This window comes from Lates calcarifer, linkage group LG19 (genome assembly GCF_001640805.2).
Source record: "Lates calcarifer isolate ASB-BC8 linkage group LG19, TLL_Latcal_v3, whole genome shotgun sequence".
Taxonomy (NCBI): Eukaryota; Metazoa; Chordata; class Actinopteri; family Centropomidae; genus Lates; species Lates calcarifer.
This window is the reverse complement of record NC_066851.1, coordinates 21123540-21248090: the sequence shown is the minus strand read 5'-3', so window position 1 is coordinate 21248090 and position 124551 is coordinate 21123540. Positions and strand designations below refer to the sequence as shown.

At 40.3% G+C, this 124551-nt stretch overlaps 1 protein-coding gene across 1 annotated transcript; it reads right to left on the bottom strand.

The window, feature by feature from the left end:
* Nucleotides 1–3797: 3797 nt before the first annotated feature.
* gfra4a (GDNF family receptor alpha 4a) lies at nucleotides 3798–120244 on the bottom strand. Its single transcript, XM_018666276.2, has 8 exons — nucleotides 119357–120244; nucleotides 33596–33877; nucleotides 32321–32401; nucleotides 26120–26459; nucleotides 22962–23071; nucleotides 21100–21234; nucleotides 10237–10406; nucleotides 3798–7584 (listed from the first exon to the last, which is right to left on the bottom strand). The coding sequence occupies exons 1-8, from the start codon at nucleotides 119412–119414 to the stop codon at nucleotides 7432–7434; spliced, it is 1329 nt and encodes a 442-aa protein (XP_018521792.1). The 5' UTR covers nucleotides 119415–120244; the 3' UTR covers nucleotides 3798–7431.
* Nucleotides 120245–124551: the final 4307 nt, after the last annotated feature.

The window sequence follows — 124551 nt, the reverse complement described above, 5'->3', positions numbered from 1 at the left end:
ATGTCAAAAAATGTCATAGTATATATAAGCATCAAAAAATGTCATAGTATAGTCAGGTGTCAAAAACTGTCGAAAAATGTCATAGTATAGTCAGGCGTCAAAAATCATCAAAAAATGTCATAGCATAGATAAGTGTCAAAAAAAGTCATAGTATAATAAGGTGTCAAAAACATTTGAAAAATGTCATAGTATAGTCAGGTGTCAAAAATCATCAAAAAAAGGGTCACAGTATAGATAGGTGTCAAAAAACAAGTCATAGTGTAGTAAGGTGTCAAAAATGTCAAAAAAATGTCATAGTATAGTAAGGTGTCAAAAATCATCAAAAAAGTCATAGTATAGTAAGGTGTCAAAAATCATCAAAAAATGTCATAGTATAGTAAGGTGTCATAGTAAAGGTGTCAAAAACATTTGAAAAAATGTCATAGTATAGTAAGGTGTCAAAAACATTTGAAAAATGTCATAGTATAGTAAGGTGTCAAAAATCATCAAAAAATGTCATAGTATAGTAAGGTGTCAAAAAGCAAAAAAAAATTTCATGCTATAGTATGGTGTCAGAAAATGTCAAAAAATTTCATAGTATATATAAGCATCAAAAAATGTCATAGTATAGTCAGGTGTCAAAAACTGTCGAAAAATGTCATAGTATAGTCAGGCATCAAAAATCATCAAAAAATGTCATAGTATAGTGAGGCGTCAAAAACTCAACAAATGTCATAGTGTAGTAAGGTGTCAGAAAATGTCAAAAAATAGTATTTTAAGCGTCAAAAAAGCATAAAAAAAATGCCACAGTACAGTAAGGTATGAAAAAGTCAGAAAAGTGCTCCAAAAATGTCATAGTATAGTAAGGTGTCAAAAAGCAAAAAATATTTCATGGTATAGTATGGTGTCAGAAAATGTCAAAAAATGTCATAGTATATATAAGCATCAAAAAATGTCATAGTATAGTCAGGTGTCAAAAACTGTCGAAAAATGTCATAGTATAGTCAAGCGTCAAAAATCATCAAAAAATGTCATAGCATAGATAAGTGTCAAAAAAAGTCATAGTATAATAAGGTGTCAAAAACATTTGAAAAATGTCATAGTATAGTCAGGTGTCAAAAATCATCAAAAAATGTCATAGTATAGTCAGGTGTCAAAAAGTGTCCAAAAATTTCATAGTATAGTCAAGCATCAAAAACTGTCAAAAAATGTCATAGTATAGTAAGGTGTCAAAAAGGATCAAAAAATGTCATAGTATAGATAAGCATCAAAAGAAGCATAAAAAATGTCATAGTACAGTAAGGTGTCAAGAAGTCAAAAAGTGTCCAAAAATGTCATAGTATAGTCAAGCGTCAAAAAGCATAAAAAATGCCATGGTATAGTATGCTGTCAGAAAATGTCAAAAAATGTCATAGTATAGTAAGGTGTCAAAAACAGTTTAAAAATGTCATAGTATAGTCAGGCGTCAAAAACTGTTGAAAAATGTCATAGTATAGTAAGGTGTCAAAAATAATTTTAAAAAAAAGTCAGTCAAAAAATTGTCATAGTATAGATAAGCAGTCAAAAAAATGTCATAGTATACAGTAAGGTGTCAGAAAGGATAAAAAAAATGTCATAGTATAGATAAGCATCAAAAAAATGTCATAGTATAATAAGGTGTCAGAAAATGTCGAAAAATGTCATAGTATAGTAAGGAATTGAAAAATGTCATAGTATAGTATAATGTCAGAAAATGTCCAAAAAGGAGTACTTACTGTGTCAACCTAATTCCAGAGTTTACATATTTGTTGTCAGAATCACGTCTACCATATCCAACTATAATCTAAGATACTGGTTAGTGGCTACACTTATTCATTCAAATGTATTTACCTTGTCAATCATGTAACATGTTAGTGACGTCTTCTGGGTTCTCAGCTGACTCATGGAGATCCAGCGAGGCCTCTGCACCATCTGTGTGTCTTTGTTGATCATCTCTGGTTGTCATCCTCTGCTCTCATAGATTCAATACCTCAGACATGGATTTACCTTTCTGACAACCAAGGTTAACTGCAGGAGCTCAGTGTACAAACACAATGTTGTTTAAATCCTAAAGAGAAAGACAAACCATAATTAATCACTTGTAGCAATAAGGTTGTGTTGCAGACATGTATCAGACAGGACTCAGGATGAACAGCTTAAAAAAAAAGGAATTAGAGACATTAGCAAGTATCTTAAGGAAGCAGTTTGCGATATTAACATAGCCACATGAGTTACGATATCTTGGAGAAGTGGTCACACATGAGCATTAGGCCTATCGGACTCTGCTCCTCCCAAACACAGGTGAAGCCTCCAGCCATTTGGCAGCGATTTTCGATCAACATCTTGCATTTTTCCTCTTTTAAACAACAACTTTTGGTCAGACTCGAAACAGCTTCCTGTTGTTTCTCAATCTGATCGATTGGAGCACCCGTAATCAATGTAAACCATATATATTCACAGAGCCTGGAAAATCACTTTCTACCCCACCCCCTTCCCCATGCTGCTGACGCCAGATGCCAACAAGCAATTGACATGGGCTCTGACCACAACAAGAAACAAACAGGAACAGTTGTTCCACCTTTTCTGGAATGTTGTAGTGTTTTTTGCATGGAAATATTGTCCAATAATCATTTTTTCATCTACTGCTGTTGGTGTAAATGCCAGCAAAAGAACCACCAAACTCAAATCAGACTGACACCATCTAGAGACAGTTCATACCACAACTTTATGATGGAATAATGATTTTCCCCCACTTCTTACTATATTTTCCATATACTTACTACACTGTTTTTTGCCTTCACTCTATGTCGTTTAAGAGGAAAAACAAAGGCCAACAACAGAAAAGAAAAAAGAAAAGAAAGAAAAAAGATAGTGTAACACAAAACTGAGCAGTGATAATATAACTCAAATCATATATTTTTTTGACCATGTCTGTTAGTAACTATATTCACCAATGCTGTATGTACAGATAGAAAAATAAACATGTTTCCCTATTGACCAAAACTGCAAATATAAAAATGATGTAAACAAACCTTTAACTGCATATAAACATGGATAACTGAAGTTATAAATTCATAACATTCAATTTAGTTGTTGTCTAGCCTTGATGGATCTTTAATCGATGGAGAGAAGAAGTTGGGGACCTAAAAATGTCACAGGTCAAGAAAGGTTAAGGAACCCTGTTATAGATGTTTAAAACCCCATACCGCTAGTTAATTTCAGACCTCATACTGTACTCACCTTCCTGTTGGTGGTCAGATTTTTAGCCTTTTATCAGCCTGCAGCAGCCATGGACCCAACAGCTACAGTATGTGGGACAGCAGGAGGTCTGTCCCACATAGCTGATGACCCAAAACATGGAGACTGGCACCAATTACAGCCGCCATATGCAAAGCACAGGTGGCACACAGGCAGCTGGAGGCTCACTTTGTAAAAGAATGACTGCCTGAGCCTTTGCTTTTGTGAAAACAAGCAATGTTGATGAGCCAATGACGCAGTGATCTTTTAAATTTACATCAGGTACTTTGCAGTTTACAAATGTTATTGTCTTCCACTTAAGCCATATTTTCCAGCTGATGTGTGCCTCACCTCAGCTGCCTCACAAATGCATCCCTGCACCATGGCCTTAAGGTATACAGCAAGCTGGAGGAAACACAAATTTGCTCTAGGTTTGTTTACACCAGGGGTCTCATTTATTAAAGTTTCTGATGCACAGGTTTGTGCTCAAAGTTGTGCTTTGTAAAGTTTTGATGTCAGAATCAGCCTCTCAGTGATTTTCTCTGACATATCAAAAGCAAAACTTTGGATAAAATCCTTTTTATTATTACCCAAGGTATGAATGTTATAGACATCATATATATGGTATACACTGTGTAGTATATACACTATACTATAACATCTTTACAAATCACTCCCTGTGTGTGATGAAAAATGGACTTTAACTGAATGCCAGGGGCACTGCTTGAGGGAGGAAAAGGTTGAGTACTTCCTCTGAAATGCAGAGAGGTGATGCTGAAATTAGATGAGTCTGGATCGGGGTCAAGAGTCACATCTTGTCATGGGACCAAAAATTTCTAGACAGGTGAAAAAAGTCCCTCCACTCTGCACAAGAAAAGTGGTCAGAATTCACCTCCATTTACAGTGTCATCTTTATTTGCAGGAAGTGACACATGTCACATCTGGGATTCTGCCTGTGCAGATGAACAGGGAACAGGGTTGGTCAGTCACCTCACGACGCCAGAGGACGAGATGGCACGTCCACTGACTGATAAAGCACAGGACAAATCAAAATGGGGCAACAGAGTTCGGCTGGTGACACATCATGATAAGAGACAGAGGCTTTGTGAAGACCAGAGGTATCACTCAGACTCTTATCACCAGGAAACCACATGACTGCAGTTTTTGTGATTTTCTTAGTTGAAAGTTTAAAGGGTTAGTTCACACAATTCACAAAAAAACATTTTCTCACTTATATCTTGTGGCACTGAATCTAGCCATGCAGAACGATTTAATTTTATGTTCCCAAGCTCACAGATATCTGCCTTTTAAAATTCTGCTGCCACCCCCCCCAAAAAAACTCAATAAGTCTTTTCATTAGCAAAGTCCCAGTTAGTCTGGTGAATCCACAGACCTTAGTGTGGACAGTTTTGCAGGGACTCTTTCTTCTTCTCTCTTTTAAGACAAGTTTGTGGCCAATTGCTTGAGACTGCATTTAATAGTGTTCACTGCTGAAACATAAGGGTATCAACAGTACAGAGCAGCCAAATCTTAACATATGATCACATGTTGCTGCCACAGCATAAGTATTACTGTTAGAGTCACATAATGTTCTACTACTGTGACCACTGACAACGCTTACGAAGTTATTATCTCCAGGCTAGCTTTGCTGTAGTGATACATTTGTTTTACACAATATACCATTAAGTAGCATATTAAAGCTGCACTAATCAACATATTGTTGCTGTTGGGAGGAAACCTCATTGGTCAATTAAAACACCGGGCTCATATACGATGTTTAGAAATTGATTTCACAGCCACTACAACTGATGAAAAACTGTCACAAGCTAATTCCAATTCAGCTTCTATTGTTTTCAGTGAGCACAGCATTTTCCCCTTTTCAAGCAACATAATTAGGCAACTGTGACAAGTGATCCGTTAAACCACATCATAAATAACAGAGGTCCACCAGGTTCCATGTTAAGTTGGCACTGAGTTAAGTTGGCTGAGGAGCTAAACTTATGTTGTATTTGTTGGCAAAATGGTAACATTGGTAATGTTAAATGAGTAGTTTTTAGTTTCCTGAAAAGTAACGGTGATGGACACGCAACGTTTCCACCAGACAGTGACTATATTCATATTAACATTGAGTCAAAAGTCTAAAGGACACTTATAGTGAGAGGTGGCCAAAAAAAGAGTTGACACTGCTTCAAACAAGTTAGAAAATGGGCTAATAATATGCCTAATTACATACACTGTATGTTGGAAACAAGAAACAGTATTTGGGAGTAGGAATTGTATGGGCAGTAAAATGCTTTTGTGACTGCATTGGACCTATCTATAACCTGAAACTCAAAACAAAATGATCTTGTGATTCAACATTAGATTAGGCCTTGTTTGTAACCGAGCACACAATTCTGTGAAAGCTGGACAAACACAACTAAACTATAGATACCATTAGAGGTAAGTGAGAAAATATTGTGTAGTGACCAGGCCCTTTAAACCCTAATTTCAGATCTACACAGGCATGACTGAGGAACCATAAACAATTTTTTCCCTCTTGTAGAACTTGGCAGGCAAAATCCAACAACTCTTGTGCTGTTATGACAATATTATGAGCTTATAGTGTGTTAGCTTTGTTAGGTCCAACTGTGAAACAGAATGTGTCATTTTCATCAGGTCTGCTTGTAGCAACGCCTTTTCTTTCTTTGTGTTAAAACCAGCATATGTTGTGTCATTTAACAATGCTGTGAAACAAATGGGTGTTTCTTCAGATAACTGAATGGCAAGACTCAATGGCAGTACTGAAGATGACACATTCCCTGTTAAGAGATTTTTGCTCTTAAACCACCTTGGTCTCTCACCATACGTTTCACACTTTATAGACATATCCGCTCCACAAAGCAGAGCTGTGCTTTACAGTACATTTTGTAAATCGTCCCAAGTTGAGGGAAAGAGTCCCAGCAGGTAGTGAGCCAACACAAGTTACCGGCGGCAAAGCATGATTGGTCACAAACTTGTTGATAGATATCCGTTTTCTCTGCGGCAAAGTCCACATATACATTTAAAAAATAGAAACTCGTCTCCATCTCTTGTTACTTCACCAAAACCATATAATGTTTTTTTTACATTTCTGAAGAGAAACAGACCCACACATTTTTCAGGCCTTCACACTTAAAGCTTAATGAATGAATATGAAGAGTCCCCTTCCAAAGTGAGGTATCCACCATTTGCAAAAAAAATGACATCTGCTCATGTGAAATGATTTATAGCATTAAAATTAAAACAATTTACAATACATTGAAGGCTAATAAGTAATGTAGGTCCTTGTTCAACAAAATAACACATTCACAGACTTTGGGAGATCTTCTTAATATTGTTAAATTTCAATTATAATTTTTTCTATATTTTTTTTTATTTGGAAATGAACTCTTCATACCTGCAACTTAAAACACAACAGCAAACAGTCAAAGAATTTCATTGTGATTTGACTCGATAGTAATGTGTGTCCATCTAACATTTCAGGTAATAAAATTTTGTGAAATTAAAATGAAAACTGTGGCGTTGAAATAAAAAGCAAAGCTGAATGAGCAGAGTGCTGCATGTGGTAGGACATACACACATCCACCTTAAATTTCATGGAACACTTCATCACAGCTCATCTGAGAGAAAAGTCTTAACATTTAATATTTTTCTTTTACACCAAGGAATGTTCAAGGACAAAAAAAGATAATTTTTTTTGTTTTTATATAGATTTTTTAATAGTTTTCCTCCACTGCATCTTCAGTGTCTCTTCACTGTACACCTTCTGAACCCACTGGCCCTTTTCACTGTAACTTGGACATTATATTCAGATGAGCAAAGTCTGCGTGTGTGTCGCTTGTAACAGTTTGTGTTTGTGCAGGCGTGAAGCAAGAAATGAGGTGTGTACTTCCTGGTCCCCCCCCCCAGTGGTGCAGTAGCGGCACCCTTTTTGGTGGTCATCACAAGGGGCGTGGGCTGCACAGCACAACACATCTGCTCTGAGTCATGATTCACAAAAAGAGATTAAGTGTGATTTTTGTGACAGAGAGGGAGAGGGGAGCGGGGCAGGACAAAGTCGACCCTTTCCCCCACTGTCATTTGACACATAGAAATGGCTCTTTCTCTCTTTCAACCCCACCCTCCCCCCCAGGTCTGGAGTTTTGTCCATGGAGGCCAAGTGAGCGAGGCCTCTTATTAGTCAGAGAGCAGCAGCAGGAGGGTGGACAGCAGCCAGCCGAGGCCTAAGAGCAGGGACAGGCAGACGGGCTCGACTCCGCGATCCGACAGGCCTGGAGACGGAAGAGTAGAGTCTTCCTCATCGCCCCACAATCTGTCGTTCTCGTTCACCTGAGAGGAAACGGATGTGATGCGGTTAGTTATGTCTCCAGATTCAACATCTTTTCAGGGCAAGCAGTGAGAAAAAAACTGATCAGGAAGTAGAAATTTTATGAGCAACTATGTGCATATAATGGCCAAATTTTCCACTTACACAGTTGAAAAAGACGGGAGAAGGCGAAGAGGACATTGCCACTTATCAGTCAGACGCAATTTCACAGTGAGAGATGTTTTTTTTTTCTGCAAACATTTTCAGAGTAAACTCTTAAATCAGTTGGGCTCCATCTTTAGATTATTCTCCTCTTCTCTCTCCATCCTACACACTGCAACTTCTTTTACCCAACAGATATCTATGGCTCTTCTCTCTTTTTGTTTTCTGTGCCTGTCCAATCTCCTGGTTTCTGTCTCTTGCTTTTACAGCTGTTGGTGGCATAAGTCTATGAAAGAACCAATTTTTAAATAATGTTTTGTGACACAACATTAAAACCAATGACAGATAAAGTGCATAACATTGATCATCTCATTAAAATGCAGTGTTCTACTGGGAATCTTAGGTGGATGTTACTTTGACATGTACCACATACCTAAATATTGCTACAGACCAACCACTCCCCAATGGCAGGGACCTCCCCCAGCAGGACAATGCTCCCACCACATCACAAAAACTGCACAGAAATGTCTCGAGGAACACAACTAAGAGCCCGGTAAATTAGTTAAAACTGATTTGCTTCTCCCAAAAGATCTCAGTGTTTTGTTTTTTTTTATTTAAGAAAACAAGTAAAAACTATAAACCTTAACACTGCTATGTGAGTCTTCCTTATTCACAAACTTTGCTACTGTTGACAAACCAGAGCTGATTGAAATGCACAGCAACATCTCCGGTGTCAATTTAATTTTTGTTGATTTATCAGTAACAGTTATTTAAATGTGACATGATGTTGGTTGAAGACTCATTACATCTGATGGTATGACTCTGAGGCAGCTGTCCAGAGCTAATTTACCGGTTTAATTAACTCTTGACTGGTGTCGCCTCCGTGGCACTTTATTTGATCCTGGGTTGATACTGGGCTATCAGGTGACAAAATGTCCATGTTTAACAAAGTGTCACTTTTCTGTTTACCTTATCTCTGTAGAATAACATTTACTGAGATACAGAGGATGATAAAGAGTGTTGGAACAATCATGTGTGGGACGAGGCGTTCAGAGGACCTGAGGCGGGAACATGTAATTTGGGCTTTTGGCCCTTTTCTTCAGTTTTCCCTCTGGAAATAAGTAAGTGGCCTAGTTATACATTTAGCTTGTGAAGTTTATTTATATCTGTTGGCGAATTGTCAATTATGTTATCTACAGCATTTTTGGGTTCCCATTAGGAACCAAATGCATGGAACAAATTTCCTCAGCCTGAAGTGAAGTATATTATTTATAAATTTCTCCTCATTATTAAAATCTGTGTGTAATGCAAAACAGACTGTCCACATTAAAATTTATGTTCAACTGTTGTTTACTTTACTTCTTCATTGTATTGGTTACATTAATGATGTTTACAGAACCAGTTTATACTGTTGATGAAGCGGTTATGAATATGGGACAGTTATTTTATATGTTCACACTGAAAGATGTGTGACAAACACTAAACCAGAAACACAACTCTCAATACTTCTGTTTCTACAGTGGCAGCTGACAAACTTTTAATGCTTCCAACATCCAAACTGATACTTTTATACACTTTCCTTTTTGATGACATGTTTATATATGTAACTCTATACAGTATGTTTCATATTTTAAGTTAAGAAGTTTGTGTTTACATTTATAATCACTGGGCAATTAACATTTATATGGAACTATGTCATCCATAATAAAATGTTTGTTTACATTCTGATTCTCTTTGTTTCAGTTGTTTAAACTTTTTTTCTTGTTGTGTGTGTGGAATCCTTTTACTGCTGCTTAATGACCCCACTGGGATCAATAAAGTTACATCCAATTTTAAAGCTTCAAAGCCTCATTCATTCTTTCAAACATCCCTACGATAAACACCATGATAGGTTAGTCTTTAGTGAGCAGTAGTGCATGGTCAGTATTGACTTAATCAGCTAATACCAGGTTGTCACAGTTTGTACACAGTGTGTTTTTTGAGTGTTGGTATATTAAAGAGTTGTTGGCTTATAAAGTACTGTTGCTAGATTTTTATTTAACTCATGAATATTAAAATGGGCCCTAAAAATCCTACATTGGTTGAACTTAAGCAGAAGAAACTGACGTTTAAGAAACTTACTGATGATTATATTTTATTGTATAAAGTCACCTCACTGAAACTGAGCATTGTGGCACTGATTCATGAGGACTTCTCCTTGAACTACTGTAGCTTAGATTATTGCTTTGGACAAAGGCCTCTGCCAAATACATATACATGTAAAAATTCACATTGTGCACAAAGTAGCAAACAGATACAGTTTCTGTGTCTTCATCTCATTTTTAGTGTGACTGACTTTGTACCTGACACAGTCTGGTATTGTAAATCCCACCTGTCTGTAGCTGCCAGGAGGTTAAAACAAACATGCCAAGGCATCTGCAGCCATATGACCCAATTGTGAGTGAGGCTCCATTAGTGCCTCTCTGTTTGGAAAAGGTTGTACATCACATTTTCAGTCTTCCATCTTGTCTCACCTGAGTAGGTATCTGTGCTCGCAGAATGTTCTGCTCTGTTTCCATGGAGACGCCCGGGGCGGTGGTTGCCAAGAATGGGATCTGGTTGTCCGTCGCTGGACTGGGCATCCCGGGCTGGCTGGCACCCGTTTTCACATCAGAACCATTCCCGAAGGCCAGGATGGCATTTTCTAGAACACAAGAGCAGCAGCGACATTGTTTATAAAGAGACATGACTGGCACCTTAATAGATCAAATCTGCACATCCACACTGCAAAGACTTGTCTCATTTTCACATCAGCCATCACCTCTGGTGTCCTCTTGCTTTTTCCCTGCATGACTCTTTTTAATGTGATTGGTCACTTTATAATTATGTACTGGGGGACTGTAATTATGATGCAGTCATGGAATGTGAGGGAAAATCAACCTTTCAGAGTCATGAGGCGGCTGCAGGACCATATTCCCTTTAGTCAGAAACATTTACACATATATACACCTGTCTCCTCAGCCACAGTCACTAAGTGGTACTGAAATAAACAGGATTTGATCATTTAAAAAAAAATGAAAAGTCGTTGTACAGTTCTCTGCACAAAAGAAGTGATGCATGAGTAGTTAAAGAGAAAAATACTCCCTCCACAGAGAACAGATTTCTGGATAATGGAAGTTCACTTAACGGCAAATTTGAATAGCAAAAGGAGATCGCTGGTCATGATATAAAGCAACGAATAATAATGAATAATGAATGAATTAAGTTATTTTTTTTTTGGTCAGCAAGCTTGCTGACTGGCTTACATAAAAAGCTGTGGGGTAGCATTAAAAGACAGAGGTGAAAATTTCCCAGACACTGAGTCAATTTGACATACTCACTTCTGACCTTCCTGCTGGCTTTCAACACAAAGGCTGCATTCAAAATCAGCCTCCATTTACTAGTCTGTACATATAGGACATGCTGTAGGGAATTCTATATAAACATAACAGTGTAGTGTTGTCAGTTGTTGAAAAGTGCGTAACAATGTAGGAGAGTTTCTTAGAGCTATAATTTACACTCACACACCATCATAATCTCATGTACAGCACTGTTACCTCAGTGCAGTGAGACAGAAGAGTGGTGTGAATGCTGTTTGTTAGAGAGTTGTGGTGTGTGTGTGACTGAGACTGACAGTATGTCCAAGAAACAAATTATAGTGTGTGTGTGTGAAAGAAGAGTAGTAAAGCTGAGAAAAATAATAGCGGCTGTAAGAGAAAATAATAATATGTCAGTATAGCAGTATGTGAAAAACACAGTGAGTAGGTGTTTGGCTTCAGATAAAGCATAAATCTCATCTTTGTGCTGCTTGTCTAAGTCTTCTTGGTCTGGTGCACCAAGCCATATTGGCCTTGGTACAGCCCCCTGTGGCCGGAGGGTGGAAAACACCCACTGTAACTATGGAGACTCCTGCAGGTGTAAAGGATGAGCACTAACTGATGAAGTTTGATAAATACATGTCTAATTAACTTTCCCACCTCCAATAAATAACATTTCTACTGGAAGAATCCTGAACTGTCTCCCACGCAGTAGCTGGGACAGTCCCAGATGGAGACTACAGAGAGTAATGGAGTATGATTACGAATGTAAGGAGGTATTAGTGGTGTGGGTGTGTGGGGAAAGTATGTTATTGTACACAGGACATTATAATGGTGTCTGAAAGCAAGTGGTATTTAGACCTTTAATAACCTCTCATACTGGCGAGCCTGTGGCAGTTAAGTTGTTGTTTTGTATTTTGTTAAATGATGTAATCAACACTGTGTGTATGTGTGTGTGTGTGATATTATGGAGAGAAAATGTTAATTAACCACAAGTTGTAATATTGTTTTATTGTTATCTGGCTTAAATTTATGTTGTGTTTAAATCTCCTGAACTATTTGAAGATTAATCAAGGACTATTTGAAGGCCTTGATTAGGATTCTTCATCGAGGCTCTTGGCTTTCTTTCTTAACACAAACACATACTAACATATTGCTCTTAGGGAATCAGGCATTCAACAATAACATTCAATTGACTTAATTAACCAGTTGAGTAGCCTTAGCTAACAGGACAGAGGGTTAAAAAGAATCTTTCCAAAATGCTTCTGGGCTTAATTTCACCTGTAGTTGATGATGGATGTGCTGTAGTCCTAGAACTGAAGGTCTTACTTTTTAAAATTTTAAGCCTTATGCAATTTATAATCTAGATGAAAGTTATGTGTACAATGTTTGATGATTGATTTCAAAGTAAGGTCAAAATTCTATGAATTATGCTGTAGTATTGTCATATTTTTTTCCAGTGCTTTCATTCACTCAGTAAAAGCCAAGGACATAGACTCTCAGACCCTCTCAACCTGGCAGGATTCTCTCTTTAGTAAAATATGAGCTCTACACAGGGTCATGGGCAGTGAAGCGCCAACACACACAAACCACCAATATGTGCTGAAAATCCTCTACTGCAGCACTAGAAGAGAAAAGTGGAAATTAATCATATCATTATGCAATGCTGATAATTCATCAAAATACATGTTTGAAATAAATGAGTGCACTTGAGGGTAGAAATTTATAAAACAAACTTAATGTAAAACTTTTTCCATTTAGGACACCGCTACTATGTCTTACACAATAAAGCTATGAAAGAGTGGGAAGGTATTTGCTGATTGGATAGAACAAGTGAGCTCACTGATTGGCTGTTGCTGCTCCTATTGTCACCCTCAACACTTAAGAGAAAAAAGGAGAGAAATGAGAGTCGACACTGCACAATTTCTCTATTGTTGACAGCCTGATATAACACATGTATACATCAGTTGCACTTGAAAATAAAGACACAATGCCCACAGACTATGGGTGACATCACTACTCACAGGTGGCAAATATCAAGTCTTTAAATAATGGCTGAACACATAAACACTCTTCTAGCCACAGCGGTACGACAGCTGAGTCATAACATCCCCTCACTAAACAATGGTAATGTTAAATAGATTTTGATTTGCCAGCTGGCAACAGCAGTGAACAATTATGTTCAACAAAAGTACCAAAATTAAAAGCCATGTCATCTCCCGCTGCCACTACCCACAGCATTTTGAGAAATCACGACCTGTCTTTCTGCTTGTCAGTTCAAAACACTTTCCTGAGTGGATTTTATCTCATTGTACCTTTATGTTATAGTTTAAAACTTTTAGAGCATGTTTGATGGATGGTGATGTGAAGTGGGTGGTAAGGCTCAAAGGCAATGTAAATGCTACAGTACAGCAGGTGGGATCCACCATCTATCTTGTTTATACAGTATGTGACAAAAGATAAGTGTCGCAGATAAAAGGAGTTTTTGATAAGTTTAAAGTGTCTTTTCTTCTTTTTGCTTCTCATGCTAGAGGGAAACTATAAACTCATACACAGTGATCAAATGTAAAAGTACATTTAGTCAAATACTGTACATTAGTACAATTTTGAAGTACTTGTACTTTACTAGACTGTTTCCAGTTTATGTAGCTTTTCAGATCAAGATTTTACACACTAAACATATCATTTTATAAAGTACTTTAAGTTTGTTCCACTGAAATCTGGATTTCAAAAATCTAACATTGTGCTGGCTGAGGACTTTTACTTAAAGCTGCACGAATCAATATTTTCATACAAACAAAGCATGAAATGACTGTGTTATGTTAAAATGTGTCATTTAGTTGCACAGAGAATTTACCTAAACTTACCTATATGTGTAATAACTGATTTTTGGCCACTTGGAGATGACAAATTTATCACCTTTTGATATGACAGTTGATATGGCAAACTTGTTAGCATACAGTCACCCACAGTCCAATATTCACTCTTCCTTTAGCTCTTCGCTTTGGATCTCCACCAATTCCTGAGAAAAATATCAGGCTCTTTAGCTGCTAAATGCCCCACTACAGTAAACAATTAACCCCTTTGTCTGTCTGCAGTCTAATGCTGAACAGGTAGAGTACAATGGGGATTTTTTTTAGAGATTTTTCTTTGAAAACAGCCACCTGCATCTGAAAATAGCACTATAAGAGTGGTGAAAGTGAAAATTGAGGGCGAAAAGCTGAACAATGACCTTAAAGACACTGTAATGCTCTGCAGAACTGAGGAAACCTATAAGCTCCGGTTCTAATTTTCTGTGGGGTCATCATAATGAGCGACCCCTTTCACATTACACAGTCATTTGATCCTTTATAAACATAAACATAGTGATTCTAGCTGCTTTAAGCACATCGTTTTGTTTTTAAGTCTGCAAACTCTATTAGCCTTATTTCTAGCACCGGCAGGTATAGTCATTTTCAGCAAACAAGCTCTGATAAACCCACTATACACTACCTGCCCAGCAGCAAATAGCACAGACAAGTTAATGACTAGTTACTGCACATTGTGGAATATTTAGCAGCTAAAGAGAGAGCCGCTGGATGCTAATGTGTTGTTGCTCTCCCAAGTTGCCAAAAACTTTATTAATCCAAGTAAAGGTTTCAGTCCAAGCCTTTTTTTACTCATATATTTACATTATACTGCTGCTTAAACATACCAACAGTGAACATGCTCTACAGAAAGAATTCACCAAGACCAAGGTTTGATCCCTTACTGCCAAATCTTCACAGTACATGTACTTGTTCTAATATGTTTACAAACACAAACTACTAGGTGTCAGTCATTGTTGTTAATTTGCTGAAACATGTTGCATATTGATAATGATGACTGGAGGAATGTGAATCTTTAGAGATCTTTTCCCCTCTTTCACAGTTGTAAAAGGAACAGATGTTCAAGTTTGGATGTGGTTCAGTTAAATAAACAGATGTTTTTGATGCATGGGGTTTGAATCCTCACCTGACTGAAACAGAATTGTTTATGCCTTCACTGTCAGCACTGTAAGAGATGATAAGAGGGAGATTCTCTGTATGGCCAAATACTTTCTCAGTGTTTAGAAGAAAAGTAGGATGGTGCTGACAAGTCATACAACTATAAACAAAATTTAAAATAAAAGAAAAGTAGGATTGAACTTTGACTTAGTTCTCTACAAATGGGTTTAAAACGCCTGTCAGCCTTTCAATTTTTCATCTGTCAGTTGTCTGTAAGGATATAACAGTCACACTGAATATTTAAATAGGCCACTTACAGTGAGTAGGCTATGACTGGGAGGAATGTCACTGTATGTACATTCTGTACTATGTATAATTTACTGTGTGGAGGATTTATACGATTTTATTCACCCCAAAGCGAACCCATTACATCAAGTTCCTGGATTTTCCCCAACCAGAATGACTTACGATCATATGACGAATTAATATTCTACAAGCATTCATTTTCATTTGGCTAATGGGCTACTCGGCACCAATTACGTTTGCATGAAAGTCATTTCAATTAAAATATGCTCAAATGAAGACATGAATGAGAGATTCATCAATTAATATCCCCAGCTTATACTGTAAGATGGATGTGGGTGCTTAGACATGAGAATCACACCATTATTCCATCTGTTCCCAGCAAAAATCCTCAGATTTCAGAAGCGACTCGCTGGTTATTAGTGATGGGATTTCAAAGTGGAGTATTGGGGTGTGACACACAAATACTGATTTCTCACAGGATCATAATAAATTGATCCATCCACCTGAGGTAGTTTGCCTTTGCAAACAAAATTCTGCATCAATCAATGCAGAGCCTGGACTCGACTCCCTCCACTGGTGCAACACTGAGCATCAACTACTAGATAAAAGATGGAGTTGGTGGATGGGAGGCCCGCGCAATTTTATTGCCAGCTCTGCAGCTAATTAGAGAATCTGAAAGTTGCAACACAACAGAAACTAGTCAATAGCGAGGAAAACAGATTGAGCATGACTGAGGGTGTGTATACATCAGCACCTTGCAGTAGAGCCTGTGGACCAGCGTGCTAATGGTGCGGTGGGTCATTAGCATTGGTAGGACAGGTGGGAAAGTGTGCCGCCGTGTTCAAAGTGCGCAGTTAGCGCTCGGCAGAGTGCAGCAATCCCCTGGCAGGCTGACGGATGAGAGAAGTGAGGGGTGCAACTCCAGCTGCTCGCCACCGTGCTTTGCCACCCGCCGTCACGCAGAGATGAAATGCCAATTGATATCTTCAGTGGTAAGCTGTTGTGACAGTTCCTTTGTAAATGTTTGGACACGGCTGTTTAAGCACCGCCATCTTGCATCTCTTTGACTTTTAACTTTCTCCCTGGAGGCTTTTTTTTGTTTTGTTACTGACTTCGTAGGTTCACCTGAAGTCACACTGCAGAGCACATCCTGTGCACACCCCTTTCCTGTCCCCAACATTCCTGACATATTACTGGATACCCTCTCTTTCTCCTGTTACACCAACAATTTAACTTCCAGAAAAATTAAAATAATTGCAGAAATAAATGAGCTTCACCTCCATCTGTCCTCTCATTTTTCCCTGACACACTCAGCTTTCCGAGAACGAAGAAGTCCAGAGCTGCTGCTCTGCATAGTGATGTGGTTATTATGGCTGTGATGAGGAGGTAAGGCAGGGTGACAGCTGTTTTTAAAACCTGAGTGCGCTCACTCGAGAGAGGGTATTTTTTAAGCAGTTTTTCCCCTCCCCTATCTGCAAACGACTGTATTCTTCCCTGCCACTATTCTTTCTGTCCACCTCATTAGTTCGGAAGCAGGAAACCAAATTACGCTCAATTACAAAGTCATCAAAGGCCATCTGAAGTCCTGTCTCAGCAAGGAGGCCCCACAGCAAAAGCACTGGGGGGCCCGGCATGCAAAATAATGCTGAATACAGTTACAAAAAGATGTAAGCACCAAAAGAGACCAGGAGGATTTATTTAATTGACAACGGTGCTGTCCACTTGTTAAACAGAACCATCACTAAAGGACAGGAGAGTCTTTTGGCTTTAGTCAAAACGAATAACACTTCATTCTCTGTACACTGTGATTACATGAGGAACATGGGGAAAAGAAAGACATTCAGGAGCTCTCCCAGGGCGGATTCATTTTCCCAATTACTGGCTCGAATCCAAACTCTCCTTGCCAAATCATTATGTACACTTTCTCCCCAAAATAGAAGTGTGGCCTGCCTGCGCCTGGCAAACAAGACTAAACTCCAATTGAGATGAGAGTGCGACATGCATCGCTGGTCCATGAATTGCCTTGCCCATTAGAAACTTGTTCATCCTTATTATCACGTATGCGCTGTTTGGCTTCAGCCATTTGCTCAGACAGGAGAAGAGGAGCTTTTTTTTTTTTTTTCTTTTTTTTGCTCAGGCAGAGGGAAATGAGGCCAGTCAGTCTGAGGTTTGTTTTTCTGGGTCTCTAAGGAGCTTACAGTAAACAGCACACAGGAGCTGCCTTAGCAAGTCTGAGTCCTGACTGCAGGATGCACACGACGAGCTTCACTCAAAAACAAGACATCCATCAACCAGTTGAAAAACATATGTGACTACTCTGGGAGGTTTAACTCACTACAGGGTAATGTGCATTTCATTTGCTATCTGAAATTGGTTACTTAGACAACAGAAGCATCTTAACAAATGTCATCTCACAGGTAGGGCTGGGTGGGTGGATGAAGGTTGAATATCCATCTGTATATCAGTGTATTTACTGTATGTCCTGCATGTTTTCTATTGTATTTCAATGGCTACTACAAGGCTGATTTCCTAAAGGGTTTGCTATGCTTGAAACGAACTAGACTGCATGATGTTTCGTCTACTACTACTACAGGCCAAAGGGTTCTTGATCTCTCTTCAAGAGCTCAGTGAATTTTACAAATGGGGTTAACGCCAAACACCATCAGTCTCTCCACTAAAGCAGACTTTGTGTTACACTTATAGAAGTAGGTGAAAACTAAGAGAGACAACTTGAGAGAATAACAGGCCAATCACTGCATAAAAGTGGGAACAATTGCTGAACAGTCTGTTTTGGAAAGTTACAAACACAACAAAGGAGGTTTTAGACATTGTTAGACAACTTGATAAAAGTCGTCTAACAATGTCTAACAAAGTTTAAAGCATACAGTGGCCCTAAAGTGAACTGATGAGAAGTGATGAGTGTAACATAAAAACACAACCTACTCACTGGAAAAACAATGGCAGTCTTTAATCTTATAAAATCTAAAGAAATATTATTTTTCCTTCGGCCCTTTGGAAATCTGCAGCTGCAACTTTGAAGGACTGACTAATTAATTAAAACCCATTATAGTACTTCAAGTGGTGATGCCTTTGTTGAGCACAATTAATAAAAGCTTTACTGTACTGTGAGCTTTGCCACTTGAAATTTTAGTCTGTTTGTTCTTCACAAATCTTAATTTCTTATTCTCATGAAGATCCTCCCTTCTCTTTTATTGATGCCATTCTTCCAGATTGTTGCTTTTATGTTTTTTCCCCCTCCATCTTTAATGAGGGGGTTGGTGCCGTGGTGTTTCTGCACTGAACTCTGAGCTGTGCCATACCATACCTTTGTACCTGGGGGTTTATAACATAAAAAGCAGCCTAAATGGGGTTTAAAGCAGATCTGTTTCCCTCTGCTCTTAAACTCCAGATGTCCAGATATGAGCCACTGGAGAGATTATGTATCTAATCTGGCTTGGGAGCCCTCAGGAGCCCTCAGGAGGAGCTGGAAAATGTTGCTGGGCAGAGGAATGTATGGACTACCTTGCCTAGCTTGCTACCACTGTGACCCTGCCTCGAATAAATGGCAGAAAATGGATGGGTATTTAATAATCATAGAGTACAATAATAATAATAATAATGGGCACTAAGGCCAGAAAAATGATAAAATTGAGAGGCAATTTGCAATGAAAGTAATTATGGAATAAATTATTTTTACAACTGAAATTTCTTTGGGCAAAATATTTTTAGTTACAGAGCACTCAGCATTAATAATATATTGCACATTGCTGAACAAAACATTTGGCTAAAGTTGAAGAAAAGACCTTTATAATCTATATAGTATAGGATCCATCTGACTATCATTGGAGAGCAACCTAGACCAGCTTTATGTCCTGTCATGATCAAAAAGAATTAAGGTTATGTCTATGTATATGATATACTTTCAGTTGTTCATTCTCAGATTAGTAATGTAATTAGAGGATTGTAATGTTAAATAGTAGCATGAATTTCATACTTGATATGAGAACTGGGTTTGGCAAAAATAGTTGTGTTGTGTAAAGATAGTAGAGCAGTGGGTGAGAATCTCCAGTCACATGTCTAGTGGACTTTGGCAGCCACAATGGAACCAGCCGCATCTGCTTGAATCAGGAGCAAGAGGTCACATGTGTGATGTCTGCTGAGAAGCTGCTGCTTTTTTGGTCATAATTGAACTAAGACATAGCCTTGTACAACTTTAACAAACAGTGACATTCTCTTTTGTCACCACATGACAGCAGCTTCAGTTTGCTTTGTACTGTCACTGGTGTCATTGGTCTGTCACCAGTGTTGTTACTGATGCAGACAGCTTTGCAAGAACTTGTCTTCTTTTGTTGTTAGAAATAATAATAACCCAGAATAAATTCCAGTGTCTGCTGTGACACCAGCAGCTACAGTTTGTATTATTTTGTCACTGGTGTCATTCTTCTGTTGCTGGTGCCATCACTCAGTCAGAGGGATGATCTCTTATCATCAGAACTGTTTTATTTGTGTTATTGGACAAATAAAAGCTACAACAAAAGGCAAAGGACTGAAGAGGATTGGTGGATAATCATTATGTAACATCAGCTGCAGTTAAGCCATCACTCTTTGTTTCATCCTTTGTGCTGCTGCAAAAGGAGACATGTTTGGGTTACCATAAATATTTTTTCTGCTGTGATAAATTTCCAAGGATGATCTAAACAAAATAATATTACATGTCATAAGCCATTACTGTGTGCCACCAGAGCTGTAGTGTTTGGTTAATGTCACTGCTGCCATCACTCAGGAGCCTGCTTGTCTGCGCGCCTTATTTGTGCAAAGAAGAAAATGAATATTGACTGAAATAACACATGGAGAGGGAGTGACTATGAAGTCTTTACTGTGTCACTGATGTGTCACCATCACTTCTCAAGGATGTTTTTCTAAGAACAGAGATCAAAGATGAAAAAAAAGAAAGAGAGAAAGATGGAACAAAGTGATGGTCTAGAGATCACTTGTTAGACAGCGTGGGCAGGACTGTTGACTGTTGACTGTTTCCTTGTCTTTCTCTCTGAAAAACAGGTTAGTAGCTAGGTTTATATACTGAGGTTATGAGTCCAAACATTGTTTAATTGATCTATAAATAAAAATATATTGTTCTTATTCTATTCACTTTCTTGCCAAGATTTAGATGAAAAGATCGATACTAGTTGTGTCTATGTTGTAAAGACAGAGCTAAAGGTAGTAGGCATTTAGCTTAGGTTAGCAGTTTAGCATGGGAAAACAGCTAGCCTAGCTATGTCCAAAAGTCAAAAATACACCCACCAGCACCTCTAACATTCACTAGTTAACACACTGAATCTTGTGTGTTTAGTAAGAAGTCTCTTTGCTTCCAGTCACTCAACTAAGCCAGCTATGATAATCTCCATATCTGAGGCGAAGAGATAAGAGTGGTCTCAATCTTTTCCCCTAAATCTCTGCAAAAAAGGTAAGAGTATAATGCTGAACAAGAATAATCAACTATTCCATTACATTTTCTGTACATTCTATGTATCTAGTTACCAGACGGCTAAATGCCAACAGATGGGAGCTCTCAGAGCAGCAAATGTAAATACTTTTAGTAACTGGGTTTAGACTGACTCACAGAAGTGTTACACTACATCAAAGGATGTTTGCAGCGTGAAAATGTCATGGATTATTTTGTTCACAAGTTAGACTTTGTTAATCCTCACACTTGTCCTGGTTGTTATTGTTACTGTGTTGCCAGAGGTCTCTCTCTGCAGCTGTTACTTACTCAGGCAGACATTGTCATGGAAAAAAGTGAGGAAGTCGTTGCATTGTTCCCTGTGGTTGCCACTCGCTGCGCAGGAGCACCACGGTCCCACGTTGGATGTGGAGTTGTCAAGGTAGTTGGGAGTTATTGTGCTTCCTGTAGAGACGAGGAGGGGGGAATCAACACAGTTCTGTATGATTACAGGCATATTAAACAGTTTAGCATACTCAACTAAAACCTCCCACATTACACAGTTTACAACACAATCACTGAATCTGACAGTGAGATCACATAAAGAGGAAGTAATCTCTGAATTTGGTGGCCCTGTGTCTTTTAGAGCAACGTTTGTCTTGTAAGCGTCTCATGAAATGTGCAGTTTTTAAAGAAAAACTGTCTGACTAAGAAGTTTAATGTCCTGACAAATTGAAGGTTTGAGCAGAATTCTGGCTGATTTAATCTTGTTATGCTTAGCCTGATTATGACCTTACCCTGATTACGATAATCAAATAAAGGCATTTACACAAGGCAATTTCTATCATCACAGTATTGCCCTAATCAGGTTAAGACTGAGTTATTGGTGTGCATGTTAATGCATTCACTGAGAAAGAAAGTGAGAGGAATTTCAAAAGCTGAACAGATGAAAGCGGAGTGTATAAAGACAGAGACGCGTACTGGCAGGTTAGTTAAGCAGGCAGCCTGGTGATTAAATGTTGACTCGTACAATCCTCGTTGCTGACGGGGCTCGACATTACTGAGCCAACAAAGTCATTCTTTATGTGTATTTACTGTTTCAAAGGAATGGGTGTTGAACACCAGTTATTGGAAACACAACTCTGATCTTTCCTGATATGCAATTATGTGAAATGTTATTTTGTTTGTGGATGTATTTATCATATACACGCATAAAAAAGAGACAGAGCCACTAGCCTATTCAATATCCTCCTCTTGATCTCTCAGTGAGTCTTATTTGATCATATAACAGATAAAGTCAGTTGTTCAGCTTTTCTTTTAGTTTGGGTTTCTAACGTGTATATCTGCCGGGGCAGGCAGCTTAGTGCGCTTTGATAAGTGCAGCAGCCCACAGTGCAAAGTCCAGGCACCATCACAGAGGTCTCTCAGAAGTATTCTTTTTATTCTTTTCTGCCTTTGGAGCTTTTCAGCAGGAAATGATTGGGAAGTCATTCTCTGGGTAGGGTAATATAGCCTTGTAGCTTGTATTTTTAAAAGAGGTGGGAAATAAAATTGCTGCACTTTGAGGCAGTGTGGCGAAAAAGTTCTGATTTACCTCCATCGATTTTCTGGGTCCCAGGCTTCCAAACAACAACACCTCAGAGTCTCACTTCCACTTCAGTTGTCTAGAATGGCCAATCACTGCTGCACAGCTTTCTGTCTCTGTCTTCCTTTATCTGTCTCCTTCAGTCCCTCACGAACCAAACAACTTTTTTCCCCTCTTTTTGCAGCAGTTCAGTGTGGTATTGTTGTCCCATAATGACGTGTTTAGACTGAGTGGTTTTTAACAACATTTTGTGCATTATGTGATCCTTTGTTAAGTTTTTATCTAAAGTACAATAAGCCGCATTTTACGCCTCTGCCTGCTCCCACTCATCGTCATGTCAGTGATAATTCTCCCAAAACAGCAGTCAATAGTTGTAGTTGCACTACTTACAATGCCAACGACTTGGCTGGGCACGCTGCAGCCACATTAATCAGCGCTCCATCGATCACTGAACTGTGCTTCTCATCACAATCCTTGATTCATTCTTTTGATTCCTGTTCAGTGCACTTGTCTGCTCTCCGCCTTCCTCCCTCTAAAACCTTTTTGTTCCCAATCCATCACACAAGGTGGGTGAGCCAGAGCTGGCACAGAAAGATTTAGTTCTTACCTATCAGGCCGGTGTACGCAAGTAGACATGCTCCGTAGTTCTCCTGCTTGCAGCCACTGGCGCTCTGCTCGGAGGGTTGGCAATCATACTGGAACTGTGCCCAGCGAGACCTGTGGGAGCAATAACATGCCATCCATCACTTACTCGTGCTTGGCTGCTGCACACATCGTGTCACTGATGGTTGGCCGGCACCGGTGCTTTCTCTCAGTGACGGGATGTGCATCTGAAACCCACAAAGCTCATCTGCCTACCCATACTCCTACATTAACTCCCTCCACCCTTCAAGATCTCCTGCTCTGCAGCACTTCAGGCCCACTCCAGTCACCCCTGGTGACATTCATCCCTCTTTTTCCTTCCTCCCCACTTTCCCCCGGCCTGTCATCTTCTGGAAGGCTGCCAGGCTGTAAAGAGTCAATGAGGGGCAAAGATAGGCCTTGGCTCTACTCTCTAAATACCGTGGGTGCTGTCTGGCAGGCCTGGCTGCGAGGAGATTAGACAAATATGGATCTTCCATATAAATACTTCCTTCCACAGCTGCTCTGCCTTCCCTCCTTCACCTTTCCTGCCAGCCGCCCAGACATCTAGCCTCATCATCATCATCGTACAAGGCTATCGCAGCCATCATATCGCATCATCGGCCCCCCGTCGACTGGCATTTGCTACAGGATCCCCTCAGGGCACCACAACTCCCCGCTCTCCCCTCGTTTGTCATGTCATTGTAATGATGTGCGCAAAGATCATAGGCTGCGCTAAGTAAAGGCATCCTCTGCAGGCTGCTGCTTAATGCCGGCTGACTGGTGTGGGATTGGCGGGCCGTGCAGGGGCCTTGAGACGCACCATCCATCGGGGCGGCGGTGGAGAATAATGCCTGATCGATAGCTGTGACAGATGAAGCCCTTTGTCTTCCTGACATTTGAAGAGGAACTAGATTAAATGCTGGCGACCATTTGCTGTCAGAGAGAGGAAGGCTGACTGGATGGGTCTGAGAACTCCATGTTTTCAGTCTCCAGTGACAGAAGGAAACACAGCCTCTGCATTTTAATGACCTGATATGACATTGTTAGCTTTCTGATTGGATGTTTACAATCAGTTTAAATTTGAAAGAAATATTTCTTTTCATCAGTGTCTCACATACACAGGGATATAACTCAGAATAAATGTGCTTATTTTGATAACCTCTTGTACACAGGATGATCCTGATGATGTCTTGGCTGCATGTTAATAAATGTTTCCTGAGCACTTTGGCAGGAAAGCCATGTGTGAATCCCAAGTGATAATGACCATTCTAATAATGACTATTTCACATGGCTGCTTGCTGCCTGGCTGCCTCCCCCAGAAAATGAATACAGAATTTAATTGAACTAATTAAACACAGTTAATGAGTATAACAATTGAATTAATTAAACACAGCTGACTAATTAAACCTAAATGAACATATCATACCAGCCAGACCTATCTTCCTAAATACACAATGCCATTTATTATCCTCAGGGAAAATCAGTGTGCAAGGCCATCACATCAACAAAGCACTTCATACTGAAGACAAGCGTGGTGAAGATACTGCTGCATGTTGTATTCAACTTGTAATCAACTTGCAGCAACTTCCTTGGATAAGTAATCCAGTGTCTGTCAATACCATGCTTAAAAAAAAAAATCCGAGTCTTAAGTTGAAAGTACAGTTTGATTTGAGGTCTTTTTGCTTGCTATGTTCATGTGCTGTAGTAAAGTTGCAGTATATGGATTCAGCATGAAGGCCTGCACCAGTGTAGCCAGCTGGGAATATACTAGCATTGGTCAGCAACAACATCTCTTTCAGCTTTCAGTTAGAATTGTAGCTGCTAACAGGACAATAAGCCACATCACACAGTTTATTCATGTCATACTTGTACCATCACCACCACCACCAACAACAACATCAACAACAACAACTCCTGGCTCATTACTGTCTCTTTTGTGAAGCAGTTAATGCTCTGACAATCAAGGTTGAATAAAAGTGAATTGCTCAAGACAGCTAAGCTTCAATAGCTGCCTCTCTTTTGGACTCTCCATTCTCTCAAAGTTGAACACTGTCAGGAAAGATTATTATTGATCAATGGTGCAAACCTGCATGTAAGATTTACCAAAGCAGAGTTTTGATTAAAATTAACTGAATTTTCCATGTAATTATTCCATGTTAAAGGCTGCACCTTATTAAAGCTGCATTAATCAATATTTATTACATATTAAGATTGAACAAACTAAGTTTATACAATAAGAAAATGTTTGTTCATGCAGAGAATTATTACCCAAATCTAAAGCTCAGTAGAGCTTTTTAGAGACTCTTAGTCAATTGTTTTGGTTTTACTTTAATGTTGTGTTTCAGTCTCATTTCTCTGATCAATCATGTTTCCAGGTCAGTGAGTCTCAGAAACTCATTCATCAGGTGGACACCAACATGGCTTCAAATGAATGCAAATCTGATCCATGTTTGTTGGATTTGCAAGTGGAGGTTAGTAACGCCAGTTGCCCCAGGTCTCACAGATTACTCCTCCAGCTTGCACAAGTCAGTTGTAGAATACCTGTCTGGTGTAAAAAGGCAGGGAGCTAAAGTAAACAAGTGACTGGTGAAGCTGAACATCTAACAGGACAACGACACCAAGATAGTTTAGTTTTCTGAGGAGCTGGCAGATCAAATAAGATGCTGGATGTGTCAGTAACCCTAGGCAAGTGTTTGCTAACAAGTTTAACTTAAGAACTCGATATCATGTATCAAAGCTTGTTTCTTTATTTATCTGGGAGTCTTATCTCTGCGTCAAACTGCCAAAAAACATTTAGTTCACTTTTAAATCTCGGACATCAAAGCTTCAGAGCAGCACTTGAATGCACCAGGACTTTCCAAATCAATCAGTGTTTGCTGTCATGATTTACCAATCTCAAGTGTCACTTATTTTGTATAAAGATAAAACAATAACACAAAACAACCAATATCTAATAACTATGGCATGCTTTGAAGAAGGTTCATGCAATGTGTACATGATTTGTGGTACCTGTGCGATAAACTTTCAAAGAAGCCACTGCAATTTGTCACCTCAGTGAGTCGACTGATGCCAACTCAGGAAATTAAGTGTAAAATGTTCTTGGCAGCAGGCAGCACGTAAGACAACATTTCTAATTTCTACCTGCACACATAGTCTGCCTTGCAGATCCGCAGCTGAGCCAGACAGTTGGGCTTGTCCTTGTCTTCATAGGAGCAGGACGGCACGATGGTTTGCCTCCGGCGCTCTGCGCAGGCCGTGTCGGTGCAGGGACAGAACAGCAGCTCGTGGGTGTAGTCAGGGGGAACACGGTCAAAAAACTTCCTCAGTGCCTTGTTGCACTTTGGTCGGTTACATGGCCCCGAGCGGGCTGATGGCTGGATGCAGGCCGAGACGTATTCTGTACGAAGCTTCTGACACGTCTCATCTATGTTACACGCCTTGGCAGCATCCAGGCAGCGGTTCACCGTCGTTACTTCAGACTCTAGAAGACACAAATGGGGGGCAGAAAGCATTTCATCCTTCTGTGTGGTTTGAGAAAATCAAATCCCAGGCAATGTTTACCAATGATTTCAAAGCCTAATTGGAGTTGGTATTGACTTGCTACTCTCACCTCTAGACTCAGATGCAGTGTTGCATATACAGATGAAAACAGAAATGTGTCTCTTGAAGTACAAACTAAACCAAAACGTTGATTATATGTAATAGGCCCCCTTGTAATGAATAGAACATGAATGGTGCTTAAATGTTGCATGAGCCCGGGCACTGGATGTGTTTCAGCTGAGGCCTAATGGCTGAATATTTCATTCTGCTGGGTTAATGCAGAGTGGCAGTGCTGAAAAAGCGGCTCCTCCATCTCTCCAACCGCACAACAAGGCCTGTAATTACTGCTCCTTCCCCTTCATCCATCTATCCATCTTTGCAACATTCCCTCCCTACATCTGGGTCCATCCCTGACTCACCTGTCTCCCTCCTTGCCTTGCCATCTTCCTCCCTCGCTGTGTGTGTGCTATTCTCTGCGCTGCCATCACCCCCACTCCATCTGTCTCTTCCCTTCCCCTACTCAGCCCTCTCCCTCTCCCTCTCCATCCACTCTTCCTCAACTTTGTCCATTTCTGCCTCCCTCAGTGCCCATGCTCCCTCTGACCTCTGCAGTAATGAGCCACCTCTGTGGAGGCAGTGGAAATCCCCTTTCATAACCATCTTTTTTTGGCTGCATTATTTCCCAGTCCATCATCGTGTGGTTTTTTTTCCCAAGTGACCTCCCAGTCGATACAGCCATGATGACACTCAGCTTGTCTGGCAGATAGCGCCGCTCATTAGTTTGTAAACTGCCTGTAGTTGTGTCTCCTGGTGAGTTCGGCTCTCACCAAGCTGTCATATAAAATATGAATGGCCTTGGAGAGCAAGCTAACAACCCATCACAAAGCATAGGTTATTCCCAACTTAACTGCTAAGCAGCCGAGGGGGGAGGCGAGGATAGGATCTGAGGACCTGATGGAACTGCAGGGTGGGATGACAAATTGCATCCAGTGGCCACATGAGTGGGAGACTGAATATGCACATAAGTTCTCATGTGAAATCCTTGTCATTGTGTTTTTTTTTAAAGCCATTATTTATTCAGAGGAGACTTGCTGAGCATGCATGCTCTTATCCAGGGACATCCTGCTTCACATTCATGCCTTACACACATTTACACCTCTGAGCTGCCCAGTATAACCAGTCCTGAGCTGTTCCTTACTGGAGCCACTTGGAGGCTGAGTGCACTCGTGCTCTAGCTTGTTTTCCAGTCACAGGCCTGGTTCTGTAATATTCATCATCACATAGCAAAATATTAAATGCCGTCTGTATTTGGGTAGAGACACAGTCTGCTGTTTTGGCTCTGGAACACCATCACAGTGAATTTGAAAACAAGGTGTCTGAGATTAAAGTACTGGCTTTTAGATTAAAAGGATTTTCCAATATTTGTTTATTAACTATTATGAGAGCATTTTACCTACAAGCTTCATTGTATTCATCAGTTTCATTACTTTTTCTAATGCTGATTGCTGCTACTTTAACCTTGTCACTTTGTTACTTCTGTGCCTTTCTATATTATATTTTTTATTTTTATTTTTCTATTTTTCTATTTTGGTCACCCCTGTTTTCTTGCTGCTGTAACGTGAATTTCCCACGAGTGGGATAAATAAAGTCTATCTAATCTAATCTAAAAATGTGGACATGTCATTGTCTAACTGCAGTGCTCTCTAATGTCTTAAATGGTCATGCCTGTAACATACCTCACACTCCTTTACCTGATCTCCCTGCATTTTGTCCTTTTGAATAGACTTAATAGTTAGTGCTTACTCTGAGGTCTGCTGAGTGTTGTACTTAACTTCTATGTCACTTTGGATAAAAGCATGTGCCAAACGAGTGAATGCACATGTAATTGGAATGGGAACATGTCCCCATTACTTTTCAAAATTATAGTTATTTTTGTCCCTCTTGCTTTTAATGTATTAATTTTCCCACTAAAATCTCTTGGATTGTCATCCTCTCACTGTCCACCCACTGTAGCGTCGCCTTCAATTATTACTCTGCGCTCATAACAATACAGTTAACAAGCAGCGGTAAGAAGTGCAGAGAGGGCTATACAGATTTTTGCCCTTGGTTTCGCCTCACAGGCTACATTAAAGCCTGTCCCTACCTCGTTGCTGTAGGTTGTTGGGGTCATACAGTACAGAGACTGAAGGCTACTACCATGGCATTTTATTACATTTCTGGGCATGACACTGAAACATCTTTTCTTCTTTTAGTGCAGGACAGCAGTCGCCCTTCATCATGGAGCCACCTACAAACCCTTCAGAGCCACTTTTCAAGCCTACACAGGGTGAGTATTTGACACTCAACAGATAGTTTTCAGTGGAGTATGCCTTTAAGAGTCTTTGAGTTTGGTCACATTCATACTGGAAGAACAATACAGAACCTGTGGCCTTTTTTTATACACAGTCCCTTGGCATGTTGCACTTTGCAGTAGGACAATGACAGGGAGAGAACTGCTACACTGTTTACATCAGTTTAAGGCTCTGCACTTTACCTTCATAAAGTGCTGGTTTCCGTATTGCTTTACCAAGTTTGTGACCAACTTGTTGCATTAGAGACCTAAAGAAAACAGTTGGTATTTGCTTTACAACCGTAGTGCATGAAGTAGAAAATCCTAGTAAGGAAAAACAATTTAAAGCACTCCTTGAAGCCAATGATGCATTAAAAAGCGTATTTCTTGGTGCAGAACATCTAATGTCTTTTAACAGAGGCACTTTCTTAATACCACTGACTTGACTTTGGTTAACTGATTAATTGGCAAAGGGTGAAGTACCCTGTTGTTGGAATACTCCTCAAAATATGATGAGCTGTAGCTGCGGCTTACATCTTTGAAAAGGGTCATTACTCTGTTTGAGGGAGAGATGCTATAAGGGCGGAAAAACATCCATTAATCATGTCTTTGTTGTTTTGGCAGTCGGCTTGTCGAGATGCATGGCATGGATGTCAACTTTGACCTCCTGTGGAGTCGCTGGAGTGGAATTTACGAGCAGGCTGTACAGTGCAGGTCTGGTGACGCTGTAATTCAAAGCAGCCTGAAACGAGTGGTGTCATTTTAATAAGCAGCTTATGTATGAGGTCACAGAACATATGATAAAGCGTGTTAAAGGGGACGTCCAGTGAATCGCAACTGTTTAGGCTTTCTCATCATTTTTGTGTGCATTCTTTCCCCACTTACATACACCCACTGTCTCCCACAAACAGGTGAGGACAGTTTATCCCATTTCCCTAATCTGTGATCTCACTCAATTATGCACAACAAGCCCATAGAAAATGAATTGGTTAAGGAGAGGAGGGTGAATGTTACCGCGTGCCTGATGATTTTCTGGGGATCATGAATGGTGCTGAGCTGATATCACCACTATAGTGCACTGCTGAGATTCATAGTGGGTTTGAAAATATCTGGCTTGGATGTTGTAGGAAGATCCATGACAACGAAGGAAGCCAGAGAGGAACTCTAGTGCACAATGGCTCTGCTGTGGAGGAGTATACGTCTGCTTATGCTACAGAGCAGATATACAGGAGAGGTGGTTGTGGTATGCCACAATGTACTGTGTTTTTTTTTTTCGATCCACATTAAATAGACATCCTGTCCTACTCCATCTTTGCTCTGAAATCTAGGTCTCTAAATGAGACTGAGCCCAATTTAAAACTGAAGTGTCAACATGAAGTATCATCTGTTACATTCTGTTATGTCGTTAACAGTCGTCGAAACAAAAAACAGCTCACCATCTCTACTACTTTAGATGCCACTGTTTTACCCACTTCAATTGAAATATAAATAAATAATAAATAGAATAAAATGTACCAACAAGAATTCAAATCACCAATTAAAGGAAGTTTCTGTTATTCTACAGCCTGGGTCTTATTTTTATAGTTTTGACCATGAATCCTGTTGGTTATGGTAACATCTTCACATATATATTTTTAACTGAGGGGTGTTAAACTAAGGACTTACCCAAGACCTCAATTTAACAATGTAAATCACTTGAATGCAGGTGAAGATTTATTATTCCCTTGGATCTTTAATTTTGCTATTTAAGGTTAGACATTGACAAAGACATAATGTATTATTTAAAACCTGTCTGATCAACTGACTGCTTGTGTTTCTAGCCCTTTCAGAGATGTCACTTCATTCTCAGATCTCAGAAATACCTTGATGAGTGAGATTATAAATTACCAATAGAAACAATGGCCAAACCTGTACAATGAACTGGAGTCATCTGTTAACTGGCTTTTACAGTGAGGTGGGCAGTAAACTTATTTCAGATGCCTTAAAGTTCAGATTGTCTTCAAGTAGAACTGAGTAGAACTGCCATGGCCCCTGATCTGTTCAGTAACTGTTACACAACCTGAACATAACCTGAATCCACCTCTCAGGGTGTTACACAAAACGTATCCTGAACTGGCCTCCTTCTCAGTTTACTGATGTCACCTTGCATTACGTCAGGTTTGAAATCATAAAACTTGTATTTGACACTGATCCCCCATTGCCATTAGGAGCTGCCAACATGCAAAACTACCTAGTGCAACTTTAATATTGTAAGGATGCATCAAATCCCATAATAAATATAATAAACATCATTTCTTATCAAGTTTTGAAAGAAATAAATAGTGTGAGACAGTGAGCTTCAACTCATTTTCTCCTGAGAGAGAATGATGTATAAGCTCAGTGTTATACATCAAAATGACACCATATTATATATCACAAGTGGATACAAATCAATTTTCCAGCAGATTCAAAAATAGAGGATTTATTTAGTGAAATATTTGCATTTCCAATATGAAGGTAATAGAGCAGCTATACCCTTACCATGTACTTGTTTTTGCACAGATGTCATTATATAATGTTGAAATGGTAAATTCATCATTTAAACAAACTAATTTGACTTTTGTTTCTCATATAGTTTTAGGCCACTCCTGTTCATCTTCATAAATACTGGTTGGGTTGGGAAAACACTGTGTTTAAATGTTTAAATTAAGCAGTGTCCTCCCTCTGAGCTGTCATTATCCACTTGTTCAAACTTTTATGCAATGGGAAAGACATTTATCATCATACGGTGAGACATGCATGAATGCCTTCCATACTAATCACTTCATTTAAGTCATTATTTAAGTTTCACAGCCTCTCCATCTCAGCCTCAGTCATCCAGAGTACAATTGCTGTTGGAGAAAACAAAACACTTGACTTTCTGTCCTCTCCAGTGGGAAAAAATGTAACTCCTCATTTGTGTGCAGCCTCTCTCTCTCTCCAAACTTCCAAAAAAGAAAAATGTAGTGTTGTTTGAGTAAACAAACCCGCTATGTCTGTCTTCCATTTTCTTTCTCTCATTTCATCTGTCTCTTTTCCTCTTTCTCCATCTCACCTCTTACCATGACTTTTTTCTTTCTTTTCTTCACACACTCTCCCTCCAAACCCCACAGTTTTGCTGCTTCCAGTTGCATTAAAATAAATAGGTAATTAATCTGTGCCTCGGGGGCTAACAGCAGCACATACCAGCCCTGCGGCTTGCCCACAGGCTCAGAAGCAAGACAGAAGCAAAGTGTGAGCTGTTACTCATCAAACACTTTGCAAACCCACCTGCATATCCACCTGTCTACTCTGTTCAGAATGACGCAGAATAATATCTCGATGTGCTCTTTCTTTCACAGACATGCCTTTTTTTTTGGTTGAATAGTAGACACTTTTGACTGTCTACATTTTTTTTGTGTAAGTGAAGGCAGCAGCAGAGAAACACGAATAGCGATCGAAGCTTGCCCACTTACCTGCGGCGATGGAGGCCAGGCGGACGTAGTCAGAGCCCCTCTCCTCTGGTTCATATGGGTAGCTCTCCACCAGGCTGAGTCCTGCCGACACAGAGGAGATGGGTTAGTTTCTGTTGTCATGACAACCCATAATAATGCTCTTCCTCTTTGTCATTTGCTGTATTTGTCTTTTTTAGTAATAGTTATATAAGACAGACGAAATGATGCAAACCACTTCCTGCGTGCCTGAATTAACCTGTTCGGGTCTTTGGGGCAAAAGTGGCCTCTGTGCATTGTGTATGTACCCTGTGTGGTGATTTTAATAAACACAACTTCATTTGGAAATGTATACCATGTGAGCACAACAACTGAAATAACAAAATGACTTCGAATGAGATTTTTACCCCTCTTCAAACACAAGGCCACAAAATTACCTCTTAATGCAGCATCTGTGGTGGTTCATATTATACTTCACAGGTGAAAAGTTCAAAACAGTTAACAGAGGCAACTGATATGCACTGAACCTGGGACTTTTGGAGCCCTGAGGCAGCTGCCCTTTTTGCCGAGTTCATACTGCAGCCTTAACTCTGTGGAGAAGAAATTAAACTCTGAAGTAAATGAACTATAATTAAACAAAAGTGGGTTATATGACGCTAAAAACCAATTAGCAGCACTTTCAGTTACATATTAAAGTGGCACTTAAACATCTAAGTTCTCAAAGCAGCATGAGGTTACTGAAGGAGCTGTGAAGAGGCTATATAATCTTTGTCCAAACTGCGGCATGCATTTGTTAATAAATGCAGCTTGTTTAATGAACCAAAGTGAAGGGTCCTGAGAATCATGTGTTACCTTGTGTATGAACTGTCTTATATATTTGTATTTGACTTGCAGGATACTGCCAACCTTGTTCTACTGTTGCCCTAGTTTTCAATTGTTCTGAATATTAAAGGTATATGCTAAATGCTCACATTTGAATGTAACTGTACCAAAAATAACAGGGCTAAAAGTGGGAAATGACAATGACAGTACAAAGCACAGAAGCACAAATGTGATAAAATACAATGAGTGTGGATGAAACAAAAGGAATCACAGCCTCAGTCTGAACTATTTTTGACACAATAATCACTCTTTTCATTTTTCACCTAGAGTTTACCGTTGAGCCATCTGGAGGCGGACACCTAATTCGAGTGTACAGGGGCGGCATACACTTGATAATCCCAATAACATACTGTACCTGCTCCAGCCCACCTTCTGGGAACAGAACCATCAGATTCTGTGGGTTAATGCCAATCTTACCGTGCAGCACAGACTGGTGCAGACTCCAGTAGATGCTCAGGCAGTTCTTCTCCTTCTTCATGCCTCGTTTACATTGGCAGCCGTGCAGAGGGGTGGACAGCAGTGCCGTCATGGCATTCTCACACTGGTTTCGCGCCCCGGGCCCCAGCTTCACACTGCCGTCCCCCGCCACACACTGCCTGAGGGTGCGCAGTCGTGGGCTGCAGGTGTCGTCGCTGGAGCAGGTGTCTCCGGCACGCAGGCAGTCCCTCCCGCCCACAGAGAGAGCCATACGTGGGACTCCTACAAGATCGAGACAGACAGAGGACAGGTTAGTGTCATACTGTGGCCCCCTATGATGAGAACTGAGCAGGAGACTGGTATGTGAATTACTTGTCTGTACAAGAATTCACATTAGCCAATATATGCCCGGTCATGGCTGGTATTGTGTAGTTGTCATCGGTTTCCGGGTGCACATTTATACTCAATACTGAACCCATTCCAAAGATTTTTGTCCCTATCGATCATTTACACCCAAAAACATGGAGAATAAGGCCCAAGTTCAAAAATACCAGAGTTATCCTTTTTAAATGTGAATTTATACTTTGCAAAAGTTTGGTTTTTCCTCCTCTGTTATGACAATGAGAGATTCACTGTGTGAAACTGTGTGAGTGTTTGGTCATGTGACAATGATTCACTGATTAGTGTTTAAGACAGCCCCATCAATACCAGAAATTAGCATAGATTAAAATATAAATTCATATAATATTAAAAAAATATATAAAACACAAGCTATGTGTCGATGTGTGTAATTTTCTGCCCCACATGTGCCAGTACCATGTAGGCTACTGAACAGCTGTATGTCCAGCAAAGGTTTGTCCTTATAGTTTGATCTGTGCACCTTGGTTTCAGGTTTGCATGTGTTTAATTAGTTAAATGAATCAATTTTTGCACTTTTTACAAAGCAATACTTTGTTAAATAATCCAAATTCAATTTAAAAGGACACTACAGTAATTTAGTTCTGCACTTGAATAAACATAGGACTCACAAGAGACTGAAGGCTGAGGCTGAATTTTAGTCCCTATGAGTATGAGTCAAAATGTGTAAAATTTGTGGATTGCTCTTTTAAGTGAATCAGAATTTACTGGTGAATGAATGTGAGATTTCATGATCCACTGAATCATTGCTAAAATAATCTAAATTGAATTGAATTTAATAATTGGATTACTTTTTTACATCCTGTCAGAAGTGATCAAACTTCATCAATGATGCATCTCACTACTGTATTTCAGCATTTTAAAATTACATTCATAAACCCGAGGGGGGTGCTATATTATTCATGAATTCATACAGTTGTCACATGGAATACATCTGACACTGCTGACTGGATTTTGATGAAACTTGGGGGGATGATGCATCTCTCCAATACATCCTGACATGTTCAAAATTACACTGAAGTGTTTCAGTCGCAGTCAAAACAAAGTGTCATATTTGTTACAGAGAGGCCCAGAGATGGGCTACATCATTTGTGGGGTGGGGGGGGGGGACGTGTTTACTGTTGTCTTGTTTTATGTGGCACTAATCAGATGCAAGCTTTAGTCCCCTGAAGACAGCAACTGCTAGCATATTCACAGCTGTCTAGGAGCTCTTAGACTCTTGAAAACGTAGTGTTTTTTATTCCATCTGTGTGTCTAGTTTGGGATAACAGACACGTTACTGTAAACAAAATACCATATTCTACGAGTAACAACAGGGACAACATCTCTAACTGAGACTCAGAACTTAAAATAGATCCACAAAACTGCCCTGCTCTAAACTCTAAACAGTGGCAATGCTAACATGCTGATGTTTAGCAGTTGTAATGTTTACTATGGTCACCATCTTATGTTAGCTAGACAAAATGCTAACATTTGCTAATTACGTCCATCTGAGGCTGATGGAAATGTCATTAGCTTCACAGGTGTTTGGTCATAAAGTATTAGATAAATTTCAATTTCAATTTGATAACAGTGGTAAATAAAAAGTTAAGGGATCATTAAGTTATTACAATTTATCCTAAAGGGGAAACAAATATCTGTACCAAATTTCATTGAAATCCATCCAGTAGTTGTTGAGATATTTCAATCAAAACCACAAATGTCAGTGTCTTGGTGACTCTAGAGGATCATAAAAGTTGGGACACATTGTCTGGGCACTGTGGATATCTGTACCAAATGTAACAGAAATCCATCCAAAACTTGTTGAGATATTTCAATCTGAACCAAAATGACTGACATTGCTATCCCTACAGAGCTAGTATCTTGGCTCAAAATGATTCACTAACTTATCAGTGGGTCAGTTGGCACAACCTCATGCTGTGCAGCCAAACTTTTTTCAAAAACACACAAACTTTATTTTTTGACTGATGGAGAGCCCAAAGTTTTGCAAACATACTAAATCTGTCAAGTTGGATTTTGGTGAAATGTCTCTAAAATGATACGCAAGACATCTAGAATATTTCCATTTGAGGGAAGGTGAAGCCATAAAAAAATGGAGTCTTGGGTACAAACACCATATAAGTACAATGAAGCTGGAAGAAGCTGACACAGAATACATCTAAAATACTGTCAGACGGGGTTGAATAAGGTGATTTTTAACTTAAAACTATAACTATTTACTGCTCTCTTAGTATTTTAGAAGGTATCTAAAAACTATACAAAGTGATAGAGATTAGAGTTAAACAAGAAGAATTTGTTCCCCTCTGCAGGACAGATTCCCAGAAATCATGTCTAAAAGCATTTCTTTGTCACTGACTACTTCATGAGACTTTCTGTGTGGCGAGTTGTTTCAGTAATTAAATCTTAATCAAATTTGATTCCATCACAGCTCAATCTAGTGATGAGGAGTGAACACAGTATCCTGATAAAGGCAGGAGCTTGCTAATTTTCCACCGACGGACTGACAAAACTGCCAGAATTCTACATCTCTACATTTGACTCGAGCTGTAACTCAGAGTAACTCTCCCTGGGTGACGTGACTTTAGAGATGATCAGATAAAACAGACAGGGATAGAGCATGCCTGAATCAGGTTAACATTCTTAGCTAAAGCCTGCTGCACTGGTGGAGAAGAGGGGTTGACTGCCATGTGCCCAGCAGGAGAGTTCTCAACCTTTTAGAGGAATCAACTAATCTTGCAGCAAGCTGTCAATAAAAGTCTAGACAGACAGTGAGGCAAGAAGCTTGTTGCTATGGGTTCATGATGTTTGTGGATGCTATTGAGAGAAAACATCTGCCACTCAAGTGAAGAGCTCATCTTCGCTGAGGTCTTGACAGGCGCTGCTTAGTGCACCACAAAATATCCCCCTCCACAAGTCATTTATTCCACTGTAGAGTCTTAAAATCTAACATATTTTATGTAAAGCAAAAGGAGGGAGAAATAAATGCAGGGTGAGATAATGTCATTAGTTTCTGATGCAAATCAGCTCCACTTGAGAGTTTTCTTGGATCAAGTGGTGGTACCTTGAAAAAAGCGGAGGAATCCGCCTTATGTCAAGATACTTCACTGGCTCTGAGAAAACTCTTTAAATGCAGATTTGCATTGGAAATACACAATATTATCTTACCCCTGTGGTAGTTTTCTTCACTCCGTTCGAGAGAAACAATATTTAAACATATTTTGAGTCATTTCTTTTGCCAAGTGTGTGGAACTGCAGGTGGGAACAGATATGTAGGTGGTGTGCGTGGGTGTTCTGATACGGAAGGTGGAGCACAGAGGAACCTTAAAGCTAGGTTTGTCTTCCCTTGGCTTCAAGGCAAACGAAAAAAGCCCCTGGTGAGCAGCTGCAGCGCAAATCTTATTAAATTGCAACTAATCCAGTGTGGAGAGAGGTTTGATATTTGTCTGAGAAATTAAGCAGCACTCCAGATTGCAAGAGATAACTGTTTGCCTGGAAACAGAGCCGCTGTGCACCGGCAGTTCAAAGAGAGACAGTCAAAACCAATTAGGAGAAATCAGTTGCCTTGTCATTCAGATTCGTTCCATCCTATATGCCTTCCTGTTTATCCCACTGAGGTAAATAATCCATTTGAGCTCTCCCTCCCTCTCTCTCCCTCTCTCCTTTTTGTTTCTTCTCTTTGTTTCTGTTTCTCTGATTTCTTCTCTGCTTGCGTCATCATTTCCACTTATCTCTCTGTTCTCCCTCCTCCCCTGCTTTTCTGTTTGTTCTTTCATTTTTCCCTCTCATCCCTCACTCACACACGAACGCACTTGATACAGTTCAAGGAGCAGATTCTGAAATTAAAGGAATATTCTCAAAGAGGAGGGTTTCTCAAAAACAAAACTTAATTATCTTTTCATTCCCAGGATCTTGGGCTTCATTCTTTTAGCTAGAAACAAAAACAGCCAGGACAAATATGCAGCATCTAAACAACTGAATGTTGTTTTTGTTGACGGTGTGGTGGGATATGAATTGAAAGCAGCCATGATCTTGCAAGCATATACACATGTTGATTTACAGTTACAGCTAGTAAAAAAAACTTTTAGACAACAGTGGGTGAGATTATTGTGAATACCTTACAACAAACATGAAATAACTACCTTTTTACCCTTCTCTGTTCATCTCAGCTCGGTCCTCTGCTTAAATGAAACAGATGTAGAGGTGGTGACAGATCTAAAACTCCCCTCATCTCATCAGGTGGCTGCTCACGTCTCTCTGCCTCCCGACCTAAAACCCAGGCTCCTCTACAGCCATCAGGCATCAGTCACTGCCATCAGCTGCTAGCTATCTGCCAACAAGGGAGCGCTTCATTTAAAATCTATAAGAGCTGCTCCACTGAAAGCACTGCATTCCTGTTACGTCACAAAAAGTGAGCTCAATAAAGTTTTACTTCTCGATAACCGATGGTTATCACTGTAAAAGTTCCTAAAATGAATGATGGTGATAAAACTGGGATGGGAACAGATATATCGATGACAATGAGAAAATGAATTATGTGTTTGCATACAGTAAGCCTGACTCAGCCTTTTTTTTAATACAAGTCAATATCCCAGAAAAAAACAACAGTAATAACTTTACTGCTCATTCATCTTTAAAGTTGTGTTCCCTAAAGAGAGAAGAGTGTGGGACTTATATTATAATACCACTGTTGGATTATAACCCTGCTGTGTTTTTAATATTCATGAATTATTGTAACTTTCTGTTCATTATTTGGAAATGTTTTTTTTTTCACACAGACAGCTCTTAATGCACCACTGGCTGCCTGAAGAGGGGGACCGTTTTTTTTTTTTTTTCAAAACTGAATTGCCAACCAAGGTTTCCTCCATTTTGTATTTTTTTCTTTTTTTGATAAGTTTTATCTTTTATTGGTAGACAGCTAGGATGGGCTGCTACTCAGGTTAGTGCTGAAACAAATATTTGACATAGCGATTGATTTATTAGGCAAAAAATGAATATTAATACAGAACATCTCTGGGTTTTGGAGCAAAACAAACATTTTGAACAAATCACCTTGGGCTCTAAAAAACTGTGACTGGTAATTTTAATTTCATTTTATGGATTAAATGCAACCCTGTCTTCTTCTTTTCTTTAAACAGCCTGAGCACATCAATAAATAACATCATCATGCTTGAGTTACTACAAACTGAAATTGTATTGCTGCAAAAACATTTCCTGTTTTATAATATTGTCGGGCAAAACAAATTGAATATGTTGTCAGTCAGTGTTTTGCAGATATATTCAGTTTTTTGCAAGTTTACGCTCATTAAAAACATTTCTTCTCAGTGTTAATATCACACTTAATCTGGGTGTAATTCTGTCTCTTTTAAAACTTATCTGCTGTTGCAAACCAGTTTTATAGAAACATCAGTTCTAGCAGGTGGGGTTATAAAATGAATTGACTGGGTGAAAAAAATAGAATTCGCTTCAGCTCTAACTGTAGGCCGGTGAACTTGATTGAGACATTATATATGATACTGAGCTACAGAAATAAAGCTGACTTTAAAGTGGAACAACTTACTTTACAAAGATTTTTAGAGACTGTTCCCAGGACATTGCAGCATTCAACAAAATCCTTTCAGTCAAAGTCTTAAAGTCTGTATCTAAGCAGCAACTCTTAAACTCTTAGTTCCAAGTTCCAGCTCTGAGTTCACAATATTGACTGAACTGACCCAGATATAAGCTCATAAGTGATGTGTGAAGTTTGTTTTCTCGATTTAAGTTGATGCGCTGGGCATACTGCTGTTTGTAACTTTTTTAGGTTTGTGATTTGTTCACTACATCTCACACAAAAACCATCTCTCTCTTCATCAGTTGCTGTACGGCTGAGTGACTTGCTATATATACAGACTGATGAATCCTATTAGAGATAACAGGCTCTTGGATTGTTTGGTAAATCTTTGACAGTACCACCAAGGGACTGCGCTTTTGTTAGCTGTATATTGTAGTTCCTTATTAGCTAACTGCGCCTCCCTGAACACTTTTTAACCAAGATGACTCACTGCGGCTGCTGGGTCTCTTTTTTTTTCCTGCTCTGTTGTCTCTGTTTTCACAGCTACTAATAATGCCCTCTCTCCTCCCCAGCAGTGTTGCCAAAACAGAAAAAGCAATATTCTTCCCATAAATGCAAACACACACAAACACACATGTCAATGTGAAAGAACAAACATGCTCATGTGAATCCACTTATACACACAGTCTCAGAGTAGTGAAAAAACTGTTTAGACACATTACCATAAATTTAGTTTGCAGTGAGACTTCTTCGGACAATAATTGGTCCTCCAAATATGCTGCGATGAGGTCCTTTTGCTCTGTATCATTGATTCAGCAAAACATGATGAAATTTAGAAAGAGGAGCAAGAGACCACTCTGGCCGTGATGCAGAATGCTAATTTCCTTCCTGGATTCCTCAGTGACTAATCCATCCCAAAGAAAGTCAATATCATTCTGCAGCTGTTCCAGAATAACCACGCAACTGCAATCTGGACATTTTTCTTCGTCCTCTTAGAATTGAAAGTGCGTGTGGGCATGTACATCTCTGAGGCCTGAAAGCCCATCGAAAAACTATTTTTGCAGATGAGAAAATAACTTTCCTCTTTTGACGTGGAGATCCTACTTTTTGCAGACACGTTTATGTTGTGCAAGATAATAATAAATTGATTTGAGACTGAGCTCCTCATCTCCTCATTGGTGTGAATGATATGAAAGCGGAAAGAAATCATTACAGTGAAATTAAATTACTACTGTAGATCAGTATTTGAAAAAAGAAATAAAGACAAAGGCTCAAGACTTCAATCAGTGGCTCTAAAAGGTCTAAATTGGATATTATGATAATGAAGACACTTTTTATGTGAATATAAATTAGAGGTACTGCATGAAAGTATAATCATATTTAACAGAACTAGAATGGCGTTTGTCCTTTACTGAAAATTCCACATCTTTTCATGAGTATTCTGAAGTAGAAAGCAACTAAATACATTTACTCTTTACTCTTACTCTTTACTTTCCATTTTTGGAAACTCTCAACTTTTCCTAAAGGGCTCAGTTGAGATGGTTTTTCTAACAACTTTTTACTCCACTCCATTTGTCTCATAAAATAATTATAGATATTATCAGGTGCATGACTTTAAGACATTATTTAAGGAGCTCTAAAGAATCTACAACATCTATACAAGTTTCTCCCTTTCTTTGCTTCTTTTTAGGTTTTATTTTCCTGTTTTCCTTTCATCCTTTCTGATGTTTGTTTTCTTTTTGTTGCTGTCTTTTATCGACTGATTTGAAAGCACAAAAATCCCCAAGACAGGAGATGTGAGTCAGCAAAACTAAAATGTTCTCTGTGTACTTTACTTTTGATACATTAGTGATTTATCCTGACCACTTGTTCACTCTCACAGTGAAAATCTGAATGTTGAGTTTTTCTTGCAATGGATTACTGCAATTTTGAGCACTTCCTCTACCATTTCCCTACCTGCTCATGACTGCACATTTACATGAAATGTATGTGGGCCTTGCAACAATATTTTGCTCTATGAAGTAACTGTATCGACTTTCTACTCCAAATCAAAAAAATCATCACATGCACTTGAGAGCTTCCGAACATCTTGTCAGGACGATGTGGCTAAAACTGCTGAGACTTGAAACAGCTCAGGTAATGCAACAGTGAACTGGATGTCCTTTACAGTGAAACCACCTTCAAGCAGGCTGAGGTCCTCGATGGCCAGCAAAGGACTTCCCTTCCTCTTTGTGTTAAGATGGCTGCCCAGTGTGTCAGCCATGATGACCTGGTTATAACATGAGGGAGGATTGCAGCTGAACTTGCTTGAGGTTTGTGAAGATCCAAAAGGCTTCAAAGCTTTTCAGACAAGTGGTGAAACATCCTCAAGAACCTCTAAAAAGTCCAGTTTCTTTTGTAGAGCACTTAAAAAGACCATGACCTGGATGACTGAGAATCTTCACAACATCAAGGAGGCGATTTAGACTCTTAAACTGTAAAACGAACATCTTCAGTGACTCTTTTCCTCCCAATTCCTAAAGGATTTTAAATCAGGGCTGAGCCTTTTGTTGAAAGTCCACACAGAAACGTATGTGGAAACAAAACGTATCTACAAAACACACACAGGATGACAATGTTTATGTAGTGGCTGCAGTTTTAGTCCAAAGGTAAAACTGTGTTTGAGTCTGGAGGAACATGATGCTTGATGTTTTGAGAACTGAAGCTACATTGATGTGTTTCTGTGTGATGTTTTGTGTGAAATATATGTTGTTCTGTTGCTGGTTACTAAACTACATAGAAATGGACACAGATAATGTAGAGACTGAAGCACAGTCTTATTTTTGACTCAGAATACTTTGAGACAGCAGATTTTTCCAATAAAACCCAAAATAATAGGTTCCTGTGAGGTTAGTGTCTAAAAAGGAAAAGTTTGACATTTAGCTCATTCTGTTTCTTGCAGAGAGTTAGATGAGAAGATCCATACCACTGTCACATCTGTCTGTTCTTAATGAAGCTGGAGCCAGCAGCTGGTTAGTTTAGCTTTGCACAAATCTTGGAAACAAGGGGAAGAGGAATCTGTACTGACACTGATTTAAAAAATAATAATAATTTGTTGTTTTATGGGTTTCATGTTTGGGACAACAGGTGACAACAAGACTCAAATTTTTGTACAGGTTAAAAAGAACGAGAGTGCACACTAGTTAAGACTAATTAACACTGGAGAGTGTTAATTAGTGTGTCATCAGTGTGTGAATGTGTGTATATATGTTAGAGAGCACTTTCCTGTCTGGTCTCTACACTGTCAACTAGCAAAAAAATGAATAAATAAATAAATAAACAAAATCTTTAAAAATCAAAAAGAAAACATCAACAACAACAAACTGCACATCCATATATTACTACATACGCTGAGGCATTAATTGCAGCTTGTTCTCATACGTGCGATCCACCTGGCCCTGAACAAGTTGTCTCTCCTAAATGGCATGGTCACCATGCTTTAGGAGCCCATTAGTGGGCATAGCTGACAGCATACTGAACTACGTCCACCCTGCCAGCTGCACCCTGTTGTACCACGCCAAGAAGCAACAGGGAGGGTGTCGTACAAGATGACAATGATCCTGACCACAGAACAACTGGTTGTCAACAAGACATCCTATTACCTCTCGCTCTCATTATGTTATTCCCGTCTTTAGTTGGATTAATCGGCCGCTCAGGCGCACAAGGCAGAACAGGTGTTTACATCTCTTATTTGTCAATGTTGAGATGGACTGGGATAAGAAAGGGCCTTAATAACTGTTGTAGACCACAGTGTTGGTAGAAACATGCACTTGAAATGTCATCAGTTTGGAGTAAAATCCTGGGGAGTTGGGAGGAGAGAGACTGGGGAGAGGATGTTTTCTTGAATTGGATATTTTTTCGTTGGTGCCAGTAAATCCAGAGACTTCATAAAAGAGTCCAAGAGCCCAATGTCAGTCCAGATGTAATTGTTGCCAATTTTCTCAGTTAGAGAACAATCTGGGGAAACAAAGTCATTTATTTCATCTATTGTCTGGGTGCTGTCATTCTGACCTTTAAAATCCTTAGTCTTGTTTGAGCACAGTGGATTTGACACTTGCAGCCTTTGCTGTTGATTGCTTGTAATGTCGGGGATGTCGGAACTGAACCTTACTCTCACTGCAAGCCTGTGGATAGGAGTGACAGCTAAAATGTAAAAAACAGAAAACACTAGGGGCCGGGACTGAAGGAAACAGTGAGCTGAGTAGGCCTGTCACAGTCATTACTGTGACAGCTTTATTGTGATAACTTCAACTGACCACAGTCATTTTGAATGATCATTAGAATTGCCTCCATTCATTGTATAAATAAACAGAGAGATGTCAAACTTCCATCACTGTTTCCACATTGTTTTCTACCTTTGAGGTTTCACTGGTGCTCTTTTAATGATGTCACCTCACTGTGCCCCCTTCTCCTGCTATGCTTTAATAGGGTTTGTATATTTAAGCTGTTCTTTATGTTCTGTCTGCCCTAAAAGGTAAAAGGAAATGTAATTTTTACTTATATGTTCCAATGTTCAATGCCAATATACGGCTTCTTCATAATGTGTATATGTATTAAGAAACTTATAAGAAGAAACTATAATAGTGGCATAAAATGAACAGAACAAGACAAATTGAAAGACAACTATTTGTATGACAATTATCATCTACAATTTCATGATCATTACAAGCCTCTGAGTTGACAGTTACTTTCAATTATTTGAGTAAATACTGAAAGAGTCAAACAATAGCACACAGTCAACCCATCTGTCTGTCTGGCTCAGGGTTGCGATGGCAGCAGGGCAAAATGAGCAGCCCACACATGCTCTAGATTTCCTAATGGGATCCCAAAGTGCTCCCAGTGTCTGCTGGGAGATGTAATCGCACCAGTGGGTCCTGGGTCTGCCCATTGATCTCCAACTCCCCATGCCTCATGCATGGAAGGCTGCTAAAAGGAGGAGGCCCATGGGACATTCTTTCAAAGTACCCAAACCACCTCAAGTGGGTTCTCTCATGTCAAGGAGCAACTCTTGATCTCCTCATTCAGTTGCATAAAGGCAGGCAGAGAAATCCTGTCTTCAAATCTTATGGCCATGATCTTACTCTTTTAGTGCCAATGACAAGACATGTTAAACAGGTGAGTATTGAAACTAAGACGAGCCAGTAAATTCAGACTTTTGTTTTCAAACTGAGAGCTATTATCACCATCACATTTTAATATAAAATCAAGCTGCTGCAAACCACCCCAGTACACATTCAAGACTATGGTGTGCTGAAACAAAAGGACAACACCATCTGCAAATAAACCTTCCTTATGCCATCAGACTGGGTACTCTGGGAGAAGTAACACAAGCACAAGCAAAATCCACTGACATCTTGACCTGTGGCTTAAAGCTCATCTGAAATCTCCAGGACCTTGGAATAGACTTCCAAGAAAGGCAGATTTGTGTGATTCCCCAAGACCTGGCTCAAAACGTCCCAGTCCCCCCTTTTTTTTAGAGATGGATGATTTCTCACCTTTGTGTCAATTCCATTGGTATTATTCCCACAATCCATGAGACACCTGCTGACCATAAAAGCCCCAAACACAGCCTTCAGCATATCAGCCTGCCAGTAAGAAGCTTAATGACAATGAACAGATGATCTCCAACCCTCCAAATTCTTCCAGTTCTGACGCCTTATCACAGGTTGTATCTACTACGTTTAGGTGTTTCTAAAAGGGGTCCTTCCACCTTCCACCATCAGTTATGTGCTGCATGTGGAAAAAAATCTTTAACGTCCTGCCTAGGTCATCAAATAGATTTCCAGAAAATCTGAGGTGTCACCTGAAAGTTGACTTCTGTAACCTTTGCAATTTCTTGCCACACTAAGGTTTGAGGTTTCTTGACCTGCCTCCCTCTGCAGTGAGCGCACCATTGCACCAGTGTGCAAACCAGGCTTGAAAAACATCTTCTGCAGCTCGATGGTCTCCATCACAGCTGCTGCTCACCACCAAGTTCTTGGGATTTCGACTATAACAATCTCCAAACACCTTCTGACCACATCAACACCACTGACTGAGGTTTAAAAGAAGGTTAACTGGGATATCATCACCCCAACCTTTGTCTAGAAAAATACAGGTGCTTTTTACAGTGGACTTGGTTCACCTGTTTAAAAATATAAAATATGGACAGTAATCCATAAGCAGAGGTATTAATGTACACCCTGCTGGTGCTGCTTTTCATCCTAGCTTCCACCTCTCTATGCCTCCCTTTAGCAACATTTGCTCCTACTGGCATTTGGCACATTGTACTGGGGTGTATTGTTGTTTTCTGGCATAGAGTTTTGCCACATTACTCTGATGATATTTTTATTCTGTTGCATTGTTCTTTTCTCACTGTCTTCCACAGACAAACTGTTATGAAGTCTGATTGGAGCATAGAAGGAAGCTCTATCAAAAATTTAGGGAATTAAGCTCCTTATTTCTCGCTCTCTTTCTAAATACACATGCTGGAATAGCTACATCCCCCTCCACATCTCTCCTGCATCATCTCCTATCTCCCCCCTCTTTCCATTATAAGTACACATGCATGTATGAGTACACACAGAGACTACAATGTACAATGCTACAGTTTCTCCACTTACAATAGTCACATCAAACACATGCACAGTCTCTTGTTTCACATAGTCTTCTTCTCATTCCGTGTCTCTGCTGCATGCATAAAAAGTATGAATATCAACACCAAAATAACATGCCTTGAACATGCATTTTGGTGGTGCCTCAGCACTTCACCTCTCCAGGGTGCCCTTTCATGCTGTGTGTGTGTTTGAGAGTTCCTGTGCAAGGCTGAAATAAAAAGAGCTCTGTGTGTATGTGCTCTATCTGTCTGTTGTTTACTAGTGTTGGCTGAGAATTACATTCTTTACCTGTAAAAGTGTGAGTCTTCCTGCCAGCGTTCTCCTCCTGTTTGTCTATTTACGGTGCTTGTGTGCGAGTGCACACTTACACAAACATTTGTGTACAAACATTTTTCCGAAGGCGGAAATAATCTTATTGTTTGAGTTAATCCCCAGTGGGCAGAGCTACAGAAACAATGCTCCTCTGAATACTAGCTACTGGAAAACCTGAGTGACAAAGAGGGAACTTGTTTTTTGAAAAAAATTTTTTTTAAATTCATCACATTTATCATCTTGTAAAGTCACCAGGTTACCTAAAAAACACAGCTCCAGGCCAATACAGCTTTTCCTGACATAAAAATTTAACTATACTGAATATCTGACTTTGATTATATCGTTGGCTGGGTTTGATTTTTGTCAGTGTAGGGAGTTTCATTCACCATTATTTTTGCTTCCTCTAGTGTGTATTAAGTTTGACATGATCTTCATGACCCTACCCATGTTGTTACAGAACATTTATGATGACAAATTACAGCTAGCCACATAATTACATTCAAAATTGCAACAGAAAAATGCAGATAAGATGAACTGGAATCAGCTCTTAAGCTGACATATTTTTTTGAACTATATGAAAAACATTATCTTAACTGCTCCTAGCAAATGATATTAGAGCTGTGGTGATTAGTCGATCAATCAACTGGTCGAACAACAGAAGATTAATTGGCTAAAAACCTATTTTTACAGTCGATGAAAAATTTCAGTCATTTTTACAGCAAAAAAGTAAATATTCTCAGGTTTCAGCTTCTCAAATTTGAAGATTTGCTACTTTCCGTTTTGAACTGTTAGTCAGACAAAAAAAACAAAAAACTAATTGAAGAAATGACTGTGGACTTAGAGCGATAGTAAATTTAATTTTTTCACTATTGTTTTGAACATTTTATAGCCTGAACAACTAATCGATTAATTAAGAAAATAACTGTCAGATTAACCACTGATGAACATAATTGGTTGTTGCAGCCCCAGGTGATTTTGTCATTTCTGAAAATAACACTGACAGCAAGCATATGTCTCTCCTTATTGACTGGCTGAGGCAAAATACGACAAAATAACCCCTTTCTCACCTTAAATCCCCAAATCAATTAGAATGCTGTCAAAACAACAATACATTGACACATGCTCAGGGAAAAATGACTGTATTGATTATTGGGTATTGCTATATATACTAACAGTTATGTAATAATCACCCTCAGTCTGTGCTCTTTTTGCTCCATGCTCTGTCCATGGTGCTGAATCTGGAGCTGAACTCTACCTATAGCACAGTGTTGGGAAAGTTACTGGAAACATGGAATTAAAAAGTAATTACATTACTTTACAAATTACCAAACAGCAAAAGACATTAGTTATATTGCTCACTACATTACTTACTCAAGGTCCATATACCCTCCAACTCTGAACAAAACCCTGCTGACAGCCTAGCTAACATGTACTGGACCAGTACAGAAATAAAGCTGTTCAAGCTGTGTGTCTGACAGATTTTACTGTAATGATTTTCACTGTTGAGTCCCTCTTTTCAGTCAGATTTTTTTGTTGTGCCTCACCACACTTCTACATTAGTGTGCAACCTTCCATTATACACCGGGAAATAAACTTCTTTAAAGTTACAGATATTCCTGCCCGGTGTGAAATGACTTTAATACTCTAATCTGTCATATGCATGGAAATGAGTGAGTATACGTGGATGTATCTTACAAGAAATGTATGTATCTGTCTGCTCGGCTTTATATTGAGTGTGACTGCTGCAGAGTGTGTCCATGTGACTGCCCGCGTTGAGCTTTCTGTCTGTTTTGTTAAGTGTATGTCTGCCTCTGCTTGTACATGTGCCCAGGTCAGATAAGGTGATGGGATGAGGACACAATGATTGCAAGTCTGGGCTGTGAATGCATCACTGACCCCCAATTATAACTTTTACAAAGAGCTTTCCGAATGTATGTTTTAACCTGGAGGGCACAGGTCAGCAGACAATTAGAAATGGGAAAAGGAAAAAAAAAACAAAAAACTTTTCAATGAGAGTGAAAAACTAACCTTGAAACTGGCAAATGGAGCTCTTTGTTCAGTGAGATGGTTTCAAGCCTTCGTGAAGTCGGCGTCATTACTGAGTTATGTTATCGTTTTTGTTCTCTGCTGTAGATGCCCTCACTGGCCAAGAATCTACTCCACATTAATTACTGATTGTGGATGCATGCTAATTAACGGCGTCATTCCAAAAGATAAAAATAGACAGGACTTTGATGTTAGCGCTTGGCAAAGCTCTGTGGTCACATACTCCTTGGGAAATGACCCGTGATAAGCAAGGAGGTGAGTTGATGTTTCATTATGTAAGGCAGCAGATTAGAAGACGCACCAATGGTTTTCGGCGTCCCCTTATCTCAGTTAGGAGAGCGTTATGCTCCATATGAGATCAGGATGAAATGATAATGTGTATTGACAGATTCACCCCTGTCTCTTTCTATCTCTCTCTGGCTACCTTATGGTCTGTCACGCTTTCACAGCAATATCATTCTGCATGAGCAAATTATCATTTTGAATCTCTTGGCTTCATCCAATGGAATAAGTTTGTGCTTTGGCTGGGTTTGATGTCGCTGTGCAAGAGTGACTTTGAAAATGAATTTTGGCCATTTTTTTTTTTTTACTCTATTCTTTTGCCACTGCCTGGTGCTGTTTATGTCAGTATTCTCCTGCTAATATGGCCTAGTGAGCGGAGGGCATCACAGTATTAATGTGGTCCTTGTCACTTCGAGGAGAGCTTTCTCAGTTTAGCTCTCTGGTCATGAGTTTGGAGCCAGAGGCATCTTTTTAATGAGGAAGAGGGACACTGTGACAGGGGCAATCTGACCTGATACAAGCCAGGCCTGAGCCACTGCTCCGTCCTGCTGTTCTGTATGTACACACTCACTGAAACATAGACACTGAAACTCACATACACGAATAATACACAAAACCTGCAGAGACAGATGAAGTCAGACACAAATGACTAGCTAGGCTCTCTTTGTGTCAAAAGCAATTTGAAGTGACTACTATAGACTGCCAAGTCTGGAACACACAGAGAAGCCTCTCTGTGTTCCCTCACATGAGCACGCTGAGAGCCTCCATCTGCACTAGTGTTTCACCCACAAATCATTCGCTGCCGGGGGGGAAAAAGACCTTGAAATGGCATTTAGACCACTGGATAGAATAAAAACACTCATACTTGTAAAATGTTGTAAACGCTGTAAGCACAGCATATGACACTAAATCAGTGAAACAGAAACAAATACACTGGTTTTAATTTGAAAAAGTACTGTATTCTGTTATTACTTTAGTGATCCCTGTGGAGAAATGTTCCCTTCTCCTGCCTCGTTACACTGGGAACTCTTCAGTACTGATATGATTAGTCAATTAGCTTCCTCCGACATGCTGTTTACAAGACATTAAAGGTGTGTTCATACAAGCCTGTTTGGGGGACTTTATTCAAATACTGCAGCATTTTCTCCGTAGCCCTTAGTCCCTCATGTAATCCAGGAACCAGTAATGAAATAAGACTTAGTACTCAAGTGTTGCACACAGGCACAACTTTGAGGTACTTGAGCCACCTGAGTATTTCTATTTTGTGCCACTTTAAAGTAAAATGGTGCTCACACATTAATGTAGTGAACAATAATCAGTGATAATAATTTATTTATAACTCATTGTCATCACTCATAGGGACAATATCTACATCTAGTTCGACTTCGACTAACAAATCCTAATTACTCACACACTTTTTCAATGCAGGACCTTCAGCTGTGACAAAGCATTTTTACAGTGTGGTGTTACTACTTTGACCGAAGGAAAAAAACTGAATAATTCTTCCAAAGCTTCCAGGGAGCACATTACATGGTCATACATGATTACAACCCTGTGGAGACCAGACTGCAGTGGTCTGAGAATAAGCAAGAATACTCTCCAGGTATCTATGGTCAGTCTATTGTTCTGTTGACCAGTTGGACCTTAAACATATGACAAAGTCACTGATTTTTACAGCCAGTACCTGGATACATCTGAATAAAATCTGTATTGAGCTGGTTACTAATGGAAATTTTAAACATATAAGATTAACCTGAAGGTTTGTCATTAAATATATAATCTAGAGTCTTTTCACAGCCAGGTAGACATCTAGCTTGTTCCAGGCTTTCATGAGCCATCAGGGATAGTGAATTTAATCTAAATTCAAATGCTGAAAATGATCTCAGCAAGCAAGGTTTTATAGGTATGAAGAACAGCCACCAGCAGCTGACTACTACCACAGTACACATTTCTCTAACACCTTTGCCCTCAGAGAATAAAACTGGAAATGACCGGTTACAAAAAGTCTGCCCTGTCCAATTAAGAAGCTAATTCTAACTTCATGTGACTTTTATTTGCAGGCAGCTGAATAGTGTGACATTAAATCAACCTTTAAAAAAAAAAAAAGAAAGAAAGAAAGAAAGAAAATTGCAGGTGTGATGACACCTTAAAATCTGTTGCCATTACAAACAACATTCTCTAAAGCAGCTGTGAAACTACATGACAGTGAAACTCTCCACAGAAAGCTGTGCTAACTATATTCTCTGAAGCAGCATTTGCTGTGGCTGTTGTGACAAAAAAACTCTTATGGTTCCATTAATGATGAAACTCTGTCAGGCGAGGTGACAGCTACCATGGACTGAGTGACGTACTCTAACTTTTCACTAACAGGAGAGAAACTGGTCCACACTCACTTGACACGCAGCACAAGAGAGGAATTGGAAGTGAGCTCTCTCTTGGCGTAGATGTGAGTGTGTAGGTGGTGCTGAGCTGCTGCTGCAGCTGAAGCCAGGCAGGGCAGAGCACGCAGAGCCTCCTTACTTTACTTAGTGTGCATAAAGAGTTTTGTTTCCAAGTCAAATATGTGCTCTTAGAAAAGGAGACAGCTACAGATATGGTGAAGTAGTTTTAATTAACTGCTGGAACAAAGCCTAATTAAAGTTGCACTTTATTGGAAAGTTGATCCATTTAAGATATAAGCCTACTTTTTTTTTTCCTCAGAAAATATCTATATTTTAAAAAAATATATATTTTCTGTTGTGCATTGCACGTTCCACTGGCTTATACATACAGTCCTATAACCCATATATTTTATACTATCAAGATATGCTGCTGTACTGTGGATTTCTACAAAAATGCCTTCCAACAAAAACAAGATGTTTGTTAAAATTTAAGGTAAAACTTGTTGTCAATCCACATTAATGTTAACCTTTTATTTTTTAGTATTTCTGGAAATTGAAATAAAAATCAGGGCAATACTATTTATGGTGATATCCAGTGGCCACATTAATGAAGATGTGATATTGGTGCTCCTGTTTTACAAGTCTATATTTTCAGCTGCATTTTGAAATTTTAAAATCAGGTGAAAATTAGATTTAAAAAGCCTCTTTCCTCTTTTTTCTATTAATGAAAGCATATTTTAAGCTGTGCTAGCCACAGTGATCTACTGTATGCCCACATATAAAATGAAATTTGAAAGGCGCTAGACATCATCATGATGGATGTGAGAGGATCTGGCCTAAAGTTTGTACTAACTTTGTTTTACACACTCAAGGAGGAATGATCAGAAATATTGACAGACCAAGAATAAATGCAACAGCTGGGTCTAAATGGGTTTCACTCTCCCAGCTCAAGTGTGTTTTCAAGCATGACGGCACCGTTGAAGTTTGGTGTTCGGTTTGTCAGGAGCTGGGTTGAGTCATCGATCCACTTGATGCCAAGTGTTGTTTTGTTCACCTCAGAAGCACTTTTAATCAAGTGATTAACACCTGACCTTTGATTACACACTACTAAGTCTTTTTTTCTGCTAACTTTTTAAAAATATATTTATGCTTATTTTCAAAAGCCCTGCACACCCACTTGGGTGTTTTCAAGTTCTGGCTGATTAGACGTCTGTTTGGGTTGATGTTGGGGAGGGGGTATCTGAAGTCATCAAGCTGATCGAGCTTATTATGTAAACCAGAGTTCTCAGGCTCTGCACAGGCACCTTAACGTTAGATAGGACAACAGATCACATCTGGACAGCAACAATTCATCATATTTGGACTGGGAGAGGATATCGAGTTGTTGTGAGTCCAGACTGAACTTCAAGTGAAGTCACAAGTGAGTCATATTAAAGTCACAGTCTTTCTGTGATGTCATCAGGTTTATGACTCGACTCTGACTCAAATCCACAACTTTAATAACTGTTCATTGAACAACTATGTGTATTGTGTAAGCTGATTTTATATTCGGACAAAGACCAAATGAAATAAAGATGATAGTTGTCTTGCCCTAGCAGGTGAAATAAAGCTAACAAAAGTATCAAATGCTTCTTACTTCCTGATATAAACCACGAAATATCAGATCTGAAAGCAAATAAACAAGACCACAAATCACAAAACATCCAATCCTAACTTTCTTTACTCGACAGGTTTCTGACACATTTTGTGCAGTGTATCAAATATTGTGGTTTGATACCCAGCCCTCATGTCTGAACTGGAGCTTAGGTGGAGATGGTAAGAATCCTCTCACCAAACCCATTCTCTTTATCCAGCACAGATTGTGAGCAATTGGACAAATGGTGGAAGAGAAAACACCTGTTATTTGTTGGTAGAGGGTTGGTGGAAAATGCTGAGATGAAACAACCAATTTGGGATGGATTCACAAGGCCTGACTTTAACTCTGTGTGATGCAGATCTGATCCTCTCATGGACGATTACAGAGGAACAAACCGTGTTGAATCAGACTTTTTTTGGTCTGAAACTCAAATCTGACCCTGAGCACTCAGTAATGAAAAGCCTCAAAGAATCAGATGCCCTTCTGTTTAAACAGCAAAGATAGCCTTCTGTGTGTCACAAGTAGATAAAAGTTTGATTATCTTTTCTATTGTGTATGCAGCTTTAGTTTATGTATGCAGATGCCTCATGGAACCATTTCATGAGCTTGGAATTATGAGTTCCCATCTGCATGCAGAGCAGTTCTGCCATTATCAAGTGTGAAAAAAACAACTTTTGCATGTGCATGTTTTAATCATTACTGGATATTTTCAACCTAAGCCTTTTGGTTTTCAGACAAAGGCCACAGCTCCAACCAAAAATAAAATATACTCTAGCTTTTCAAACTTTTATTATAAAAAGTGAAGTCAAAAAAGTCAGTAAAGTTAAAGCCAAATTGAAAATAAGAAACTGAAATAAAAATTAAGGCTTGAAAAAAAGGTCCAGTGGCAGATTACCAATAGCAGACAGACCAACCAATTTTGACCAAAATGTCATCTGGAACCTTAAAATACCAAAGTTCCTTTGGGAATCACAGAATGAGTCAAGCACCGGTTGTGAGATGAAGCAAGAAAATTGAACCCTGCTCACCTTCTCCTTCACTGACTCTTCTGTACAGTAAATCAGCAGAAAGAGGGACCGAAGGTGGTTTTGAAATCCCAGAGGACCAAGCTGTGGTTGCATGATTTGGTTAATCTGATTCAAAAAGGTCTGTAGTTTTGATTATAGCAGTGCTGGGATGTTTTTTTCGTTGGCTATGCATCCTCTGTTGGGACAAAAACATCTGAGCTCTTTTCCTGTCCTCCATTCTCTGTATTTATCGGTTCGTAAAAATCTGAATTTTGCTAGTAGATATTGTGTAAATGTCCCATTGAAGGCACAAGAACAAACATAAATACACAGAAAATAAACATACCAGGGGCATAATGCAAAGCTATTATATGTTTCTGTTTATCTATAAAAATATCTATACTCATGGCTGTTTTGGATTTATATCAGACAAAACTCTGAAAAGGTCCGATGGCAATTTTACACATTTTAAGATGATCCCCAAGTTCAGCTCACTATCGTCACATCTACTGTCAGGCTCCAGGATCGGATGTTGGGGTAAAAGTAACATCTGTGAAGATTTATCCTGCACTCCCCAACAACTCTGATATAAAGGTTATTGAGGATTAAATATGCTTAAACGACAAAGCATATTAAAGTACAACAGCAACAGTACGACAAGTCCTCTCGTCTTAATGACTATATAGGTTGTCTGCATCTACCCTCAGATACCAGGAGCAGGTACATGGGACCTTCACTGTTACGGCAACAATAGTAAACATGCAGTTAAGCCTGTGTACAATATGAACTATGGGTTGTAATAACCTACAGGGATGTTTTCAGGGAAACGGTCTCTCTGATTATCAAATTTCAGAGATTAACTTCAAAACCAGGCTACGTTCACCTCCATGTTTTTTAGGTTTTGTGTGTACGTTCTGACAAATTCACATCGTGTCATGTAGCACACACTGTAGCTACTAGCAGTCTCTGTTTGCACTGTGCTACGATGTTGACATACGCACTTGAACTAGAAGCATGAATTGCTTTTATAACAGTTATTATTACCACAAGAGGTGATGTTAAAAGGAACCCCTTTTTATATGATTTGAATATGGATATATTTATGTTGATGTTTATCAGCGATGGATATCTGAGATCCTGATCCTGTGACTTTTAACTGAGATCCTGATCCTGTGACTTTTAATGCAATGACTCTGAGAGAAAGAAGCGTGATGTTTGTGATAATTTGTGTCAAGTGGGTAAGAAGTCCATATCCAAAAGGAAATTACTACTAAAAACTCGGGGTATTATCTGTTCACATCCAAATAATGTATTAGTAATGTGTTACATCCCTAATCCATACATAAAAACTTACTAAGAGGGTTTCTGGGGGCTGTTATCCTTCTACACTGAGGCTCAAGTGAGCTGCTGTATAAGAATTTGGTTTCTTTTCATGAAAAGGAAATCAAGACTTTACTATATTGGACTGTTCACTGTGACAAATGTTCTCCATTTATTGCAGGAAATATATGAAGAACAGTGGTTCTTCATAAGAGCTTATCTTTGAGGCTGGCAAAACATTCTCTGTAATAATAGAGGCAAACTTTCTGAAAAAAACGAGACAAAGGGCTTTGCGTCTGCACATAATGCTTTTTTTTTTCTGGCTAAGGATATTAGAACCTTTGCACTTTTAGCTCCAAAGGAAAATAACTGATTTAATGCACTCAATTTAGAAGAGTTAGTAGGGAAGTCTGATAAAATGCTCCCAAAAGACTTTACAGAAATAAGCTCTTAAATGTGTTCCATGCTTATTTATTTATTTATCCCCCACCCTCTCCAAACTCAAAAAAGGAGTTGTCTGCCGTTGACCCGAATAAAGCTGAAAGTTAATATTTTTTACTATGAGGCCTTGCCATGGGCTTATTCAAAGGAGTCCCATGGGCAAGCAAAAGGATTATATAATTCAGGAATATGTAACTTTGATGTAAGTGGGCAGAAGAAACTTTGTGGTCAGATAGTGCCGAGCAGAAAGTGTGTATGTGAGTGTGTGTGTGTGTGTGTGTTTGCAGCCCTTAAAGTGACATAAGCATTCAAGTCATTCAGAGTTATAAATGATGTAATGTGGTTGTAATAGGGATGAGCTGCACTGTGGTGGCACCCTGCAAGGTAGTTGGGATAATTATAAATTGGCTCCTGAAATATTGACAAAGGTTGGGGAATTTCAGCAAGATTTGTGTCTTGGTGTCTCTGTCATTGAGGGTACCATTCCAGATGATTGGGCATGTGTACTTGTTGCCGCTGGGGACTCTGTCAGCATGGTTTTGTTTGGCTGTAACTATCTGTGCAATTTGTAATAGAGAGAGGCAGCTTTTAAATTAAATTTGTGCTTTTTTATGTAGGCAAAAGTAGAACAAGATGTTCTAGATTCATGCCTTACTCATTCAAATTATCAAGACTTTCAAAACATCTTAGGTAATGTTCATTGTACAGTGACATGCAATTAGGGATAGTTAGAAAGAGTGAATGTAATATATACATGTGTGTGTGTTTGTGAATGTGATGTGGTTCTAGTGTATGAATCAGATCATGTTTTGTGAAGCTACTACTACTTTTCTTTATATTCCTTTTCTTTTTTTAACAGTTTAAGAGCAGAACAAGTTGTAAACACAACATTTACATATTCTCCCCTTATGAAAGTCTAATGGTTATTGTGTTAGCAAACAGCTATCCATTAACACATCTAGAAAGCACAGGGCAATGTTAGCATTCATTTGGAGTTGTGTTTCTGGTCCAATATTCACTTTCCTTTTAGTCCTGGTTTGGTCTCCACCAACACCTGAGGCCTTTTTAGTGGCTAAATACGCCGCTATGCTCTCCAGCTATTGGCTAATTCTGTTTGTTTGCTGGTTGGTGCTGGGCAGATAGCATATGTTTGGTTTATTGGAGTGTTCCTGAAAACACCTGACTGTTGCTGGCCCTAAACCTGAAACACAGAGCTGAAAGATGCTAAAACACTCCTTAGTGCTGAAGAGAAAGGTGAGCCCATTTCATATTACATGCACTCATTAATTAAATGAGAAAGGGAATGAAAATTAGAGACTATAGTCTGTACTTGTGTTACTCACTCTCTACTCATACTGTCGCAGATGTAAACATGGTACTTTAAGGGTGTGAATTTATACACTGTGGCATCACAGACAAAAGCATTTTTTCCTTCTGAGATGGTGCACTTGTTTTTTTAAAGATACCACCAGTGTTATTTTTTCACTTCATTATCACCAAACAGGATTAAAACTTGTAGATGTTTGTGTAGATTTATCAGAGTGACATTTTTCATTATTTTCCAGCAACTTTGAAAGTAAAAGAAGATTTAGTTCCTTCTTGATCAAAGTTTCCATCAACCAGTTGTAAGCAGCCTTGACAATACACCTGCATGCACATACATATCATCTATCAACAGAAAAAAATCTAAATTGAAGCTTTGGATTGAATTTTTCACAAACACAAACACGTACATCTTGAACGGATACATTTTCAGCCTGCTTGAGTTTCATAATGATTTCGAATACCTGAGCGTTCACAGTTTAGAAACTTAAATCTTTTTTTGTCACTCAGCAAGAGGCAAGAATTTGTATGAGCACGGAACAGTTAACAGTACTCAGTGAACTGTACACAGAAAATGCGATCAGTTTCACCTCTGTGGGTTTTCAGGAAAGGCTGAAAATGAATGTGATGCTTGGAGATTCCATTGACCATAGCCTGCAGCGAAACAGGCTTTTACAGCAAGCAGGAAGTCAACTGGCATCAGCCTATGTCCCTGAAATAGCTGGAATAAAATTGCCCCATTTAGAATGCACGGACGTTCAATATCAACAATCATTCTGCCGTTTAAAATCCTTTTCCAATATGGGCCCGTAAATACCGACATTGTCACCCCCCCCACTCTTCTCTTGACACAAAGCAATATCGACCGTGAGCTATCGACCCCGACTGGTCCTAAATCTGAGCAGGAGACGTAGTTGTGCTCCTGCCAAAGCAATTAAAACCCCGGCGAGACCTTCAATGGTTTGTCTTTACAGGGAGGGGTATCAATACAAACAGCAGAAAAAGAAAAAGTTCATTAAAAAGATGCTGTGAGACAGTGAGAGGAAAGGGGCTTAATCACACACTGACATGCTTCCTCAGCGCTCACTATGTTTTTCTTGAGAACATGCCGAGCTTGTGCCGTAGGGCACTTCAGTTTAAAAGAATACATTGAAGCTCTGTACTGTGTGTCTCATATCAAACAATCCATAGCATACATCTTCTGTCTCCTGGGATGAAGAATTTCAATTGCTGTTTCAACTTTAGAGTGTTTCAAGGTGCTGATGTAATAATACACAGAACGATTGTTTGAACGTTTCAATCACCTGACGCCTCAGACGAACCTACAGCGGCCGTGAACAGGGGGTTCCGGAGCAAACTTTCATTGTGTATTGATCTGTGTTGTCCCTGTGAGAGGGACTCATGGGAGCCAGGGGCTCATTAATCAACCTGACACCCAGAGTGACACACGGGGCTGAGGCAGCAGCATCGCAGCACTGGGACGCCACTATGAACACCTCTTCTTCTTCTTCTTTGCCCCCCCCCCCGTCTTCATTCTCCCACTCTGCCTGTGAGTCACAAGAAATGCCGAGGTTGTAAGTGGGTGATATCAGCATATACTGCACAGCCCCTGTACTCCTCTCTCTCTCCCTCTCTTGTTTCAACACTGCTCAATCCCCAAAGTCCCCCTAGCCATTCATTTTACTCATAGGCATTTCACAAAACCCTGAGCTTTTGACAAGATTCAAAAGACATATAACACTTGAAAAAGGCAAATATACAAGCCTGTGTATCAATTTCTATCTGGACCGGCTGCTGTTTTCCCAAATTGTTGAGTAAGCGTGAAAGCTGCTGTCAGCTTTAAATGCAGTCCAGAAAAGTGGTCTCCAAACCACCTTAAATTGGTGGTCTGCATGCTGCAGTGCCCCATTCCGCACGAGTCGCACCAGATGTAAAGGCAACTCCATCCATCGGCACGACAGAAGTTCAGTAACGTGACTGTATCACATTAGTGGCATCTGTAATAATATGCAGCGCAAATACAGTATGTGGCACTGTAACAACAGGTCTGAAAACACATTTGTAGTGCAAATGTATGCAGTGGAAATAGATCTTATGAAAGCCTACTTTGTAAAAAACAGAATGTACTTTGTTTGAAGGTGTTACATTACAACATGCTGAGACTGTTCTTAGGCAAAAAATGATCCTATAGTTCGGCTGTGTGAGCAGCTTATCATGAGCCATAGTTACATTTTGACCTGTGACCTGCAGCAGTCATGGTAAGTATGACAGGAGCAAAGGAGGAAGTCAGCTGACATAGAATAAAGAGGGGAGGGGGCACAGAGGGACAAACCACCGGACTTTCACGCATGAGAGCAGTGTTCTTTTCCTCTGTGAAACTGAACATTGTGTCTTTTATCTGTGACAATGGACAAATTTTTAATCCAAACTACAATCCTAAACCTCACCATGTAGCTTTTGTGCCTAAATGTAAACCAACCATGGCCATTCCACAGCCTTAACCATGTGTTTATTATTGTTACCATTATGATGAAGGTCCCATACACTTGCTGATGGTATGTTCCTATTCAAGGGTAGCGACTGGTAACCTATATGGTTGTTTATGTTGGAGGATTTGTTGGACATGCCATGACCCTGCACTTAAACTGGGATTCATCACTGCATCAAGGCCAAAGAACAGCATTAAAATAAATCATAATAAGCCTTTTCCTGTGTTTTAAAACACAGCACATGTCATACAGTGACGTAGAGAGCAGAGACAGAGACAGGCCAGCACCTGGGGATTTACAATTCTGCAGCTTGCGATTTATGTCCAGTGCCAACATTCAGTGTAAATGTAATGCATAAAATTTACATCCTGTCAAAGACCTGCAATTAATGTTTGTCTTTCTATTATAACTATAACCACAATCTTTCCTTAAACCAAGCTGCCAAACCCTACCAATACCCCAACCATAATTTATTTGGAATAACCTCCATCCTGTCCGTCCCAAACCACTGAAGACATAAACTCCAGTCTAGTCTCAAATATTTGGAAATAATGTTTAAAGACAGCAGCAGGGTTTATAAGTGGCAGAGAGAGGGGAGGGTTGCAGGTTTGATGAAGATAATGCCCCTAAATTTCTCTTCTAACTTACCAACTGTGAAACAAAAACAAAAAATCTAAACTAACTAACTAAAGTTAAATTATATCTTGTTTTTTTCCATAATAAAATAACAGAAAAAGCCACTGATATGGCTGCCATACAAAATAAATGGAAACGTCTGTGCTAAGCTGGTGCTTTTTTATTCAAATTCTATTAAATCTTGTTGAATGCTGCAGAGATGAAGCTATGTAATTCTGGTGTATAACATACTCACAGATGAAATCATTTTATAATTTGCTTTCATCAGCTAATCTGCAAACGACTGAAATACGCAGGAATGAACTGGAGCTGCAGGTGAGGATGACATTGAGTTTTCCCCATGGACCACCAAATAGAGACAGCTGTAGTTGCTAAGAGACTTTTGATGCACCTGCAAACCCTCCACATGCACCACACCAACTTTCCTTCTGTCACTTCCTATCTACACACACATGGGGGCTACTGTTGGCTGATGTCACCATGCGCCACCCACAATCTCCCTCCATCCCATCATCCTTTTTGTGATGCACTTGTTCTTTTTCTTGTCATTTTTTATTCTCAGAATTTTTTCTCCCTCACTGATGCACTTTATGACAAACCTGGTTGTTAAAAGCACTTTATAAATAGATTTGACTCGACTTGACTCTGTGAGGGAGTCACCAACGTGTAGGAACATTGCTGGCTGTCACCACTGAGCGCAGCCAGAGAGGGCCGTTTGGAAACCAGCCACGTACTTTCTGTAGCTATCTGAAGTCTAAGAGGCAGCAACAAAACAATGTCAAGCACGCTACTACTTGAAATCCCCGTAGCATCCAGGGTCACAGCGGTGAGAGGAAAATATGAGCAAAGATTCAGAGCTAAAGACTTCATCACCTGTGGTAAACTTTGATGCACACACTCTGATGAATAAATGATGAAGTCAAATGGCCTTCTGGCAATTTTTCTGAGGACACATTAGCTGAGTGATAACTGATGGAGAACTGATGTGTAAATAAAGAATCGTTAAGTGAAATAGATAGACATTAACCGCAAAGGCATGGATCTTTACAGGGAATGAGCCAACAAACTGTTGAACCATACCAAGATAATTAGTGATGGAAAATTCACGGGAAGAAGCATGGAGTTTCATGCTGTGCTAATTATGTTTATCTTGCTGGTATAATTACTTTTAATACCTCTTGGCTTAAAAAAACACAGGCATATCCAATTCTGCAGTAGAAAAGCATTTCTTAACATAGCACCAGAGTGGAGTGTCTCCATTCATAATCTCCTGAGAGAAAAGTCATTATAGAGAACCGCGATCCCGCTTGTTTATTTCTACTCATCTGCAACACAATGGAGTCCTGCAATGCAGCGACCATGCAGAGACATGAAAATGCAAGACTAAAATAGGCTGTTTTGTGCTTATTGATGCCTTGTCATGTTTCGTTCCCTTTTCCCATCTGTTTACAATATGACAATAAGGAGATTGTGCATCCAGCGTATCACAAGTGACAATGCAGGAGAATCAGACAAAAAAAAAGCCTAAATCTTACCCTCCAGAAATGTACAGATTTAATGCATCACAAGCCACAGCAGAGGATTTTTGTGATTGAGGCTGGAACAGTATTGTTACCAACCTTTGACAGAGTGCATCAAAAAATCACTGCAAACCACAAATGAACACAATTTGGTAGGTAGGTATGCACAGGTAACAAACCAGTGATGAGTGTTCCTGCATCAGTGAAGTTATGATTTGCAGCTTGTTGATCAGTCAACAAAGCCAAAGAGATAGAGGTCAGTGGTTAAATCTGCTTGTGGTACACGTGTTTGCTCCACTTGTGTGATTTAACCGACAGTTCAACAATTGCTTCCCCATGTTCTTGGTCCACCAGGGCAGAAGTGAGCACTGCTAGAATAAATGCCAACCAACTGGCCCTGCTAACAAGTACTGCCAGTGATACCAAAGACACTTTATTCCTCTGTGCCACAGAGCTGTACATTTGTCCAGCGACTGTTAAAAACACATCAGCAAGCCACACCAATGCACTGGGTGACATGTCCTTTTATTATAATGAACATGGGCTCTGTGTATTAGCACTCCCACAACAAACTGACTATTTTCTCCTGTTTGGGCAACCTTTGTGAAAAACTACAATGCCCAGCTGTTTTAAAATAACTGAAGTATACATTTGTGAGCTGCTTTTATATCTTAAGTAGGAACCGGTGGGCTTGAGGCTGAGTGCCACAGACAGGGCACAGAAGTCAGAAAGTATTGACAGATCGACTAACAAGTTGTTGGTTTTAGTCGTTTCATGAAATTTACTGACTATTGAATGACACCAGCCTTGACCTTTGATATACAGCAATTCTATCCATTGTCAGTTAACAGTAAATTTACCATCTGCTAGGAAGAAAATACAACAATTATCTTGTAATACAATATTATCTTTAAGGACCTAATAAGCATGTTTTGACCTGTCGACGTGAGCTATATTCCCACACTGTGCCTATTGGAAAAGTCTGAGTTACAACATTTATGTTCCTCAACTGCTCATAAGGAAACATAGGACTTTTTTATATCATTTTTGTCTAACATTTCTGATTTGTCTCTCACTGTGTCTTTGCCAACAAAACATTGGCTTTTCCAACAGCCATCAAAATAAAATACTGCACAGACTGAAGGGATGCTGCTGTGCCCAGCTGAAGGAGAAACTCTCTTTTGTGCTCATTGTCCAAAAGCAAAAACTATTACATAACTATTTGTATTTTTCAGCAAAATATAAAGTTGTATTGGTTATTGTCCAGTTTTCTACTGATGGGAAATTTCAGTCTGGCACTCAGTTAACAATGCCAAAGTCATAAATACCTTTAAAAATGCAAACACACAATACTCATCATCTATCTGAAAATATGTCGAGTTAAACATTGCAGATTTAAATGTCTAATCAAATGCACCAAAATACAATTTTTGTTGCTGCCAGTTTCAAAATAAACGTTTCACCTTAGGTAGTGAGCTGTGAGCTCTAAATCTCATTCACATTAGCAGGTGAGGCTATCATCTGTACTGACTTAATCTACAGGAAAAGGATCAGGGTATTTTGCTCGAGGAAATCTTCGACCTTTCAGAGATGTGACAGTCTCTCTGATCTACTGGCCATCATTTAAGTTCACCATTTTAGACATGAACATCCATGTTGGAGCAGTTTTTGAAGAGACAGCACTTTATTTTTAGGGGTTGCCAGCAAAAAAGTTTCTGCTCAACAGGAACTCCTCGGGAGGCCTTTCCCAAGGGCCCAAAACAAATACAGGGGCTTCCCACAGCAAGTTTGCAAAGTCCTGATGAATAATGCAAATTCATTAAGCCTGTGCATCACACCACCTTTTCTCAGAATACTAATCATCCTGACAGTGTAATATTAGAGCCCTGTGTACCTCATGTGAACTCTTATCTTAACCCTTGCACACCATAGAGCTGTAAACATGAACTAGCTTGTTTACGCAAATTTCACATTACCCTTAGCGTTCCTAAAATGCCACTCTGAGGGGGCCCCCGATGCCAACTTGCCAACATGCCTGGGGTCCCTGATGCCTTCCATTACGTTCCAGGACAAACGCTTATCAGTCCAGCACAAACAGTTGGGTTGAGTAAACATGTTTACAAAGTTATGATCTGAGATGAAACACGCTCTCCTGATTTCCCACTACTGGTAAACATGTTTTCTCACCTAAGACACTTCACACTTCTCCTCAGTTCCCTGCCACGTAAACACGTCCGGTTCATTTTTTGGTGAGTGAAGATTTATACCCAACTGACCCGCTATCGCCCAATACTTGCCTGGCAGCATGGCCCCAGTGTTATATCAACAGATGTCAGATTGTGTAGGCATCATAGTTAGGATAGGAGAAAAGCACACTCTGCTCTCTTCAAAACTGGGAGTGCTGCACTTGACCTTGTCCATTCCAATTACAGCAGCCCTGCAGCCACCATCACACAGTGTGTCTATTGTCATCGGCTTGATAAGACCATAATGTGCACAGTGTAAACCTGCAGCTACACTGCAGGGAGAGCAGGGGTATGGGATACATACAGTCACGCACATAGGACTGCATTCTCATCTCACGTCAACAGTCGCATGGAAAGTCAATACCTATTCCACGTTTTAGGGAAATCACTCCAGTCAAGATAAAAATACAGGAATGGAAAAGGGATCTTTATCAAAGAGAAGAGATTTAGAAAAAATGTTTCTAAAACAGGGAGGCAATTTGAAATTTTGCACTTAACCTGAGGGTTTTTTATTTCAATGTATTGTATCTCTTTTACTTAAATTTTTTTATGATAATATTAATTTCAGATAAAGAGGAAATGTGTGACTTCCACCTAGCAGCTAGTCAGGGCATCTGTAAATGCTGAAGAGATGGAGGAGATTTGATTGTACAGTGTTTTGACAAATAAGCTCCAAAAAATATAAATAATATGCTATTTTATAATGGAAAATCAGACTGCCTTATCAGCTTTGTGTCCATTGGCTCCTACCTACTACAGATTACAGATATATAGTTTCATTAAAAAAAAAAAAAAAAAAAAACTCAAACTGAAGTAAATAGTCCAATTGATTGGAACTATGTTTAGCTGCAGATTAATACACATTTGATGTTCTTTTTGAATTAATTCAAGATATACTACAAGGGCCTTGTTTACACTACTGAAGAAAATATCACCCAGTGCAACTTAGTGCCTCATTACTGTGTTTTTAATAACTGTCTGGACACCAGTGGAACTCTATGGCACAGAGGAACAGGCTACATCAGTTGTCAGCAGGTCCAATATGTATGGGATTAAAAATATAGAATTTCACCAGACTCATCCTTTAAATATTGTATTTTGTAAAAATTATACTTCGAAATATGGCTGTAATTTTGTCTTGTGTGTCTGCATTTATTGCATTTCGTATTCCTCTTGTAAAGGCAGATGACCAGTTGATGAATTGTACTTAAAAGAAGAAGAAACAGAGCCATATACCAACCTGCTGAGGGGAAGACAGATGAAAATGTTTGGGCAATAGTGCTCAGTATATCAGAGGAAAGCTGTGCGACTTGTGTAGAGGCTCATAATGATCTGCGCCTTGCTCCAGTATGTTCTCAAAATCTTTCTGGTGGCCTGGAGACACTGGCCATGAAGTCATAACATTTACAGTTGAAGTCTGCTGACCTTTGTCAACCCTTATCTCTCTCTCATGTCATACACTGTCAGCTTGCTAAAAAAAAGAGGAAAATATGTCCACAATTACTTTAAAAAATGGTAGAAATAACTCCAAACACTTTTGCAGAGTTTCAGATAAACAACACTGAGGAAACCAAAAGTGGAGGCTGGAGCAAATCTGTCTGTGGTCTGTCACACTATCTATCTCACTATCAAGGTGGCAATCAAAAGGTATGGCAGGCCAGAGGAAATGGCAGTAATGACAGACAAAACTCCTGACTGCAGAAGGTCTGGGTTAATAGCCTTTTGTATGGTTTCGGGTGCTCTGTTTCCATGGGGACATTTTATCAGAGAACCCATAGCTCTCATCCACACTTTGGTACAATGTGATTACCACCAGACAAACACCAGGAACACCTCATAATCATCTACATGTTATCATCCAACCACACATTGTTAGGTCTTCAATGATCTAAATAATGTAGGAGATAAGTATCATTAACCCCACTTATAGATCATAGATCATCAATCAAAATCTAATCTTGAAAAGCTTCTCAGTTCAGTTGTGTTTCTGGTGGCCAACCTTACAAATCTGAGTTCATAACAAATCCACACTCATGATAACTCTATCTACTTACACTGGCTTTCTTATAGAGCCAGGTAAAACAGCACAGACTGTTCATTTGTTAAATGTAGCATTGGTTGCATTTAATCTGCCTTTCCATTCAAGGGAATACATCAACCAAATGAGAGAAGTCTTTTGGCCTTGAAGGATGAATTTTAATTAAGGTGTGCAAGGGAACTCAAAAAAGGTCATCACTCGCTCTTATCTAATCACACGCCTTTCAGACTCTTTCAAGAGGTGAAAACATTCCTGCCATTCTCACAAGCTCACTTTTTCAAATCTGCATTTCAATTAAATGTCTGTGGTTCAATGGACAAATGCATGTAATTAATTAGGCCTGACTGAATACAAATGCAACACTGAATGGCCTAACTCATAATTAACTGCAGCAGAGATCAAATGTCTTACTGGCACCTTCCTTATCTCGGCTGGCCCGGTGGGGAGATGATATGATCGATATTACTTCTTGTGTGGGATTCCCAAAAGTATCAAAAGATCATTTTAATTCTGTTTAAGCTAAATTCTGTCCAAATGTTTTTTAACCTTTATTCATCTAGGGAAAATTTGCCACACAGACACACTCTTTCATCAATAACCTACTTTATATCCATGCAGTTACAAGCTATAAATTCATAACAGGGAGCTGCAAGAGGCTTTTACTATTGGTGACTGAGCAGTGCCAGTCTGCTCACAGGCACCATGAAAATAGTTGTTGAAGGAGGGAGAAGCGTTAATTATTTAACCGAGCCTGATTTTTCTATCTTCTGAAATACTGCAAACTATCAAACTATTTTCAAAATTAAACACAGCTCTATATTACCTGGAACCGCAGTTTGCTGCTTCAATGAAATAAATCTAAAACCTCAAAATTTGCGAAGGATACATTTATGGTTTATCACTTTCAGACTAGAGAAGTCTATTTGGCCTTGCAATGAGAAGCATTTGGATGTCAGAGTCAATGTGCAATCATATCTGTTATCAGACTACACAGTTTCAATAGCATGAGAAAAGTGACGGCTCAATCTGTAGCGAGCTCTGACACGATCTGCCACATCCAAGTGCTCGGTGTGTATTGTCAAGAGTTAAGATAAAAGACAGAAATGATTCCAGCATGTATTTGACTCGGGCTGACATAAAAAAAAGAGAAATTGTGGATAAACCCAACATTTCTCAGCAAAGTCCGGACAGCCTGGTTGGATTTATGACTGCATTTCAAACATATTACCCCCACCTAGTAGACGGGGAGAGCTTTACATGTGCGTTTGACAAATAAAAGATATCCTTTCCGGTCAAGACTCATGCAGCTCTATGGCACTATCTGATCTGATTTATAGTAATACATCTGGTCTCTTCATCATCCACCCTGCGATGTTATCATTCAGTGCCAGATGTATCCAAAGAGCGGGGGGATATAAAACACAATTACAGTGGATTTTCAACACCTCAAGTGGATTCAAGACCTCGGATTCTTGTAGATCTCCGCATTAGCCATACAATTATGCTGTTATATACCATGTTGCGAAGTGTCATGCATTGAAATATCACAGGAAATTTCTAACAGATGCCTGTGCTTAGTCTAGAGTGGGCCAGTGGGGAATAAAGTACACAGGATTGCAGGGAAAGACACAAAGAAACCACGGAGACTGGCACTTTATTGGACTCCAATGACAGCTACTCTCTCCTCACAGCTGAGGAACAAAAAGCTGGTTGGATGCAGCTGTCTGTCGCTTTGTGCCGAAGTCAGAGAGCTCATCCCTCACAGACACAGACGGAGGGACAGACCAACTCTGTGCAGCTGAGTGGAATTCAATTGTGGACTTAGGTTCGACTGAAACTCATTGTTAAAAGTTCCTCCTCTTCTCTCTGCCTCAGAGCTCGTCAGCCTAAAAATCGAGTGCTGCGAGGGGCTCAGGCTCCACGGCCTCTCATCTTCCTTCGATGGGCAGACACATTTTTCAATTATGCACACGAGGGAAGGGAATTAGAGGCCTAATCCCAGCCTAATCCCCAAACAAACAGATCTATGGCCTCCATTTCCAGAGAAGCCACTCCAGCAGCCCCCTCTACCCCCACCTCTGTCTCCTCCTGTTAAATCTCTGCCCCTCCACTAACCCGGTCAGGGATGGAAGTCCTTTCGGCTCTGATAGTTCCTTAAATTGATCTCTGCAAGCATTAGCCACGTTTGAATGGTACTTAGAATCAATTCAAACTACCACTTGCGACTGTTCTTAGTTGTCCACTAGTCATTAAAAATGAAAAAGCTGAGAATTTGCTGTCATAGAATAACTAACCCACTCTCAGATAGTAATTCGACACCCAGAGAGGGGCAATTCAATTGCTTTACCCTCCTCCAGTGAAGATTACAGTTTATCATAGCAGGCACTCACACCTTCCTTTTCACTACTGTTCACATAACAATCATCCCACAACTGCAGATCTTTTTAAACCTCTTCCTATAGAGCTGGGTTCTGCTCTGTGGGCGTGCATCTACAATAAATGAGGTTTGTGGACAACACAGAGAGCTGCAAGAAAATATAAATGTTGTACATGAACAAAGTAGTCTTTAACACAATGTCCTTCAGCAGTACTGAATCAACAGTGCCAATCAGCTCTTTTCTAAAGTTAACTACTTATTATCCAAGGCAAACTCAATATACAGAGATAGAGCTGGCAGTAGCAGCACAGCAGCATGTGTGGACTGCAGCAGTTCAACAAGGTAGCCATGACGCACATGCAACACTGTCTTCTACTTGCCAAACACTTCAAACCAATTAAACTTGCTTACAATCCAAGATTGAACTAAAACAGTCCAAGAAGTCATCATCCCCTCATACGAGTATAATCTGCCAACACTATGTTCGGTCCAGTTTAGGGAACTAAAACTATTGGTTAAGGACAGGGAAAGATCACAGTCATGAACACTGATTGCTGACAAAAGACAGAGTGTGAACCACAAAGTAAAATGATTTTTTACACCCAATCATTCACTACAGCCTCCTCCCAAAGATGTTTTCTGATGCTAGACCTACATCACACTGGTTCTGTGTTTGCCTCTGGGAGTGGATAATCATCATTCATACTGCCTCAAGAGGTTACTTGTTGAGAAAACATAAACATAGGCTGTTTTACACATTTCAACAAAACATTCAATAGTGTGGGTTTGAATGGTGAATGCTTAAACTGCATAGGCTAAAACTCTTGAAATAACTCAAACCAACAAAGCACTGTGCAAGAAAACAAGAAAAAGGAATGGTATCAACTTATTTGAAGCTCAAACACAAATTGTGTAAACACACAAAAAGGCTATATCTACCCATTACATCATGCATGTACACCTGCTCCACTATCAACCTATCACACAAACTTGTGCTCTGGCTGTATGCTCCCTCCCTTGTTATGATTCTGTCCATGAGTGATTCCAGCCAATCCAAGGGTGGTCAGATCTCTCTCATTTCCCTTGACTTGTACAAGCAATCGATTCCACTCAAAGACGAAGGCCGCTGCTCATTCCCCCTGCCAGCCTGCTCCTAACTTCACTCACCATATCTCTTCATCACCTTCTGAATGCAGATGGGTGCAGGGGTTGTTAGAAGTGAAAAGGCAGAGACGGAGTGTTTTATCTGTAAAGGTTCCAGCAGTACACATCAGTGTAAGAGCCTCTGAGAAGATTTGTCTCCAATTAAGGAACGTGCTGTAGTAGATGTCACCTTGTGAGTGGATGGTCTTGTTAGATCTATCCATTTGGTTTCCTCATCATAAAGAAGAGTCAGTACACCATAGAAATGCATTAAAAGACCAAACTGCTACATGTTTCAGTCCATTAACAACACATCATGTATATTTGACGTTAATGTTGACCTACAGTGTTTGGTGTTGTGCTGCTGTCTAGTAAACCTGTTGCAAGAAGGGGACTGGTTGGGAAACCATGATGGTTGTCTTGTTGGTGAGTTCAAGCATGTTCAGACACCTGATATTTGACATGGACTTCTACACAACAACCTTTCTACTGCAAGACATAATTAAAATCAAATTAAGCTTTTCATGAAATCCTTTTATCGTATGGATTTCATTTTTTGCCAACAGACTATGTGAATGTAATGCCTATGTGCACCTTGCAATTTCAGATGTCCCTCCAAATTTCTATTTTTTTTTTTTTTTACATGAGAAATTATGTTAGTATTGGCTTGTCAATTTGCTCCTTGGCAGGTACAGAGGATCTTTTGATTCCTCTGTACCTGCCAAGGAGCAAATTTTGGTTCCAAACATTACATTACAAAAACTTCCTCTGTACCTGAATAAGAGCTAATCTGAGCTAAAATGTACTTTCAAATGCGGTAGAACAGACATTTTCAAAGGAGCATTTTACAGTATTGCAGGTGGCGAAACAGTCACAATTAAAGTAAAGTAAACTTGATTTGAAGTTAAAGACTTAAACATGCATAAAAACCACTGGGTTGTAGCTAAAGATATAAAATTGAGAGCACAAAGACAATGGCAAAATAGGGTGTTCTGATATCCAACACTAGTTTGAAACTTTAAATGCTGAAATTTATGAAACAGAAAAAACGGTTGCAATCTAGTCATGTTTTACATTTAAATATTTATTATAACAGCAGAGATGACCCTAACCCTGGGAGCAGAGACTGATTTCACAAGCGGGGAAGTTTTATCTATGTTCAATTATTCTGGTACATTTTAGTTTAAACATCAGATTTCTTTATGATTAATGCAATTTTTCCTAAAAAGGACATTTCAATTTGAAAACAAGTTCTCCATGTGGGCAGAGAACATGATTCTCTCTGTGGCAGAGAACATGATTCTCAGTTTTTATGCACCCAACTGTACTTTTACAGCAGAGTGTCAAGTTGACACAGTACTGTAGAAGATCTGACTTTTTTCAAACAGGTAATACTGTGGAAACCGATATATCAAAGTAACTTAAGATACATGAATTTTTCATTAGATTAGATAAAGTTTGGGGCCAATAAGTTTCACATTTGCACTATGGGCTCAGATCTCAGTGGGCAGTAATGTTGGTAAGTAACAAATCAGCTGCTGCAATGCTCCGAGATGACTTCCTTACTGGTTTCACACAGATGATAACAGCTTTATTACGCCTAATATCTGCGGTGAAATCCAGCACAATCAGCCTCATCACAGCGTGCTGTGTGTGTGTTGTCGAAGTTTAGAAAAAAGATGGAGATCACTGCTGACTTTGCCAATAAACCCAACATTCCTCATAAAGCTTCAGCACTTGGCTGGATTTATGACCACATTTCAAGCAAATTACTTCCACGCAGTAGGCAGAGAGACCTTTGCATGCCTTTGAGTTTGGCAGAAGGGTAAATGAAGTTGGGGGCTATGAGGTCAGAGTTCAGTGGGTAATATATGTCATCACTGTCGGGTGATAACCTTGAATCTCAGTGATGTCAGCCTTTCAAAAAAGAGGTTTGTTTCCAGGTTGGCCAAAATGCATTTTGGAATTTATCTAGTGTGCTTTTGATAACCTCAGAGGGTGGCAGACTTTTCTTAAATGGCTGTGGATGTAACCATCCAGTTAAAAGTCCAAACCAACAAAACTGGAGTTGCAGGTGGTCCAACAACAACCAAGCATGATAGCAGAAGATCTTCTTGTAAAAATCACCACTGAACGAGACTGATGGCTCTTTGTTTTTGCTACTGCAACTCAGAACAACTTAAATCCCACAGTCTTCAAAACACTGACACTGCATTAGCCTTTTCAATACCCAGACTGTTAAAAGAAACTACCTTGATACCTGTAAATCTCAACGACGTAGGCAGGTTTCCGTTTAATTTGTTTCAGAGGGACTAATAAGAGATGAGTCTGAAATGAGCTTGGGGTTGAGCGAGGACTTCTCCTAGACATTTCAAGTGCGTGGCATGTGGATCTACTGCTGTGTCCTCGGGGCAGCAGCGCACCAATGTATATAATACAGTCCAAAAAAAGAAAAAAAACTTGTTTAATGCCGTTGCTTCATGTGAACCATAATTATTGCCTGAGGTTCTCATCGTCTTGCCGCTGCTGACACAGGATTTTCATGTGGGTACGGTGAAGATGAAAGGATCTGTGCTGTCAATAAAAAGATAAATTTATTGTATGAGCAGTTGTGCTTTTATTGTATAATATTTGTTTCATCTACTGTCAAGATACTGTGGCTTTGAATTGCACAATCTTTAGTGTCAGCTGTTTATAATACGGGTAATCTAAGAATTGAGGCTTATTCTAAGTAACATTCATTGTAAGCTGCTTTCAATTGAGTTCCTCAGCTCAATGTTCCAGTACTTTTTGTAAAATGATACTTAATGTAAACGACTTCAACTAGAATCTAAATCAACCTCTCTGTTTGAGCTATTGAACAATTTCTTTGCTGTCATTCCCTCAGTGGTTTTAAACACTTTAGAAATTGCCACTTCATTTTATGTTCACACAGATTAAGTCTATCCACAGCTACGACTTCATACAGAATGCATGTACTGCATATGAGACGAGGAATTTACAGCAGCTGCTGTACCGCATGTGGGATAATATGTTAAAACTGTATCTTGGTAATATAAACGCACCAGCATCAATGAGCAATATCCATGTTCTAATTACATTCCTCTGCACAACTGTGTCCTGACTGAGAAATCATTCCCGTCATTCCATTTCAGCTGTTGCCTCCATATTAGTTCTACTTAATATCCTCAAGGTCATAACATTTGATAGATCATAATGTCAGCAGAGCCGGTCATAAATCCCCCGCTCCCACCCTCACCCCCCACCTCCTCATCCTCTCTGGCAGTTACAGTCTGCTCACATCACACCTTAATTGACGGGGAAAGAGGCAGACAGCACGCTCAGGCCAAGGCAATCGATTGTGACAAACAAATTAGAGACGAGTTTGAATGATTAAGTTATGTATTGATTTTGATTTAAACATTAACGGCTCGTGTACTCAGAGGGATTAGATGAAAAGACAAAATGTAATCAATGCTTCCTTGTACATATCAATGGGATTTGGCATGTGAGGAGATGGGTCAGTGGGTTAATAAGGGGGTGTGCAGACCATTGCATTGTGGTTGGTGGATAATGGATTAAGTGCAATAGATAAGATTACATGTAATAGGACTGCAAACATTTTAATCTCATACTGTTTTTTTTTTTTTTTTAAATCAACTGCAGTCAATTTTGTTTGCCATTTCCTTCCTAGATTAATTCCTGGGTGCCTTCAGTGGGAATATGATCTTAAGGAGTAAATCAAAGAGGATTTTACTAACTTTTACTTGTACTACAAAATGGCCATAATATATCTGTGAGCAGCTGAAAGGGCCGTTGATCAAAACTAATGACTCAATTACTCGTTGCTCTCAGGAGCTGAGAATTCTGGGTTTAGAGCTCACTTCCTGGCGGGTTCTCTGCAACATGCGAACAGAAATAAATGGGCATTGCAACAGGTTTTCTCACTGGGGATGTTTGACAAAAGTGAAAGCATAAAGTAGGCCTGTTCCTATGTAATCATTCATCTATCCACCAGGAACGTGGGTGAGGATGAACTTTGCAACTGGGCGACATAATTTGACATCCATAACACAGGTGCTTGTTTGCTTGCATGTGTTTGATATTTATAATATATAACAGTAAGAGCAGGACAGAGGAGACTTATACATTAACCTTAGCTGCAGTAAATGTGTAACCCGAGGGCCTGAAACTGCAGGTGAAAGGAATAAGAAAATATGACCAAACCTGCAAATGAGGTACTATCGTGTGTGTGCATGTGTGGGAGGAAGAGGGAATGTGTGAGAAATGGAGCTCTATGTACATCAGCCACATTAAAACCAGTTACAGGTGACTGTGCTAATTCATTTTTGCAATAACTTGGGTCTAAGTCGACTTTATCATCTTAACCTTTTTTCCTTTCTTGATGTCTCTTATGCAATATGACCTGCACACATAGTGAGAACAAAAAAAAAAAAAAAATCATTGAGCTAAAACACTAACACCTCGGGGTAATTTGAAGTTTCCAGTGCACCTGACCTAAATGTCTTTGGAAAGTGAGAGGAAACTGAAGCACCCAGGGGAAACCAACACAGACACAGAGAGAACATGCAAACTCCACATCCCAGCAGCAGAGGAGGAAGTAAACAAACAACAGGAACATCGAAGAATAGCTTGCTGAATGAATCATGCCATACTACATTATCCTGGTCCCTGTACCTCATTATGAGCCACTGAAAATAAACACAACAGGGAAACACAGATTCGGCTGGCATTAGCTAAGTCTTAAATTCACAGGGTTTTGGTAATACTCATTTATCATAACACTGAATCACACCTATTATAGCAACCAGTCTCATCAGCCTGTAGGTGGCTGTGAACATGGAGGGAGGACAATTATGATCTCTCAGTGATATTTTAAAACTACACAAATTACACAAACATCTACAAAAACACAATCTATTTCTTATAAGATTAAGTATTTATGTGGTATGGACATTGTATGGTTATACTGCGGCACTGCAATAGGTCATTTATAAAAGTGTGACTAAAAACTAATGAGAATGTACAAAATGTAGATGACCTGGAAAATATTTTTTGTAATTCTGGCCATCATCCCTCTTTGTTTGACTTTATATTCTGAAATATATAATCTGGAAAAACTGGATTATAAAATGGGCTACTACTGATTCCAGTGACAAGTAATCAGTAACAGATTTTTCAGTTTATAACCAGTTACCTTTTAAGTGCATCTCACAAATGTCCTGCTTTGAAATGATAACAAAGGAATCCTTCTATTGTGAATCAGAGTTGGTTCTCAACACAACTACCACAGATCTGGTTCCAGTAAAGGGACCGTCCTGTGCTAAAAATACTGTAGGTGCTCGATGAAATCCCATGAAAATAGACGCCACCAAACTCTTCGTATGTGTGTGGTCCTTAGAGAATTCAATGACCTGGTTTACATAAAATACCCAAGCACTGATTCTATTGTAGGACATCAGTTCACAATAAAATAAAGATGGTTTGCATGAAAACACACTGAGGAAGGCTGAGAAAGCACCAGTAGAAGAAGTAAAGGTAATGAAAAAAAATGGCATAAGTATAATAAGAGCATTTGCACCCACTCCTGTTACTATTCGTGGTTACAGATGCATCATTTAGAATGAGATGCAGAATATGGGGGATACAAGCTGCAGCATTAAATAATTGGATTTGGTGATTAGTCCCACTGACTCTAATTTCCTGAACTGTGAACATCAGCAACAGAACAACCTGCAGTCAGGATGAAACAAATATGACAAATACTTCTCTATACTGCAACCAAGGAAAAAAGACAAGATTAGGATATGACAGCCAACAAGAGTAAGAGTCCAAAGCCATGCCAGCAGCTTTGAGAGGGTACACTAAAGGTGTTTTGAGCTAAATGCTGATGTCAGCATGCAGGTAATGTTTTCATGCTTCTATCTAATTAGAAAAAAAAACTAAAAGATGACAAAGTTTACAAATCATCTGAAATGAACATCTGAAGCAAAATCAAAAATATATATAAAAAAACAAAGTAACAAAGAAATAATATTAACACTAATAATAATACATTTATTTAAACAGTGTTTTTAAGGCAGTCAAAGATATCAAAATCATTTGGATACCTGATATGAGGGCCATGAAAGTCTGTATCAAGTGTACAGTGAGTTATTATAAATATACAAAATCTCTAAGCTTTAAATAGCAGGACTGACACAACACAACTGGCAGTATACACCCACTGTACCATCACTGAGCTGATGCTGTCACCACTGACTGAAGTTTGCAGAACATGTCTGTGATCAACAGCAAACTTTCCAGTGTTAGCAAGTGTTGTTTTTTGCGAGAAATATTTAGAGCTGACAGGTGTTGATTGGAGAGTTGTTTGTCCACTCAGAGATCTGATATAGCTCTGGGGCAAGTGTTCAAAACTATCTAAAAGTGTTTAATTGACTCTGATGGGTGCGAATCCATAAATCATAAGCAATGGCAAAGTGATGATTGTTACTTTCTCAGAGTTCCATGAATTAACAATGCTATTTTGATGCAGGGCTGTATGTGATGATTCAGTTGGGTGCAAACACTTCAGAAGTGCTGCTGTTTTTTATCCATCAAAGTTAATCCAATATCACTTAAATGAAGCGGCTGATTCAGAGGTCAAACCAGAGATTTGTACAAAGCAGGTACAGAGGATTAACACGCACACATAAATAATTCCTGTTGAGAAATTAAAGCTAGTTACTCGCCACTTTTCCCAGACATCAACTGAGTGAGGTCAGACAGGAGGCAGCCCGGAGGCCAGCGGTGGCAGCGGGATGAGTTAAAGTGGCGAGCTGTCGGTCTGGAGGAGACGATGAGGAGTGACACAGCGCGCCAGCAGCGGCAGGCCCGCGAGAGGAGTCGGTGCTGATGCAGGATTTACACTCATCACACAGCGAAGCAGCCCTGTCATGGACTGCAATGATGACAATGACAAAGGCGGCAGGTCTGTCAACTGCAGCTGTGGAGTGATGGAGTGTGTGTGATGCAAGTATATGTGCAGTAGCTAATGAGAGAGTCTGGACAAGTGAAATGTCCGTGGGAGGAAATGTGTGTTAGGTATTTCTGTGTATGCATTTTTGTCAGAGGCAGAAAGTACAAGTACACAATGCTGCAGTGCCGGTACTGAGGGACACTCTTACTCCAGTTCCTTTATGGTAAAGGCTGTCAGATTTTATATTCAACATTAGACGGACTCTTTGTTCCTTTTTGCACACTTACATCCTTATTTAGTTTCCCTTTGCTTTCCTTCCTTGATTTTTTCATTTGTTTTAATCCCTGAAACAGTCAAACTTCAGTTGAAAGGTTTTCAACTGACAGAGAAACTAAACTTATCTTTACTCTTCGCTACATTTTACTGCTAACTGGGGCTTGTAACTAACAATATTTTTCATTTTCCATGTGTATCTATTGATTAATTGTTTAGTCTATATTATGCTGGACAGTAGTGAAAAAGACCAACAGGCCAAAACCCAAAGATGTTCAATATACAATGATATGATACAAAAGCTGCAGAAACTCACATTTGAGTGGTTGTTACCAGCATGTTTGTCATTTTTGGACTAAGACTTAAGTGATTATCAGTATTTTTGACTGATAAATCCTCTTGTCAACTGACTTACTGAATAAACCAACTAATCACCTTAGCACTGCAGCTAATACTTGTTTACTTGCCTGCAGTATATAAAACTTCACCTTCTACTTGTGTGTGTTTCGGTGTGTGTAATGTGTGTAGTAGTGTGGCTGTGAGCAATGTGTGTTTGTCCCTGTGTGTATAACAAAGTGCCTGCAGCATGTTTTGTATGTGAGTGTTTGGGCCTGTGAAACCTGTCTGGTTAAAAGTGGATGTATGAATATTTGTAGGTCAACTGTGTGTGTGAGTGGAGGCATCGTGTCTGTGTGTGTGTGTGTGTGTGTGTGTCTCCTTCTTCATGCTGTTATTTGAGGTGAGTCTTTTCTTTGTGAATCGAATTAAACTGCATGTACAAGAATTCAGAGAGTAGGCTTTCACAAGCTCATAACTACAGCCGGCTTCTTGCAGCTTAAACAGGGTAATACCTCATAAATGATGGCATGTAAGGCCAGTGTAATGATGAGGAATAAGAAATACCCACAGGCATGTATCATCATAAACATCAAATAGCTCGAGTGGCTTTGATAAAGTATCCTGCAGGTCAAGACCGACTTATCAAATCTTGATTTGGGGGGAGGACATGTCTTGTAAACAATGATAAATGGCGTCATTTGCCTTCATACATTATCCTCAGTTTCTGCCTAAAACTGGGTAAAATCATTTTATTTTCCTTTCTTCTAGGTGGAGTTCGAGGAGAGTGCTCATTTGCAACAACAGCCTGCTTCACATTCACACGGCTGCAAACGCTGAAGCCTCGGGTACCGCTGAGTACAATCACAACTTGTGCAACCGTGAGTTAAATTCTTTGCTCAAGGGCACATAGATGGAAGTTCTTCAATGAGGACAGAGCATTTCTTATTCATTTACCACAAGTGGATTTGAGCATGTCTAGGCTTTCAAACCAGTTCATAATTTAGTAGAATTTCACAGTTTACCCAGCATTTAGAGGGCTGAAAGAGTTCATTTAAAAAGGTAAGAACTCTCTGCTAAATGTTCCATCATAGTTGGCTATTGCTAACTTTGTCGGTCTGCAGTTTGGTGCTGGCGGGTAACATGCAGTGGGTTTATCAGAACATTTCTGCTGAAAACAGCTGCCTCCTGCTGCTGGAAACAGTGTTGTTGAGACTGGGGACACTAAACCAAATAGTAAAGTTATGGACTATGAAACCACAACACTGAGCTGAAAATGCTAAAAAAGACTTTGGCCCCCAGGTTTGTATGGTTTTCATCAGCTATTTTTTTAAAGGCCTTTTTTGTCAGAAAACACTGCTGATCAACTCACATTAGTTTCCCAACATGGTTTCCAGTCAAAAGCGGACTTAGGTGAGTGGGAGGGGAATTAGCATTAGCAGTCAGTGCTAGCTTCTGTTTCAATTTGTTGCTAGTACTTGTTACAAATCAATAACCTCCTTGCAAGGCTGGCTTCAAAGCGTTGAAGTACATTAGATTTCACTCCCTGGGACCCAAAATTGTGCAAACAACCCAAAGTAACAGTTGAGAAACGGACATTAATGGGTCTCTGCGCTCAAAAGGTTGCAGAAAGTCATAGACTGTGCCAGAGAAAGTGATTTGAATTGCAAAGAAGCTGTAATTACAAACCCAAATGTTTCAGCATTCAAGCCATTCCCAGTCAGTGTCACTGTCACTTCTTATTTATAATTCCTTCCTCTTTGCAATTCAAATCCTCTCCCCCATATGATATTCAACATTTAGTATTCTTTGGTTGAAGTGATCATATTTTTTGTGAGAACACTGAAGAGGGGGAGTGAGTAGAGATGATACTCTGCAGATACACACAAGCCATCTGGACACATGCAGTACATATGCACTGATGAATAGCGTACATGCATTACAGATTAAAGGAGCTTCATATATTACACAGACAGATTGCTGTAATTTAGTGTCAGCCAGATGCTGAGACAGAAGAAGCAACATACAACACATAGTCTTCATACTGCCAGTTTCTGTTTATGCTTTGTAGAGTCACATTGCTGATTCTGATACAACTGTAACATGTCAGAACTGAGGTTAAGATATTCAGCATGTTGGCCATTTCATGTCAGATAAATTAAACATTTCCCCCAAGATTTTTATTCTTGCAGGGATTGAAAAACCTCTGAACAGCAGCAGAGAATCCACCAAAGTCCTAAAATGATTTTATAGTATAATAGCAGCAACTGCTTCAGGGAGAGTGACTTGTAACTAACCTTTAGTATTTAACGGTAGAGAAAACTTACTGCAGGTTGAGCAAGACTAAATTCAAAGAAATCTCAACTGGACAAGTCTGCATTGGATGAAATGAACAACAGAAAGAGTTTTGCTAGTTTTACAAAATGTTTTTGGTGGGTGACATGTCCAGTATCTGCTGAGAGGCCAATTATCTGTCCAATCAGCAGATCTAATCCTCTGTCAACAGCATATATTAGCACTTACAATGTGTCTACAAGGTGTATGGCTATATCTGTGATACAGGAACAAAGCCGTGAGTGAGAAGCAGAGATCTATTTCAATGATATTCTGAAAATATGTGTTTTGCTGAGCAGAGTTTGTGCTCCTTCTTATCCCTGCCTCCGTGTGTCTCTGAGTCCATCAGCACTGACAGAACTGTCTGAATGTGACTCTATAGAAAATGTGCCACATTTTCAAACACTTAGGTTCAATGTTCAAGCGCATCAGTCACGGCCGGTGATTTATTGACTAAAGCTCTGGCTCTGCATTCACATCAGGATTGTAGCTGCTGCCCTCATCTCCCAGAGGGCCGTGCTGCAGAAGGGTATCCTGGCCCAGGGCGAGAGCCTGGAGGCTCAGTGGCCTCACTGCTGGGAGGAATAAACTCTACATATCTTTACAGCTTTCTCATTCTCTCATATAACAGGCCTCTGACTCGCTTATTTATGCACTCTCTCATTCATTCACTTACTCAGTGACTTGCTTACTGACTCGCATGGTCACTCACTTGATTATTCATGCCCTCACTAAACCCACACTTCGTAACTCACTCAGTGGCTTGCTCACTACTTTACTTATTTACACTGGCAGTGTGTACAGGTGTAGAGAAAGGAACTTATCCATAGTGATGTCTAACCATGCAGCTAGGTTCAGTTTTATTCTCCAACATTTCTGGACATCTGCCTTATCAACCTTTGCTACCACCCCAGTACTGACAGATGTGAAAACACCAAATTTCAACAACAGCAGTGTATTTTCACAGAAACAATATCCCACTTGATACCCTGCAGTTTTCATTGTGATGACAGTAATTTCTACAGAAGAATACGGTGCCAACAAGATGTGCCCATATCTAGCTGTTAGGGTCACTTCACCTCTGGGACAAATCAAATTGACTTTACTTTGATTTCACTTGAGGTTTGCATGTACAGCCCTACTGCTGGTTCAGATTTAGTGGCACAAAACATTTTTTACAACTTCCATTCTGAATTCACACATGAATCTATCCCACAACACTTCTATTACTGCTCACATTTATTTTTTGCCCTCTTGATAACTTTATTGTTTTTAAATATACTGTATACTCTTCATGTACACAAAGAGAATATTTTGGTAAATTACTTTGTATTCTGCATGCATGAGCTGGTCCTGTAGCTCGTCCTTGTGCTATTACTGCCATTAAAAAGCCATCATCGAAAAACCGATACCTGTCCACCAAGGTGAATATTAATATAGAACACCACCTGTTTGTGTTGTGGCATTAAAGCTACTGGCGGGATCTTTACAGAAGAACTTGTTTGCTGGCACAGTATCAGTGTCTAAGATCTCAGATTTAGTCCTTCACATGGGGAATCTTCACCTGCGTCAAGGGCACTTGACACACTTCAGGAACTGCTCGTACTCGTCTTTATCAGGTCTTCATTTTACAAAGATCTGTCGCAATGTTTCCAAGCAAACTGTTCTCATTGCTAATCTGAGCTGCCTGGAGCCGTCCGTGGGGATGCGGCTGGTTGTTCAGTATGCACCTCTACAGTGATGCAGGGATTTATAGGGGCTGAAAGATGTGAAAACAGCATGAACAGAAGGCCAGGTCAAGTGTGTGTGTTCTCTGCTGAGTTTGCTTCCCTCATGGGCGTACAGTTTCATTTGCGGTTCTGAATAATGCAGCCTGGTTCCCGTCTTCTGCCAGAGGTCCAACGATGGGGCAAGCTTTTGAGATAAGGTCTATATGTATTTACATTCAAAGTGCCGCCTGCTTTCTGTATGTGACCAGACGTGCTGGAAGTGGATAAGAATGACAAAAACATGAAGACAGGAAATGTCCCGGTGGCCTCTAAGCGCTGATATGTTTCCACCGCAGTGTTATCTTATGTGTAACCAGCTGGCAAAAAAACACTCAACTCGTCTTTCAATTTAAAAGACGAGGGAAAAGGACAAAATACCTTTGAGGGCGAATTATATATTGTCATTATTTCCATCTGTGCTGCGAGCACAGGCTAAGGAAGTGATGCTTGTCCTTGTCTCTGTTGTTGAAGTTGTGATTACTTACTGAATTCTGGGTCATTGCTGTGAATATCCTGCTTAAAGATTTAACTGTCAGCACCAGTGGTACACTCACCACTAGCTCCATTTTTTGAATGTAATCATTGCTTTTGGGAATAGTTATTAAATAATTTTAGGTATCTGATCCGATAATTCTATAAATGACACCACTCTTAATAATCTTGTTAACATGTTACACGTTGATAGCAGGTTCAGAGGTGCCGCAGACAGAATGACAACATCTTCGTCATCAGCAACACATTCACAACTTGATCTCACTTTCAGGGATGTGATGAACATGTATAGATGTTCTTACCAATCTCAGCTAATATGACTATAATTGAGGTACTAAAAAGCATGGTATCTGACAGGTGAAAACCTTATATCTCCAAAACATCGGGAACTGAGAAAACGTCCAAGTTCTGAACTGGATGAAAATGCATTTTTTAAATTTATCCAGTTTTTAAATAATTTACCTAATTGTTAACATGCATTACCACCTTTTACACTGCACTGCATTTCTTGTACTTGGCTGATGAATTGATTCTGCGATCCCCATCTAATCTTCAAAATCTAATCAAATTGGCAAGTCCAACCGAGGTCTGCCTCTCAGTGACAGCGAGGAACAGTCAGGTAAGGAATGGGATGGTTGGAGACCTGCGGGGAGGCAAGCAGGGAGAGCGTTTTATCTGAAAAGATTACCGAAGGCAGCCATGCCCTCGCTCCTCAGCTGCCAGGGCACCCTCGCTTTGATCCTAACTCACTCTGAATGGTAATCACCTGGTAAAAGGTCCCAATTATCTCCCTGAAACTCTCAGAGGTACAGTGTCCCCATCGCTCTCCCACTGCCTCAGATTAAACACAGACACATAGATACAGACTGGCACAGAGACACCTACATACTGTATATATGCAAATACCAACACACATACTTGAACGCTAAAACTTTATCAACTACGCTCATTCCCCAACCACTGACGCAAACATTAAAGGAATAGTTTGACATTTTGAGAAATAAACTTGCTGTCTCGCTGGGAGTAAGAGAAGATAAACTTCAGTAGGTAGGATGTGTTTGGCTTAGCTTTGCACTGGGAGACAGCTAGCATTAACAAAAACAGGAACAATATGTTTCCATTCAACTTTAAAGTTGTCACTTTACATGCTGTAGCTTGGTAGCTGATCAACAAGCCAACAAGACATTCAAGAATCACCTGATTTTTGTCCAGAGCGAAGAAACTGTTTCCAGCGTCTAACTTTGTGATGGGTACAAGACTAACTATCAACTTAAGATGACTTTCACAGAGCTAGTCTGGACTTTTGCCCCTGGAGTAAACACGTCTATGAGTTTTTCTTGTACTAAACTTAACAGATAAAATTATATTAAGTAAACAAGCATATTTTGCAATACGCATTAACCTTATCCTCAAACTATAAACCTTAACTGGTCGATTTTATTTGTACTGGTTCCTAATTTCCTTGTGTAAGTAAATGTAATGCTTTTTATTTTTTAGGATCTTTTTCCCAGCTGACAGCACCTCTAAAAATTACAAAAAATTTAGTTACTTAGTAACTTAGTTACTGTTTTACTCTGCTAGCCAGCTGAATACTAATGACAACTGACACCTGATGTTAGGCCATGTTAGGGTACACCAGTAAAGTCATCTTTCAGCACTGATATACAGTAATCTAAGTAATATATAGATATTATGGGTTATTATTACTAATCTGAAATCCAAGTTTTGTTTTACATTTACCATGGAAGATAATCCACTTTAAACCTTATTACAAATGAAATATGTAATTACCAGAAAACTCCCTCTGTCAACAAGCCTTCACACCAAAGGTCTAAGACGTACCTGTTCTCACAGGGATAGTAAAAGGACAACACACACCCACACACACACTCTGGTAAATACAGACACATACACATGTGACCTGACCTCAAACCCATTAAATCTAACATCTCAGCGAGAAAGATGGCAGGAAAACCAAGCAGGCACTTGTTTAACACGTGAACTGTGTCCTCTCACTTTGGAAGTCACTTGAACTGGACCGCTGAGCCGTGCAGTGATTACCCTGAAGGCTCAAAGACAAAATGCATAAGTACTCACTCAGCAGGTCGCTGTGAAACATCTTCCGCCTTGACAAACCAGGAAATTACATGTTGTTTTCAAATACAGGTATCTCACCTCATCAAAGCACTGCAGTTGAAAGCGAAGGCACAGCGGAGCTGACGTGTCTGAGTGTGGGTCGGCGGGTGGTTGCATCGGCAGGGGGTGTAAAAATACTGGATTTAATTTTACGCAGGAGGTCCGGAGATGGTATTGGTAATAGTGAAGTGGAGAATGGTTGATTGAGATAAAAGACACTGTCTTGCCTTTGAGGGTTGGCTGATTATGACTGGGCAGCAGATCAGAGAAGCGAGAAAGAGTAAAATGGATGGATGGATAGATGGGTAGATAAATTGGCATGGCTGGCTAGGTGTGTGGACACTAGATGGATGGTGTGTGGGCACAGATATATCTGGGTGGTCGCACTTTACATAACAGAGGTTTTTCATTGCAGGATCTCAGGAAGAGATAAAAACACAATTCCGGCGGGCAAGGAGATGTGCGATCGGCCGGGTGTTTCGCCTGTCGATAAACTGTTTTCCTGACAAAACATTACAAATCTCTACACAGCCGAAGGCCTCAGAAATGTTCACAGAGTTCCGCTGCACCACCGCCTGGTACATTGGGGACAAGGTTTTTCCCTGAGTCACTTCTCATAATGTGATTTTCGCCCTTGAAAATGTAATCACACCCTTAAAATAAGGCTCGCAGTGAATTAATCCCCTCCAGTGTGCCTAAGTGCCGCAGTGAGATAAAAAAAAGCATTGAATCACTCATCCTTTTTTTACGACCGTGTTAATTGTCCTTGCTTTTTCAACAGTATCATGATAATCCCAAATAAGCTGGAATGCATCATCATTTCCACAAAAAAAAAAAAAAAAGAAAAGAAACAGCTCAGAGACGCGGACTACCCCTATTCTTAACCTCAGTAGAGACTGAAAGTTTGGCCCTAACTTACAGAGGCCAAAATCCGATCACTGATTTTCCAGATTCAGGATTTTTATTTTGTTTGTTTTTTTTTCCCCATAACTTTGCACCCTGAAGTGGGTACTTAATGTCTTCAAGTATAATCTTTTTATGTGAACATACACTTAATGTACAGTATGTTTCAACAGCAAAATAAAAATGTTATCTCTCACGTACTCTTGCACATGGATTTTAGTTTTCATAAACTGTAAAACATGAAAAACTGTCTCAAACTGAAGCTATCTCTTCTTTCTGACATAAATTGCAATAATCACCCGAACAGCTGGTTGGCTTTTGACGTTACAATCATTACCTCAAACTGTAACTTCCTGACAACATGAAAGCTGCATCTCAAAAGAAAAATAAATGTTCCAAAATACCATCAACAAAACTGTGTTCTGCTTTGTGTATTTCATTTCAAGTGGTTCGTGTACTGTATATGCATGCAGTGCCGGATGTTGGTTAGCATATAGCCTGCATGATTGCTTGGGGCTGTTAAATAACTGGCAAGCAAATGCTGCCTTTAAAGGAAGCCATGAGTCTACTGAAGACAAAGGAACTTGAGTATGATTTTTCTTTTTTTCCCATCATGTCAATCACAGCTGTCTGCAGAGCTGTACCAGAAAAAAAGTGACTTTGTTTTCTACACCTGTGTGCCCCTACCAATGCAGTTCAAAATACATGCCTACAAGTAGAAATGCCTTAAAATTACAGCAGAGCCCTGTTTCTTGACTTTCCTTTTTTTACAAATCACATAAGGAAGAGCAGAATGAAAAAGTCCCTGGAGGCTGAGCTTCAGGATGTAAGCAGAAGCAAAGAGAGCTCTTCAATATTATGTTAACAAACATGAAAAGAGCAAACTTCACACAAACTGACCAAAGTTAGAAAGCTGTTAATATCACATCACATGAAGTACAGGACTGACAGCAGCAGCTGCAGATGATTGTTGTGGTTTATACTGGCGTTATCATTCTGCACATCACTGCACACCTGTATCCTGCTTCACATTTATGCTTCCAAATAGCCAATTACATCAAACACCTGATTTACCATCTACAGGAGTACACGGATCATATGCCAGACTATCAACAGCATTAAAAGTTAATGAAAAAACTAGACAGTTTTCCACAGGACACAACACTGTTTGGTCTTCTGTGGGCTTCTGTGTATATCTTATTGTCTTTAACTGTAAACAATGCCAGGGCTTCCCAAAAATCACAGTAAGAATACATTAAGATGTTCACTTGATAGAGATTTCTCCAGTGCTTTTTTGGTGCAGTAGGTGGTGAGATAAAAGTGAGGAGTTTTCAGCCTCTGGTCAGATTACTCATGGCCACACTTTGTGCTGTACTACTCAAAGTTGCAGCAAATGAAGCTCGGAGTGTAAATAAATCAGTACAAGCAAGAATAAATCACAGTATAGAAATGAATCATTTAAGTTTTCTGTTATATATGTTTCTAAAAACATTGGCAGATGTACTCCTGTAAAACCGTGTTTGTTTTTGCTTTCATCTAATGTGTGATATTTTAGCTTTTCCTTTTCTTTTCTGATTGCGGTCTGAGTGGGACATTTTTAGACTGTCAGAAGTGAAAGGTTGGTCCCTGCATTTCTAATGGAGAACCACTGATGTGTAATCAGATTAGCACAGTTCAATGTTATCGCTTCACAGCCACAGTGTGTACTGTGGATCTGCCTCAAATAAAACCACACACATATATACTTATGGTAAATGTTAGTGTGTGGGTGAACAACATACTGAAACATAGTATGTATACGGTATATTTTGCATTCACATTACTAATCTAAATACTCCAATTCCTTCAGTGTTTGTATAGTACAATCCCAATATGATGTGAACATCATCACAGACAGCTGATAACGACTCTGATAACGATCTGTACATTTTGCAAATAGGTGACACTTTTCAAATTTAAAGGCGCAAGCCTCAAATATCTCCACCAAATTTCACCAATAAATTCAGTAGTTGTTGAGATGTATTAGTCTGGACCATGGTAATAGACAGACCAACACTTCTGTTCCTACTGATAGGACTGGTGACAATCCATATCTTGGACTTATGCTGAATATAAAATTTGATGCAAAAGAAACAAAATGTACACAAACTATCAGATAAAAGTTTGTAAAACTATCACTTGCAGCTCAAACATTCTCTGGTTTTATGGTTAGATCTCAGTTTGTGTGTTAAAATTACTCTTTCTAAAAAATGCAAGAAAATCCTGAAAAAAAAATGATGAGACTTGCTTTTATAAAATGTGCCACCATGCATATTATTCTCATGATGCAATCAGAATACCCTGAAAGTCCCTGTTGTTGGTATTACACTGAATCCTGGTCTACATGAGTGCCAGAGAGTGTACAGGTATGGAAGATAGATGTCTGTCATTGATATAATGGGCTGTCAGTTTGCCTTAAACATTCTGCAGTTGTTGTCTTGTGAGGGAGGGGGGCGGTTTCCCTGTGGAGGAGGAGGAGTGATTGTGCTCGATATGCGTAGCTGGCAGTGCTGTCCTTGTTAGCTGTACCTAACGCCTCAGCTCCTCTATTGTAATTCCCCTCCCTTCAGTTCAGCTCATCTTGCCTGTGATTACACAGGGGGCACATAGAAATCCTTGGATTCTTACTTGCACACACATGATCATAAACGCAAATAAAATATTCATGAAAACACACACTGTGTTGATATGCTGATGTGCACAGCATACAGAGGATCTCATATGCTGCAGATTTATATGCATGCATACTGCATATATATGCACAAAAGCAAGCACATACTCTCATCTGCATCCACACACGTGCATCATAGACAAAACTGCACACATACTATAAATTATTGTATTCTGCTCTCATTATTTTCATCTTGTGCTCAGGAGGACTCCTGGATGCTCTTTTGTTTCGACCACAGTATTGATTTTAAAGTGTTGAGACACTGTGGGGAGTCACACTTTCTGGACCCCGTGTTCTTTACCCCGCACCAAAACAGATACACATGTTTTAAAAGCACCAGGTTACTGCTCTGTTGTGCTTCTGTTTGACTTAACCCAGCTGTCTGAAAGCAGGGCGCCTTGCCAGAGCACACCTGCCCTCTGAACTCCTGGACAGCAAGGCTAGCACCAATCACAGTCCCTCAATGCATCATTAGTAAATGGACTGACCTTTACATCAAAATACAAACAACAACTTATTCAGGTCAAGCCCCCTTAAAGGCATCTGCACTGCGCTGAATTAAAAGGAGTGACAGGATGATGGATAATCCACATTTGCGAGCTGGCCCAGACTCAGTCCGCTAACCAGTGCTCCTCGCCTCTGGGTAGAGGTAGACTGCCGGCACGGAGATGCCCTATTTCTGCGGGAAATAAGGATGAAGGAGTGGAAACAGAAGCAAAAAGGGAAGCCCTGGATGTGATCACCTTGATAACAGTGGAGGCTGGGAATGGGGAATATTAATGTGAAGAGGAGAACAGTAAGCTCCGGGTTTAACAGAGATTTACCACCCCAGTAGAGCACCTGTGCTCCTCCAACAGCCCCAGATGATCCCCTTTAATTGGACTGATTTGGCTGACCAGTGCAGCCTCTGCCAGTCAGCAGCCCTGGAGGAATGAGAAGAAAGGGAGAAAAGGAAGAAAAAGGAAGAGGCGGAGGTGGAGGGTATGAGGGGAGGGGAGGAGCAGGAGATGCTGTCTGGCTGCAGATGAGTTCTAGTTACAAGAGCCGTTTGCCACCCTGTTAAACTGCTCCTCTTATCTTAACACCAGGAAATGGATCACTAAACTCCTTTGTTTAAATCGGATTCTGAAGGAAGAAATCATTACGTGAGAAATGTGTCTCAAGAATGCTGCTGCATTACCCTTGAGTCCTAACATGGCATTAAACTTATCTCCAAAAGTGCTGTTTTCTGGCTGTGAAAAGCTGTTGAGTCACAGATGCTCGGGAGGAGAAGAGTCTTATTTTGACTCTTTGGTACAGCTTTCCGAACATTTGATTTCGCTGCTTAGCAAAGGTGACAGGTCATAACGTGATGAAAACTATTAAAATGTTAATTCTTTGTTGATGTGAAAATACAGACTATCTGTGAAAAAAATGCTGCATCTTCTCTCACAACAATTTTGTTGTGTCAGTGACTGTGAAACCCTGTGAACACAAAGTCTGCAAAGTCTGTCAAGCAAAACTGCCAGTTCTCTGCTATAAAGGAGTCACTGGCCCAAGCTATAAACAGCACAGGGATGTTGTAGTAAACTTATTTTCAGGTAGTTGATGTTCATTTTGTCCAGAGCAGTGAGTTTGAAGAGTCTGGCACTTTTCCTCAGGTCAAGCTTAGGCACATTTTGTATTTTTATTAGCCAGCTGTGACGGTAGCCTTGTCGAGTTTTATGTATTTTGCTGTCTCTGCTGCCAACAGACTGTAAAATGATAACAACTAATAACTGTTAAGCTGACAGGCATCAACAGACACAAGTGGGATTGTTATTCAGAGGCCCACAAGTATCTGGATGAGCCTTATGTGTCTAAATATTCACTGCTTTGACAGCAGATAGACAGTAAACCACAAATCTCTGTTGCAAAACATTCAGATTACAGTGAGAGTGACAAAGCTTGGAGTCACTCAACCATTTTATTGGTTGACCATGACACACTGTGACCTACATGACCCCAAATTTACTCTGGTGGCAAAATGTCACTGACACAAAATGTACATATTACTTTATGCTCTGAGGAGATGGGAATGTCATTTCTTTTGCTGGTATTTGGTCATAAACCAAACCTAATGATACTGATGAAGGAGCCAGAGGAAAAGTCAGGAGATCAACAAAGTCAACAGGATTCATCATGTGGGCACCAATAGCCATCAAATTTCATGGCTGTTGAGATATTTCAGTCCTGACCAAACATGAATGATCTGAAAACACACACACACTTTCACTGAATTTTCTCTCAATTTATATGGATAAATACCTATGCTATCTGACTATTCTCTAGTACAATCCATACAAATTCTTTTTTTAAAATCCCACCATCAAAGCTGTATATGCTCGTGGTGAAATGTGGGTCTTGAGCTATCTTTGTCTTGAGCTGACAAGTTCATAATGTATGGAGAGAGGGGGATTTGTGTGATTACAGAGTTGAAACTTGGTGCTAAAGAAAAAAAAAGACTTGAAGTGTTATAAAACAGAGAGCGTCACATGAACGCACAGAGTATGGAGAAACACATTGGTTAAAACTGAGCCTTATCTGCTCTATTAGACAGACGACTAACAATGATTCAGACAAGCTTCAGTGAGCAGTGTCAGCGTGGGTTAAAACTTCCATCTGACTTCCATCTTTATCGGGCTCCACAATGCGACTAAGTGTCAACAAAAGGAAGGTTTGTCTATCTCTGCTTTCCTAAAGGTTGCTTCATTAAAAATTTTCATGCAATTCTAGATAACAGAGCAGCTATTTTATGGTGCATAAGCTGAGGGTACTGTTGGTGGCACTGGTGACATCTACTTGTGAAGAAACTCAAAACTTCCACATTCCTGACGCACCATTAGTGGGATGTTCTGTGTGTGTTTGTTTACTTTGGTGGGTCATTTTTGTTGTGTTGATATCAGACATGCCGACGTTGACATTTTTCTTGCCTCAGCTGTCAACAGACTACAGATAAATTCTTAAAACTAGCTGACAGGCAACAACACACAGCAACAGAGACTAGTAGCAATGCCCACAGGTTCCTGGATGGGCCATGTGTATCTGTTAAAAAATAAATAAAAAAACAAAATCTCTCCAATAGGGACACAGATAACCGTGTACCCGGCAGCCAGTAAACCACTAAGTGCTGTCTTGTATTCATTAGTGGGCCATTTTGTGTAGTCTCTGGCTGGCGGCTGGGCTGGGCTGTATGGTTGGCGAGTGACAGGTTGGTGACAAGGCCTTCATCACCATCGTGGGCACAGCAAGCTCGAGTTGCGGGAACGTCCCAATCCGCTCAGTGTGTGTTGTGTAGCCCAGATCTGTCCCAGCCGTCTCACTGCTTCTCAGCTGTGACTGGGTAGCGAATCCAGAGCCAGACGTGATAAATATTCCATCTGCTGAGAGGCCGTTTCCCTCCCCTGATCCCCTGCAGAATGAGCCATGAAAAGACCAGCCTGTCTGCTGTCTGTCTCTATGTGTGTGTGCGTGTGTTTTCCTCAGAGCCTTGTCACTCCCTCTGTCTTTAAGTTTGTCTCCATCTTGCCTATCTCCTCTTCTAGGCACTGTCTGTCTTCGCTGTCTGTCTGTCTGTCTGCATGTCTGCCTTCTCGTTTGTCTGTTTGCTTGTCTATAAACCTGCCTACCTGCTTGTTTTTGTTTTCTGCCCCAAGGTATAGCTGCCTGTCTAGATGTCTGTCTGAATACACTATGAGCATGTATCCCACACATTTGTCCTGTCTCACTGATATGGAAATGTGAACAAGCTAACATGTTATCTCAATATCTGGTTTCCTTTGCGTGGGGAAGAAAAAAGTCTGTCTGTCTTATTACTTCTCTCTCTTACCTTCATTTTATTATGCAGCACATTTTTTGAGGAATATTCATTACATCTCTATTCTCTGCAGTGCTGCTCTGACACTTGAGGTCCTTTCTTTTTAATTTAAGCTTATTTGGCTGTAATAAAAAAAACAAACTCATTGAAAGTCACTGTGAATAAACCTGTCAGCTAAAACATCAGTGATGTGTCCTCTGTACAGCTCTTTACCTCTTCCCTGCTAGTCTACGTGTTCACGTGCCTCGTCTGTCCAATGTGTTTCTCATTGCTTTGTCTGCTCCATTCTGCCTCGGCCTGCACGCCACGTCTGCCTCTGCATGGCATTATTTTTGGACGACTGCCCGGGCAGCCACCAGTGAAATCTGCCGGGGGACTAAAAGACAAAGCAGGCTTCCCCAGGAGAACCAGCTCCACCTCATGCACATCTTATCATTAAGCAGTTGCAAGACAAAGCAGGACATGCAGTGAGCCCCGGGGACACAGTATTCCTCCGAGTTGATGCCTCTGGACAGGTGACCTTCAGTGCTCTCACTGTAAATCCTTACATTTATCTGGTGCACGCACTATCTCAATGTGACAGAGCGCCTGAGCTTTGATAGTGACTTCTATTCAAAGTTTAATGATTTTTTCGGGGCTCAGACTAAGTCCTCTGATGGAGACGTGGCCCTAACCTGTCCTAACATTCTGGTTTCTTGATGTACTGGTGGCTCAAGAAGGAAATGTACCACAAAAGTAGCACTTTGGGGGGCAGATCTGACTCACTGAGCTGTGGGGGGGGGGGTGACAAAAGTTGATCCAGTAGCCCAGGCTGAACAGATTAGGTACTTCCACATACTCTGCGGTTAACTGGTTTTCACTTGACCGGTTTTATTGCAAAAGGAGATCTCTGCCATTTATAAAATGTGACGCCGAGTCTTTTTAAAGGAGCAGTGGGTAGTATTTTTCGCAGTTTCCAGAACAAAATGTCTGTATAATGTCTGCAGGGGGTTAATAAGGTTGGTGGTGATGCTGCAGGGTGCTGTGTCAGTTCAAAGAGATGTGTAGGAGGAACTCTAGCAGCTCTGTTGCTATTCCTGCCAGTTATCATAAGAAAACTATAAAAAGTGCAGAATATTCAAAAAGCCTTTAATCAAATGTTTGGGTTTATTGGAGAAACCATGGCTCAAAGCTGAAGCCAGTGCTGAGGAGCCATAAGACACACCAGTAATGGCTAAGATCTGCACCCAAAACATTTGTCTCCAAAGAGTTCAAGAAACTTGAAAACTTAACTCTAGACACAAACTAAGCACATCTTTCCACAGGCCATTAAAATGTAAAAATCTCACTGGTTCTATGGGTATATTTTGATTACAATGACCATGTTCTTTATTGAAATGTAATCTTACTTCTTGCACTACTAATAGTAGGTCAGGTACAGTTTGCTTAACTAAAAGGAGTGTACAGCATCAGTGTAGACGTTTACACACAATCTACAAAGATATGTCCGTCAACACAGCACAGCTAATGTGTGGACATCTTCAGTATTTAGAAATGGAGCATTTTGAAAACCTTTTAACTACAGCCCATGCACTGACACACATCTGTTAGCCATAGCTAGCTAACCTGACAGTGTAATTCCATTGAGGAACAGGAGCTATTAGCAGTAATAACGCTACACCAGAGTTAAAAACACACCTCTACTGACTGAATAATCTCAGTTTCAGAGATGAATAATTTTTACTTTCTTATGTCTTTCCTGATATTTGCTAACTTTAGTTTAGGTAAGTGTATTTTTTTTGTTGTTGTTCTTTTAGTCCATAGGACTACACATTCAACTCTGCACAAAGACATCAGCATGCATGAGTGACTTGCTCAATTTCAGCGGTGGGAGAGCGATTGCTTAATGCACTCAGTGCCGCTGGGAGGTCTGGTGGCTGAGATTGCCTCAGAGTCAGTTACAAGACAACAAAAGGTTTTTCTAACAAGATGGTGTCTTTAATTATTAAAAAATGACAAATAAGTACTCTTTGGTGCCCACCATTCCTGCATCCTCCACAAAAGACATCAGGGAGGTGCCATTAAACTTTAAATTCACAGTGACGTTGTTTCCATTGCACTGTGCTGGGTGGTGAAAAACCTTTCATCATATCAGTGTCTCTCTTTCTGTCCAAGTGTCTGTTAGCCTCCATTAAAGCAGAGACCAGGGATCCTGCTGGCCGCTAGCTAAAGAGGAAAGGGAATGGGCCTCCTATCTGTGTGGTGTTCTCTGTCAGCTGTATGACTGTAAAGAAACTGAAAGCTCTGCTTTTAACTCTGTGTTTTAAACCAAAACAAAGTCCTCTAATGGCTGAGCAACAGAGAGGTCCCTCTTGAGACAATCTTATTTGAAGTAATATCCAAGAATATTGGTCAATTAGCTTTGAAACAAAAGGCTTTACAATAAAACTTTGTTATCCATAATGTGCTTTACTTGTATGTCAATGTGCACCCATTACAAAGCCATATTTCCTCCTTTTGTCTTGTTTTAAAGGAAATTCTTATATTGCTCTCCTATGGGAAGAAAGTTATTATGAAAAGATTTCAGCTTTGAGATGTGTTTGAAGCCCCCATCTGGTGGGAGGACCTATTTTGTCCTCACATATTCATTTGGGATGCTGTTGGTATTATTTTGTGGTTCTGACTGTGAATCCCCTCAGTTGGGTGATAGTTTACTCTGATCTGTGAGATTGCTGGAATGGAGTCCCACAGGGCAAAGAACACAAGCTGTTAGATGATGGCACAGGGTGTTAATGAACTCTCAGTTTTACCATGTTATGTAATACACTTTTGCATATGAAAGTGAGTACACCTGAAATTTATGTTAGCATCCTTTATAACACAATGTGCGCAAACATAACATAGCTACGGCAGGGATGGTAGTTCAAAGTGGAACCAGGAATTAATTCATTAATTCATTAATTCATTAATTAATTAAACTATTGTCCACGGAAAGCATGATGGAATTTATCACAAACAAAATCACTGGCATATCAGCAGCGCGATGGTCCGAAGCATCAGGCTACATAAGGTACATCTGCTATACACCTGCATGAATATGATTGGACATAACTGGTCAGCTGGTAGCCAAGTAGCCGATGAAGCATGGATGAAGCAGCTGATGCCAGTCTGCTCAGCCTATGCTTCACTGAACAAAATATGTCAAACTTCTCAGTGCGTCCATGTTTAATTTTGACCTACCAAGCAGCTCACCTGGATAAAACACAGGTTAATCTTATTTTCCCTGATTTAAGTGAAAATAGAAGAAGAATCTCATGGAGCTATAATGATCAGACTTGTATATGCAGCCTTTTGTTCTCCTGCAGTAAAATGAGCTTGCTTCCTTTAGTGAGATTTTCAGTATAATAAAGAAAGATGATAACACCCACTCTTACAAAATGACTGTTAGTGAACAAGTAAAACAAATTATGTTTTTTTCCCCTTGCACCAGTAGATAACATGCTTTAAAATGATTTCCAAAATGCATATCTGGCACTTTGGAAATGAACTCTTCAAGCAGAATATTGTGCATCGGAGGCGAGTAGGCAGCTGAGTTGCAGAGCGTCGTCTGTGTTTTCATACTGAAGAATAAGCAGGAAGAGGGTGGAAGACTTCAAAGCAGCTTTTTCATGCCACCAGAGTATTCCATGGATAATAGACTTAAGGGGAAGATTTATCAAACAGCACACTTGAGGACTCTAATGTGAGATGTGAATGTGAGTGAGAGAGAGTCTGAGTGTGGAAAAGATGCGTGTCTGTGCGCATGCAGTGTCTCTGTTTAAGAGTGTGTCATTCCAGAAGTGTGTGTGTGTTTGTGTTGACTGGCATGTGTGCTTTTTGTGTTGGCATGCGTGCCAGTGTATGCGCTTTCTAGGTGCGATTAAGACCGAAGGCGGGTTCACGGGTGCCATATTTCTTTCCAAATTCGTGAAGTGAATATGCTAATGAGTGGCCTGCCTGCCCACGCAGACACACACACCATCTCCCTCACAAGCCGTCCACCTACAAACAGGCACCAGGGGCCGCGGGGAACAGATTATTTATGCAAACCTCTCCTGTTGATCTCTGCCAACTTTGATACATGTTGAATAATTTCCATCAACACACAGTCATCATCCCAAACCAACCTTCTATCAGTCACAGCGAACCATATTGAAAAAACATTAGGCGAGCACTCGTGCCCCATCACCGAGCTGCAAACGTAAACATTTGAATTGACTTGATGATTAAGCATGGCCGACTGATTGTGCTTGGTAGAATAATGGCCTAATACATATCAATATTAAGCAGAGGGCCTTTCCTATTTCAGCCTCGCAGCGAAGTCATTAATTGTGCAGCGTTCATGAAAAATATGCAAATATGCCGTTGACATTCTGATATGTAAATGATGTCACTTTTTTTTAACTAATGAAGAGTGCAGATTATGTGCTTGCTTGTAGATGAAGAGCCGCAAGAGCTGTGCAAAGGGGAAATACTAAATCCAGAATGTTATTATAAGTTCTTTATTGGTTTATTGTATTCTGCCATTAAAGCCTCCATACAGACAGAAGAGCAAAGGAAAAAAAGAAGCAATACTATTTCACTTTGTTCAGTTCTTCACTCTTATCTGGCCCTTACACAACTAAGAGCGTTTTTAGTCAATGGCATTAAAACAGTTTTAGTGTTTTCAGTGTTTTCATGCTGGAGCTTCAGCTCGCCTTGTTTCCAGAGGACGCCCCACTGATGCCCGAGCAGGCACAGACATGGTGTGTAAAACTCACTGCTGATCTCAACACGAACACAAATTGTGACAAACGGTGCGGGCAGTGCGAGTATTGATCGCAGGTTGTGAAGCTTGCTGCCGGGCGATGACAGGTGAGGTCAGAGGGACCTTGCCATGGTCCTCTGATGATACTGGTCAGTGAGACAGGGCAATAGAGTTGATATAACTTCAGAGCAGGTATACTGTCTAGACTGCACTGTAGTAGCCCATCAACATGCCTGAAAACGTGATTTTAACATGTTTTGTATTTCCCTATTTCATGCAGTATTTGTGACTACATAAACAACAATCAGAGGTAAAGTATGTGGAGTTGTAACTGAAAAAAGCCAACAGCACAAAACTCACCTGATTTTACAGCAAGCACAGCAAATTAGAGACTGTGACAAGTGGTTGAAAGCTCATTGCTTAGTCTAAGAAGCTAAGAAAACAGGCTTTCAGGGCCCTCAAAAACACTGTATGGAGATTTGCCAGCTCAAATCCTCAAACTGGAGAGAAAAACTCACTCTTCTATCCTCTGAACTGCACCTCAGAAAAGCACATGGCCCTAAAATGCTCAGCGAGCTGCTCAGTGGCCAACAGTTTAGCCTCTAATACTGTGCATATTAGAATTTATCTGGTATGACGATGAGCTGAGGTTATTGTTATGGGTTTGTGGTCGGGCAGCAGATATTTTCTAGTTTTGTCTTTGAATCCAAAATATGTCCACACAATGTCCAGTGGCCCTTTTCTGGAACTAGCTCAATGCTACTGTCTTCTCTGTCTGTCACATGGCGCAATTAGGAGAACAGAAATTCTGCTATGATGCTATGATTAATCGTGCCGCTTTTACTTTGGTGACACTGGAAAGCAACAGGAGGTAACTGTTTAAGGAGAACCTCATTACCCATGAAGGGGTATGTACTCCTCAGATCTAAATTCCTTCTCAGTAGCTGCTCAGAGTAATGATGACATTAGAAAGAATCTCCTGCCAGTGATCAACACCTCATTTTCATCTGAGCAAACAGGATGAGGCTGCATCTCAGTCGGGGGGGATGAGATGCTGCAGCAGTGAGTGTGATTTCAACTGATAGAACCTGCAGGTCCTGTATTTGAACATAAATACAAATATAAGGGAGGATTTAGGGGGATAGGAGGAGGAAGGAAAGACTGCTTTGACAGGCTAAAAAAAACAAGATAAGGGCAAATGGAGAGGGAGGTCATTGAGTGAGAAAGTGAGGGAGTTAGAGAAAGAAGTACAGGGCGGAAAGGACTAAAGGTGAGAAGACGAATGATAGCGCTGAGGCTTAATTACAGGTCCGTCCCCTGTTCTCCAGGTCAAACCATGATTCACAGCCAATGGACAAGCAGTTGTGTGTGTGTGTGTGTGTGTGTGTGTGTGTGTGTGTGTGTGTGTGTGGTTTTAGGAGGGGTGGGCAGCCAGCCACCAGCCACACAGAAAGTCCATAACCTTATCACTGCTGGGAGGGTCAAAGATATGGACTCAAGCTACTGTAAATAATATCCTCATTGTGAGGGGGAGAGACAGGCTGAGGAAAAGGAGGAGAGAATAAGGTAGAGAAAGATGGACAAAGGTCAAGTGACAGAAAAGGGCAGGAGAGAGAGAAAAAGTTATAGGTTATGAGTAAATACAACTTTATATCTGTCTGAATGCAGAGAGATTCAGAGCAGCACTGTGGGTGAAAACATTCTTCTAACGTTTGAATTTATTATTATTATTAGTCTAAAAGTTTTTAGAATCTTTCTTGTCTCTTTTTCCACTGCTTCCACACTTTAGTTCCACCTCTGCTTTTCTGTTCAGCCTTTGTGTGTTTACATGCTCTTAATAAGCAGGATGGTTTTCTCTGATTTCTTTAATGTCATGTAAACAAACAAACAAAAATAGGGGAAGGGGATTAAGGAAACATGATATCCCCCTCAATTCCAACCGAAGCCTGACAAATACAAAGTGTCTGTATGCTCTACTCGCTCAACATAATCAGGAAATTAGGAAACAGTGTTTTCTATCACTAAAATAACCAAGTAAATGCTTCCAAAATAAGGCTGAGGTAGGGGAGAGATCTCATCACTCACCTGCTCCATGTGTATGCAAATTCATAGTTTAACAGTTTACTACAGTGCACGAAAACAAGCTCTGCAACTACCTGTGTAACCTGGTTTCTTGAGTGCACGTAAGCACAGTGTTCTCTGATCCACTCTCCTTCTATAACTACTATCCAGGGCTGTAATTTCTGTGATACATTACTGCTGCTTCACATTTTAATCTTTCCACAGACAAACTACTGCAAGGCTTGTAATTGTAAAGGGCCACTGGAAGTGTAGTTGTAGTGAGTTGAGTTTAGTGACCAACTGTTGTAAAATATAGATACATGCTGATGCTTTTGGATGTGTGCCAGGTGCTTATCACAGTTTAAAGCAAATATCAAACATGTCATCGAGTTGAGCAAGAGTTTTTAGTGTCATATGGAAAATCCAACCCTTTAATCCCACTCTGCCTACTTCCTCCTCCTGAAAACCCCCTTAAAAAGTACTGATACCTCTGCTTCTACTGTGGTTAGTTTCAAGCCAACATCACTGAGAAGCTACATTTAACACCAACACTCTGCAAACTGGGAGAGAAACATGTCAGGGGAAAGGGTTGACAGAAAGACACGGCTAATATCCTGTACCCTTATATTTAAAACCAGGGAGAGAATTAACTTCATATAAGTTGAGAGACTTAGATAATGAGAGGGTGAGCATGAGACAGAGGGGGGAAGAGTGAGATAACGTAACTTCAGGGGAGGGAGAGAGATAGAGAGACACATACTGTTATCATACTAATATGGCAAGGAGGAAAAGAGAGCACTTATACAACCCGAGGGACAGAGAGAGATGGGCAGATGACTAAACTGTATATAACCTCAGACATGCTGAGGGCTGTGATAGCAGACAGAAGAGATAGAGAGAGTGAATTAAACCTTAGCACAGGCTTGGGTAGGACATTAGTACACTCTATATGCTGTACTTTCATATTTCCTACTATAACTTTCAACTCAGAGATGAATAGATGTGATATATTGTATGTAACCACAGCGATGCTCCATGGTGAGAGTGGTCATATATACCTATACATAGGACAGGTAATCCCAAACATGAAACACACTCTGCAAGTTATAAACCCCACGGACACTTTGGAGTTTCCACAACAACACTACAGCTCTGTCCCCCACCTCTGTCATATTGTCCTTTAGATGACTCAACTCAAACCATCTGACGAGCACATTTATAAAGCTGGCTAGATCATGACAGACTGAGTCGAGCTTGTGAAAGGTTTTTCTTCTTTTCTGACACTTGAGTACCTCTGCTGCACCATAAACAGTAAGGTGGCGCTGACTACAGAGGGTGAGCTGGTCATCAGAAGACGAATGTTGCCTATAACTGTGCAACTGTGTATATGAATAAGCAAAATAATGAGTTTAATTTTGGTTTTTGCCAATGCCAGGATGTGTGATTTTTTTTGCCTTTGTTTCACTCTGTGAGATTAGGTGATCATAGAGTCATAAATTCTTGCCATAACTCCACTATGACATACTACACGGGATAAAAGAAGCATCTGTGTCTGTCAGGCTGGGCCATTTTAGTATTTGTCAAAATGATTTCGAAGGTGAGATAAAGGAACAACAGCTGTCTCATTTTGCAAGTTGTGTACACTGGTTTCAACTTCATTCATAATATTAAATGTATAGAGTTGCACAGAGGGACAAAAGCTGAATGTATTTCTGGCAGTTATCATCTATGATAAATCTGTGCATATTGATAATGGTTGAGCCCTTTACATGGTCAGTGGATAATGCCTTGATGTGTTAAATCAGCCAATCTTATACTTTCAGTTCATCATTCAATGAATCATCTCTTCATTCAGCTAAATGTCAGGCTGTTTGAGCAAACACAATCAAGTCGATTCAATAAATTACATGAGCGAGTAAAATCAGTTTGACACTTGATGGCTCTTCTTCAAGAACATGCTTTGTTAGTTTATGAGCGACAAATTCAGTGTTTGTTTGTTTGCACAAATTATTAAATTATACTTGCAAAACAATAAAATAAAATGTAAAACTCAACCAAAACAAGGAGGGAGACTGTTTGATGCTGACTTGAATTAATCAAAATAGGGGCATTAGCTCTATTCCATGTGGAAGTGAAGACGTCTTGTGCCTTCTGTTGAAGTCATGCCTCAAAATGAATATCCCTTTCTATCCCCCGTCAGAGCCAGGCTCTGCAGTAACTGTATACCTCAAATAAAAAACATGAGTAATCTGAGTGAGGGTGGGTTTACCCCCCATTGTTCTTGTTCATAGCTGCAGCCACCTACAGCAGGTGGTTTTTCCTTACAAAAACATGCTCTAATTAAAATTGTTTTGCAGAGGAAAGGGAATGCTTGTTTCCTCGTTAACAGCTGTGTATCTGTGAACTTGCTTGAGTGGATTTGGCAGGTCCTACACCACTATGACATTTGCTCTACCATGGATACAGGACCATGTACACTTGCAGCATAAGGAGGCCTGATAGTCACCTGTTAGACTTTTTTGTAGTTCTGGGAATTGTGTGCTGGAGCTAAACGTGTGAATAAAAACCAGCAGGGAGGTTTTGTATCCAAGCAAATGCTTGTCTCTGAAATAAATGCTTTATGTCATGATATCAGACAGAAAACATGCATTTATACAAAGTCTGCTTCTCACAAAGGAAAGACAAAGGAAACTCATAACTCATTTAACAAATGGGCCCCAGTGCAAACTTTCTATTTGCGTGACAAAAAAGCAAAGCACCACAAATGCAGTTCTGGCCCAGCAGTGAACATTATGCACACTGGCAGATGTCCTGCTAGTCTGAAGTGAATACAGCATGTGTGGTGCTTCTGGAGGGTGCAAATGAGAAGCAATCTTATTGCCAGTGTCAGATCATCAGTCTTTTTGGCAGACCTTATGATTCTTTGTGTATCTTAATGTCTGTGATACTTAGAGCATGTGTGACTGTCTTAGACTGTGTTTTCATGAATGTGTATGTGCCTTGAGGTGTAGTCTCTGTCTGTATTTACATACGTCTGTGTGTGTGTACACCACACATCACAGATACATGCATGTTTGCTTGCTGGAATGAACTTTACACCTGCATGTCAGTGTTCAAATATGATCATGTGTGACCAAGCAACTGTAGCATGAAATAAGCAATGAAATAGCTGAGCTGTATGCCAGCATGAATATGACTGGATATTAGTAGTCAGCTGGTAGCCAAACAGCTGGTGAATGAGGCAGGGATTATCGAGCTTGAATGTAGAAGCTGATGCAAATCGGTTAACACAAGCACAACTTTATGGCTCTGCAAATAGAAATCATGGTGTGTTTTTGGAATCACAGAAAGAAAGAAAATACCATGCAGAAGATTCAGGCACTGAATAAACTTTCGACCGAAGAAACTTGCTCTGTAGTAGATAACAATGTAATGCTATCATTATCGCTCTCTAACGACACATGCAGCAAACATCTGGATGCAACAAGTCCTGGCTAGTTCACTGAGGGGATGTTAAAATGCTGGAAAAAGCAGTAAATCACTCAGTAAAGTGTTGGAAGATGAGTCAGGTTGAGAGAAAGTGGATCCAAGAAAAGAAAATTTACAGCAGCAACAGTTTTGTCAGAAACTAATTCCTGGAATCCCCTAAAAATCACAAATGATTTTTAATAGCACAAGAGTGTCTGAGGGGTAATTTCACGGTAAGTACTTTGATTAAGGGCACCTTGGCAGCCCTTAAGGGGAAGGCAGAGAGTTCTTAATTTACACTCCCCATCCAGGGTTGCCCATGGAGTCGAACCTGCAAACTTGTAATCACAAAAAACCTTGCTCCCGTATCCTGTTAGGCTACTGCTGCTGCTATGCTATACATTTCATTGGCTCCATTTTTAGGCAGACCAATTTTTTCTTTTCCCTTGAAGGCCTATAGAGGACATAATGGGAAGTGAAAAACACTGTGCAGACTGACACAGAGCTCCAATTAAGGTCTTTACATGGCATTGAGTGAGAAATCAATTATGTGAAATTAGCACTTATTGCTAACTATCCTGCTTGCTGTTAGGAATGCATGTGAGAGCTGAACAGTAGGGAGATGCCTTTTTAAGTGTCAGAAAGGCTTTGTCATAGCGGGATCAAACCTCGTGTGGTTTTAACTGAGCGGCTGTGTGGGGGGAATGAAGAAAGATGTGAAAGATCAAATGGTGCTGCGGTAAATATGAGAGAAGGTGAAGATTAACGCCCAGAGGCGTTATTGTCGTTGTGTTTGATGATGCTGACAGACATAATAGAGTTCTACAAATGTTTAAAAGCTTTCAGCGGGGCCACGGCTGCTCTGAAGAAAAAAAAATACAGGCAAGGGAAAAAAGACAAAGAAGGTGGGGGGTTGGATAACCACTCACCAAAATATTCCGCAGAGAGCAAAATGTTTGAAAAACTGCTGTGGGAAAGCATTAGAGCATTACTATGGTCCACAAGGGAAAGAAAACAGACAACGGTTCACTCCCCTAATCTGAGACTTCCTGCTGCCTCAGCTCAGCTTCATTCTCTTCTCTGAGATCCTCCTGCCTCCCAGAGCTCGGAGAAAGGAGGAAGAAAAAAAAATAAATCAGGAGTTGAACGCTGAAGTGAGGAGGTGAGAAGGTGAGGATGAGGTCCCTCCCTCCCTGAGAACGGAGATCTCACCTTGAAAAGGCATCGGCCTCCTTGATCAATCTTTCATCGCTGTCTCTCGGCAGTCGGCCTCTCACCCCACAGCCCCCTCCTCCTCCTCTGCCTCATCCTCCTCTTAGACTCCATCGCTCCATGACATTATAGACCTGGAGAAATGCCTGCTATACTGAATCACTCAGATGCTGTGTTTACAGACCTGCCTGCCATTTCGCTATCAGCTGCTCTCTATAATAGCATAGCAACAGATATCTCACCGCTGCTGCAACAATCCCAGGAAAACCATAAAAGCAAACACTGAGCAGCATGCATACAATACACGGCTTTCTGTATGTACATATATTTATATATACTGAATACATATGGCACAGTCTAAAAACAAAGCTCATAAAGTATTCAGTTTAAGTTAGAGCGAGTCAGTGCATGGCTCAGTGCTGCTGACAGCAACTTTAATAGGATCTGTTGTTGGAAATAAGTTAATTAATCTTGTCTACTTTCTCTCAACTCTCTCTTTCTTCATCTCGCAGCAGCTCTGTCTCTTCTTCAACCCGTGTGTCACCTTTTAATCCCTCTCTCAGTCAACTCTCTAATTTCATCCCTTCTTCTGCGATGCTGAACCTGACCTCCCGAGTTTCCCCTCCTCTCTATTCCTGTCTCTGTATTTCTCAGAGACAAGAGCATTAAGAATGAGGGCCAGCAGCGATATTTCTCAAAGGCCCCAGAGACAGGCGGTGCTTATACATCTTCAATGCTTTTTTAGCTTTTCTGCGTTCTCCGCAGTTGCCCGCACGACATACTTGAGGTTTTGAGACAATCCAGCGCCTGCCGTGGTGCGGCTGCAGTTTTTGTTGCAGCTATTTTCAGACCAGGTGTCGATGAGGGCTGTACTTTCCGTTTGCGAAACCATTTGGAGACGAGGGAATAAACAGGCAGCTGCTGCCGTGTTAGCAAACATTACTCACTGTTAATGAAAGTCACTAAGCAAAGAGACAAACAAAACTGTGCCAGATACAGGTAACATCTATTTGATGAAGAGTGCAGTGGGCAAAGGAAACTAAATCACACACATGAGCTGTTATAAAGAAGCATCGAGATGGGTTTATGAAAGAGAAAGCAAATTAAAGAAGTGAAAAAAGAAAATGATGAATTAATAAGCAACACACTAAAGACCTCTAAGGAATACACATGTTTTCGTCATTTTTAAAGGTTCATTAAACATCAAGTCACATGTACAGAGCATGCTTAACATGTACTGGCCTTAAACTCATATCAAATGGGAATCCTCCATTAGTAATTAATGGTGTTGATCTTGTAAAGATTTCCCAGAGGGTCAAATACATCTTCATCTCCTCTGGCAGACTTTTTTTTCCCAGTGTTTTGTCTGGTAAACATCACCAACAAAACTGATTCCATGAGGGGTAATTACAGCAACTGCCGGAAACAAATCAGCATAGCCAGCAGTGAAATGTACCGATTTAACAAACCAGGATATTAAAGCCAGCAGACCTGGATGCAATAAAGTGGCACTAGAGGACAGAGGGAGATTACAGGGCTGAGGAACGGTACCAGTTCATTGCTTTTACTGAGCTATGTAGACATAGACCATTACATTGGGGTCATTACACAAAATGATTCAGATACAATCCAATATTGTCAATTAAAGAGACCGAGCATCTGTCTGCATGTGGAAATCAGCTTTTAACATGCAAAAGGTAGCCTCAAACAAATGCTGATTTGTTGATGTACTTTAGCTTGATACCAGCTCTGCTTTCACTAACAGCATCAGTAATGAATGTATCTGTGTTTGGAGGTAGCTGTTGGGCTTTCAGCCACTTGTCGGACAGCTGTGTAAAGCCCTGGTTCGCTAATACCTCTCCACCTTTGCACAGGTTTATGGCCATGGATCAGCAGGCTTAGTAACAAGGCTGACAGAGGCTTCTAACAAGTCAAGAGACAGGCAAACAGATGAACCTGGCAGCTCCTGTCTCCGAAGAGAGTGGCGAGGGAGGGGGGGGTTAGGGATAAATGGGAATCATCCAGTCAAGCGTAGCTGAACATGCTAGCCCATCTCAATGGGCCCTAATGACTGGGTTGGGGATCATTGTGACATGACTCTGGTCGGAGGATTTAGCAGGCAGAGAGAGGAAATTTCAGCAGTCCTGCTCAGAATATGTGGTGGTGGGGTAGAGGAACACGAGCCGGATCGCTGGGTCGACCGCTTTTCTTGTCGATTTTGCTATCATTGACTGACAGAACATTTTACTGATACAGAGTCGAGGAAACCGTTTCTATTTACTTTTTAAAACACCCGGTGTCAAGCAGATGTTTCCTGCCGTCTGTCAAAATTAGCTTCTCCTAAAAAAATTAGTCTCCCCTGGCGGAGAGCCTCTGCCGTGATTTGATTCTGGGCCAGAAAATAACATAATTTCAGTTTGTGTGGACTTTTCCCATCACTAAACCATTTCACGCAATAAACTGGGTAGTTAACGTGAGCACAGACATCCACCATGGTGCCATGAACAGAAACTCAGTAAGGAAAAGGTGTTGATTCTTTGCTGCATGTCATTCCCCCCATGATTCCTGTTTCTCTTTACTGTCCTCCCCAATAAAGACTCAATGTCTGGCAATGATAAAACTCATCAGTCATGGGCCAGCCACTTCTACTTAGGATACTTTTTGCTGATAATATATTTTACTTTTATTTAAGTAAACTTTTCAGGCTGGACTTTTACTGACAATGGAGTTTTTTCACATTGCTGTATTGGTCATTTACTTAAGTAAAGGGCCTCAGTACTTCAAAAATGCCATATTATAATATCATTATTATATCCATCTGCATGAGGGAGTGTGATGAAATACCATCATCACTTTATCAAATAATATTCATCTGACTCTGAGCTGATTAAAGCATTATGAGGAAAATATGTCTGTGTCTGCATATTCATCTCTACATAACACATGGGGCTGTATGAATATAAACTCTGGAAACCATGGAGGAAACACACCACATCATAATGTTGTCTGCCATATAATGTACAAATTAGTCTCAAACAGACAATGCATGGTTGATAAAACACTCTCTCTAATCATTAGATGCAAATATCATCAAACTGTGAATAGCAGTGGGATGGATTTATCCTTTAGCTAATCAAGAGGACCAGCAGAGAAGTGTAACAGACAAGATGTGACTTCACATATTTCCATATGCTTTCTTCCTTTGTGGGAGCCAAGGAAGGTTGTAAATATCCTCAGCTTGGTAGTGTTGATTAGCCACCATCCTCTTTTTTTGTCAAAGTGTTGCATAATTCACAGTTTAACAGCCAACTTTGCAAATTGATAGCGGAAGAAATTGAAGCAATATTATTGCTGTATGTGAATAAGTAATAATAAAAATGGGACCGGAGGGGTGACAGTGGGCGCAGACGACAAGGATCTCATTCATTCTGACTGTCATGACAAGCTGCGCTACAGCGTCAATAAAACCTTCGCTGCGCCTCATCATCTATCATGGCTCTGGCCCTGGCAGATTCTTGGCTCGCTGTCTGAGGCCAGCCTCTTGGTCTTGTAATGCGTTTTGGGTTCTGTACTACAACACAGCTCCCCAAGTGCTGGAGTACTGCTACACTGTGTAAGTCCTTAAACGATATTGATGGCGGCTGAAACCTCATGAACCCCGTGAAGGCTGGGGTATACTGAAGAGCATGCTTCTGTGGCTCAATGGCTTTCTTCCAATCTAGCAGTTATCAAGATCGGACGGCGTCATGTTCTGCGCTGTGAACACGTAACCCCGGGTTTGTTCAGGTTGCTGATCAGACAAGAGGTCACGGCAGCTGACAGGGGAGGAGGGGCTTTCACTTTATCTGCTGCCTTGTAGCATGAGGCGATGACAGCCAATCTGCTGCAGTGCCATCCAAGCTCTACTTCACTTCCCCTGCTGTCTTTTAGGGAGAACCTGTCCATTACCTTACTCAGATACCATCGAGTAGTATCTAAGTAAGTCAAGTGGCTCTGACCTCACAGGCTATCTCCTCATAATCCTTCATCCACACGACAGCAGCGCTATTAAGGAGCGACGAAAAAGTCCCAGAAAAGTGTCAGAGCTCTGATAGTGTTTGAAGAGCCAAGAAAACCCTAAAGGCTGCGTTTCATGTAGCTACTCGGTGAGTGGTGAAAAATTTAATACCGGACCATCTGGTGGATAGATGATGTGGAGGATTATCAAATAATTGAAATCTGTGAAAGGTCACCGGCGATGATGGAGAGTGACCTTAGATCAATGGCAGTGGGTTGGGTCACACTTCAGTCGTAAGGCCCGAAGCCATGGAGGGCAAGAAACCAGGATCACATGGAAAAGGGGGGAAGGGCGATGGACGGAGTTAAAAGCAGCTAATTAAACCTAAGGATGAGACGTGCGGTGACCGAATGGGGACGAAGGCGAGCCAGCAGCCGTCTGGAAGACACTATTTTCACTCATTCCTGCTTCAGTCTTCTTTCTCTCTCCTCTCTTCTATCTCTCGGTTCCTTCTCCCCTCACTCTGTCGTTTGATCTCGCCATGGCCCAAAGTCACTAGGCAGGGTTTTATATCTTATATTCACTGTTCCGCATGAAGGAGTGTGTCTCAAAAAAAAAAAAAAGTCATCTCAAAATAAATGAGGCTCACTGAAGGCAAACACATGATGACGGGGGCCATGCCGACACTGGCCATTGTAACAGGCATCAGTAATCGAATCTGAAGAAAATATCTAAGTGTGTATATGTGTGTGTGCGTTTGTGCTTTGAGGTGATGATGGTGTGTAACTACAGTCTATCTTTCTCTTTCTTCTGTTCCAAAGGCCCAATCGGATTAAGACAGGTGTAGGTGTTGCCTGTCCTCCTCCACACCCGTATTTTCTTTTGTTGCTTCTCCCTTTTGTCATCTCTACGCTGCTTACAAGTGTTACTGCCTGTTTGGCAGACTGTAACACCACAATGATCTGTAATGGATAACACCAGGGGAAAATATTTTCAATTTTCAAAAGAGATGAAAATCACTTTAGTAGTGGGCGCCAGTGTTAATTGGCTGGAGAAGGTGCTACGGTAGAAAGGGCTGCATGAGTGTTATCAATATTTCCTAAAAACCCTCGGAGCAGTGAACGCTGCGTGGTCGCAAGTGGCCAGCTTCTAAATGAACCAGCTGTCCTACTCAACGAGCATATAAAGAAAAATCAATATCTCTGTTAACTGTCTATTGTTCCAAATAAGAGGCACAGAAAGGGCCATAGTCAATATATTGCCACTGTCATCATCTTTAAAACCCAGGCTTTGAATGTGATTGACTGGCACACCAACATACACCCACCACCTAATTGGAATTTACTCAGAGAAAGACAAAGAGAGGCGGCTCTCTTTGTCACTGACAGGATGCCGTGATGCCTGGGGAAATTGAATTCACATCAAGAGGGATTTAATTAGACCACTTTGTACCTTTCATTGCAGCTGAATCCTATTTACATTCATTCCTGTGTTACTAAGCTTCCTTACCTTAGTTATATTGGCTCAACTAATCTTCAGGTTGCAGTCTTTTTGAAATAAAAAAATGAGCATACAGCATGTTTCAGAGCAATAAGATCAAGGTTCCATCTTTACTTAACTGCTGAGTTTTGAAGGAGAGTTTTGTTTAATCCCTCCCTACATGTATCTTATTGAAAGCACTAGGCAGGATGGCCATGAGGTTAGCAACACAAACGACGCAGGAAAGTCACAAGTTCAAACCCTTCAGCATATAACATGGCCACTGCTGTGTCCATAAGTAACACAAATCTGTGATCCCACTGGCGAAATGCGAACATGTACCAGATGAAACGGGAAAGAAAAGCAACTAATTCCTCATTACATTGTGTGCAGCATGTCAATCACAACACTCTAAAATCCCCTTTGAAATAAATCTAAAGAAAGAAAAAAACTGTATTTAGATGTGCTGGAACAAAAAGACCTTGAAGGCAGGATTTATCAGCTTAGCTAAAGGGAGATGATCCACTGAGCGGAGATAGGAAGGGGTCGCCCCGTCTTATTCTCAGCTTAACTGGAGACCCGCAAAAAGCTTCGTATGATAGTCACAAGGAATCCATCTCAATGCCTGTAGGACATAAATATACCGATCGTTTAAAAAGACCAGTTTAACTTGATAAAACCAACATTAAACCTTCTCTCCTCTTACTGCTAATGCTGAATTGTCATGTTTCTTTTTTGGCATTCTCCCTAAGTTCAGGCAACAACATGCAGCTTTATAGCTTGAGGCAGGAAGTTTGTTGATAGTGGCGCTGTCCTGCCACTCAGCTGTCAAGATTTGTGTTGCTGTATCTGCCACTCACCTTGATGAGTCAACTAATAGCTTTGAAGTCTGAGAGTTAAAGAGGGAATAAACCCTCAATGAGAAAAAATATGCATTGTTCAATATATCTATTTAAAAGATGGATAGGGGTCTCTCGTATTGACGAATCCACAAAGAATAATCACCAATTCTGCAGCTCCCCTCAGCTCTGGCTCTTGAATGTAATTTTTGTGCCTACCCTGCAACTACCCTGCACGACATGACTAGATATTTTAGGGCATTCAGCTGCTAAAAAGCCAGATGTTTCCTTTGGAAGGCTAGGGGAGACCAAACCAGAGCAAAAAAAGAGTCTATATCTGGGATTTTATGTTTGGAATCAAGTTGAGCTAAAATAACTCCTCCACATTCACTTCTCCATATGGTTTAAAATGTCTTGATCATCACTGAGAGGCTGTTTTCAGCAGGATGGTATGATTTGGTTGAGTGCACATGGGGTCACAGAAAAATACAAACTGAGATGGTATAACATATGGCACTTGTTTAATATGGTTTTATGCAAAAACATAGCATTCTGCAGCACAGTCGTTAAATCAGACTTTGCATGATAAATATTCTGGGAAAAGTGACAAGACATAAACTGCCCGATCATCACTGCCAATAAACTGTTTTTTGCCTCTTGTATCTTCATTAAATCTTGAACACCTTCCAGTTTTTATTGTTCTTCATCTGTCTGCCTGTTTTTCCGTCTGCCTGGGTGATGACGTGGAACATGTAAGGCAATCAGTTGAGCGGCCCACGACAGACTAGAGAGTAAAAACCATGTAAGAGTGCTGAGCCGAAAACACTTTCATTAGCCCTCATAAATGTTATCTGGCACATATCTGAGACAGGCTGGGTGGATCGCCTGCTGCGATTTGGCCCATTCTACACTTCCCTATCCTCCTCCACCTCCCGTTGGCTTAGTCAGTTGACAGCCTGGCACTGAACCTGATTCCTGAGTCCCCGATTTCACACCCTTCCTCTATTTCTGTCTCAATAGACGGAGGAGAACGCCACCGCAGAAACTGCAGCCCTGATTAGAAACCAATTAGCTCCCCAGATCCCGGGGCCCCTGCAGAAGAGGCTGCAGGATGTCATCTCGATTCAACTCCTGGTCCAGACGGAGATCTCTGTCCCCCACCCCCCACCTCTGCCTCGCGCTGGTCCGCTCTCATTTGCTGGCAGTTCTTAGGGAAAAGTAAGATGGAAAGTGGAGGAGCCACTTCTTTAACATGACCTGACCTAGATGTGAGCTGTGTCAGACAGAGATGGATAAGCTTTGGCCCCAGTTTGTGTCTCTCATGTAATTATCTTTTTTTACATCTTTGGCTTTTGCATTGAAGATTATCTTTGAGTCAATGGAATAAGCTCAGTCTCTTCATTAACATAAACAGAAACTCAGAGAAAAGCTGCTGTTTGCTTTAAAAAAAAAAGATTCCTCAAAGACATCCCAGCTGCTGCAATAATAATCTGTCTGGTGTACAGTAAAACAGATTTTTTTCAGCATGTTTTACAACGTAATTCTGAGTCAAAACAAAAATTGCAGATATTAGGTGGCAGTGGATTCAGCTGTTCAGCAACTCTAGTAATAGGCTTTCATTCCCTCTCTTATTCAGTCAAATATGTAGGCACTTTCTTGTCAAGCTGTAGGAAGCAAGCAGCCTCTTTGGTTTTGGGACCACTTTTTCTCTGTCTTATCTTAATAGACATTTTGGATGTGTTATTTTCTAACATAATATTGTATGACACCATATTTCTTGGCTGATTGACTCTGTCCACTCCAGTCCTGTGTTTAAGAAGTCAGGAGACATTTTCCACTCAGTTATTCCTCCATGGCCCAAAACAAGTAACATGATCCAGCAGAAAAAAATCCTTCTTGTTTATGGTCTTACTGAACAATTTTAGGGTGACTAGCTTTAGCAGTCACAGTCAACGAAACACAATAAAAAAACTTGTTAGCTGAGCAACATTAATCCTTCAAACAGCCTGTGTTACAATATTCTCCTCAAGAAACAACCTCAATTTTGTATCATAAACATACATTTCTAGTCCTTGTATATACTCACTGACTCTCTCACTCACAGAAAAAAACAATCACAAAAGCCATTGTCTTAATAATAGCTTTCCCATTGCCATCTGGGTCAAGAAATGCCCCAAACTCAGTTGTATACTGCACCCTAATTCTTCAAGGGCTATGGTGTTTTCACACTGGAAAAGTGACTAAATTAAGTTCAGTATATTCAGCATATCAGTCAGTGCACGCTCAGTAGCTACTTTATAAGATACACCTGTGCTTTTTCAATGCAAACAAATGCAACTGTTAAATAAAGTCTGCTTTTCTAGTCCCTACAATGTTTTTTTTTTTGACATTGTCATAAATATGTTAATTCAATGGTGTGTTTTAGCATTGGGGTCACAACCAGTGATGGTGTTTTTCTTTGCTGCACTATATTTAGGTGTCTCTAATGTTCTGAACCCCTCAATAGGGAGGACACAACCTTTAACTACGACCTCAGTAATAAATATGTTGCTAAATTTTAATTTAATTTTAATGTTTCCAAAAATGTAAACAAAAACTGAACATTAAAAACGTGATAAAGGCAGAGTGCATGGCATATTTAAAAATGCTTGATTTTTGAGGGTACGCTGTTGTCCCACAGTGTAGTGCACTAAGCTGCAGAGCTGTACATAGTGCATGATGAGGACACATCTCTCATTTGGGAAAACATTTTGCTGTATTGTTAAGTTTAACTGGCAGTCACAGTCTGATAAATGTCACAGCTTAAATATTGTATAATTTCCTGTTAGTGTAATATAGTGATGTAGATTTCTTATATGTTAACTGCAAAAGTTAAAGCGTTATGTACTGATTACAATTAGTATGCAGTATATGATAGAAACACAGCTATTGAGACACTTCTTGTTACATACAGTGGGTAAAAAAAATCCACTTCACAGTACACCTGAGAATTTATCTCTTAGAACCAGGACATAAGGGACTTCTGAGGATTATGGACATTTCTCTATACGCATGTGAAGTTTTGTTAAACAATCTGCCGAATTACTCAAAGACTGTGCCTCATATCTGTGACTCAAAATGTAATCCGTCATGCTTAAGACTGAAATGTAAAAACGAGGACTGTATGAGAAGCACAAACCGGGGCTCACGCAGGCCCGTGATAGGAGTGGGTTGGAATATGAGCGTGCACCGCTGGGACAGTGTGTGATTAATGCAAGAGATCATGTGAATGGAAGCCGAGGCCTCGTGATTATCTGAGAGATATTTATATGTTGCCTTCATCTGTGCCAGATGAGAATATGATTGTCACTTTCAGCACTGCTCGCAATAAAAGCAGTGGAGTAATAAGAGCCTTTAGTGTAGATAATGGTTTGCACCACTCGTAATGACACAGTGAAAGTTCCTTATACTCAAACATGCACTGACAGACACACTTACAGGCTTTAAGTACTGTGAACACTTGATGAAGGGCCTTGAAGCCTTGCTAGCTTGTTTCATTACCACTTGTCATTCTCTCTACCAAGCCAACTCAGTGCTACCTTTTTTCCCCCACTCACAAAACTTTGTCTTCTGATTAATTGCAGCCTTTTAGGCTTTCTCACAATCAGCCTGGACCATTTTGCAGCCTTTTCATTACAAAGTTAAACGTCTGGCTATGGAATACAGTGGCAGTAAATGCCATATCCTTTCAGCACAGCAAGGGCAGGGTAATTGTCTCTGTGGCGTAATCGTCCCTCAACAAAAGCCAGTGGAAATGACAGGGTTTTAACATAATAAGGAGCACTGTCATTTTGGTTTCACCCTGCAAAATCCTCCCTACCAGCATCAGTGCTGCAGTTTGATTCCCTCTGTTCCAGGGAATGTTTATCTCCATCTTAGGGCCTCCATTTTGCTCTCCTCTTCTCTGCCGATGGCCTGTAATTGCTTCCATCTGCTCTTTATTCATATAGTATTACTTGTCTGGGTAGAGATAACAGTGCGGCGAGAAAACCAGTAAGACAGCAAAGAACAACTGCCTATAAATGTCAACCAGTCACCAATAAAACACACCCGCAGCTATCCGACTTTATGGTTCAACTCTTTTGCTGAGTCATAATGACAGTTAGAAAGGCACTGTTCCTAAAAACTGACTTTTTTTTAAAGCCAGAGCATTATCTCAACAAGTAGACAGTTGACAAATTAAATCAATGAATCAATCACACAAGATGGATTAGGTGTCAAAAATGATATCTGCCAGTATGAAGATCAGGGTTGCAGATTGGGGCGAGCCATCTCTACCATCTCTACTTGAGGGATGTGGAGCAACAGGTGATCTGCATAAACAACAATAAGGAAAGCGTAAATGAAATTTGAAGGGGCAGCAGGGTAAATTTATGGCTCTAAACCGAGCCAACACACCAGGAATCTAAAGAGCAGCTCAGCTCTGGTGAGACGCTCTATAGAGGATACGTATCTCCTCTCTGTTAGATGCCCAATGACAGCTCCAGCCTCATGGAAAAATAAATCCCCTCTCTCGCTGTCACACACGGCTTATTCATCACATTCACATCCTCCTCTTCCTGCTATGTTTGCTCCTGTAATTCTTCGACAATATTCTCCTGCTTCTCTCTCTGGAACTTGAAGACTCAGAGAAGTATCCACCATAAGAGAAATCAAGAAACTGTGCAACGCTGCACCAGCTATGAGGACCCGGTGAGAGAGAAGGGTGAGCATGAATTATACATGTGTCAGGGGGTGGCAGTGAGGGGGTGGGCTTCACATTTGTCAGAATAAATGCATAAAGCGCATAGTTTGGAAAAAAAAAAAAAAAACCCATAATATTATCTGTCACAATTCAAGGTTACCAAACACGCAAAGGAGCAAATTATTCATTCCCATACAAAGCATAGTGATGAAGCTGGATAACTGCAGAGAGCAACAGAAGGAGTTTGGTGTGGATACACTGGAGGCCTTTCTGTTTGAGTGTGTGTGTGTGAGTGTGTGTGTGAGATTGTGTGTGATGTTGTTAATTAGGAAGCTATTTGTGTAGAGCGAAATGTTCATCTCATGATCGGTAGACCGTCTTTCACTGTCCCACTGCACTGTGATATCTGTTCTGTCTCAAATACATATGATTATATCTCCCACACCACACTGTACATTTACAGCATTTTAAAGACACATTAATTAATACTCTTAAATTAACACAGATTTCAAATGAAGATGTGGTTTGCAGTGACAGATGTAAAACCCACTCAAAAAACTTTTCATACACATCAACTGCTTTTTCTGCTGAACTTTACAGCCTCTTTTAGCTCATTGTTTTTATCTGTCACATTTTCAATAGTCTGTAATGAAACCTGTCTCCTGCAGCAGGAGGCTGTTAAACCCACTGTGTCTACCAGCACCTGCCCTGTGCCAAGTAGAAGAAAAAGTTAGCAACTACCTGAACGTGACATGACAAAGACGAAGCATTCAGCAGCTACGAGACAGATATGTTAGCAGGAGTTGGATGAGAGCCAAAACGGAGATGAAAGGAAAGTGAATAATGGATTACATTCCACACATGGACAAAAACATGATTCTAAGAGAAAGTAAATTTGTGTTAGCAAACTGTCTATGTAGGGCACCATTTGCTAGCATGTTAAACACAATTACTTTAGAAGGTAATCATGTGTCAGGGTTGGGTTTCTGTCTGTTTGTTTTGGTGTTTTTCTGCCCCCCAGTGGCCAGATAATCCATTAATACAGCTTTAAAGAGGAACTACACCATCAAACTCAATTAGAGTCTTCCAGCTTATTTTAAAATGTAACAAAGAGTCAGAGAGGTAATAACTGTAGGAGGTATAGCCTCGCATATACATGGTGTGTGACATAAAGACAAGACACAAGGGAAAATCTGAGATAGTGGCACATTATCTAATGACTGTGAGTGATAGCAGAGACAGAAGACTGATAAATCAGCCAGACCACTACATTGGTAAATATTAGCTTCCTGAATATACATTGTATTGGTGTACACAAGTATGTTGGCCAAAAACAAGAAATTGGAGTACAGACATGCCAGGCTAGGCTTGAGGTGATTTACAAACAAAAACATCACCATTACATAAATGTGTGCACCTGAGAGCACTGACAAATAATTCTTTCAGGTGTAAAATGTGCCACTCAGTAGATATCTTGACCATAGTTCAAAAAGATAAAATATATATATATATAGAAATCTCTGGGATCTCCCAAAATATTAGTATTAGCATAGGCCTCAAAAATCTAGTATCAGTCAGATTATATCTCATACTAACACTGACAAAAAAGTGTATTTAATCTGGATCAGTCACATCATGACCAAAACCTGATCTGCTAAAAAAGGTCAGTATCTGGAGGAGGATCAGAGTGGATCCCTGCCATCAACAGTATCAGTCCCAAAGAAGTAAAACTTTTATTCTTTAAGTCCAGTCTCACCATCTGGCCCTGACATTCAATAAAAAACCAGACAGGAATCCATCTGAGATGAGTAGACAGACCAGTTTCTTTACACTGACAGGGGCTTCAATTCACCAGAATGAAACTGAACTACAATTTAAACTCTGAGAACTTTTTCTAAAAGGAGAAACTGCTATTAGTCTTCACAATTCCAGGTAAAGCCTGTCAAATGATACAATGGAAAGAAAACGTAAGAGGTCACTTTCTATAGTCGGTGGAAAAAATGTGGAAAAACCAGGAGAAAAAAAATCACAAAACTGCATGAAAATCAAAGCCCAGGAATTCAGTGAACATCTAACTTCTATCAGTATCTAACAGCATTAGGAGGATCTGAAGCTTTCTTTTCTTCTAGAGATGGAACCATTCTACTGCAGTCAATGATAACAAAGCCAAGTATGCAAGGTCTACTTTAAAAATCTATTCAACAATACCAGAAAGTTAATCAGTAAATAATTACCTAGTGAGGAATGGTAATCAGCAGTCAGCTTACTCTCAATGCTATAGTCTCAACACTGTAATTACTTTTACTTTGGTCTAGAGTCCTTAAAATATGAAATCATAATGACTGTTTTGTTCCAATCAGTGATTTGAGAAGTTTACCGACACAATCAACAACTTATTCCAATAGAGAATGATGGATGGTGCAAAATAAGTTGAATAATGACAATAATATCAGTCATCTCAGTGTAACATTGCACTGTTTTGAAAGGGTATTAAGGATACCTTTCACTTGTTTTGGTTTGTATCATCATCATCATGACACTTTGTTTGTGGAAAATTTAATTACATCCAATAACTTTAGGACCAAAATGAGACTTTTCCTCTAAAAACATTTTCTCTCGCAATTCAACATGTAATTGCTTAATTTCAATGTCTGCAATTTGATTGTTGTTTTCTTTTTTTCCCACTGAATGTAAGTGATGACAGATACTATTTTCAAACAGATTATACATAATCAGCTGTTTGCCAAAACAGGCTGACCTCAAATCAGCAGTGGATGCCCTTTTCAGTGCGTTAGGCCTTTATGATGTGATCGTGGCTGCTCACCCCGATGAATCTAATCTGCAGCTGCACCAGTTCACCTCCATGTAGGGCTCCTGCGGTTTAATGCATTCTCGAATTGTTCACACCTTCCCTCTGCTATTGCTGCTCCTGTGAGGAACCAATCATCACCAACTCATGCTGGGAAAAATATACATACCACCCTCAAGTAGTCACCCGTTTATGTTTATGATCATTGCTTCATACCAGGCAATTACCGCCGTGCATATAACACTATTCACTATATGTAAAACAGTATGAACCCTCTGCCATGTCGCAAATGGTGAGGTAGGGTGTGCTCATTTACTGCCTACCACTTAGAGAAGAATAATATGCAGATAAACCTGGTCAACTAATTACAGTAATGATTGCAAAACGTTCAGAACAGTGCGGGCAGATAATCACTGAAGCATCACAAGACTGAGCAGTAAATATGCTAATTTTAATCTGAAGTAAACAGAGGCTTGTTTTTTTCCCTTCATTTTTTTTATTGCTTGAGTTTACCCCCGCAAGTTAACCAAATGCAAAAACACAGCACGCTAATCTTGCATACATCCACATTACACACCACGCATCGTCAGAAAGAGACATTCATTAGATTGGACAGATATTATTGCAGCTCTGGTCTCCGCAGGCATTTTTTAAAGCCTTGTTTGGTCCGGCAAGTTGTAGAGAAGAATGTTTTTATTTGCAGCAAAAAAAGAGAGCTGCACGCAGACACAAACACACACACACAACAGCCTTTATTTCCTCTTAAGCTAAAAGGTCCTCATAAGGAGAGTGAGCTGCCAAGTGCTGGTCCTTGTAAGTGTAGCTAAGCCAGTCCACACACACACACACACCTAGAAGTGAGTATTGTTGGTAGGTGTGCTAAGGGACACTTTGACAGAATCTGCTGAAGGAACTGATGCTGCCTTCAAGTGCTCCATTAAAGCTAGAGATCATTTTTCGCACATTCGAGTGCTCTTAGTTGGACGTAATAAGAAAATGCAACACATTAATCAAAAGTAGCTTCTTTTTCTTTTCACATAGTGTTTGATTTCGTAGTTAAGATTCAAGTGGCATTGCACTACTTTGCATGAGAAAGCACAGGAAATGCATCAGCGGAAAGTTAAACAACAGGCAACTGCACATATGTACATTAGGTGCCGAACTTGAACGTATAATAATAACTCATATCAGTCTTTCTTACCCCCCCCCCCCTGGATTCAAACCCACCACCTTCCTCTAACCCTCTCTGACCTTCAGGCTAAAGCTGCTTCATTTCCTTTGATCCCCCCATCTCTCTGTGCCTCCCTGTGTGGCTGATGGATGGGATCTTGAGGCCTTGGGTGAGAGACTCTGCCGTTTTGACACATCTGTTTGACAAGGTGAGAATATCTGTGGAGAAAAGCCTAGGACTGACTGCCCCCCTCCTCCTCCTCACATCCTGCTTGCACTTACCCACCCGGCTCATGTCTTGAGTGACAGCACAGCGCTGTGATACATGCTTTACATATGAGGTGAAAAGCAAGGGAAGACAGGGGGGATACAGCATCACTTTCTGTACAGTAAGTGCAGTTGAGGGGAGTGTGTGTGTTCAGGGTTTGAGGTGGTGGAACGTCTTGTCTCAGAGATCCAGAATTGCCAGTGCGCCCCCAGCATGCGAGGCTGCTTTCAGTGTACCTCGTGAGTGGCTGAAATCACAGCTGCAGCAAAGGGAAATGGAGTCTGAGATGTAGAGCTGTCATCATCAAGGCTATAAATCTCACAAATACAAATCCCTCCATCCGAACATCCTGTTTCCAGCCCGCATTCACTCTGCAGGAAGGGTTTTTTTCTCACCATGGTGGAAGAATTTTGCAGGACAGAATGCAGCAGAATCAGAAAAAGTCAAAGTTTATGGGCTACCACAGACGAATTTGAAATTAGATGACCAGAAAACAGCACTGACATAAGAAATGACTTGCACCAGCTGGCACAGTGAGAAGTGTACAGGTAACATGATTAATAGATTTGAGTAGAGAAAAATCCGTGTGTGTGTGTGTGCTGTGCTGGTGGTCATTGCTCATGAGTTCATTATTTGATATGATTGTGCACACCACTTTGATTGGTCAGTTTGAGGCTCCTTACACAGAGACACGTTCACAAATGCGCGTGCACGTACACACACAAACACACACACAGGCTGCCACTCCGATCCGCCCCCAGCATACACACAGCCTACAGACAACACAATTCACCTGCAAAAGCACGCACGCAGATGCACGCGCACATCCAACCTCACGGACTGGCACACGTGCGCGCACAAACACTTTGACACACACTTGTCTGCATTGGCATTTTCGCAGTCAAACTGGAGACCAGCAGCAGCAGCGGCAGCGGCGGCGGCAGCTTTGGTGGCAAAAATTCACGCGCTATCTCTCCCTCTATATACGTGTGTGTACGGGGCTGCTGCCTCCAGGCTGACACACAGAAATGCTCTATGTGGCTGAGAAAAGACATGCAAGCATCTCCTGAGTGGAGAAAATCCGTCCACTCTGGCAGAGCAGACTCTGTGTGGTCTCTTAAAGAAGAAAAAAATCAATTATCCCTGCTCTGTCCGGCACCCAGTAGTGAATCCGTTCACATTTACACAACTGGCCGATGTTGCAGGAGAGGAAATATCTCAAAATGCAACTTTACCAAAAAGCAAGCGCGTAGAAGGACTCGTTTAAGAACAGTTGCACTAATGAACATGAAGCTCAGACTGAAAACAGGTCAAATACGCGCTGCAGCGACCACCCGCAGAACAACGCATTCATTCTGCACAAGTTCAACTACACTGAATTACATTCCAAGTGTTGGTCAACTTACCAATAAGAGCCAGCTGTAAGAAGTACAGTCCGAGGAAGTCCATTATGGAGTGCGACATTAATTCAAATGGATGCAATCCCGGCGAATGATGATGTGCGAGAATAAAAGCCCTCTGTTTGCTGGAATTGGCACCGAAATTAAGACCGAAAGAATCGCAGCTATTTCTCAAGTGATGACTGGCCACTTACGCTGACGCCGGAATCCACAGCATTGCATGAAAAATCAGGAGCGGAGCAGAACATCATTTTTTAACAGTCAAACTTTTGTCATGGAGGAAAAATGGGTTACAGCTGCGCCAAATCAAGCCAGTGGTTCCAATTCAATGCAACACCGAGAGAGGGGGAAGAAAAAACAGTTCGTTCCTTAGGTGGAATAAATGTTGCGCGTATTGAACATCCCTGGCCGTTTCATCCGTCCGTCCTGCGCGGCTGCTTCCTCTCCTCTTCGCCTCCTCCACCTGCGCACCGTCTGGAAACTGCGGATGAATCACAGGGGCGCGTTGCTTTGCGCACTCCGACCTGCGAGTCACACAGTCCCTGTGATCCTCTCGCTCCCAGGCGGGTCGGCCGGAGATGCCCAGCCCAGCTCGTTTAAAAATCCAATCTTGGCAAAAGTTGAAATAGGACAAGTTAAATCGATAGCCTATTTCATACTGCCATAAAATGGAAACAATAAACCTGCGTAAAATGGTGCATAGTCTGTATGGGTGGGTAGACCATATCCACTATTCACTGAAAGTAGGTTATTCCCCCTCCCCAAAAAAGAGAAACTACCACAGTCAACTTGCGTGAGTCTCATTGATTTGGAGGCAGTTGAGAAGAATCTTTTAGGGGCCCTACAGCAGCCGTAGCACAGGAGGAGCAGACGGTAAAAACAGAGCCAGGCTGACTCACAGTGTCTATGCCTCTTAATGGTAAAAATGAAGAGACCATCTTGCAGCCAGCATGGGCTGTTTGAGGCTACCTGCTGTCTAATGTGCTCACGCTGGTCTCCTTTCAGAACAGAACAAAGAATAATCTATTTTGATCTGGGTTTTGGGGACAGTGGGCCTGATTGACGCTTCAGACAAGCTGTACTATTATTATTTTGAGACACAGCCTACTTTATATCTACAAGAAATTTGTTTGCCATGCACCCAGAATAATTGGATTAAGCCTGTAGAGGCAGCACTCCATAAATCATGGAGAATATTTAAATTCTTCATACTGACAGCTGTTATGGGTGCTTTTTTTTTTGGTCAAAGCTTGAATTATCTTCATGCCGTTAAACTAGCACTCTGGATGAGAAATTAATTTTTGAGTGTTTTCTCTGTTGGGAGCTGTTTTGGCTGCTCAAGCTTATTTTTTGATATATTTTTTTACAGCATCTCGGGGACACTTTCATCCAAAACACTGTGTGGGGTGTAGTATGTAAAAAAGGCTGACACTCATGGAAACGTGGGAAGGATCATACTCAAGTTTCTAAAGAAAAAGCTGCGCAACCTTAGACACTTAAAAACTTCTGTTCTGTGTTTTATTTTTTCCGAGGAGAGTGGGCAGTCTACTCCTCTAAGGATTTGCTCGAACCAAGACTGAAGGTTGAGAGGAAAGATACTGCAGCAGGAGGATTTGTTCTCCAAAGGCAGTAGTATGTACAGTATATGACAAAACTGAGGACACCCCTGTGCAATATCACCAAATGATCCAAAATCGTATCATCTTACAATAACTGTATTATTTTTAAGGTTAAGTGTGGGGTATTTGCCCTAAATAATTCAAACCACACAGGTTAGATAGTTTATACTGAAGATATGGGCTCATATCTTCAGTATAAACAGGTGTTTTCCGTGTTCTCACCACAGCTATCAGTATTGGCCTGGAGTGTGTCTAAGGCAACACGGCTCCACAAGGTGAAGAATCACCTGAGCAAGTAAGAAACCAGATTGTGAGACTTCATTAAGATTGGAGAGGGTACAAGAGCATCAGCAGGCTGCTAAACATCAGCTGAAACACAGCTGCACCAGTGTTTAGGAGGTATAAGAAGAGTCATACAGTAACAGAGGCTCGGGAGTCGTCCTTGAAAAATGACGCCATGCACAATTAGGTATTTACACAACCCTGCATTGACAAAAAGAGTCAGTGCTTCTGACTTGTCACAAGGGTTATGAGAGGTGATTGATAAGTTGGTGGCCCGAGGTAGAAGACGTTAAACAGCTCTTGTTACGTGCATGTGCAGTAACTTTGGTGGTATTTCTGTTTCAGGTAGTTGAAACTTGTCAAGTCAGCACTGTCAGGAGAAAGTAGTCCGCAGCAGTGATGATGTCATCACCTCTGTCAAGATGGCGACCACTGACCTCCTCCTTCACCTTGGAGAAGAGAGTTCAAATCCAAATGTTGTCTATATGAATTTAATTTTAAAGTTATATTTTGTAAATCGCACTCATTGGACACTGGCACAATATAACCCTGTGTGGACATTCACATTATGGCTGCTACAGAAACTAGAGATATAGCATATCTCAACGTGCATAGGCATTTACTTGCTACACTGGCAAACTTTTCTCTGTTCTTTTCTGTCTTTACTGACTGTATGTGGGTGGGAGGGTTTGACCTGTGTCAACAGTGTCTTGTGGTTGTTTTCTTGTATATGCTTGTTGAAAAAGCCAATGAAATTCAGCAATTGGAAGCTTGAGAGGTAACTTTAAAACATCTAAACTTCACTTTCCAGCATCCCTGTATGGTCACAACTGTTGACCATGTACCAAGGAACAAGAGAGTTGGTGTCACTGTTTTTCTCAGGACTGGTCTCTTCTTTTGTATCAGTTTAACTGACAGTTCAGTTTCCATTCTTAAATTTCAATTCATCACTTTCTGTGAGTAGAGACGTGACCGTACCAAACAGAGGATTTCATTTTAGCAGTCAGGATAAATGTATGTGATGTCTTTACTTTGGAAAGGGAGGCTTTTGTCTGCTGTGGCACCATTTTGTGTTTAAGCAAGTGTATTTTTTTACACAAAATTCTTGCCAAGTGCGTATTTAACAAGAGGGAAAGAAAGTGTTTTTTTATACAGCAACACCAGAGGGGGAGTAAAGTCGGAGGTTTGCATTCATACCCTGGCGGTCATCCAGCAGCGCATCTTCTCAGCAGCTCCACACTAACAGCAGCTGGTAGTTAACTGCCTTGCTCAAGGGCCAACTGGCTGTAGTTGCTGAGGGAAAGCAGAACAATCCTTATTCATGTCTCCAAATCAGGTTTTCCTCAGAAGGTTATTCAAGTTCAACCTAGCCTTTCTGCCTGCCCCACCCCCTCCCAACACCACTGAATTACAGTGTGTGCCAAAAAAGATGGCATATTGATCCACACCTCTACCCTTTGAATCAAACGTCCCCCTGCCTGCTCCGGATCGAATCCTTCCTCTCCTGCGTCCCCGCCTCTGCTTCTGCTCCATATCCCTCTCTGTAACTCAGAGGGCCGCTTTGCCCTTAAAATATTTGCGATGCTGATGTCATAAGTCAGAGTATGTGGGACAGGCTCCTGCTGGGTTGGCCATGAAACAGTAGAAAAATCTTACCATAGGCTGATTAAGAGGTGTTAATGCATTCAAATTAATGCCAGCTCCTGAGCTGTTTTTTTTTCCTCCCCTGTGTGTCTGCCTGCTGATACATACTCTCACACATGGAGAGAGAAATTAGAGGGAGAGGCTGAGAGAGAAAGAGTGAGAGGAAAAAACAGAGAAAGATGTCATGCTGCACCACCTACACACCACCATTTCAATGTGACTCGATGATTGTGATGGAGACGCTTTGTAGTCTGCTATTGACCAGTGATGGAGCTGAATCAGATGTTGGAACAGCTTTCAAGGCCACACTACACAAAGACTTGCTGGGCAATGAAGTATAGTTACGTGATAATGTCTCAAGGCCGACTGAAGTATAACACTCTGCACTCTGTGGTATCTTCAGCTTGTCTCAGGCTCACACATAGTTTGACTCACACTTGTCTCATCTTGATCCTTGTTTAAGGTTTACACAAATTTGTCCTAATACTCTTCATTACTGATGCTATACATTACACACAGCCTCTGCCCAGTCAAACAGCAGTCTGACAAACCTGCACAGCAGCTGCCCCAGACTACAGACTAAAACATGTTTCATCTAGTGTTCTTATTAAATTTAGTCCATTTAATTCATATTAGTCATGTCAACATTCACATTTGTGTGTGTTCTGTAATAAAATACTAGCGCACTACAGAGCACACCTCCGATGAAGTGGGAGTCACAGTAGAGGAAGCAGGGCCAGCGTCTGGTTTATGAGTATTTTAGCCGACTATGTTAGCATTCAGCACTTTACATGAGAGCATCATCATCACTCCTCTCTATTTTCTCTACATTCTAAAGTTTTGAGTAAAGACTATGTGAAACTCTCCAACCTGCCACGTTGGTTTCCTGTTGCTCTGTGCTAGAACGACACACTGAAAAAAAAGGTGGCTAGTGGCTTAAATCACTAATGTTTAAGAGGCAGCCTTAAGCTGACAGAAGAGGTTAACAGTGGTTATGACGTAGATACCTTCAGTGCAGGATTTCATTAGTAATTCAGTGTCAGATTTCTCTCACCACAGGTGGTTTGTATGTGACTAGACCACAATCAGCCTCTATTATAGTCCCCACAGTAACTTCACATTATTTCATTCAATTTGTAACACAAGCAACAATGGAAAGATCCACCTTCTCTTGACTACTGAACAAACTGCCAACGTCATTCTCTGTAATAAAGAGGGGGATTGATGTGTGCAGAAAGTTTGCAGTGGAGATGGCTTTGACAGATGTGTTGAAATGAAAAGTAAAAAATTACTGAACTCTTCTTCAACTCCCTGAGTGCTGTCTTCATTCTCAACAATATCCATCTGTATCTGAAACCCGCACATAAAACACAAGAGGCCACAGCTGACCAGTCACAGTTTCTGAGGACGTCATGTTGTATCTGAGTAGCTGCCACAGTCCATAAAGGGACTGCTACACCATAATCCCTTAAAGCACAATTATAAAACCGGCTTTACAATATCTCAGATGCTCAGTGTCTAAACAAGTCCAAAGTGCAGATATATGTAATTTACAATGATATAAAACAGAGGAAAGCAGCAACATCCGCACATTTGAGGAGTTACAGCCAGTGAACATTTGTTATTAATGCTCAATTATAAAAATATTCTGATAAT

Coding starts and splice junctions, on each gene's coding strand:
- gfra4a (XM_018666276.2), bottom strand. CDS start 119,414: ATGTCGCACTCCATAATGGACTTCCTCGGACTGTACTTCTTACAGCTG. Junction 26,460..32,320: donor CCTGGCCTCCATCGCCGCAG/GTAAGTGGGCAA, acceptor TGTGTCTTCTAG/AGTCTGAAGTAACGACGGTG. Junction 7,585..10,236: donor GAGCACAGATACCTACTCAG/GTGAGACAAGAT, acceptor GTTTCCTCTCAG/GTGAACGAGAACGACAGATT.